At 40.3% G+C, this 144,179-nt stretch overlaps 2 protein-coding genes across 3 annotated transcripts in view; one reads left to right on the plus strand and one right to left on the minus strand.

The window, feature by feature from the left end:
• The first annotated feature begins 14,280 nt into the window (after nucleotides 1-14,280).
• xylt1 (xylosyltransferase I) lies at nucleotides 14,281-110,847 on the plus strand. The gene is made up of 11 exons (XM_058067151.2): nucleotides 14,281-14,616; nucleotides 65,636-66,212; nucleotides 76,536-76,708; nucleotides 78,700-78,902; nucleotides 85,215-85,295; nucleotides 86,647-86,863; nucleotides 87,207-87,383; nucleotides 93,056-93,321; nucleotides 99,290-99,488; nucleotides 104,706-105,039; nucleotides 110,250-110,847. The coding sequence occupies exons 1-11, from the start codon at nucleotides 14,329-14,331 to the stop codon at nucleotides 110,570-110,572; spliced, it is 2,838 nt and encodes a 945-aa protein (XP_057923134.2). The 5' UTR covers nucleotides 14,281-14,328; the 3' UTR covers nucleotides 110,573-110,847.
• Nucleotides 110,848-143,819: 32,972 nt separating this feature from the next.
• Nucleotides 143,820-144,179, minus strand: part of rps15a (ribosomal protein S15a) — a 4,579-nt gene continuing 4,219 nt past the window's right edge. For both annotated transcript variants that reach the window (XM_058070687.2, XM_058070694.2), the window contains exon 5: nucleotides 143,820-143,951. In XM_058070687.2, the coding sequence (XP_057926670.1) occupies nucleotides 143,858-143,951 (94 nt within the window). In that variant the 3' untranslated portion in view covers nucleotides 143,820-143,857. The remainder of the gene's footprint in view (nucleotides 143,952-144,179) is intronic.

The following is a 144,179-nucleotide window of genomic DNA, read 5'->3' on the forward strand; positions in this document are numbered from 1 at the left end:
TAGGTTAATTAGCCACTCCAAATTGTCCATAGGTATGAATGTGAGTGTGAATGGTTGTTTGTCTATATGTGCTCTGTGATTGGCTGGCGACCGGTCCAGAGTGTACCCTGCCTCTCGCCCAAAGACAGCTGGGATAGGCTCCAGCACCCCCGCGACCCTCGTGAGGAAAAAGCGGTAGAAAATGAATGAATGGACAGTTTCACATGTCCAAAAAGGAGTAGGAAGAAGCACAGCTTATTCAATCCGTGGTGTAGTTAGCTCGCAGGCCGCACCGCTAGGAGACCTGGATTCGATTCCCCCCTCGGGCATTTCTGTGTGGAGTTTGCATGTTCTCCCCTTGTGTGGGTTTTCTCCGGGTACTCCGGTTTCCTCCCACATTCCAAAAACATGCTAGGTTAATTAGCCACTCCAAGTTGTCCATAGGTATGAATGTGAGTGTGAATGGTTGTTTGTCTATATGTGCCCTGTGATTGGCTGGCGGCCGGTCCAGTGTGTACCCCGCCTCTCGCTTGAAGACTGCTGGGATAGGCTCCAGCATGCTTGTGACCCTTGTGAGGATAAGCGGTACAGAAAATTGTAATAATTGTGATTTTAAGGATAAAGGATTTTTGTAGCACTTTTGTGTACTTTTATAATTATTTCTCCATGTCTCCGCACAATAACTTAGATATGGTAATATTCTAGAAAAATAGCGAGTTTTTGGTTTAGAACAAATTTTGTTTTATTCATTGCTCTTCATGTTGCATATTTTTAATGTGCGATTACCATCTCTTATGAACCCCAGAAATGTATTTTCATTCACCCTGTCGGTGTGATTATTGAAATGATTTTCGCCTCAGTAGACACAGAAGGAACAAAGAGACGGAGGATGCCTTGCTGTTCATTTATCCCGCTGACAGGTGAGAATATTTTTAGTCACAGGAAGCGATAACCCTGACATTTTTGGCACTGTGAATGTGTGCGCGTCGAGTCAGGGGTTATTGCTGGGGGCAGAAAATCAAAGCCAAGAGAAAACAATACGAGCTATTGTCTCCGTTTGCTCCCTTGATGCCTCTCAGAGATAGCCTTTGCTGCGTCGCCATCTTTTTGTGTAATTTGCTTCTATTTTTTCCCCCCTATCATCCCTATATAGTGTTGTGTTTCATGTGTTTATTTAATAGTGGCATATTCTTACTGTTTTCTTTCTCACTGGGCCCTTTTTATGTCAGTGTTAAACCCTCTTATGCAGACTCCAAGAGCTTGCTGCTTATGTCTGTAAACTAAAACAGTGCCTACTGTGAAAGCAATTAATAGTGACATCCTCCCAACACACACACACACATAGAGGAAGAAATGCAAATCTAGTCCAACACTATGAAAACATCCAGATTTGGGTCATGACCCCTTGTTAGAAGACACTCAGGGATAGACGTTTCCTCTGAAACCACTTCCCTTTGACAAGCTACATCTGTCTGACTTTGGTTGAGTCCTCACCCCACTCAGGTTCTACTGGTTTAACCATTCGTGTCTTCATTCAAATATCCTTTGCAGGATTTCTAGTTTCACACGACATTGCCCTTAAGGCATGTTAACATTTTATTTCATCTAAAAGTATCAAAGTTTGTGTCAATGCCTTGCTTCGAAGTGGGCAGCAGCAAATGCAGATTAACACAACAGGAGCAGTTTGCCTTAAAAATCACACCTGCTTATTTTAGGCTAAGCTCATGCTTGATGTGATCTGTTTGGACCACACATCCTTACAAGTGAATGGATGGATACACTGACTGCTATTAATATAGTAGCCATATTAGGGTGACCCTATTTTCTATGCCGCTTATCCTCACTAGGGTAGCGGGGATGCTGGAGCCTATCCCAGAGGCGGGGTACACCCTGGACTGGTGGCCAGCCAATCACAGGGCACATATAGACAAACAACCATTCACACTCACATTCATACCTATGGACAATTTGGAGTTGTCAATTAACCTAGCATGTTTTTGGAATGTGGGAGGAAACCGGAGTACCTGGAGAACATGCAAACTCCACACAGAGATGGCCAAGGGTGGAATTGAACCCTGGTCTCCTAGCTGTGAGGTCTGCGCGCTAACCACTAGACCGCCGTGCCACCTACCTGTTAAATTAATACAAGTTGATATGGATTTATTCACAGATTATTAGAATTTTGCAATATTTCACTAATTCACTAGAAGTCAACCACCGTCAGGGTTCTGATTATGTGCGACTTTGGAGAGTCCATTGTACTTTATTTACTTTGAAAGTCATCTCCACCCCAGCTTTTGCCGTGCCGCTATGTTTTTATCCACTCAGTTCACATTGCGCTTGCTTCCTTTTCGATTCATTTCCAGTTAAAATACACGTTTACAAGCCTGTACTTGCAACAGTTGCCCAGATCTCCCCACAGCCTGATTAATCAGTTTCTGTGCAATCTTAATGATCTTGACAGTCATGAGGTGAGAGAGGCTGACCAGTGTGGGTGGGAGGCATCCTTAGGCGGATACAACATTGTCAAGGTCCTTCTGTCCTTTGCACATTGCCTCCGGACACAGTTGTCTGTGCAGATTAGTATTTAAACCACAATTTAGACATTAAGATCATACCCGCAATGTGCTTTTTTTCTGTACATGAACAACACATATGAATAGCGCACATAACGCCGAGCAAGGAGAATGAGAGTCGTCTCGCTGCAGGATGCCAGCTGTTGCTGCTAAGCAACGGAGAACATACAGAGAAGGAGACAATTCTTGATTTATGACAGAGTAAACCCAATGTGCAGCTTGACCTGGAATATGCGCGTCCCTGGCTGTAATCTGACAAACAGCAGTCAGTATCTTGTCACTGCTCGGCTTTTTGTGGAGAGCAGCAGATTTGTCTTGGGAACAATTTTGAGGCTTTATAGAATAGATAGACAATTGTTATGTTTGAATAAGGAACAATATCCAGAATAATCAATATGATGTGGTGCCAGTGGCGTACCATTCCCGGCAGTACAATGTCTTGCACAATTCAAAGAAGATCGAGTCCAAAATTCTGTCTTTACAAAGGCACAGCAAAGTTTTGATTGACACTGTCAGAGAGATATTAATATTTATGTATGGGTTCCACAGAAAGAGGTACCACAGAGGGTGCTGTTACTTCAAGGAGCAGTGATATAAAGTATACTGCAAACACAATGAATAAACAGGGGAAACTGTCAAATATTTTATTTTGGGTCTATGGCGTATAAAACATGATCTGATGTAAAGTCGTCATTTTGTGACATGCAAAAGTATGTCACAAAGAAGATGAAATAAATAATACAAAACTGTGCAACTTACATTTCAGCCGCATCCAAAATTACTTTGGCCAAACTTTGACAAAACATGAAATGTAACCAGCATAGTCCGTACGCTTATCCGTTTTCTATGCTGCTTATCATCACCAACTAATGCCGAAAAACTATATATGTCCTATATACCTAAGCCTCTATGGGGCCCTAAGCAAAATTTGATTTTGTGGCCCTCACAGACAGAAAAAATAATTACTTTTTTAAAGTTAATTGGTCTTCGGGGCCCGCTGGTAGTCACGGGGCCCTAAGCAGGAAATCAAAGCAAGAAATCAACGGGGCCCCCACCTTATTAGTGCACATCGAAAAAATTTGGGTTTTTTTGTACTCAACTCCTCTTCATCATGTCTTTCTCAAGTGGGGACCTCGGTGACCAATAAACAAACAAACCTTGCGGCTCGCGCTTATTGACGCAAACAACGTTGAAGGCAGATAGGGCCAAGCGGGGCCCCTCCAGGGGGGTTTGCTATGTCGTTGTTTCATAATTGCATCGTAAATGCCCATTGTTGTTGTTTCTGTACAGTACATATATTAGCACCTGGGGCACCCGGCCTCCTCTCAGGCTTCCTTAGCGGGGGGCCGCCCTAAACACCGGGGCCCCAGGCAAATGCCTACTTTGCCTGTTGGCACGCCTCTGATGACCATAAACATTTTTGAACACGGCTTTCTCCAACAAGTCCTAGTGCTCAAGTTTTCTTCCAGTTTCGGATCAACATTTGCATTAACAGTCCATCCATCCATCTTGGACCGCTTATCCAAGGTTGGGTCTAGTTGGTGGGCAGCAGCCAAAGGGAGGCCTGGACTTCTGACTCTGAGTCTCTTCCGTATGACAGTACCTTTCACTTTATCTCTTAGGAAGAGCTCAGCCACCCTGAGAGAAAACTCATTTCGTAAAGGTAAGGATGGGAACGTAGATCGACGGATCGTAGATCGACGGATCGTAGATCGACGGATTGTAGATCGACGGATCGTAGATCGACGGATCGTAGATCGACGGATCGTAGATCGACGGATCGTAGATCGACGGATCGTAGATCGACGGATCGCAGATCGACGGATCGCAGATCGACGGATCGCAGATCGACGGATCGCAGATCGACGGATCGCAGATCGACGGATCGCAGATCGGCGGATCGTAGATTGACGGATCGTAGATCGACGGATCGTAGATTGACGGATCGTAGATTGACGGATCGTAGATTGACGGATCGTAGATCGACGGATCGTAGATCGACGGATCGTTGACAAGACCCCAAGGTACTTCACTTGTGACAGAGTCCAGGTTGAAGCCCTAATTATGGTCCACACAATGAGTAAAAACATTGATGGGTAGATTTGTGGTTGGGCAAATAACTGATCTGAACCGGAAACCTTGTAAAGAACCAAGAGTGATGGACATAGACAAGGCGATAGTGTAATGGAGGGGTGGGAAGATGCTTGTCTTGTTAGCTTGATCTTGGGCATAAATATCATGCATCAATTATAATCGCTTTCATCCATCTCTGCGCTCACTGAGCAAGACTAAGATGATGTCTACAGTGGCCTCATCAAGACTTATTGCTTTTTGTCAGTGCTGGGGGCCACTTCATTGATTGGAGTTATTACCGATTCCGTCAAGCACACAATGCAAACAAATTTGCTGAAATGATGTTTGTCAGTTGCCACATGGCCTGTATTCTCCCTACGAGGCCTCCGCATCAAAGATTGTTGAACACATGCTGACTTGTATCAGGACAAACAAATCGAAGCCATCCGATCTGCTCCGTTATTGGGTGGAAAAGTTAACTGCTGGCACTGACGGCGAACACACACACCAGCAAAACTCAATGGATTCCAAATGCCTATAGTGACGCACTATTGATACAAAACAAACTATGTGGAAATATCAACATTTTAAGGCTGAAATCCGGCAGAGTAAGCTCTGTAATGTTACGATTCCCTGGCCAAAAATAGTGGCGGGTTGAATTTGACCTTCCTTCCATCCTCCTAGAGCAGTTAAAACTTGGATGTGATATTTACCCAATGTGTCTTTGGGGTATTATTTTTGTAAATATCAAGGTTGATTCCATGACATTTCATGCATATTGTAAGTTTCCATGAGTGCTTAAATTCTTGGTTCGAGGTTACGAATTATTTCTCTCATAACAAATACAGTCGCTATCTAACTGAAATATTGCTACTTAAAAATACATGTTGTTGTTTTTTTTTTTATATGGATATATCCGAGCGGCACAGTGGCTTATGTGTCCTTCATTTGACTGCCAGCCGGTCCAGGTTCCAACTGACTTCCAACCTTAATGAGGACAAGTGGATGGATGGATGAATATATTGATAGAAATATACAATTTACCACAGCGGTTAGTGTTGAATAAGACTGAAAATTAACCCTGAAAGTCTTTGAAAAAAGTGTTTGAACACAATTTGAACGTGGTTCATGGCTGTGCAGTGTGTTTGCTGTGTGGGTTTATTCCATATAATCACCGCAAAAATTAATTAGTGTAGATGGGGCTTTATCACGAATAAATCAGTCAGCGCTGCTTACAATAATAATAAAAATCAACAGCATGTAATATTGAAATTCAACCTTTCTGTTTATACAGTTAGCCGTAATCCTAGCGAGATAAACATGTTTATTTGCATTCTTTCATTAGCAGAGGTCACTGTTAATCAGACCAATCAGCAGAGACGTATAATCTGTCTCACCTACGCAGCTCAAAGTTGGACTGCTCTCTAGGCTTCTGCATCTCGCACTTATTTCCCAGGCTCCCACTCCCTCATTAACTGCCTCCTTAACCTTCTATGTCGCCTTGCTTTTTTTTTTCCTCTCCTTCCTTCAAATAATCACTTACGTTACTATTTTTACCAGTCCTGGTCAAAGAGGAGTGTGGTGAGCAGCAGGGGGAAAAAAAATAGTGTGCAAGGCAAGGACACAGATTGTTAGGATGTAAGAGTGTTTGTACTAGGAATTAAGCAAATGGGGTGTAGTACTCAGCTGCAGCCAGCAGAGGCGCTGCTGATTCATTTTGTTGTCAAAAGACTGGCGTGATGTAATCAGCCCAATGCGCTACAACCCTGCCGACTTCCAATCAAAATCTTTAATTTACCAATTGATTAATCAAGTAAACTCAGTTAACTGACCATATACGGTTGTAACATTGTTATAGCCCTCTAGATATGACACATATAGTCACCTTTACACTCATATAATCAGATATAATATATGTAAGACTCATGCTCGTGTGGGTTGCAATAAATGTGTTCCAGATATGTGGACAGGAAGTGACATCGGGGGCTTATAGTTGAATTTTAGCTGGATTATGGTCACAATTTTAGCTTGTGTTATTGTTAGGATTAATGTTGTGCCTCACTGAACATTGATTCCTCACTCTAGATCAGCGGTCTCAAACTCAATTTACTTGGGGGCCACTGGAGCTCGGGTCTGGGTGAGACTGGGCCGCATCAGGTTTTCCAAAAAAAAAAAAAAACGCATTTATTAAAAACAAAAAAGTTAAAAAAACGTCACTTTGGTTCCAATTGTCTACAATAAAAGCTCTGATAAAACATTCCACTGTTCTCAAATATCTTACTTTTTATTTTTCTACACAAAATAAGATGAAAAATAAATAAAAAATCAAGAATAAAGAAAATCAATCAATTAGTAATAAATAAATAAATATAATAATAATAATAAAACGGCAAATAATAATAGGTGCAGATTCTGCAAAATCTAAAAAGTTTTCTATGTGTGTTATTGTGTGTAGCTGCTCTATAGGAGACCATAACTCCATACAAAATGAGCATAATAGGTCCCCTTTAATAATGTATGATGCTATAGTTTCCATAGAGTTACTGTCATGAGCGAGTGCTTCACGGGGTCGGGATTTATGCAACCTGATATCGCAGTTCCATACACTAGAGGTCAAATGTAGTCCATTTGAAATAATCGACTTACTTCTGTGTCTATATGAATAACTCATGAGAATAGTCGACATTAATGTAGGAAAAGTCTTTTTTTTTTTTTCAATCTGCCAGACATGGAGTACTATTTAAACCTATTCAGAACGGCTTCACTTTTTGTCCAGTCAGCAGTCTGAATTAGGAAGAATAAATTATTCAATACTTTAATGAAGGTGCATGTTAATTTACTCGATCGAATTCTGTGTTCTGAGTAAATTTTGCTGTGGGACAGGAGAAGAACTGAATAGCTGAAAAGATACAAAATATGAATATTTAAGTTACAGTATCTTTAATAGTTACACGGGGGGGGGTTGTCTTTACCCCCACCAACTCACCTACTAGATGTTGACATTGTCCTCCAATTTCAGATCAACAATGAAACTGATTATCAGATTATATTCAGAACCCTCTCTTCTCTCTTCCATTGCCATTGTTCACAAGCGATGGAAGCTACCAAGCTAAATGCTATATGCACAGTCAAGGTTTAAGACCTAAATATGCCTCATACACTTATTAAATGCATTTTAAATTATAATTTATTCACTTGATAGAGTAGCTTGGTCAGAGTCTAGAGCTAGGGGCTAATGCAACCACCGTGCTGTTGCGTGTACGTTTGTCGTGGGGCCTTCTCCACTTCACTCTAAAGTGAAAGTAGTACGAGATTCCTTTGTTTTGCAGGGTGCTGTCATACCTGCACCTACATAATCCACGCCGCTGCTTGCATGTTATAATCCCATTAACGATTGACGATCACGTATTAACTTTTGTTCACCTCGCTGCAAGCTTTGATGGTGTATTTGTACCTCAGAGTATGTAACATTGAAGACAGAAGACATTATCACAATGTAAGAATGGGAATTGAACGATAACACGATTTTGGTCATTCACATAAGATAACATTTTACATGAAAGCAATCAAAACGTGTCATTTTTCATAGTGTACACATTTTGCTATGTTACCAGGCAACAAACAGGAGATGGCTGTGTAACTATTATGTGGTGACCTTCTACTAACCCAGCAGCTGAGAACAGGCCCGGAATTACAGTGCTGACATTTTTATTTAGGTTACACCAGCAAAGCGCTGTTGTTCGATTAAAAACCTGACATAACCTATTTGCTGTGCAGATACCGTGAGTGTCATCGGGTGCATGGCTTCCTTATTTACAAGTTTAGTTGTCATGTGCAGCGCTAACTGTTCTTCTGGATGACTGTATGTTGTATGTCTATACTTGATGTTTCCTGAATATAATAATAATAATTCTAATAATGTCCTCATTTGAATATTTGACATTGAAATGAGTATAATTCACAAGTCAATAGCAACCCAATTTAAGTTGGATGTTATCATGAATGTGCTGACTGCTACTTAGTGACAGCATTTATCCAAAACAGAGGATTTTGGAAGGTTTTTGAAAGCTCTTTCATAAGGCTAATATTGCGGTCAAAACCGCATTACAACAAGCCATAAAGAAATGTGACTTTTCTGTCTTGTGCCTTCACCCCATGACTCCCAAATTTGGACCTCGTGAGAACTTGCCAGAGGGGTGGATGGAGAAATCCCCTCTTTTAAGTTCTTATGATTGTTTTATTAAGTATGCAATCTTGGCTAAACATCCTTAGAAAATAGAAAAAATGTTTTTTGTTTGACCCAGACACCCATGGCAACATGGGTGTCACTGCAAAGCAACCGTGAGTCTTAACATACTCAAACATGGCCAACATAATTCACCGAAAATGCAATATATACTCCAAATTCAACAATATTAAAAATGGAATTTGGATTAGGTTGATAGCCGCCGCGTCCTGCCTGTAGAGGGCGTGCATCTGCCACACCTATTCTGACCTGATAAACAAATACAGATAAATATGAATCTTTCCCTCATTCCTGGAGAATTACCCCCCGTTGCTCATGTGGCCCATACCAAGTCCCCTCATGGGCAACATGCTTGATCACTTCACTCTGGGATGTTGAGAGCCACAAAAGCTCATCTTCCAAAGCTGATATGTCTTATTCAAAACTTAAACGTTACATTAACTTTTGAGCACTAATTTCATAGACAAGCACGGCGCACCTGCCTTGCGCCTCGCCTACGCTGTGCCAACTGGGTGTGGCTAGCACACTTTGCAAATTTCATGAGCAGCGCAGTCGGGCGCAGCATCGCGCACCCACGCCTCCATACCTCCCACCGTCACTAGTGGCAAAGAGGTTGAAGGGAAGGCATGAGAAAATGTGGACTCCTCCGCTGGTGCGCCGACAAGCCCATCTCGGCACAGTCCAGTCTACCAAATTGGCTGCGCACAGTGGTGCACTGGACTAAATTACCACTGGGTGGGCTGCGCCACCTTGCGCTGCGCCTCCTTGCGCTGCGCCACTTTGCGCTGCGCCACCTTGCGCTGCGCCACAAAACTAGAGCCCACTGTGTTTCAACATGTGCAAACTGTGATGTGCAAACTACTGCTGTGTCACAGTTAAAAAAATTCTCTCTATTAGTTCCCACGGATTGCAGCTCGGTGGAAATGTGGTCAGTGCCTCACAACCAGGAAGTTCTGGCTTTGAATCTCGGCTTAGACCAGTGGTTCTCAATTATTTTCTGTCAAGCCGCCACTGGAGACAGAAATGTTTTGGCGTCCACTCCCAGATTTGAAATATTTTTGAGAAACTGATAATATGTATTTATCTGTACTCAATACCGAAACCATCCAAATGCAACAAAATGGAGAGCGGTGATGCATACAAGTGTATTCAAGAGTCAAATTATGTGCTGAGTACAACAAAGTCATACATGTTGGCTGTTCTGCACTGATATTGAAAGTCTTACCTGCTTCTTAGTTCATCACGCCCCACTATTTGAGAAACACTGGCTTTGACCAATCATTGTGGAGTTTTGCATGCTTGGATGTGAACTTCAGCTCCCTCCCACATGTTCAAAATTCTGTAAATATTTGGGTTAATTAGAGACTCTTAATTGTGAACGTGAGTGTGAATTGTTGTCTGCCAATGTGTACCCTGTGACTGACTGCGATAGGTTCCAGCTCGCTCCTGACCTGACCTTGAACGGTACAAGCAGAAGAAAATGAATGCATGAATAAGTTCTCACGGAGTGTCACTATGAAGGACACCTGCTGCACTCCAGTTCTGGCGCTGCCCAATTACGTAAAACCACCGCATGCAGGAGTGTGCCCCAGCAGGACGCCTCACATTTTTAGTCATTTTGTGCCGCATCCACCACAGTTCCACTCAACCCGGACTCTGTGATTTCTACCTCGGTGATCAATCTCTTCTCATCTTCTCACAATATGAGCAGGCTTGTTTGCTTGCAGCAAGTTGCAGCACACCAACCACTCTCCGAGTTACATGGTCATCTAATTAGAATCAGCATGTGCTGCAATACCGTCGTCATGGTGACAGTAGACGCAATCTGTCCGCTCAGCAACAAGAGTTCTGGCTAATGAGCAAAAAAAAAGTCATGTCTTTTTCACCAGAAGTGCATGGGCACAGTCCTTGCTCTATCTTTTTCCTTTTTCTCGTTTATATAATCTCTTTACGTTGAGCTCATGTGCTTCCTTTACTGCTCTCTCACTCCGTATCCTTCGCCTTTACTATTTTAGTAGACAGACGAGTGTACTTTACATGCACTGATTATGAGCCATTCTCTCTGAAATTGCCAGACTTCATAAGCTTACTTACTGCATCTATTTTTGTCCTTTAGCTGTTCTTCATCTCACTTTTTCTTTCATTTTGCTCTCTTTTATGGTTCGCATAGCCTTCCATCCCGTGTTATCGCTCTCATTTCTGTTGTAATTACCAGCTTTGCATTTCTATCCTTCGCAGCCTCTCCGCTCCTCGCTCTCCTTGATGAAGAAAGGCTTGGCATTTTGAAGATTGGCAAATATCTCAGACCTGCAGTCTTATCTCTGGAGTGTTGTCTCTGTTTGCCTGCAGATATAGGACCAATTTCATCATTTTTGCTGCGATTCAAATGCTAAAAACATGTTGAGAAATGAGTGTGAGGGGAATGGTACTACTCACATCAAAGTGACAGAATACTAAAAAACTTAGTCACAAAATCTGAGTGCACTGTTGGCAGTATAGTAGCAGTGGCATTACTGTAAATATTGCTTTTCTGGCATTACCGATGACATTTACAGTACAATCTTGCTAATAATGTAGTCCTTTCTCCAGGCATGTCCACTTTATCTGTTAACTTCTGTTTAACCCCCCACCCCCCCAAAGGCAGACATTTTTTTGGTTCTTCAAACCAATTGTTGCAGCAGATGTTCTCGTCTCAGATGATCTTGGAGGTGAAGATACTGTATGTGGTTGAGTCTGGTCGACTGTACTGCCAAATTATTTCTTCCACCTTTCAATGTCCCTTGTTTGGTGCTCTTCTGTTAATTCAAACAGTCAATGGAGTGGCATTGAAGGAGAAGAGAACTTTATAAAAAATTTTTTTATTTTGAAATCCTTTTCTCTGAGATGCTATCTGATCGTTATCGGACTGCGCCAATAACAACCTTCAATGGGGATGAGAATTTTTTGTTTCCTAATCCTCAGGATTGTTTGAGTTCAAAATGGCCTTGCTTTTGTAGCTCAAAATTCCGACCGCATTCAAAGAGAGAAAGCTCATGACAGTATGAATACCTGACAGGAAATGACATTGAATCCATATTTTTGATTTTGTCATTCGTAGGCGGTGGTCTTAAGTGTATGATCTGATGATGAACTGCCTTTCCCACTTTAATAGATGTTTGCAAAATATTACTTACTCAAATTTTTTTGTCTCTCTCGCAGTTCATCTTTTTGTGTTTTGAAGCTCTACTTAGATCATTAAGTATTGTTGCAATTTTTCAACTGGTCTTAAAATTTTGATCAGGAGTGTATATAATCCTCTATCTTGGAAGTCAAATTCATTCATTCATTCAAGAGAGCATAATAATATCCCTAATGCTTTTGACTTGCTGCTCTACTGCAATCCAAAATATGTAATATAATATACTGCAACCCCCAAACGATAACTTCCAGCTCACGTCAGAGAGGAGCAATCAACATGCATCTGGACCTGCTTGTCCAGACCACTCGTCACTGCAGGTATGGTATCGGCCATCATTATTTTCAATATATGTTCTTTTTTAGACTTTTCGTCTCAAAAAGCCATTTCTTGACTAGATATACTTTGGGAAGCACTGTTCTCGGGTTCTCACAGATACATTAGCAACATTGCAACAAAAAAATGATAAGGCTGGTTTGAAGTAGACCAGAAGCCATATCTTTCTAGGGCATTGACCACTTTAAAAATGTGGAGAGAAAAATTCAAGCTGCAATCCAAAACAGAATGTACAATGGATATTTTCAAAGAGACTGCTTTTCTGCTTTGGCCCTGTTTCGGCCAAGCTGTACAATTCCTTTTGGCATGGGAAATGACTTCGAAAAAACTTTCAAAAAACTGTGTGACGGTTGGGGTATACTCACACTATGTCAGTCATACACTGCTTGGGGACATTTCACATTTTAAGTTTGGCATTTTTCACTAGCGTGAGTGCTGTTATCTGTGATCTTTGTCGAAATTTCCATTTTTTTTGGCATGACTGGAATAGGTGGGCTAGATCAGTGCACGATTCCATGCACATGCACATCGGCGCCATAATAATATGTCATAGAATGACTGCAATGTAGGGCGTAATAGTTCATGTATTTGTTTTGTTTTTGGTTTGGTACAATTAAAATTGTGGGACAGGAAGTGAAGGTTGGTCGTTCGAAGCAGAGTGAACAAAAAGCAAGAGTGAACAAAAAGGTGAGGCATTCAGTGCAGGAGTGTGTGCCGAAACTTTGTACCTCAATAGCATTGTGATTGTTTTTTTTTTTTATAGTCTTTATCTGAGAATTGAATTACCGGCCAACAGATTGCACTTCACAGCAATCCCTTCATTTGTCACAGTTAATTGGTTAAGTGAATAGGATTCCTTATTTATGAATGAAATATTTCCATAGAGCATATCATAACATTATAAGAGCCCTCTAGACATAAAATAACACCCCTATAGTCACCTTTACACTTGTATGCTTCATAGTAGTAATGTAATCATAGAAATAGAAAGCCATTTAAGACATGAATAAGACTCGTGCTCATGCGGGTTCCTACAAATGCGTTGCGGACATTTGGAGGACAGGATGTGACCTCTGAGTTTCAGAGTTGAGTTTTAGCTTGGAATGGATTACAGCCGCAACAGTGGCCGGTATTATTATTATTATGATTATAATTGTTGTGCTTATTATCTATCCGTTTTCTATGCTGCTTATCCTCACTAGAATCCATGCTTATTACATTATTATTATTATTGTGCCTATTGTGAGATCATCACTGACACCGGCGCCCAGTGTTAAATAAGTCTGTGAATGCATCTTCTGAATGCCTTAAATTTGTATTGTAGTTCATTTTATGCATAAAAATGCTTAATTTGGGCAAAAATATGTCAAATTACTTTAAATATGCATTTTTAAAAAGTAATTATTGTCATAATTTATTAATTGGTATATACGTATTTGAAAACCCGTGATAAAGTAAAACTGCTAAATTTGAGCCATGATGTGACGAGGGACAACTGTATGCTATTTTATTTAAGAAATATTATAATACAAGTCAATATATAAGCTTCCTTATGCATTTTGTTCCCTTACTGTACTGAAAATGAAACCTTACAAGGCTGTGTGTCATTTGGGTACACAAGTTAATAACTCAATGTAATTATCATGAGATGCCACCATGTAGTTATGTATTGTATATAATGTAAATATGACCATAATGGTGTCTGAACAATGGTGTAAAATAGATGGACAGCGGTGAGCTCTATGCCGGGTTCCACCACAAGGTGGCCTCGCCTTTCTCCTCGTCGATGCTCCTCTTCCTCCAGCCTCCTCCACCGCTGTGTGGCTCACCCCCCCCCCCCGCTCCCCTCCCCTGTCCCTCCCTCGTACTTCCACAGCTCTCCCCAGCCTCGCTGTACACACACACAGCGACGCCTCTCCAACATCTTGCAGCCCGCTGCGAAGATGGTCGGCGGCGTGTGTGTTCGCAGGTTGGCTCGCCGATCTCGGTCCGCCCTTATCGCAGCCCTCACGGTACTCCTGGTGCAGACGCTGATTGTGTGGAACTTCAGTAGCCTTGACTCGGGCGAAGACACACGGGGAGAGGGAGGCTCCAACGTGCGGGAGAAGAGGGACCGGGTGGCGGACAACAAAGCCGCTGGCAGCGACTATTTCCAGCATGGGGGGCAGCGGCAGAGGCGGCAGCATCTTCCGCCGCCTGGGAGAGGGAGCTCTCGTCACATGCAGCAGCCGGTAAGACACATGTTATATCCCCGCTTTGGACAGTGCGTGTAGTCGCGGATGGAGCTGGGTTGGCAGCCCGGTCCAAACATCTCCAGTCTAAAAGACTGGGCCTTAACAGCATCTTTATTATTTGTTGTCTGCAACCCAGGCAGCCCTGGAGGCAAATAATAGCATGCCTGCAGTCACACACACACACACACACACACACACGAGTGGCCCCTTTTACTCATCTGATGCTGAGGACAGGCGGCACATCACAACACTCCATACTTGGAGATGTTAATGCCAAAGCTCTGCTAAAATCTGAAGCCACTCCATAGCCAAATGGGACTCACTTGATCTTAAATATTTTTGGAAAGGTAGGCAAGGCACTGTGCTGGATATATGCAATTGGTTGTAATGGGTCCACAAATATACACTAAATACTACACTACACTAACTGGACATAACAATAGGGACACCTGTGAAATCAAGTGAGCTACAAGTTTTTTTTTGTCTGCAAAAAATGCACAACATCATACTGAGACATGTTTCTGATATGATGTTCCTCACATTTAACTTAAAATATTAGCTGCAGTGCAACTGGATTAATAAACACTGTTTTTTCTTTGACCTGGCATTGTTACGTGTATAAAGGCAAAAATAATGGCATTACCCATGCAGCCTGTGAGTATATGTGAGCACTTCTGAATGCAAAAAGCAAGGTAAACCCCGGAATGCATTGATTACATTCAAACACAGCTGTTTCTATCCCGGATGCACTACAAATAAATAAATCAAAAATATTTACTAGCAGACCCAGCTGACTGGGTCTCGCGCCCTGAAGGTTGCACAGTTATTTCTGTGTTTGAACAGGACTTCCGCGTAGCATGTGATTCATTTTTTTTTTTTTTTGCAGCCTGCGTGGTTGGCATTAAATTCTCCAAAACTCAACTTCTCTTTCACATGTTCTTCTGAAGCCGTTAAGTTTGCCCTAAAGAAATTGGACACGGTTGTGGCTGGCGTTTTTTTTCCTTTCGTAAAACTGCCAGATGTTTAGTGGAAACCTGCTTTTTCAGACTGCATGCGACCGGCAGACATTTGTGATGGGCTAAGATAAACTCAGTCCCTCTGAGCTATGCACTGTATCATCTGTCTCCTCCACAGACATTACAGTCTGACAGTCATTTCATCTGGTGGGACTATCCATCCCACCTGCCGGCATCTGAACAATACAAAACCATTGCCGAGGATGTTATGCTAATCTCTAATGCAATAACTTCAATTAACCTAACATTTATGTATGTGGACTGTGGGTGGGAACTGTAGTACCGACTGTAGAATAAACCAAAGCAAGCACAGCAAGAGTTGAACCCAGAACCATCTGTCTCTGACGCAGAGAGAATGAATTTGTTACAGTTTATTTGTGAACAAGACTACACAAAAATTGCTTTATTGATTTTTACATCAAATTACCAATGGGTGGGGCCATTGCTGGGCATGATATATATCAAATATGTGACACCAGGCCTATACAGTCATCTCCCTCACTCTATTGTGTTTTTTTTTAACTTAATGAATTAATATATGATTGCTGTTTTGTGGTTTACTATAGCCCATCAACATGGCATGACATTAGGTCAGACATGGCATGTCCGATATGATAGAGAGAAAGTGATACGTTTTTGGTTTGAAACCCTTTCTTAATTTCTTAAGATTAAAATAAAGAAATTGTTGGCACGGGCGGCACGGCGGTCTAGTGGTTAGCGCGCAGACGTCACAGCTAGGAGACCAGGGTTCAATTCCACCCGGGGCCATCTCTGTGTGGAGTTTGCATGTTCTCCCCGTGCATGCGTGGGTTTTCTCCGGGTACTCCGGTTTCCTCCCACATTCCAAAAACATGCTAGGTTAATTAATTGGCGACTCTAAATTGTCCATAGATATGAATGTGAGTGTGAATGGTTGTTTGTCTATATGTGCCCTGTGATTGGCTGGCGACCAGTCCAGGGTGTACCCCGCCTCTCGCCCGAAGACAGCTGGGATAGGCTCCAGCACCCCCGCGACCCTTGTGAGGAAAAAGCGGTAGAAAATGAATGAATGAAATTGGTGGCACATCTTTAAGTAAAGACCTTGCATGAATCGGTCTACGGTTCTTTCTGTCGAGATTGTATGATATCATAGTGATTGAAGCACCAGATTGGATTCACGGTACATTAATGCCGATTTATTTCAATGTATTTTCATTATTAGCACTTGGCTCTCAATCTGCATGCATGCCCTTGGGATGTCTAAAGGTGATGGCAATGACAACTGAAAGCATTCAATCGGTTTCTTTTAAACACATCTCTGCCTTCAAGTGGATAACGATTTCTTTTTTCGTTCTGCCTAGTATCTCTGTGGGAGGTGTGTGAATGCGTGTTGGAGAATGCGGCTTGGCAAAACAGAGACGTCCCGCCTTACGGGTGACGCATAAACGCCAAGTGACACTACATGAGGCACAAAGTCTCATTGAGGGGAGAGCAGTGCTTCTCATCCACAGTAGAAGGAGCCAGAAACCTCAGAGTGACAAAAGCTATATAGATAGATTTCTATGTGGTAACTTGTGCTGGATGGAAATACTGTAATATGATGGCTATGGGATCCCAGCTGGTAGGAGTCAAACTTGTCATTAGTGGTTGATTTGCCTTGTGGGAAGTGATGCAGGAGTGTGGACATGTTTTTGATGTTGGTTCAGTACAGTCCTTTACTGTAAATCTTCTATTTTCAATATATATCAGTGAATCTTTATTATTGGTAAATGTATTACATTATTGTCATTATTGAGATGAGATTATCCAGCCAGACTTTGTGGTAGATGTAAGGAAATTGCCAGAAGTAAAACAATCTGTTTTCGGCATACGGTAGAGGAAGTTTGTTCACATCTGTTCGTCTGCTTGTTCTTCTCGTCTGCTGTGGTAGTCATACACAGGCAGGCTGTTTCCAGTCGGTGTCCACATGTTGTAAAGAGTTTCCCTGTTAGTCATTTTATTGCATGTAACATTACCTTGCTGTACAGCAGGGGTGCCCATTATGTCGATGGGGAAGGTAGTGTGGCTTGATCGCATGGGTCACCCGCGTCTTAAACATCTTTTTGTAGGTTTCATGTGACATCAGTCAGCTGACAATAAGATTTGCTACACATGGAAATGCAACTTTTATCTTTATTATTCCGGATATCTAAACCAAAGTTATGTAGCAAAAAGTAAATTATTTGATCTCTATACTCAATGAATCAATCGAGTGCACAATAAATAAAAGCTAAATCGATAATTTTGAAGGGAGTGAGTGAATCCTCCCGTTCAGTCTCTTTGTCCCAGTGGGGGGAGGCGGGGCGCAAGTGAGCGTTGTGACACGGAACAAGCAAGCAAACGCAAATGGATGATTCAGTGCAGTTACTTCCAGGATCATGACGCACAGAATTGAAAAAATATTTAAAAAAAAACAGTGGAAACAGTGTTGAGTACTTTCTTTGTGCCTGTTGTATATAAAACACGCAACACAATGTGGGCCTCAGTGTATTTCCGGCTAATTTCTCAGGTTATTTTGGTCAATATTCAGACAATAACAAAAGTGACCCTGATTCAACATCAGAAATATGGTGTAGTGCCCCTGATACTTTTTGCTGTCATTAGCCACGTATACATGGAACCAAATATTCCAATTCCATTCGGGTTATTTGTTCAAACGGAAAGAATCTAACCTTTGTATACAGCTCATTCCGAAAGAAAAGTGCTAATCCGAATGAATATATAATTGGATTCACAGGGGTGGAATATTCCTTTCCCCAATCCGATTGATTGCGTTTTTCTTCTTCTGTTGTTTATTGGCGGTTGGCAAGCAGCTTTTGTGTGCATTAGCGCCATCTGTGGAACAGAATCTAAACCAGGGGTGGGCAAACTTTTTGACTCGCGGGCCGCATTGATATGACAAAATTTACGGGGGGGGCAGACTATATATTTTACACGTAACAGTCCACCTGGTATTATTGTATCTGTAAAATTGTCATGCAATCTGCTATTATTATTTATTATTTTATATTTATATTTAAATATTTTAAAAATAATAAAATATTATAATAGTTACAATAAAATTTAAATAATAATTATTATATTATTATTGTGTAAAATATGCAAATATAACAATAATATTATATATAATTAATATAATAATTAGTATTAATATAATAATTATAATAATCATAATAGTTCTAATAATAATTATAATAATCTAATAATAATAATAATAGTTATTATTATTATTATTATGTGCTTGTGTCCCTTTTTTCAGGAGCACTTTGTAAACAACAGACCATGTCAAAAAGCAAAATTGATAAAACCATCAAAAGGTTGGCTCAGGCCATGATGCCAGGTTGTATGTTGAGTTTAAATGAAATACTTTGGAAAGATTGGGCAGGCCGTATTCAAACACTTGGCGGGCCGGATGTGGCCCCCGGGATAGTTTGCCCACCCCTGATCTAAACCCTTCTATACGCCATTCACAAGTGCAGTTTTATTAAAAAAAGAAAATGCATATCTATATAAAACATGTGCTGAGCTTAATTGTAAAATATTAGCAAGATTAAACTTTATCTTTTCCTGTTCCTGGGTGCGTTCTTTCAGCGAATGCTGAGATATAACACGCAGTTCGAGACGTTCTTCGATTTAAAAAAAAAAAATGGAGGCGAGCAATCGGCACTGGACTGCTGCGGAAATTTTGTTTTTGATTCAAAGTAAATTTCAAGACTGGACGAAGGAAAAACTGACAATACGGAGTTATTCCAACAAGTGAAAGAAAAAGTCGAGGAAGACGGTATTACGTGATGTTGGTGTTTGCGCTTTACTGGGCACGCCCCATTGACTATTCTGGTTGATTATAGCGCCGCATGTAGACACGCGATTGGAATATTCCTTTGCATGGATGCCATTGCAGAGAAAAACTCCTCGTGTAAACGTGGCTATCGATAATATAGTGGCTGACCCGACTTACTTCTGTGAATGTGAGTGTGAATGGTTTACTGTCGACCAGTCCAGGGTGGATCCGTCTTTTAAGCTGCTCCTCGCGACACTGAACAGGATAAACAGTAGAAAGTGGATGGATGTACATTTTGTGCAGGAAGACACGTACAAATATCCAGTTGTAGCGGTACGCATGTAACTGAAAGGGGTGTCACGCCAACCAAACACCCACATACATGACCATTTTTAGCGTAATACGTGAGCGTGCGGAAAAGCAGCGTTGTTGGAAACACTTCATCTTAAACTTGTCATGTTGTGCTTAATAGTATGTATTGTTGACTTGACAAAGTAGTAGAAACGTGATTTGGTGTCTCATATTGCATTCTTGGCAAAGTCATTTCTTTCCACCTCATTTCATGTGCCAGTCACTGTCAGTGTTGTTTTTTTTGTGTATCACAGCACAGCCACTTTAAGCATGGTAATTGACTTTTAAATTGTCACTCCCATGTAAGTAAATGGCGGTGCAATGTGAGACATTCTGCTTTAAACAGACCTCAAACCATACGTAATTACAGGCCAAAGACACATCGTGGATGCAGTGAGTGGTTTCAAAAAAAAAACATCCCAATCATTACATCAATAAAGTGCTTCTCTGTGAATCCTTTAATGGGAGGAAAATAACCTACAGCCTGCTGATCAGTCGTCCATCCATCTTTGGTTTTGGAGCCTCTTTATCAAGTGCCGTTAAGTCTCAAATGGAGGTGGAAACATGCTTAGATCTGAGAGGCGAGATGCACCTCAGACTTGAAAGAGACGCATCGAAAACCCACACACACTTTGATGTTCAAGTGTAATTTGTACACATGACGCCATCGCATTTCACACTCTGCACTGGAAACTCTTTTGGTTATTACTATAATGCATTTTTTAAAATGCTGTTTGGGGCTCATTTTTTTTTTTTTTTTCGAGCGCATCACCCTTTAAAGGAATTTTAAAACCTTGGACTATTTATGGTGTGGAGACCAAAAGTTTGCGTCTCCATAGCAGCTCAAACACAGACACCAGCCCGTTAAACACTCCTTGGAGCTCAGGTGCTGAATGTGGTGAATGGTGTCCATGTAAGCTGTCTCTGGGTCCTCTTTTGCTACTTTGCTGACTTTGTGTCAAGGACGAATAACCATGCAATTGCCCAACAGGTGTAAGGATGTTGGAAATACAACACGCACACGGGAATAGAAAACCTGCTGGCCTGACTCATCGCAGCCGTGTCAGCTCTGTTGACTCTCGCTTAGGAGATGACAGTCAGGGCAAAGGTCCATTAGCATCGTGTTTAACCGGCCGCATGGTTACTGCGTCATTAAGTTGAGCAGTGTGAGGCGAGTGTAACATCTGTACATCTCGAATGCTGCGTTCGTGCACTTTATATCGCAGAATGAATGGTGTCACAGACTTATTGCCACTATGTCACTGGATTTACATCTCCTGTGGGTCTACTTTGGTCAAAGCTATAACGAGCGTTCGCATTACAGTTGTCAAATATTTCATGCTGAATCATAGTGAAGCTGTTCTTTTTTCCAGCGAGATGACGTTTTACAAAAATAATTCAATTTTAATTGCGCAATGCATTGTAAAGTGTAAGAGAAGAATGTGCTCAAATAGTTTTCAACGACTGTAGTTAATTCACTAATGAACTAAAAACAATGAGTTTTCTTTCATTTTATCTATATACGAGGTACATGACCCTTATCCTTCTGCAGTAACAGTTCTGATACTTTGGTGTAAAACTCTGATCACCTGCTGGTGAGCTTGGATACATAGTTATAGTTAGGTGGCAGTCAGTCAAATTCATTCATTCATTTAGCAAAGAAATATATTACATTTGAGCTGTCTAATAAACAAAAAACAAAATGAAAACACTGGCTTTTCCTCTATCTGGAAGAACGGCAGTGACAAGCACCTTCCAGCCCAACCCAAGTGCATGTGCCTCCTGTATGAGTATTTTACTCATTCATTCATTTTCTACCGCTACGGGCGAGAGACGGGGTACACCCTGGACCCGGAGAAAAACCCACACGTGCACGGTGAACATGCAAACTCCACACGGAGATGGCCGAGGGTGGAATTGAACTCCGCTCCGGTGTGCTTATTCTACACTGAAAGGCTCTGAAACTGCGTGGGGAAGCAGGACAAAATAAGAATGCAAAAATGTACCACTTCCACACGGGATGTGAGGAGAACTTTTCCTTCACTATGTCAACTTGACTGGCTGCGAGTTATTCATTCATTTATTCATTCATTTGCTGGAGCTGGAGCTTATCCCAGCTGTCTTCGGGCGAGAGGCGGGGTACACCCTGGACTGGTCGCCAGCCAATCACAGGGCACTTATAGACAAACAACCATTCACACTCACATTCATACCTATGGACAATTAACCTAGCATGTTTTTGGAGTGTGGGAGGAAACTGGAGTACCCGGGGAGAACGCCACACAGAGATGGCAGAGGGTGGAATTGAACTAAGGTCTCCTAGCTGTGAGGCCTGCATGCTAACCACTTGCACACCGTGCAGCCGGTATGTATTTTACTGTGGGATTAATTACATTAAAGACATTAAATAAATAAAATCATGCTGTCTAACAAATGTTTCTGCAAAATTATATTATTGGCGACATGATGACAAACAGAAATTGGCAGGTGCCATAATCCAACTCAGTGTGCACTCAGATGATATGCGTTATCATTATTTGTTTTTTTATTTTTCATGCAGTGAGGCTCTGCCTCCCCTGACTGCACGTCACTGGAGGGCTGAATATTCTTGATGTTATGCAATTTGGAATATAATCAACATTTTCTGGAAAAATGTGGTCCTTAAGTCATGCAAACCTTCAAACTGCCGTCAGGCAAGAGCAATTACCTTCTTTCTTTCTTTGTGGCCAAACAAATTAATGGTTTTCGACACTTATTCCAAAAACAGCATACGCTTCAACAATGACTGTTGAGAAAAAAAACAACGCGGCCGAGTGGTTAGTGCGCTGGCCACACAGCTAGGAGACCTGAGTTCAATTCCACCCTCTTTGTGTGGCACTGCCCTATTCCAAAAACACACTCGGTTAATTGGCGACTCCAAATTGTCCATAGGTATGAATGTGAGTGTGAATGGTTGTTTGTCTATATGTGCCCTGTGATTGGCTGGCCACCAGTCCAGGGTGTACCCCGCCTCTCGCCTGAAGACAGCTGGAGGCTCCAGCATACCCCCGCAATCCTAATGAGGATAAGCAGCATACAAAATAGATGGATGGGTGGACTGCCAGGCCGAGAGGAGAGGGAGACGGCAGATTTCGATTTCCTCCTTGACCAACGTGAGATGATGTATCAGCCTTAAGGGCGTAGTCATATTGATGCTAAAGATACATCCCCGGTTACTAAAACGTACAACACGCACGAGTCGCACGCCACACCCACGATGTAAAAGCTATCAATTTTCTTAAGGAGTGTGAGTGGCAAGCACGAATCACTCCATCAGTACGACACACATGCAACCCCCCCTACTTCCTGTATGTGCAACAAATTTCACAAAAATTACAGAGCTAATTGTCATCAAATTATCAGACATTTAGGGAATTATTGATCATACAGATGGCGATATTACGATAAAAAATACAATACAATAAATTCAATAGCTGCACAGCTACGTGCTTGCACTCCTTTTTATCCGTGCGGCGTTGTCTTAAAATGACAAATCCCAACCTCTAGATTAAAACTGCAATCTTGTTATTCTCCTAAGAGATCACGGAGACAAAAGTGATTCCCAAAGAGTGATATGCATCTTTAAGTGACTTAACAAAATATTATTTTTTTCCTTTTAGACTATGCATGCACCATATATGAATCTGCGTGACTATGATGCCCTAAGCTCCATTACCACCTCTCTACCGCTACTACAAAACACCCCCTCTTCCCCGACCTCCAATCTCCCCCCCCCGTCTCCCCCATCATCCTCTGCTGCTGTTACAGATGGTTTCATTCCCAACACATTAATAACGCATCATCCAGATGAATGAAGCTGTATAATACCGAGTGTTGCCAATAATCCTGTAGGTAAGAGGCTTAGCAGACAACCCTGCGAGAGACAAAGAGAGAGATATGAAGACAAGGCGGAGGGTGGGGAGGTGTGTGTGTGTTGGAGGGGGGCGGGGGGGGTCATTTAAACGTTTCTGTCCGGTGGTCAGGTTAATATATAGCACCCACTGTATGTAAGTGTACACACGCAATTTTAAGATATATATGCCATATTTCACAAATAGCCAATTGTGCTATTTTTCTTGTGAAAATGTATGATCAAAAATATCTAAAAGGAATTTAGTAGAAGGTGTCTTGGCTGCTGGTTTACTGGATGCAACTGTTTTTGTGGACATTTTTGATTAGAACAGTTTTCTTATTTTTGTGTAAACATGCAACATGCCAACATGTAACATGCGTGTGTTGTGGAAATAAGATTGAACTTGATAGTGTAGTGGCCTCAATGTACGTATTACCATCTGCATGTGTGTGTTTTCCTCCAAACAGGCAGGAAGAGAGTTGACTTTGTGCATTGGTTTCAGTACCTTGACATGTTTGTTGCATAGAACAACGGCATGATAGGGGTGAGCCTTTTGGTCAGTCACTCTTTGGTTGGTCCACGAGTATAACCAATAGTGCATGTTGTATACTCTTGGATATTGTGTAAATATATGTGTATATTGTCATATATTTTTAAATATTTTCTCAAAAGTCAAGTTAAAATCTCATCTTTTTCTCATAGACCCAATATTGTGTATCATCTTGTCTCATGAGAGTGACTCTAGCTAGGTAGTATGATCAGGCGCCATGCGACTATGTAGGATGTTTCCACAAAATTTTGATTGAATTTGAATTCAGGGACATTTGACTTTAGCTATTTACCAATAACCAATAAACCGTAGGTACGGCAGTACAATAGATCCCTGCGTTCTCCGATTTCTTCTCAACATTTGCAATAACTGTTTTAATTATTAGATTAGATTCAGATCCGTTCTCACACACTTAGTAGTAAATGCATTTTAAAGTATAAAAAAAATATAGCTAGTAAACACTAACAAATGATCATGTAATGCTAAGAGTCCACTGGGGCGGCGCCAGTTGGTGCCACCTAGTGTCGCCAATAAGGTGCCTAGTGGCGTGCAGTGGCTCAAACTGCCTCCCAACTGGCAAAAATTGAGTTTGGTGCTAAGAAAATTTCAAATTTCTTTTGTTGTACTTTTGTTTTTCCTCCTCTGTGAGCACCCTTTGTTTATTATTAAATACTGCATCATCACCTGGTGATGATTTTATCTTCACTCATGATTCAATTACTAGTCGTGAGCTGATTTTTATATAATATGTTTTTGTCCTTAACAAAACACGTGGTGTGCAGTCTCAGGGAGAGATACCGTTAGCATAATTTTAACATTATTTTGTCGCATTGTGTGCTTGTAAACTATTGTTCACGGAGCTGATTTTTCAGCCTTAATCACTTTGCATCTGTTGTCACTCTATCCCTTGAAGCGTTCCCCACGAACAGCCGTCTGTTGGTGTCATTAGACAGTATGGAGTATGTTTGTCTCTCAGCCATAATGGCCACATCACGCTGAAAATCACTTGACAGCCTGTCGTGGAGGAAGTCTTTACGGCAGATTGCCCACTTCTCTGCGGTGCGACTGCGGTGACATGCAACACGCTGGTCCACGTGTAACATGCAAATCTACAAGAATGTTGTCACCCCCACACACGTTCATAAGTACATGGAAATCATTTCAACACATGGGATGGTGTGACACGGGGAAGAGATAGGGAAAATCGTCCCTTTCATTGAAAGTCGTTTTCCCCTCCCAAGCCCATGCAGCACACAGACAGTGATGCTTTTATTCTTTCTGCCATCATTTTTTTTTTAATATCTCCCCATCACTGGAGCAGAATGCTAACAGAATACTTGACTTTATCTGTGATTAAAAGTATAAGTGAGAAAGGAAAGAATGAGAGCGCAAGATGGGTACAGAAAGAGAAAGGCAAGATGGAGAAAAAGAGGAAAGGAATGTTGGGTGGAAGAAAAAGATAAATGTCTCATCCCTGCTACAAATCCGACATTGACTCAAATCCGGGGTAATCCTCATGGAAACCTGGTTTGGTTTGAAGGCTTGTTAGTATAAAGTGTTTGTGGCTAAGATTGTGTAGTCGGAGACAAACCATGATGGAAACAAACCTGTAAGAAATAGGTAAGGCCATCAAATTGATTTTTTAAACATCTAAATTGTATCTTTCTCCTCCATAAATGATGATGCTGGGCACAGAAGCTCCGGATATGTCATGTTTATTCAACACTTACATAGAATATGGAAACTAACAAACTAACTTTTAAAAATATTGACAGTTACTATAGTACCCATTATGTCATTGTATGACCTTGTACTTCGGTGCGAGGGGCATTATTAAAAAAAAAAAAAAAAAAACTGTATTATGGAAAGCAGGAAGTGAACAAATGTAACAGTTACTGATTGTAAAAGTACCAGGCAGAGGGGTAGGATTTAATAAGCTTTGCTTCTTCCTACTCCTTTTGGACATGTGGAACTGTGAACTGATTATGGGATGTCACATTTGACCTTAGCTATGATGGGACGACCGTATAACCATACAGTAGCTCAGATGCTGATGCTGACGGAGGCGCGTCTGAAAGCTTCTCCCAAATGTTTTCCACCCAAACAATGAAATCAGATGCCCGCGCGTTAGCATTATTAGCGCCGGTAACAAAGGTTTTAAGCTTCCACAAAGTGAAACCAAATCTGCTATACAGTATATTAAAATGTGAAAACACTACAATATGTATATTGTAATTAGTTTTTCCATTGTCAAACGCTACAAAAATATAACTGTTTTGTAAAACTTTTTTTTTCCCAAACAAAGCTTTCCTTTTTTAAATAAAAAAAAAGCCACATGCCAAGAAAAAGAACACAAAATCCCATTGTTGTGTTGTGTTGTGTCTCATGCTCATTTTCAGCACCTTGTATTGAGTTGTGGACTCCTGTAGAGCAGCTACACACAATAACACGCACAGAAAGCTTTCTAGAGCTTCCAGATACTGCACCTCTTTCTGCAGTGTTTCCACGGACCCAAACGGTCTATTTAATTTACTGTCGGCCGGTTTTTACTGAGTGCAGAGTACCAAGTAAAGAAGTCCTGATCTCATTGGCGTCAGTAGTTTTGGAGCTATCCATATAGTGATATCCAAGAATTCCAAATTCCGACAAAATGTAAAGTTTAGAAAACTGGAAAAAGGGCATAATAGGGCCCCTTTAAGGATCTGTGTGAAAAAGAGTGAGTGACATCGCAGATGTTACTATGTATTCATAGGTGCAGCTTTCTAGAATATATCATCTATTGATGTTTTATTCAACATTCAACATGCAGAGTTGATTGACAATTCTCTCTGGGGTTGAGGCCGCGGGTGGCGCAGTTTACGTAACACAATTTCAAGCATCGCTAATGGAGCATCATGTTCGTTGAGGCAGCGAAGGCACTCACGCTTGTTTTGTCTGATTGGCCTGTGCTGTTTCAATACGCTTTACTATCATGAACCCACCAGCAACCATGTGGTCATTTACATTCAATCAGAGACACAAGACTTAAGACTCTAACCTGCCACGACCACGGCACAATATGCAGATGAGCTGGGCAGTTGCCATTGTTATACCCTACACATTAAAAGTACCGCTGCTTAAATTATGTTTTTATTCAAGCATTACATTTTAATTTTGATACATAAGGAAGCCGGCTTAAACCTGGTAATGTGTCATTAACCTGCCACAACACATTCAAAAACTGACCTTCCACCCATAGGTCAGACCTCAAAGGTCCGTGGAGCAGTTCGGCCGAGGCTGTGTTTGTTTGCTTCAGGCTGCACATACACACACGTATGCATAGATCCATGCACACACACACAATGCAAGTCAAACACATAAAATGAACCTACAAAAAGCCGAACATAGACATACACTTGTGCGTACACATACATGTATAACCCAGCCTTCTTTCTTCTGCATTGTGTTCCCGGGTCATAAATGAGGAAGGGTTCTTGGTGCTTCCACACGGATGTAATAATAAGCTCCGAAGGAACAGATGTAACAGGGGATCATGCATGCATGGCCATGTCACTCCATCACCTCACTCCAGCATGCACACCGCACAAAAATAGTAAAAAAATCCAAAAAATCAAAATCCCATAAAGGACCAGACACAGAAGGATCTCATCTCACTTCAGTCATAAAACAGAACATCTGTATAACAGATCAGTAAGAGTAAAGAGGTTGATCAGACCTCCAGACCCAAAAGGAAAACGATGGACCCGGTCAATATATGGATCAGTGGGTTGGTGTCAGTCCACACACCACTTCAGAGCCATGAACTCCAACCAATGGGTGGGGTATTTCTGCAAAAGCGATGGGACGAGGTCTATCCTCTCCAGCAGGCAATTGGAAAAGACCATAGAAGCTTGGCTATATGATCAACTGGGGATGAAGATCTGAATGAAAACAAACAACATGCCGCTTATCCTCACTAGGGGGTATCTTGGAGGAGCCTATCCCAGCTGACTTCGGGCGAGAGGCGGGGTACGCCCTGGACTGGTGACCAGCCAATCACAGGACACATATAGACAAACAACCATTCACACTCACATTCATACCTATGGACAATTTGGAGTCGCCAGTTAACCTAGCATGTTTTTGGAATGTGGAGAATGTGGAGTACCAGGAGAAAACCCACACACGCATGGGAAGAACATGCAAACTCCACGCAGAGATGACCAATCTCCTGACTGTGTGGCCTCCATGCCAACCACTCAACCATAAACGGAACTTAACAAATTTAAAAGGATGAAACTTCTTGGGGATCAGTTTAAGGTTATTTGGAACCTTTGGAAGACGACCAAGAGCCTGTCAAGAGCCTCCTCTTTTGTCAGCGCAAAGAGGTCATGAAGGTATCACAGCAGACTGGTAAAGGTCCCCAAAGATGCTCAACATCATACATCATGAACGAAGCTGGACTGTTACAAAGCCCCTGTGGTATTGTGGTATTATGTTGTATTCATGCAAGCTGACAGGTGTTGTCAAGGCTGTGTACTTTTTGTCTTGTTTGCACATGGGGACATTGTAGAAGCCAGAGGTCAGGTACTTCATTATGCTGAAGAAGAAGTACAGCAGAGTACAGCAAGTCTAGTTTTGCACCATGGACCAAGTCAACCAGAGTCTGCAACAACGATGACGGCAACACAAGCGAATGCATGTGGCAACCCCGGATAACGAAAACTAGGTTGAATACCTTCCTCGAGGTTATCCTGGATCTCACTGGATTTCTATTCTTCTACCACTTTAAAACTGAAAAAGTACAGGATCTCTGCAATACTTTATGAACGTCATGGCCATCTAACATCTTCAACACAGCATCCCTTGCTGATCCAATATTCCATCACTCCCGTTGTAAAAGTCAGCCACGGGCATGGAGGAGGAAGTCAGTTTACTAAAGTGTTGCTTTAGGATGTCAAAGATCAAGTCCAGAATCGGAGGGTGGTCAAGTAACGGGTCATGTCACAAGGTAACCTCCCCATTAGCCTAGTAAAAATTTAATGGCACCGTTTCCACCCACTCAGGAACAGTAAGCTCGTTACTAACATCAACACCGGCGGCTCTCTCACATTTGAATGCACCACAAATGTCATATGAGATGCCTTCAGGTCTACCAACACGATCTCCTTCTCCCTTTTGTCAACCTTCTAATGAGCTGCAATAGAATGGCCAACGTGATTCAACAAATCTTTGACAAGGGTACTCAGTTCTACATTACAAGCTGAATGAGCACTCTTCTGGCCACGTGGAGAACCTTGAACAGGAGTGGAACTAAATCAATCCATCCACTTAGGAGACTGGACACCACCCTTAAGGAGCCACCCTCTTCCCAATCCCGTATTATATTAAAACCAACATTTTCATGGGTGAGGAAGCCAAAGAAGGTAACCAAGAGGTGAGAAGCAAATTTGATGGTAACTTTTTAACACAGGGGTCTCAAACACGCGGCCCGCGGGCGGACACTAGTTTGAGGCCCCGGCCTTGATATGAAAGTTTAATGTCAGTGCGGCCGGCGCAAGTTTGATATGGATGCTGTATGGTATCATGTACCCAGAAAAAAATTATTACGTTTGATTAATGTTCATGTTAAAGGTTAAATAACTGTTAATAGTTATCCTCCCTATCTGTGTGGAAGTGGTAAGTTTTTGGCTATTTAAGTTTAAAGGAAATAACTTGAAGGCTACCGTTTAGGTCGCTAGCTCTCTAGTTTGCGAGTTAGCATGTGTCTCAAAAGCCTGCAGTTGCGCAATATGTTGTAAATAAAAAGAGTATAAATGTGACTATAGTCGTGTTTTGTCATGTCTACAGGGCTCTAATAATGCTTTAATTTTGATCTGAAAAAAATAATTTGTCTACCCACCAACTATATGTGGTTTCTTACGTTTTTATTATTTGCCGTTTTATTATTATTATTATATTTATTTATTACTGATTGATTGATTTTCTTTATTCTTGATTTGTTTATTTATTTTTCATCTTATTTTGTGTAGAAAAATAAAAAGCAAGATATTTGAGAACAGTGGAATGTTTTATCAGAGCTTTTCTTGTAGAAAATCGGAACCAAAGCAAAGTTTATTAATTTTTCTGTTTTTAATAAATGCGCTTTTTTTCCCTTTTTTTTTGGAAAACCTGATGTGGCCCAGACCCCTGCTTTAACATAAGAAGTGATACCAGAAAGCTAATACAAGAGGAAGTTTCAAGATAATACATTGGTCATTGTATTCAAACACACACTCACTTTTTATAGGAGTAAAAAAAAAAAATATAAATAAAAAAATAATCTCCCCCACATGAAAAGCATCTCTCTGGTATTTATGCTAATGCACCAAGCGCTCATGTTCATTACTGAACAGGTGTTTGCACCATGAGTGCCGTGTTTTTGTCTCCACTCTACTCCTTCGCTTTCAGGTGCACCGCCATGCATATGCATCCTCCCTGTCTGCTTCCTCTTTCTCCTCATCATCACTGTTTTCACACCTCACATCTCCCTCCCCCATCTCAAGTGGAGGATGTCTCGCTGCGCCACTGAGTCGCTCACTGGTGCTCCAGACGCCACAGGCCTCCCAAATCAGCTTCAATGAGGAGCCCTGCAGAGGTTGTCGCTGCCGGGGAGAAATTGCACTGTAATTGAGCTCTGTAATAATAATACGTTCTTCTGGCTGATTTTCTACCAGCCGTGAATCATCAACACCATCATCGTCGTGCCATCACATCAGCAACACTCGGCGTACGCTTCCACACCCCGCGCTGGAGTTGACCTGCTCCATTGTATTTCTCTCTCTCTCTGTCGCTCTCTCTCGTCAATTGCTTTCGTTCCACTTATTTTATTCCAATTTCCTCTCGCTTTCTCTTTGCTGTGGCTGCTTCCTCACCACGGCTCCTCTCATTCATCTCCAACCACCCTTCACGTTTATGTTCTGTTACAATGTGCACTCTGTCTCGAAGGTACACAGCAATCAGAGGCTACAAAAACTGAGGAGTGGGTCAACAAAGACGGAACTGTGATAATGATTTTTTTTAAGTACATTTTTTTTTTTGTCACTCCGGGCAATACAACTTTCATTGATTCATTGTTTTTAACTTTTATGTACAGGTATTTTTTACATTTCTAATTGTGAAAAGACAAGGTGCACCACATACATTATGGAAGTATCAAAATAAATACATGCAAAAAAGTATTTATACAAATGTATAACCCGCAAGGTATGCAGGGTAATGTCCTGTTGAAGAATTGTGCATGTAGGCTTCTCAGTATGCCTTGCGGGGTATTAATTAGTATGCCATAGTAATGTTTTACTTGTCTAGAAGTGTTTATGCTAGATGATCACCAATCTTTTAAAAGCCTAACCTGCCAATTCCAATTTTGTCCGATACCGTTTTTTCATAACCGATTGTGCACACCTTCCGTCTATTTTGTTACACCGTGGATTGATCACCTGTCAATCACAGGGCTGCAACAAAGACCCAGTCCATTGTAAACCCTAAAACAAATTGCTGTCATACGTATGGACATTATCTCAAGTTTTACTAAAATGAAGTCTGAAGAGCAAAAAAAAAAAAAAAACACAGGAAATTTGATTTTTCCAAAAAGGATCCAAACCACATGTGGGTGTTTGAAAGCAATTCAATTTGGATTTCTACAGATGTGTTTTGAGTTTAGACATTTTGGTCATTCAACATCATGAAAACCTGCAACGATATTGGTACAGAGTGCTCCTGTGTCGATGCAGCACATTCAATATGAAGAACTCAGGGATCTTCACGCAGTATCTCGAACATAATGTGGGTCAATCACTATGACGTTTGTCACTTGCTTGATATACAGGACAGCCTTAATCTGCCATACATAGATGTACACTCCAAAAATACAGCTGACTCTGTTTACACCACATTATGCACCGCTTAGGTGCAGACTACAGGATCTCAAAAATGTACCACTTCCACACAGAATGTGAGGAGAACTTTTCTTTCACTATGTCAACTTGACTGGCTGCAAGTTATTCATTCATTTGCTGGAGCTGGAGCTAGAGCTGGAGCCTATCCCAGCTGTCTTCGGGCGAGAGGCGGGGTACACACTGGACTGGTGGCCAGCCAATCACAGGGCACATATAGACAAACAACCATTCACACTCACATTCATACCTATGGACAATTAACCTAGCATGTTTTTGGAATGTTGGAAGAAACCGTAGTCACTTAATGAAGTGAATGAATGTGAGGTCATTCAAATGATGCAGTGGATAGAAAAAAAAAACAAGAATAATGAATTATTTAAGCGGATTTTAATTGACTTTTAGCAACCCGGACCAAGATGTAAACATGGAGTAACGTTCAAGAAAAGCAAATGCTTGTCAAAGTGGATTTCAAGCCACGCTACTGAGTGTGACCCCAAACAAAGAACACTACTTCTCTTTTATTGGCGGGGAGTCGGGGTTCTGACTGCTGTCTTTGTCCTGAGGTTTCCGCTTAACTGCTGGGAGGGAAATCTGTTTAGCTTTGGCCAACGACAATATTTTGTGTAACTCTTAGTTTACGCCGGGCTGATGAATATGTCTTTGTCGCAGAAGGCCGAAGCGGGTCTTCTAGCAGTCCCCCTGGAACAGAACATCTTTGTTTTATCCCGTGTGTTTGCGTTAATGTGAATGTTTGCTTCTTGAACATATGCATGCGTTATCGTGTGCGGATGTAATGGTGCTAACTGCTGAGAAAGAGATTTGGTCCAGGCAATTATAAATCAGCCTGGACGTGTGCTTGCTTAGCACTGGCTCTATTTCCCTAAAAGACACAAATGAGGGCAGTTTAACAGCAATAGAGAGGCAGTCTAATGAGTTAGTAACTATTTGCCTGATGTGAGTTGCTCCAAGGTGAATGTAATAATCAAAGGAATAGGACGGTATTTAGACTGTTATTATGTCCACTGGCAGCAATGAAGATTAATGAGCATGAGGTTCATTACTGCCTTGAAATTATTCCCTTTCCTTTTCGTTCATAAGCTCTCAATTTGTTCAGCTGAATATATTCTATTTGTTACCTGTCATTTAAATCGGTTTTGATTAACTCATTTTAATTACTTTACTATACTAGTGGTGTCTGATTTTAGAGCAGCAAAATATAATTGTTCTATTTTTAATTTTTTTTTTGTATGATATTTTATAGGCTGCATGGTGGATGAGTGGTTAGCGCGAACGCCTCACAGCCAGGAGAGCGGAGTTCAGTTCAACTCTGTGTGGAGTTTGCATGTGGAGTTTCCTCCCACATTCCAAAAACATGCTAGGTTAATTAGTCCAAATTGTCCATAGGTATGAATGTGAGTGTGAATGGTTGTTTGTCTATATGTGCCCTGTGATTGGCTGGCCACCAGTCCAGTGTGTACCATGCCTCTCGCCCGAAGACAGCTGGGATAGGCTCCAGCACCCCCGCGACCCTTGTGAGGATAAGCGGTAGAAAATTAATGAATGATATTTTATATATTTTATCAAAATTGGAAGTCATTTATGATTTCCAACAGCTTTCAATAAGAAAAATAGCAGTTCTGTTGTTACCATGGCAACACAGATCACCTTCTTGAGTGGTCTATTGCATTAATGGACCAACCTGGACGTAGAGGTGTCCTGATACAACTTTTTCAATTGCGATAAGGTACCACTATATCAGCAGTTATTGATATCAGCACAAATCATACATACTGTTATGGATAATTAATGTAGATCTGCAACAATTCATTCATTCATTTTACGCTTTTTCTTCACGAGGGTTGCAGATCATGCTGGAGCCTATCCCAGCTGTCTTCGGGCAAGAGGCGGGGTACACCCTGGACTGGTGGCCAGCCAATCACAGGGCACATATAGACAAACAACCATTCACACTCACTCAATTTGGAGTGGCTAATTAACCTAGCATGTTTTTGGAATGTGGGAGGAAACCGGAGTACTCGGAGAAAACCCACGCATGCACGGGGTGAACATGCAAACTCCACACAGACATACATGGCCGAGGGTGGAATTGAACCCTGGTCTCCTAGCTGTGAGGTCTGGCAACAATTCATAGATTACCCAATTAATTGACAACTATTTTTGTAATGGATTATTAGTATTTTTAAATAGTTTTCTACTTTTGAAATGTTGCAATCCTACACTTTTTTATGCTGCTTTCAATGACTGTCTGTCAAATTGCGACTTCTTGTCATTCTTAACCATCAGGAGCTACACAGTATTAAATACTACACAAGTATTTGCCTCCGACGGTGACTCTGTCTAACAAAGCAACACATTGAGCGTGAAAATTGATTACTGACCAAAGGCTGCGGCTGTCAATCCCTCCGCACACTCAGCTCAGCTTAGACTCACCGACTTTCTTATTTTCTAGTAGCTGACAAATACTACAAAGACGCCTTCATATGTGACGGTGTTATTTTTGGTGCTTGTTTTGTACCGCTTTGTCAGTAAAGTCATTGTTGGTAACATCTGTAGCAAATGTCTTCACATGAAACGCATGTAGTGCGTTTGTGTCACTCATATGACCTACTTTTTTTTTTAAATATGGAGTTTTGTGATCATGGAGTTAGTTGGATGTTTGTGTGAGGCTTTGGGGGGGTATGTGCATGCTGCACTAAGCATCAAAGGTCAGTGAAGGTGATAGGTGTGTGTGTGTGTGTTCAACATCATGTCCTCCCTGCAGCATGTGTGATGATTCAGAGGACACATCCTGCATGACGTGCACTGTCTTTGACCCTCTACAGCAGCTGCTAATGTAGCGTGCAGCGGTGTGTTTGTGTAGCTTGTGTAGACAGGGTTAACATGGGGACTTACTAGGCTTGTCATACGTTTATGACTACCAGGGGCCGGTTCTAGGCATGCACATATTGGGGGAGCGGTCAGAAATGTAAAGAGGACATTATGCATACAGCATCTTTTTTGGATAACAATGTTTTGGTCACGGCATTGGTTTTTGTGTGTCCAGCCCTCAAACTGGAATAGTGGATTGTACTTTGTCCCATCTGAGGGTCCTTGAGGCACAAACCCGACCACAATAAGGTGACCAACCTTCAAGACGGGAACTCAATAAAAACAAAACATAAAATAAATGAAGCTTTCAAAGTCCATTCTGTCTTGACACCACTGCGTTGCTCTTGGCTCATTTGCATACTAACAGTGATTGAATGATTACTAGCGGGGGGTGTAGAGGTCAGCCAGGCCAGGATGAGAGATGAGCGGAGATGTATTCAGGGCTCTACATTAAAAACAAAAATGATTTGAGGTGAGAACGACTTGCCCGAACTTGCCCTACGTAAAATGAAAAGCCTGCCGTAATGATATCATCTCATTTTTGTGGCATCACATGAGAATCTCAAATAAAGATGAAATGATTATCATTTCTTGTGGTTGTTTTCCTACATAGATCATGACGTTGCATGGAAATCCGGATTTCCATGACACATTTGTGTACTAGTAAAGTGTTTTTAATCCAGAAAAAAAAATGCTCAATGGTTAAACAATAATTTGTGAAGCAAATCTAATCGGTGGTGTTTTCATTGGGACCACTTCAAATTGTCACAGCAATGTGATTCACTCACCTGTGCCATCATTTGATTTGCTAACCGCTAATAAAATACTTGTTTAGGAGGCACTGGTTCATCACTTTTTGCTGTTTTCCTTCAGAAGTTGTTGAAGAATTAGACCATGTTGGCAGGGACGCCATGATAGATGTTTTCCTAGTCAAACCATCGCAGATTGGTTGATCGCGAACAAGAACGGGTGTGGGTAAACCACGGACCGCGGTCTAAATAAACTATTCTGATTGGTCCATTTCAAGATTTGCAAGGATTGGTTTGCAAATTACCACCGGAATTACTCAGTCTGTGTTTTACCAACACCCAACAAGAACTCTTGGCAGTACGGAATGCCAAAGTACACTTGCCCGACGGGAATATCACTGATTGGATTTACTTGCCCGAATTTTGTTTTAACTTGCCCCAGGCCATCGGTACATCGTTATTGTCGAGCCCTGGTATTGTGATTTTACTGGCAAAGTTTTCTCTAAAATTTTCAATTGGGTTAGCAAGCCATTTATTTAAGGAGGCCCCTCGCCCCCCGCGAGTGTACAGCCAGCCATGACTACCATTATGCTCTCATATTGGCCAATAAGTCAATCCATTAGTGGGTCTCCTATCGCTCAGTCTTCAGCTGTTTATTTAGCACCTGCTGGGTTTTACCCTCAGCCTCAATGTTTGTTCCTGTGCCCTGTTTTTTGGCACTCAGGGCTCCCAAAGGGTTTCTCTTTGGCGCACTCTGTCAGATTGATGCTGCTGCGGGGTCGAAGTGCTGCTTTTATGACTGGTAACATCCCCAATGTACTGTAAATACCAAGTGATGGCTGTGATGTGTGCTCCTTCCTATTTCTATGAACATAAACACAGAAATAACGTGGTTCCATTTTGATGGGAATATCTTCTTCCAGACTAAAATCAGAGTGAAAAGACGAATCATCTTCGCTGCAACCTTTTTGCTGAGGCTGGTCATCCTTTTATATTATTCATTCATTCATTAATTTTCTACCGCTTATCCTCATGAGGGTCCCGGGGGTGCTGGAGCCTATCCCAGGTGTAGATTCAAAAAATAATATAGATTCAAACCCCAGAGATCCTTGGCGGAAAAGAAACGCCATGGCTCAGCTACACGTGAAGACCATCACACACACTTGTGAGAAAATGTTTGGACCATGGAGACTCACTGAGTAGATCTATAGTACAAGCAGTACAAGACCACGAACAAAAAACTTGTTTTTGTTCCCAAAGACACTATATGGCAGTGAGATCGACATGTACACCACCTTCCTGTTTTGCCATGAGTTACTTTCATTCATTCATTCATTCATTTTCTACCTCTTATCCTCACTCAGCTGTCTTCGGGCGAGAGGCGGGGTACACCCTGGACTGGTGGCCAGCCAATCACAGGGCACATATAGACAAACAACCATTCACACTCACATTCATACCTATGGACAATTTGGAGTCGCTAATTAACCTAGCATGTTTTTGGAATGTGGGAAAAAACCCACGCATGCACAGGGAGAACATGCAAACTCCACACAGAGATGGCCGAGGGTGGAATTGAACCCTGGTCTGCGCGCTAACCACTCGACCGCCGTGCCGCCCCCTTATTATTACATTCATAATTCGTCCAATAGCACAAACGCCACACCTAAAACGTGTACACAAAGTACTCTTTACCCTCACAATGTGACCTCAGCCGTAGTGAAGGTGCTCCTCGTCATTGCATCACCCACTCCATCTCACAGAGTGGGCTCTGTGTGGCTTACTTCCTTCTCAGACGAAAGGCTACTTCGCTCCAGACTTATTTTGGGTTTGTCAAACAGTGCACCACTTAGCCGGTCAGTACCAAAAAGCGTCAGCTGCACCAATAATCAGCCAGCGTTCGCTACTCGCCAAGGCACGCCACATAATTACCGCACTCATCTGACTGAATCGCTTCTCAATGCAATTCCCAAGCATGATCCTGCAGTTGCAGGGAGCCGCTTATCCGAAACCCTCAAGCACATGAGACTACAAGACTGGAGCTCAGCCGTCCTAGCCCTCGCTGCAGAGTGAGGAAGATTGAGCCGACTTTCTCCTTCTTATCTTTTGCAGAAGGTCATGGATTAGCAATCCTTTAGCCTTGTAGCAATGTACCCTAACTCTCATTCGTTCTTATGCAATAGCACGGAACACAGTCAACAGACCAGTATTGTTAAACTCCTGGAGGAACACCTCAGTTACTAGAACTATCCTTAACAATGTGATCCATGTGGTGGACTGAGGAATCACATGAATGTCAGGTTTTAATGTAGACTCCATTCATGCAGAAGAAGTCGCTGATGTAACCTGACCGCTAGTTTATTCCAAAGGTGTTTCATGGGGACGAGGTGACGGCTGTCAAGTCATTCAAGCGTGCTTTGATGGACATTGCTTCTCGCGACACAAAACACATATAATGACAGTTTGGTAAGGACCTCGGTTTGAAGACCATGGTTTCGTTCAGCTTTAGTACAGTAAGGAAAGTACAGTAAAGTATGAATGTGAGTGTGAATGGTTGTTTGTCTATATATTTGTCTATAACAGGAAACATGGGAAAGTACAAAATTGAAATATTTGTAATGTAGTAGTTGTAATTTTAGGAGAACAGCATAGTAATATGAGGAAAAATAATAATAGTTGTAATATTATTAGAAACACACAAAACAAAGTTGTAAATTTTGGTTGCGAAAGTTAAAAAGTTATAATATTATGAGTCAAAATATTACGAGAAGAACACCATATTTGTGATAAGAAAATTTAGAAGAAGAAAAGTGAAATAGTTGGAGGGCAGAAAGGGAAAAACTAGCTGTAATTTTACAAGAATGAATTCTAAATATTAAGAGAAAAGAAATAAATAGAAAATAAAATAGTAATAAAATAATTTTAATTCTAATCACATTAAAAGTTGCAATTTTGTGAGAGTAAAATTATTGTGTTACGAGGAAATGTAATGTCATTTCAGCAACATATTGTTGAAATATTGAAGAAAAATATTTTTTAAATAAATATTTTTTATTTTTTCTAAAGTTGCAATATTTGAAGAAACAAAATAAAATACTGTAGTATTTTCGGGAAAATTAGGTTGGGGAAAAACAAAGTAAAGCCAAAGCAGTCGCATGAGTGACTTGACTGAATGCGCTACTTTCTTTGTGTTTCACTCGCCTTATTTCCTCCGTGCATCTGTTTGATCTCAGTGCCTCACCTTCTTCTCACCTCAGAAATCTTAATATGTCTCACAAATGCAATGCTGTAGGATATTTTTCAACCTATTTCAAATGTATTCAGTGCTGCTGCCGATTGTGTGAGGGGTTCCTGTTTTTGCTTCTTCCACGTTGGGGGACTGAGGTGGTGCTTATCCTGCTTCAGTTTTAGGCGGATTTGATCAAAGGGTTCTTTAGTATCCACAAAATTACAAAAAAAAAATATCTTTTGCTGAGCACTTTCCACAACATTGTTAGTATTATTATTATTACTGTTATGTATGATTGCAAGCCTCTGTTACATGGGGATTGTAAAATGGACTGCAGCATCATTGACACAGAATGCTAGCAATAATTGCATAATTGTTATTTTTGCCTGTCAACAATCAATCAACTGAATAGTCGATGACCTAAATCCCGAGGGTCCTATTATATGTATTACATACATATATGGAAACATAACTGCAACAGCCCCTAATTGGGTATTTGTTTTCAGTGGAAGGAAACATAAAATAACAACCAATCATACCAGAGCTTGTATACTAACACTATATTAGCATGATTCTATAAGGATATTAGGGACCAAAACTCATATCCTAATATACTATTTAGATAGAATATCAATATTACGATATATATCCGTTAACGCCGTTAACAACAGATGGAGAACATGGTTGATACCATTTTTGTACAGCACCTTTTATACTTTTTTTTGCTGTTCACTCCCGCTATGCAGCCACTCCACCTCCATATTTTTATGCGGGCATATCCTATCATTCGACATAGCGATGGAATGCTAAGGGATGTTTGCGTTTTTCTTTTTAATGGCCCGCAGAACATTCTAAAAACAGAACAACAGAAAATAAAAAAAAACAAAATAACACAAAAAGCGGAATTGGAATTTAACGTGAAAGAGTCTGAATTTTACATGAATAATGTTGTACTATTATGAGGAAAAGTAACATAATTTATTAGCATAAAGTTTAAATATTCAAGAAAAAAAGACTCGAGAAACAAATTAAAAAATGAATAAAGTTGTAATTTATGGAGAATTTGTGGAAAAATGTAAAATATTAAAATCAATATATTATGAAAGTAAAGGCATAATTATAAGAAGAAAATTTACAAAAAGAAAGTTGAAATAGTTGTGGAAAAACAGCAGAAATGAGAAAAAAAACAGGTGCAATATTACGATAATAAAGTCAAAATATTATGTGAAAAACATAATAATGAGATTAAAAGCTGCAATTTTATGACATAAACACAAAATATTATGACCAAAAAATTCCAGTACCATAGAGCTAAACTATTAAAGGAAATAATACAAGAAACAAACAACAAAATAAAGTCGTAATTTTTTGAAAATTAGACTGCAGGAAAAGTTATAATTTTATGGAAATATGACAAAAATATGACAAAAATTAAATTTACAAAGATTATTAAAGAATGACGATGAGATAAGATGAGATGCAGTTTTATTTCTGAAAATACGGTATAACAAAATATCAAAGTGGCCGTTGCATCCTTTCGCTCGTTTTTCACTGAGTGGTCCTGGAAAGAATTTGGACACTCCTGGCTTAATGGCAGATGCACGTGCATAGGTATTCCTGTATGTAAATTATATCATATATATATATATATATATTCCATATATTTATATAGTGGACAACGCAAATGATTTTCTTTATGGATAATAAAGTCAGACTGGAGCGCAACATGAGTGCAACATACGCATGCACGCACACTCACCTCAAACCACACATTTTTCAGCCAGAGACACGCAACCACAATTCCGGCGCCTGCCATCCTGCAACCAGTGAGGTGTGTTTAGGGAGCCTACGCAGGCTGATGATCGTAAAAAGAAATTGTAACCACCAAAGGTGTTACCTCAGTGTGTGTAGGACCCCCTCTGCAAAGCACTTAGGTCTTATTAAACGTCCTGCTGTTCCAGTGGAAAACATGTACAAGATTCAACCTTGTCCGACGCTTTGCAGAAAACTCATTGCCGTCTGTTTCCATTGAGGCTGGAAATAAGCTCTGAACACTAAAGGACAATTTACACGCTAAAGCTGTACAAATGTCATGTAAGTAACAATGTCAACAAAGACTTCAAATTATTATTATAACATTATACACATTATTTACCTTAGCAGTATTTATTTGTATATGCAGTGGAAGGATTTCCGTGCAAAACTGCAGTACATTATTTGCATGATAACCCGCTGAACAAGAATTAAAAAAAAAAGTGTGAGGTAAGAATGTGAGAGGATGGAGGCAAATAACAAATATGATGAATAAAAAAAGTTTTTTTTTTTCAGGATAAATCTGTGTGGGAGGCGATTTAGAGTGCCCTAATTAAAATGCTGGAATCCTGAGAGGAATGAATTAAGGAAATGTCAGTTAGGCTGAGCCAGAGGAGGCGAGATTAAGAGGCACAAGCTCAACTACTGTTTGAATTTCTGTGTCTTCTTTATCACCGCTGCTCGGAACATTCTTTAACGCCAACATTTTCACTATACGAGTATATTAAAGGGATAGTTTGGATTTTTTTTGGACATGAAGTTGTGTGACATTCCCATCAGCATCAACGGTGACTTTTCCTACTCCGACCCATGAGCTGAGTTCTGGTTGTTTTTTGCTATTGAGGAAAGTAGTTCCGGCTAGTTGATGGCATCACTAAGTAAAGCATTTTATTTCTCCACAATATACGTTCAAAATACTAATACATTTACTTTACACAACGGTCTCACAATAGCTTGGTTTTATTTTCTCTCCCTTGGTATTACTATGCGCTGCCTTTTTGTCCTGAGGCCGTTCCACTATACTGTAGCGTTTTTGTATCCTTGTTAAAACAGTTTTTGTCAGGGAGATAATTATAAATATACAAAGACTGCAAACTCGAAAACTAGCCAGACACGGCAGTCGGCAGGGCGAGATTGATTGACAATGGTCTACAGCCAATCAGGACGGATAAGACAACGGGCTGTGCAGATATATCGATATTTTAAAAAATATCCATATTTCTTTTAAGCACATTATCAAAAACAAGCATATCGTTCATATCTATATAGACTGGATTTGATGCGGGGGTCTCATATTTCAAGATAGCGCCGCCTGAGTGCAAGCTAGTTACGACTGCTCCGTGTCTCATGCAACGTTTTTTGTGTTTAATAGTACTTTATTTATTACGTCCTTATTTTTTTTGTGCCATGCCGACCCCTTAAACAAGTGTGCAGCTACGCATGTTCGTATTGTTACATTTGTAGATTGTTGCTTGCGCCATTGTTGACACTCGGGAGAAGCTGTTAGCTTTGAGCATCCCTTCGCTACGTCGAATGATCGGATATGCCCGTGGAGATCTGGAGGTGGAGAGGCTGCATAGCGGGAGTGAATGGCGAAAAAAGTATAAAAGTTGCTATATAAAGATGATATCAACCGTGTTTACCGTCTGTCGTCATGGAGAACGTGGGACGGAAGCGCTAACGGCGCTAACCTGGCTGCGGAGGCTAACGTAAATGCAGCAGAATTGCAGTGAAGATTGAACATTATATTTAACTATTTAAAAGAGAATATACTATTTTATTTCAGTGGCTATTTTTCTTTGAGATTGTTTACATTTTAACTTTGCACGCATATTTGCTTTGACTGTTGTCTAAATTCTGTATATGGAATACATATCATATATTGATATCTACCAAATTATATTGAATTTTGGTCCATATTGCCCAGCCCACTCAACTTCCTCCAATATGATTCTTCTTAAAGGGCCAAGCTCACGCAGTAACAGCATTCATACGCTGTAATAAAACAAAAGAAACACTAAAAAAATGCAAAACGCAAACCGTGATAAAGCAAGGTGACATTGTATTTTCCACATTGTTTACATTTGCAGATGACTGCTGCATTGTGAACGAGTTAAAGGGAGAGAAAATGAAGTATGAGGTATTATTCATCACCGCCTGCCTCCCCTGACCGCATGTGACTGATTGCACCTTTGTTTATACTGATGGATGGAAATAACGTTGTTTGACTTTATTACGAGATAATAAACTAGTTACTGGTTTGCACCCGCCTATATTTAATGCAGCAAGCTCAAATTATTTAGTTGGTGTTGATAATAAAAGCTTTCTTCTAAAGCCTTTTTTTTAATCAAATTCTATTATGCACAAGTGAACTGTGGTTTTCACTGCAAATGAATTGAAAGACCAGACCAAGGTAGTTGCATTCATTGCAAAGCAGCGTACTGCACAGCATCAGCAGGAGGTCATTAGTTTCAATATAACAAGAAACGGCTGTACCTGTGTCCCCCCCCCCCCCCCCCCCCCCCCACACACACACAACACTGAGTCAGCTAGGTGAGCTTTAAAATAACTTCTGTCATCATTCATTATCTCAACCTTGAATGTCTTTTCGGATTTTGATATGAGTGGATATGTGATTTTCCGTGTGCAGCAGTGCAACAGGACAGGATCGTACTGGCTCTGGCTGCTGGTGTTAACCAAAATGGCTGTGGGGCGACACTCGGCTGAAACTGTCATGCTCCATAATGAACAGTAGGCCCCAGTGTGAAGCAGCACATTTGTTGTTGTGTGAGTTTGTTGGAAAGAAAACAGAAGTAGGTCAGAGCAGACGTGGCACCTTAAGGGAGAGGAGCTGACTGACTTCTGTGGCGGAGAGACACAACAAGCTGATGTCAAAGCAATAAGCAGCACCAACAGTGACCAACTTTTTTTTTTTTCCGCACATGAAATGAAGATTGCAGTCGATAGTCGCACAGGATGGATCTAACTTGCATATATCGATCAGTTTATCTGCTGTACTTGTACTCTGTGCATTTCACATCAAAGATAACCAACTGAAAACACAAGCAAAGTAGAGAGTGAGTGGGCAGCTTTAATGTGACACTGTGATCAGTGGGGGGGGGGGGGGGTCGGTGACTTGCCCACAGGCAACGCTACATGGGCCTGGACGTAAGTGAATCAGAATGCCTTGATTGTCACTTGCTGTAAGTAACAATTTATCAGCGTCCTGTGTGTAAGTAATGGTACAAAAGTGGTTGTCTATGTAGCATTATAGTGTGTGCATACAGGGAGTGGGTTGCTAATAGCCATTTCCTACCACAACCAGTGTTTGGTTTTTTTTTAAAACACTGGTACAATGGAAGCACAATAGTAGTCCCGCAAAAAAATGCTAAAATGCTAAAGTTACTTATCATTGAAAGACGTCTTGAAGTAACCTCTTTTGTTGAAACTTCCGGAAACTCTACTTCCGGATCGGATTTGGGATCCAACACATATGGCTGTATGTTAAAAGCGGACATTTAAAAAAAATAATCAACCCCTGCACCGTTTACGACTATAAAGTTGGGTTCAGCAGTTAGCGGCACAACACCGGAAGGTCTTGTAATGCACTTGGGAGTGTGACCAACCACAGCGGACTGGGCGTGCCTGGATGGCGGCCGTGGTTGGAATAAAAAAAAAAAAAAGATACAGATTCTGGAAGATCTACAAAGCTAGTTATTGTGTGTAGCTGCTCTACAGGAATCCACAACTCAATATAAAGGGCCGAAAAATTAGCATAATAGGTCCCCTTTAAACTGAAATGGGCTGCTCATCAGTTGATTAAAAGTGTAAGACCGTAGCTCAAAAAACTTACCCCCCCCCCCAAAAAAAATAGAAATAACCATTTACATATTAATATCAGGCGGCACGGCGGTCTAGTGGTTAGTGCGCAGACCTCACAGCTAGGAGACCAGGGTTCAATTCCACCCTCGGGCATCTCTGTGTGGAGTTTGCATGTTCTCCCCGTGCATGCGTGGTTTTTCTCCGGGTACTCCGGTTTCCTCCCACATTCCAAAAACATGCTAGGTTAATTAGCGACTCCAAATTGTCCATAGGTATGAATGTGAGTGTGAATGGTTGTTTGTCTATATGTGCCCTGTGATTGGCTGGCGATCAGTCCAGGGTGTACCCCGCCTCTCGCCCGAAGACAGCTGGGATAGGCTCCAGCACCCCCCGCGACCCTCGTGAGGAAAAAGCAGTAGAAAATGAATGAATGAATGAATATTAATATCATAATTTATTTTTTTTCAATACGGCACCTCATAGTGTTTGCCAGGGCTGATAAAGTCCCCACTGAAGGCACAGGTACCAAATGCACCACGTGATGAAATGATACGCAAAATTGAGTCTATGAGAAAAAGAGACCATAAGAGACGAGATTTTAACATTACTTTTTTAAAAAGCACAATGAAGAAAATAGAAAGAAGCACTTTTGCTGCATTTTGTGTGTACGTTAGCAGCCCTGCCTCCACCCAATGAGACAAAGAGACAAAAGTGCTCAGTCCATTCATGCAGTTGTTCTATGGAATCAATGCATTTTGTGCATTGTTTCCATTTCCATTTGTGGATAAAAAAAAAAAGTTAAAAGCATCATGCTTAGGTCATGTATGTAAAGTTATAAAAAATACAACAGTTTACCTCCATATTTTAGGTTGTTTTGTTTTGTATTGTTAAAATATTGTCTCCTCTGCATTCTATTTGTTTGCTTATTACTTGCAATAAAATCTTTTCTGGGAATTTTGCCCATTATCCAGAATTTCTATATAAGACAAGAACACACATTTTTCCCTTTTTGGAGCGTTCTTGATAGTTACCTTGTGCCTGATCATTGTGGATGATGGGCAAAATTCCCTTTTTCCCATTTTCCAGCAAAGAGGCTGATCTCACTTCTCTTTCATTCTGCTTCCTGTTTTGGCCTTTAAACATTTTCTCCTCATTTTCAGTGTTCTGCACCGTTTTCTCGTCTTTTGTCTGTCTGGTTCCATGCACGGTCGCTGTGCTGCCTCAGCGCTTTTCACAGTGTGTCTGCTGCAGCCGGTGTTTGCGTGCGTGCACGAGTGTTTCTTTTCCTTGTGACATTTCCGTGCCAGGTGTGACAAATGGCAGGCAGAGAGGAAACATTTATTCCCTGTGGTGAGCTTAATTAGCCTATCAGCTAAGCCTTGGCACTAGGTTGTTTTGAAGACCGCAGACACAAACAGAGAGACACACACACACATACACACTTACACGCGTTGGTCCTAAAGAAAGAACCCACCAACGAGCGCACACACAAGCGTACAAACAACAGACAAATCACATCAAAACATGGAGTATGCAGATAATGGGACAGTGCAATTAAATGACGTGTAAATCTGGAATCTCCATCCAAAGGGGCTTAACTGTAGCCAACATTATTTTCTCCATTAAAAGGTTGAATTGATTACAAATTGGAGCTTTCCTTACACCAGTTTGCCTTTAGTGAGTTTTGTAGAGGCCATTTAAGGCCACAAAGGAAGACTAGAGAGAAAAAATAGCGTGCATTTGTGTGCATTATTTGTCATTTTCTTCCCTAAAAAAAAAAAAAATACACCAGTGCTGTTTTTCACTTTAGTAAATTGTAGGCTTGTTTTTGTGACGGGGGACAACATCTGTCCAAGTCAATGTTATGCCAAACTCTAAATTTGCATGTGGCAATTGGTGGAACAGAGTCCAGCCAAGTTTGTAACGTGCCCCTTCTAATTACCAAACACTTGAATCCAAACGCATAAAACGAGCGACGTCTGAGGGCCTTCCTTTGTTTCATCTCTCATCCACGTCGGGACAAATTACATGATTGGCTGCAAAAAGAGACTTCCTGGATTTTTTTTTTTTTTTTTTTTGCTCCTTCAGGCTGGACCTTGTGTGTCCTTGTTCACTCCTGCTGATGTACAGGAAATGAAAGCTGAAAAAGTTGCTGATGTGTCTCCCAGCTAAGCACTGGTTCCTATGCTTTGATGCCAGCCAGGTAGTTGAGGGGTATTAAGGTGTCTTTTAAGGCTAGAAAGGGCAGGGGAGGTCAACTTTGTAATTTGACCACATTGTGTTGTAACTTGTTGAAGGTGTGGCCTGGTCCGGCAGTCCTGCTGCTAACAAGCGGCTTAAAAGGTTTGCTCCGATTTTGGTGTACTTGCATACTGTTATATGGGATATGGGGGGGGGTTGGTTAGAGTTGGAACGTCAGCAATCAAAAGGGTCTTGCGCTTGAGCTGATTATTGGCAGATGTTGCCAAACTGATTGATTGATTCTAGTCAGGTGAGCAAAACCTGAAAGTTAAATCCACATGAACTCTCCTATGTTTTTTTTTTTTTTTTTTTGTGGGTTGAAAAAAAAATTTGCCTCAAATTGTCCGATCAGTAAAGAGTTGAATAGTACGTTTTAAGGTCGGATCACTGGATGAAAACAATATAATACATAAGGCGCACTTCCATGTGGTTATGTAAACAAACACACAAACAGAGTCACATGACACACTAAACATCACAATCAGTGGGCATGCGGGCCGTGGGTGGAAAAAATGAAAACAGACCGAGCTCTGCCATTAAACGATTGTAAAAAAAAAAAAAAATCATATTGGTATATTTATTATTTAGTTTAATCCAATCCACTTTATTTATATAGCACATTTTATAAACAGAGTTTCCAAAGTGCTGCACAGACTAGTAAAATTAAAAAGTAATAATCCAAAACTAAAATATAATTTAAGAAATAGTAAAATAGATATTAAAATATTAAAAACAAGAAACAAAGCAATAAAAGTATAAAAAATAAAAACAATTACAATAAACCTTCTTCTTTGGCAAAACAGATTACTGTATCTGATGACAACAAAAATATGTTTAAAAATTTGATCAACACTAGTGTTAGTTCTATGTTTCTAAGTGGGGTACATGAAACTGACATTATTGAAATTGTAAGAAAATTAAAAAATAAGAGATCACTCGACATCCATTCCATTGATACAGTAATTATTAAAGATGTTATTGATTATATTGTCAGACCTTTGACCTATGTTTGTAATCTGTCTTTTCAAAAAGGGACCTTTCCTGACAACATGAAGTTAGCAAAAGTGATCCCAATTTATAAAAATGGTGACAAACACTGTATGGAAAATTACAGACCAATATCACTTTTGCCACAATTTTCAAAAATTTTAGAGAAATTGTTTGTGAAACAATTAAATCTCTTCATTCATAAAAATAAATTATTAAGCGAAAATCAATACGGATTCAGAGAAGGTAGAACTACTGCATTTGCAGTAATGCAAATGGTAGAAGAAATATCAAATGCAAATGAAAATGGTGAGTGTTCTATTGGTCTGTATATTGATCTGCAGAAGGCTTTTGATACCATAGATCACAGACAGTTATTGAAGAAATTAGAGATGTATGGAATACGAGGGGTTGCTCATTCTTGGTTGGAAAGTTATTTAGGTAATAGACACCAGTGTGTACAAATCAATAACACTAGTTCAGCACTTAGAAAGATCACATGTGGTGTACCACAAGGATCAGTGATTGGTCCAATATTGTTCATTCTCTATATCAATGACATCTGCAATGTAACTGGTTTTTTTAGATATGTAATATTTGCAGATGATACCAATTTGTTTTGCTCTGGTAAGAATTTAAAGGAACTTTTGCGTTGTGTAGAAATGGAGCTGGAAAATCTCAAGACTTGGTTTGATGTCAATAAATTATCTTTAAATATTAAGAAAACAAAATTTATGGTTTTTGGGAATCTAAATGAAAGCGATTGTAATGTTAAACTGAAAATCTGTAATGTTGACATTGAAAGAGTTTCTGAGACTAAATTCCTTGGGGTTGTCATTGATCAAAAGTTAACATGGAAACAACACATTGAATATATCAAAGGGAAAATGTCAAAATCACTTGCAATCCTTTATAAATCCAGATATGTATTGAATTCCAAGGCTTTGCATTTGATCTACAATTCATTGATTGTTCCCTACACATCTTACTGTGTGGAATTGTGGGGATCCACTTTTAAAAGCACCATAAATTCAATAATAAAACTGCAAAAACGAGCAAAACGTATCATTAATAAGGCTGACTATTATGCTCACACGGAGCCACTTTTTCTAAATTCTCATGTCATGAAATTTTACGATTTGTTTTATTATAGAATAATGCAAATTATGTTCAGAGCAAAATCAAAAACGCTCCCTGACTCAATACAGAAGTTCTTTTCATTTCAGGAGAGTCCCTATAATCTCAGAGGTGTTTGTAAATTTACTGTACAAAAAGCTAAAAAAGGTATGAAAAGGAGATGCGTCTCCATCACTGGAGTTAAATTCTGGAATGATGCCAACATAAATTTAAAAACATGTCATTCTTTTTTGGTTTTTAAGAAAATGGTTTGTAAAGCTATTTTTGAAGTTTATAAGTGTGATTAATTTTCTGTTGTTGTTTCTTTGCTTTTCTGGAGGTTGGTAGCCTAAAAAGCTGAAATTATAGGATAGGCTTTTATAAGCAGTTTGCTTCTGCCTATGCCTTTTCAGTCATTATTATTCAACACATGAATTCTGATTTTGTGATTATGTTATTGATGTCAATATTGTGTACAATATTTGGTGTTGTTATGACTGAATAAACTAAACTAAAAAAAAAAAAACGAAGAACTAAAAGACACAGGACCATACGACTCACTCCGATTGTGTTTACATTATTGAAATAGTTAATAAATATTGCATGTTTCAATGGTACCTACTTAATAATATTTAACCAATACCCATTAGTTAGATGCTAGCATGTTATCTTCCCAACAGTGATTCGGCAAGCAAAAAACACTCTCTGAATGTTCTGAACTCTTGTTTCCATGCCAGTGTTACATTGAGAGTAATGGAGGCCAGAGGAAGTGTGGATGTTGATGGCGTGTTGTTCACTGCTAGTTGCTGCATGGTTTACATTCCAGTTTGATTTCCGATTTCTTTGGGATTGGCGATTCAATAAATCATAAAATATCACCATTTTGAATTATTAAAGCAGTTGTATTAAGCTTTAATGAAAATGTTGATACCTTGAAATCTAAAAAGTATTGTATCCCTCCTCAGCTTGCAGGGTGTGTTTTTCCTTTAGATGTTTTTACTGTCTTTTAATAAGGTGCTATACTTTTCATCTACCAATCACGCGACCTGGTTTCTCGTGATCTTCATCCCAGAGTTATTCCATCAGACAGAAATCTCCCATGAATGAATTTTTCATGTTATCAACCGCATTCCTTTTAAAGATTCTTAACGTGAATTTATGAGTTTTGACAGGTCCGACTGATCTAATCTCAGCCGTTTGAGAAAAGCGATTACTTACTTGGTGTGTGCACTTGCAAACATCATATGATCGGCCAGACAACTGCTAACTAACGATGAAAAAACAAAATTCAGCAAAAGAGATGTTCAAAAGTACGGATTTCTGCTTCAGTAAACATTGAAACTGTATCTGACATTTTCACCTGCAATGCTCCACGCAGATACTATCTGCACAAGCATGCTACACAGCCTGAAACCCTCCTGTCTGACTGACAACAAATGATTAGAAGACTATGACCAGATGCATAATATTTCCACTGGAAATCACTGCAGCCCCCGAGGACCTGTGTCGGGCTGTTATGCATCATGCATAAATGCGCCCCTGACACCTGGAGGAGGATGTCCCATACTAATCCTCGGCTATCATCACCTGCATTTAAATGTGAATCAAACACAGTACAGTTATTGTGGAACCTCTCAGGTCCAATGGAGTCATGCTTACTCCTCAAATACAATGGAAAACTAATGAATATGTTGTCATAAAACAATAGCCTTAAGTTAACCTCCGAACATGAAACCCTTTAATCATATGTTCATCAATTTTCTCTATATGGAGGATAATCCAGTCCAGAGATAAAGAACATTTAACAACCCAATACAATACACTCATATGTGACTTTACTCATCTGTATACACCATCATTATTTGCACTATGACCCATTTATCATTGCACTAAAATTAATATATCTGCAATATGTCTGCTCCTGCATATGCTCCTGTGCAATACTATGTGTATATTTTGGATATCTTGTATATATCTTGTTAAATTGTCTTTTTTACTCTACTTTTGTATACTTTTTTTTTAACTTGACTACTGCACTGAAAGGAGAAGCATCTTGTATAATGACAATAAAGGCCGTTCCATTCCATTCCAGTTCAAAAGAGTTTGAAATATCCTACTCCGTGGAAGGCAGTGAATGCACCTTGACTGAGTTCTGATTGGTGATTGGATGAGTGCGAGAAAAGCAGGGGAAGCCAGAGTTTCAGCTACTAGCGAGGCTTCTTGTTTCCCCCTGCAGTGAGATAATCATGAATGCCACAAAATAAACATCTGAGAAGGAAATAGTCAATTATGCATGGAAAGTGATGTTAGATTCCCTGTATGCTTGATACATTTACATTACATTTATTTACACACAATACATTTTTTGAAGGAAACACTCTGCATTTTCTGAAAGTAGTAATTTACTAGTTGGCATCCTGCAGTTCAGTTGTTCACAAATTTTCAACAATACAAGCAGTTGATGTTTGCTAAATACAAGGATGAAGAGTCTTGAACCAGTCATGATGTGCTATATATATCACTATATTGACACTTACTATGGTACCCATTATGGCATTGGATGCTCATACCTTGTACTTCGGTACGAGGTGCATTATTAAAAAAAAAAAATCAAAAAAACCTTAAACTGTATTATAGAAAGCAGGAAGTGAACAAATGTAACAGTTACTGATTGTAAAAGTACCAGATGGAGGGGTAGGATTTAATAAGCTTTGCTTCTTCCTACTCCTTTTGGACATGTGGAACTGGGAACTGATTATGGGATGCATTCAATTGTAATCTGATGTATGTTCAAATGAAATAAAACCATTACCATTACCAAATACCATAAACTGCACAATTTTAGGCATCACTAATGAGACTCTTTGCTTAATCAGCAACAAAGTGGGGAGAGACGAGGTGGGGGCAAAACCACAGAGACACTGCTGTTGGTGTGGAAGTCTGCAGCCTCTTTAGACGCTTGCATTTTATAGTGCTGTCATCATTTTGTTGTTTTTTTTAGTGCTTTGGTTCCGATTTTCTACAAGAAAAGCTCTGATAAAACATTCCACTGTTCTCAAATATCTTAATTTTTATTTTTCTACACAAAATAAGATGACAAATAAACAAATCAAGAATAAAGAAAGTCAATCAATCAGTAATAAATATATATAATAATAATAATAAAACAGCAAATAATAAAAACTTAGAAAACCACATATAGTTGGTGGGTAGACAAATTATTTTTTTCAGATTAAAATGAACAAAGCATTATTAGAGCCCTGTAGACATGACAAAACACGACTATAGTCACATTTATACTCTTTTTATTTACAACATATTGCGCAACTGCAGCGTCTTGAGACGCGTGCTAACTCGCAAACTAGAGAGCTAGCGACCTAAACGGTAGCCTTCAAGTTATTTCCTTTAAACTTAAATAGCCAAAAACTTACCACTTCCACACGGATAGGGAGGATAACTATTAACAGTTATCTAACCTTTAACATGAACATTAATCGAACGTGATAATTTTTTCTGGGTACATGATACCATACAGCATCCATATCAAACTTGCACATTAAACTTTCATATCAAGGCGGGGGCCTCAAACTAGTGTCCTGCGGGCCACATTTGGCCCGCGGGCCGCGTGTTTGAGACCCCTGATGTAAAGATAATGTTGCAAGAAAAAAAAAAAAAAAAGATAATGTTGCAAGGTGAAGATGACCCACTCTGACATCTGGGTTGGGGTCACATTGGGAACACCGTGTCACACAGTAGCTGAGCATCCCGACAATGTTCCCGGACACACTCACTGCCCTACTTCATACATTCACATGTTGTTCCCACCAGTCCATTCATGCAACACAAAGGGATAGGAGAGAGAGGCTTTCCCATCACACCGCCAACCCCCTCCATCGCTCTTTTCTGCATGTTGCTACTATTTCTCTTCACCCCTTCACCTTCTTCCACTGTTCTGTCTCTTATGTTTTGGGGGGGTTCTCTTTGAAAGTTTGTGTGATGGATGTCTCTTCATCTAAATCTACACACACACACATTTTCTACACCCCGAATGAACTGCAGCCGGAGTGTAGCAGTGCCACTAAAGTGGGTATGCATGATGTCACAGGGAAATCGCCTTCATCTGGTTCCCTCTCACAAACTGTTGGCAAAGAGACACCGCCCCCACTCCCTTTTCTTCTCATTGCCGTGGTGAATGGAATTGCATGGCTGTGCAGTTCAATCACTGTCAAACGCAAAGAAAAGGGCTCTCTTGTGCAAAATTTCATGATTCACAATTGATTAAATAAGGGTGTCATTTCATGGCTGAACAGGGAGGTGTGTGAAGATAAGGTTGGGCACGGATTTTTCATTCCTTTGTGAGATATGGCTTAGGAATTGCTTGATGGGCCCCATTCAAAGATGGAGCTGTAAAGTTCAGGGTTTTTATTCACAGATGGGGGGAGAAATAGGCTGCAATGAGAGACAAAGTGTAAAGGCGCACAGCAGGAAAGCTGTCAGTATCTCACCGTGGTCGCTTTAAAGCAGGGGTCTCAAACACGCGGCCCGCGGGCCAAATGTGGCCCGCAGGACACTAGTTTGCGGCCCACGCCTTGATATGAAAGTTTAATGTCAGTGCGTGCCCGCGCAAGTTTGATATGGATGCTGTAGGGTATCATGTACCCAGAAAAAATTATTACGTTTGATTAATGTTCATGTTAAAGGTTAAATAACTGTTAATAGTTATCCTCCCTATCCGTGTGGAAGTGGTAAGTTTTTGGCTTTTTAAGTGTAAAGGAAATAACTTGGAGGCTACCGTTTAGGTCGCTAGCTCTCTAGTTTGCGAGTTAGCATGTGTCTCAAGACCCTGCAGTTGCGCAATATGTTGTAAATAAAAAGAGTATAAATGTGACTATAGTCGTGTTTTGTCATGTCTACAGGGCTCTAATAATGTTTTGTTCATTTTAATCTGAAAAAAATAATTTGTCTACCCACCAACTATATGTGGTTTCTTAAGTTTTTATTATTTGCCGTTTTATAATTATTATTATATTTATTTATTACTGATTGATTGATTTTCTTTATTCTTGATTTGTTTATTTATTTTTCATCTTATTTTGTGCAGAAAAATAAAAATTAAGATATTTGAGAACAGTGGAATGTTTTATCAGAGCTTTTCTTGTAGAAAATCGGAACCAAAGCACTGAAAAAGTTTGTATATTTTTCTGTTTTTAATAAATGCGTTTTGGTTTTTTTTTTGGAAAACCTGATGCGGCCCAGTCTCACCCAGACCCTAGCTCCAGTGGCCCCCAAGTAAATTGAGTTTGAGACCCCTGCTTTAAAGGCTTCCATGCCTTTGGGAGATAATATATTCTACGTGACTAGTCCAGGGTGTACCCCAGCTGGGATAGGCTCCAGCCTATAATGAAATAAATATTGTACGTGAGCAGTGCAATTTACATTCTGTTGTCATGTGAAATTACCGTGGTTCACCTCATAAGAACAGACGAGGAGCAAAGTGGAGAACAAGTGGTTTAATGAGAGAGGAGAGCTCTGAAGGTTCTAAAAATGAACAGTGGCTTAAGTGGTTGCTATATCTGTCAGTGCATCACTCTGTTTTTGTCCAATTCAGAATTGTGCTTTATGGACTCCATGGTTTTTGGGGTGTGTCTGTGGGAAGAAGACCTGAGAGAGGGCCTGGCAAAGAATCTAGCGGTGCTGGGTTCAATTCCACATACTGTATGGGGTTCAACTTATGGAACATAGTGTACTCTACACTAAAAACCTTTGGTCAAACTCCAAACTGTACAATTTTTGGGGTGTTTCAACTTCAAAATATATAAATATTATTAAACTCCAGTCTTTAAATGACCTGTCATTTGAAATATATATTGGGAATAGAAATATTAGTTTTTATATTAGATGGACAGGCAGGGAACAGTCGAAACGTCTGTGCTATTATTGACAGCCAAGTGATAACAGCCGTTTAGCGGGGTTGATACTACGCCACTATAAATAGACGGCAAACCTGACTGCCATCTTTCACAGCGTATTAGTACACTAGTACACACACACACACACACACACACACACACACATAGTGCTGGATAAACAAGTCCCATAGGTAAGCAGTATGTGCAAACGGGTTTGAAAGAGATGAAAAGTGAAACTGTAAATGCAGGTATGTGTGCGCGGTTTAGTAATCCATCTGTGTCAGATGCTGGGATGCAGAGGAATTATTTTTTTTGTGTGGGGGGGGGGGGAAGCAAACCAAGCCTCGTGAGACTCAGGCAGGCCAGCTTCACTTTCGCCACATGCTTTGGGGGATTTGAGCTCATTGTTGTGTGTGTGTGTGTTGTTGTTGTTGGTACACGCTCCCACTGTAAATCTTTAAGGTCATTAAAGGTTGTCGTTTAACTCCATTTCATCATAATCAAGCTCAGGGTATAAGTTCTGGGAAAACAATCATCTTGACATCAACGCGTTTTTTTTTGATTTTTCGTTTTGCCACGCTCACGCTGAAACATTCAATTTATTCAAGTTCCTTTCCAGCAGAATTGAAATTAAATTAGGCCCATTATATGGCTCATTTACATTTCAAGCATTATCTGCTGCTCTCACTCAGAGCAACTTGTATTAATTGCAATAGATAAATTAGCAAGATATGCTGTGCTTGCAGCAACCGGTATTAAGAAATGTAATGGTCAAGACTCTGCAGGCAGAATGCAAATGTGAGATTGTAAAAGAGATAGAAGAGAATAATTTGCTTGCCAAGATGGGAAAAATTAAGGGATGTTGTATCTCCTCGCAATAAAAAGGTCCATTGTACTCCAGAATAAATGCCATGTCTGACATTGTTACTAGCAAACTGAAAAAAAATAAACAAACGTTTGGATTGTGCTGACGATCTGTAACACAGTAAATTGCCTTTTTCTTAGCAATCCCAAACTCTTACTGTAAACACATTTCCACCAAGATTCCATATAACGAGTGCTAAAAGTGGGTGCATTGCAGGTGATCTACTGTGATTGCTTGCACAATGTTTACCAGGTGCAATGTAATGTAAAGAATTGTAAAGAAATGTAAAGAATTAGAAAATGAAATAATAAATTGTTGAGGACGGTTCGTTTTGGTTAACATCAAAAATTTAGCAGGCCTTGTTGCCTGTCAAAAATGTTGACTCTCAAAAATGTTAACCTCAAACACTTTTGATTATACTTTGACATGTATCGCACAATGAACATTGAAGGTTTACTTTTGCTTTATATGAAGACCAACACCTTCTTCCTCGACACCACCTTCTGGTTTTGCCATGAGTTATTTCTTGAAGTCGGGTTCGTCACCTTCTTTATCAAAATGCCGGCACTTTTGACTTCCTTTGGCTCCATTTTCGATTACTGAGGTGAGAAACACTATTGAATTCAAGAAGTAACTCATGGCGGGGCTGCACGGTGGTGAGTGGTTAGCGCGCAGACCTCACAGCTAGGAGACATGGGTTCAATGTCATCTCCATGATATGAAACTCCATCTCTGTGTGGAGTTTGCATGTTCTCCCCCTCCAACATTCCAAAAACATGCTAGGTTAATTGGCAACTCCAAATTGTCCATAGGTATGAATGTGAGTGTGAATGGTTGTTTGTCTATATGTGCCCTGTGATTGGCTGGCGACCAGTCCAGGGTATACCCCGCCTCTCGCCCGAAGACAGCTGAGTGAGGATAAGAGGTAGAAAAGGAATGAATGAGTAACTCATGGCAAAACAGGAAGGTGGTGTACGTGTCGATCTCACTGCCATATAGTGTCTTTGGGAACAAAAACAAGTTTTTTGTTCGTGGTCTTGTACTGCTTGTACTATAGATCTACTCAGTGAGTCTCCATGGTCCAAACATTTTCTCACAAGTGTGTGTGATGGTCTTCACGTGTAGCTGAGCCATGGTGTTTCTTTTCCGCCCAACATTTCTGTCAAGGATCTCTGGGGTTTGAATCTACGCTTGTCAAAACTATAAAGGCCATCCTCGAGGCAACAGTGGAAATTCAACGGTAGTTTGTGAATTCACCTTTGACCTCGAGTCTGTGTCAATACACACAGCTGGATCTTTGTGTCATTTTTAAGAACACATCCAGAAGCGTGGCATTTTTACAACAGTAAGATGCAAAGCTCCATATGTTATGGACATTGCATCTTTTTTTTCCTTTTAACTTGCAGGCCTTGTTGGAGGCCACACAAGCAGCGTCTGTGCATACCGAACTCATATCAGCTCATTCGGAGCTGCTGCTAATCGTACATTTGCACACACGTACATGTGACTAACATTCCTCCAGATTTAGCCTCTAAATGTCACGGATTGTGCTGACCGAGAGGTGCAAAAGGGGGTGCAAAAAGAAAAATATAAGAGAAAGAAAATATATCTGGCTTGAAGCCAGAAGGCGGCAAGCGCAGATCCAGTGGAACCTGTAAAGTCAACTATGATCTATTCTGTGCCACTGGTCTCCTTCCAACTTGTTTCTCCTTCATTTTACATATGGAGGCAAAATTGTCACCATCATAAAGTCTTAATTAACGACACACATAGTTACGGTTCTTGGTTGGAGTAACTAACCCTCCACTATAAACATAGAGAATATATTTCTAAAGATACACATTATAAATGTATATCAGGGGTGCACACATTTTTTAGCATGCTAAAAGTCGACATGAGCTACTGCTTACCACCCGACTTGACCCCAGTGAGGAAAATGGATAGATGACGTACATCGGATTATTTTTAGCATCTTTAATGCCCAAAATGTATCAAAGTGGCACTCATTCATTTTCTACGGCTTATCCTCACAAGGGTCACAGGACTGCTGGAGCCTATCCCAGCTGTCTTCAGCGAGAGGCGGGGTACACCCTGGACTGGTGGCCAGCCAATCACAGGGCACATATAGACAAACAACCATTCACACTCGCATTCATACCTATAGCTAACTCCAGTGTTTCCTCGGGGGGGGGGGGGGGGGGGGGGCTGAGGGGGTGCCATCTTTGGGTCCCTTCGGGCTAGGGGTTCCTCCCTTTAATGTGGGGGTCCGCTCGTCAGTCGGAGTCGGGGGGGCCCGGGTGCTGGTGTGTGTGTCTAGTATGTAGGGTGGGAGGGAGGGGGTTTCTTAGTAATTGTTTTTCCTTTTAATTGTGGTAATTGTTTTTAATTCTGTAAAGCACTTTGTGTTGCATGTCTTTGCAGGAAAAGCGCTATACAAATAAAGTTGATTTGATTTGATATAGACAATTAACCTAGCATGTTTTTGGAATGTGGGAGGAAACCGGAGTACCCGGAAAAAAAAAAACACGCACGGAGAAAACATGCAGACTCCACATAGAGATGGCCGAGGGTGGAATTGAACCCATGTCTCCGAGCTGTGTGGCCTTCACGCTAACCACTCGTCCACCGTGCAGCCCTGCAGTTTTTCATTTTTCATAAAAAAAAAATCATCCATCACAGAAAAGCTAAGAAGTTTAATGTTTTGTATTTAGTTCCCTTACTTTTACGACAATTAAATGAACAGCGACCTTAAACCTGAGCGTACATCGTGAATGGTACGCTATCGCTAACATCGCAATGTTTCGTTTAAGCTGTACAAATGTGCAGTCGTGCACTGATGTTGAAAATAAACATATAAGAATTTATCCTGTACTATTTTGAGTGACAGCAAACCATAAGAAAGTTAAAAAAAAATAAAAAAGGTGTGGCTATCAGAGTATGTGGGTACAAAAGTGGAATGATATGCTGCAAAGCCAAAGTACCAAATCCAGGGTCCATAAGGCTGATGGCAAATTATCTTGTCTTTTGTTGCATCTTTGTGAGCTGCCCTCCAGTGGCAAAGCAGCTGTGAACTAAGTGTGTTGCTGTATCAAGCCCCAGTGTCATACAAGACTCAGCATCTTGCTCAGAGATTAACTCCAGGTAATTAATCTGAGCTCGTTAGCCATATGGCAGGCAAGTCCGGGCCAGGACGCCGCTGAGGTGATCCAGCTCCTGTGTACTCGCTAATATGCATCGGATGGCCGAATGCATTCCTTAATGAACTCCACAATATGTTTCTAGCCGGTGTGGTTGTCTGCATCGCTGCTTGTGTTGACATAGTGCTGAAACACGTAGTGATTTATCTCATCTCGGCTCCGCAGGAACGCTGTTTCTCAGAGGACTTTGGCTGGGAGGGTATGGTAAAACTGATATGTACCGCTCCCTTGCATCCAGCACGATACGCTGACAAGTAAATGATGACGTTTAAAGGGATGGGAGAAGGTGTACTTTTAGGTGTATTTTTCCTCTTTCTTAGAGCAAAGGATGATTCGTGGACCAAAGGAGGAGGAGGACAGGTGCACAGCGAAAGATATGTTCTTTTTCCACATAGCCACACAGGAGATTGGGTGAATCAAAAAGAGAATAGGAAAAGGAAAGAAAGAAAAAGGAGAGGTGAAATATTTCCCCCCTGTGGCAAAGGAAATGAGAAAAAATCGGATGGACCAGCCAGCTCCGTACTGAGAAACGGACTAAACCATTCCCAGAGGGGATGCCGCTGGAACGCTCCCCTTTTCCCTGAATGTGCCTACCAGTGATGGATGATATTAATGTTTACCCCTTTTGCTATTTCCTCACACCCCGCTATTGTGTGGGCGTTTCTGTGAACACTGGCAAGCACGGTTGGCAATTTTTGCTTCCCCCCCACGCCCCTCCCATACATCCAGCAAGTAAAAACATTCCCTGTAACAATCAATCCCTGGCCCACTCCCACAGCAGTTTCCCTTATGGCAGCCGGCTATTAATTCCTTGCCCCACAGCATCCCGCTTAGAGCACCAGATTAAAGAGCAACACTGCCACCAAAGTCTTGAAGAAGAAAAGGAGGAGGAAAAGTCAAAGTGTAGGAGTGTAGTGTGAAGATTGTTTCACCGAAAGAACCTCGTCCACGATCAAGTGCTACCAAAGCACTTGAGACTGACCTCATCTGACACGTATCCGTGCCAATTAATTTGCAAAGAGTCGTGGTTCCTTTTGATACGTCTTGCTTCAAACACAGCATCAATGTGCAAAACACACACACACACACACACCAAGTATTAATCACTGTAGATTCATCCACTGCATTACTTCATTTTAATTAACTAAAGCTATTATTCATTCACTCATTCATTTTCTACCGCTTTTTCCTCACGAGGGTCGCGGGGGGTGCTGGAGCCTATCCCAGCTGTCTTCGGGCGAGAGGCGGGGTACACCCTGGACTGGTCGCCAGCCAATCACAAGGCACATATAGACAAACAACCATTCACACTCACATTCATACCTATGGACAATTTGGAGTCGTCAATTAATTAACCTGGGCGGCACGGTGGTCTAGTGGTTAGTGCGCAGACCTCACAGCTAGGACACCAGGGTTCAATTCCACCCTCGGGCATCTCTGTGTGGAGTTTGCATGCTCCCCCCCGTGTACCGTCTCCGGGTACTCCGGTTTCCTCCCACATTCCAAAAACATGCTAGGTTAATTAGCGACTCCAAATTGTCCATAGGTATGAATGTGAGTGTGAATGGTTGTTTGTCTATATGTGCCTTGTGATTGGCTGGCGACCAGTCCAGGGTGTACCCCGCCTCTTGCCCGAAGACAGCTGGGATAGGCTCCAGCACCCCCGCGACCCTCGTGAGGAAAAAGAGGTAGAAAATGAATGAATTAATTAATTAATGTTTTTGGAATGTGGGAGGAAACCGGAGTACCCAGAAAAAAACCTATGCACGGGGAGAACATGCAAACTCCACACAGAGATGGCCGAGGGTGGAATTGAACCCTGGTCTCCTAGCTGTGTTTACTAAAAATTGTAATTTGATGCAGAAAGGATCTCCTGGTGTTTCAATTTTTAATTGATTTTTAATTGTATTTATTTATTTTTTTTAATTGCTAGTTTATTGTTTAAAAAAAAAAGTAATATTTTGATGCAGAAATGATCTGATCTCAGGGATGAATGGTTTCTGATAGCTGGGAAACTGGGAAAGGCAGAAGCGTGTACCATTACGACATTAGAGATAATTAATCGACTCATTGTGATTTTTGCGTCAATCAACAATACATTCTTCACGATCAATTCATCTATTTTAATGTTATCATTATTTGTAAAAAAAAAAAAAAAAAAAAAACATGTATGGAATTGACTAATTCATCCTCTTCAAACATCTAGTTTGCAGCCCTACGTAGATCAGCCCCCTCAAAGCATTCCGTTTAAACTCCCGAGTCTGGATTTCTTTTTCTAAGGTGATCAGTAGCCTTAGCAGCTGTTACATGAGGGATTACCACCTTCTGCCATTCAGACAACATGGAAGGGTGAAGAAAGTAAAAGCACGCACGGAGGGGGGGGGGACGGCAACGCCAGAGGTTGTGACAGAAAGACGAGAAGAAGCTGAAATAATACCGCGGAGAGAAAAGGGACTCTGAAAGCTGTTGAAAAAGGGGATGAGAGGTGAGGTTTGGATTCCGATAAATGGGTGGAAAAAAAGGGACGTGTGAGGAAGAAAAGAGAGGAGGGCGATGACAGGTTGGAGCTCAAAGGTGTATTGGATTGTGAAATATCTGCAGGGGGAGAAGCTTAAAGGGCAAAATTAATCTTTTTATTCATTTTTAATGAAAATGTGTCATTTTTCATCACAATTGTGAAAAGTTGGGGATGCAGGATTTATTTTTTTTAGTTAATCTTGCTAGAATCTTAATGACTGATACTGTATGCATGAAAATAAAAATGCCCACTGTATAATGGGGAAATAATTATTTAGTCCCATGCTGATTTATCCCCATGAACATTGTATCTTAGCAAACAGAAATGGAATATCAACAAAAAAAACAATAAATACACTGTAGCTTATAGATTAATTTCTCTCATTTTCTCCCTTTACCAAGCAGCAAGGATTCTAACCCCTGCAGACAGGTTATGTGCCCACAAAGCACACAAATTAGTCCTGTCTTGTCAGTAAGACGCTCGGTGAGATAGACACCACTGTTGGAGCGATAATTAGAAAATGGAAGAAATACAAGATAAAAGTCAGTCGCTCTGGCTGTGGAGCTCCATGGAAGATCTTACCTCATGGGGTAAGGATAATTGCAAGAAAAAGCAAGGGATCAGCCCGGAATTACACGGGAGGAGCTTGTTAATGCTCTAAAGGGACTTGAGACCAGAGTCACCAAGAAAAACCATGATTAAGACCCTTTGCTGTAATGGATTGAGATCCTATAGTCCCCTTCCTCGAGAGGACACGTGTACAGGCCTACCTGAAGTGTGCCAATGAAAGCCTGAATGAGTAAAGGCTTGGGGAATGTGATTTGGTCGTGACCAAAAGTGAGCTCTTTGGTAATAACTCCACTTGCTATGTTTGGAGGCATAGAAATTTGCGCCATGATTGGCTGCAGGTAGCTATGGCCGCGCTGGGACCCCCCTTCGTGGGGCTGGTTTTGTGTTTATGTGCGTTAACAATGTGTTTTTCTTGTATGCCAAATTGTATGCCGAGGGTCTCGCACTGTGCTCCTTCTTAGGAGGTTAGTTTTTATTTTTCACCCCCCTTCTCTTCTAGTGTTGTTCCCCTCCTTACCCTCCTTCATCGTCCAATCATTCTGTCCTGTCGCCCCTTGTCTCACTGCATAAATATTTTTAAAAGAAGATTAAAGAGTCAGGCTTTTAACTAATATTTTCAACTTTTTATTTTTATCTTTTTAGTCCTATTTTTTAGTCTTTAGCTTTTAACTCCAGTGTTTCCTTCACACTGTGGGCTACTGTTCTTGGGTCCCTTCGACCCGGCCGGCTGGGGGTTCCTCCCTTTGATGTGGGGGTCCGCCCGTCTGTCGGAATCGGGGGGCCCGGATGCTGGTTGCCCCGATGGCAGGACTGCGGCTCCACCCAGTGTGGACGGCCCCAAAGGTGGCGTTTCCTTGATCCTCAGTGCCATGCCGTGTCTCCCTACTGTGTGTGATTGTGTGTTTGTGTGTGATTGTGTGTGTGTGTGTGTGTGTCTAGTATGGAGGGTGTGTCTAGTTTGGGGCTTTCTTTGTAATTGTTTTTCTTTTTAATTGTGGTAATTGTTTTTTTAATTCTGTAAAGCACTTTGTGTTGCATGTTCTTGCAGGAAAAGTGCTCTATAAATAAAGTTGATTTGATTTGATATGTTGTATATGTATGGACGGATGATTGCATAATTTTACTTGTACTTCTGATACGTGACAAGAATAAAGGCTCGTTCATTTTGATAATATCATACATATTTTTATTATCTATTTTCTAACGTGGAATGATAAAAAAAAAAGGCTTGATCAAGTGAATACAAGTAGGTAGGTGTGAGAAAAACTGACCCGTTTACTTCTTTATGCGTCCCGAGTATAGTTTTATCAACAACATAGTGGCAGCTTGGCGTAATGTAATGAGGTTTGAAATGCTCAATGAAGCATTTAAACCCGACATTACTCACCACAGACAGGAGCTGGCTCTTTTCTGTTAGCGCTAATGACTTTTTGCCGTTGCGTGCTTCAAATGCGCGATGAGGTTGGTAGTGTTAAACTTGCTCGGTTCTGTGCCCCCCAACGGGAAACTTTTACATGGAAGTTTTTGCACTCAACTGCAATGCAAAAATTGTTATTTTGTTAACACATTAGCACACACACGGTTGTTTGGGCTATATCCGGCCAGGGCTGGCGTGGATTCTGGAATCGACTGTGTATCCAAGTACCACTGTCAGATATTTTAGATCAGGGGTCTCAAACACGCGGCGCGCGGGCCAAATGTGGCCCGCATGACACTATTTTGAGGCCCCCGCCTTGATATGAAAGTTTAATGTTAGTGCGGCCCGTGCAAGTTTGATATGGATGCTGTATGGTATCATGTACCCAGAATGTTCATGTTAAAGGTTAAATAACCGTTAATAGTTATCCTCCCTTTCCATGTGGAAGTGGTAAGTTTTTGGCTATTTAAGTTTAAAGGAAATAACTTGAAGGCTACCGTATAGGTCGCTAGCTCTCTAGTTTGCGAGTTAGCATGTGTCTCAGGACCTTGCAGTTGCGCAATATGTTGTAAATAAAAAAAGTATAAATGTGACTTAAAAAAAAAGTCGTGTTTTGTCATGTCTACAGGGCTCTAATAATGCTTTGTTCATTTTAATCTGAAAAAAATAATTTGTCTACCCACCAACTATATGTGGTTTCTTAAGTTTTTATTATTTACCGTTTTATTATTATTATTATATTTATTTATTACTGATTGATTTTTTTTATTCTTGATTTGTTTATTTATTTTTCATCTTATTTTGTGTAGAAAAATAAAAATTAAGATATTTGAGAACAGTGGAATGTTTTATCAGAGCTTTTATTGTAGAAAATCGGAACCAAAGCACTGAAAAAGTTTGTATATTTTAATAAATGCGGTTTTTTTTTTTTTTTTTGGAAAACCTGATGCGGCCCAGCCTTGCCCAGACCCTAGCTCCAGTGGCCCCCAGGTAAATTGAGTTTGAGACCCCTGTTTTAGATGCAAGGCGATGTTATCTGTTATTCATTTTTTTTTGCCGCTGTCACCCGATAATAGATATCAATGTTAGATCAGAACAGTCCTAGCATGAACACCATACCCACTGTGAAAGCATTCCGATTTGGGACTTGTTCAATCTGGGATGAGAATTCCCGGGCCTCAGCCAGAACACTGAAGATGGGTTGCGTCTCCTGCTTCCGTTCAGTCAAACATAGCTGTGTTCTTCCCCACCTCTTTTGGCGCCTCTTTGCTGCGTCTTGTAAATGCTGAAACACATCAGGGAGCCCTGTTGTTGTTAGCTCTATCTTCCCCCAGCTGCTGTTTCCTGTTCCGCCTCCCTCTGCCTCTCTCCGCTGTGTCTAAGCAAGGTGTGCAACAGCGGCGTGACAGCCAGGCATCTTCCTTCATTTTCCGTTTGATGCATGGTAGCGCATTTCACTGCAACAAGCCAGCGCTTTCTGGGAGGGGAAGTCAACCCTCGTGTCAGCATTCCTTCGCTTCACGATCCACTCTTTCACTCATTACCCTTTTGGCTCTTTTTTGCACTCTCCACTACCCCTCGTCCTCGTTCAGCTTGTTCTGCTTGAAAGAGAAATTGTTTGTTCACAGTCACACACACACTATCTCATATGACACACAGTTTTCTTGTCACATGACACGCTGTACTGTTTCGTCACATTCATGTGGCTCCAAGTGAAAGGAATTGTACACATGCACACACACACACACACACACACACGCTTAAGCATTAACACCCACACAAACTCACAGTGATGCTCTGGCCCTTTATCCCCTTTGGGTAATCTGTTTACGGTGAACTCGGGCCATTTGAGGGAGAGTTTAATTGAAAGTTGGGCTAATCTGATGATGGCACGGAGTGACCGAGTCCTCACGGCCCTGCATCACCTCCAGTAAAGTTGCACCTTGTAGACCCTTGTAGGTCCTCCTACTCTGTACCTCATTAGTTAATTTCATGCCACACAGCTCAGTGAGTTGCTGCCCACTCATACATGCCACATTGATTGTTAAATCGAAATATGATATGCGGCACGCTCACTTGGTTCCAATGTTGATTTTGTTAGCGTGGGTCCCCTTTCACCTCCCTTCGCCAATTAACAAGCATTTGTTTTTGTCTTCTCTGTATCTCTGTAGGATGGTTACTATTCCCACCGGCCGAAGGAGAAAGGTCGAGTGGACAGCAACAACGAGAACTCTGTCCCAAAAGACTTTGAGAACATAGACAATAGTAACTTTGGCGCGCGCTCGCAGCCGCATCGGCAAACCGCCGGGGCCACCAGCAGGAGGCAGCAGCGAGAGCATCTGCAGGAGAAGGTTTATGACCGGCAGCACGTCTGGCGTGACAACTCCCACAACCTGGGCCGCAGCTCCAATGAAGTCCTACCTTTAATCCACCAGCCGCTGATGCTCACCAACAACTCAGGCCCGGGTGCTCAGGGTGCTGCAGCTGGCGGTCTGCGCTACCACGCCTCACAGCAGGCTCAGTCCCAGCATAGGCATCAGCACCCCCACAGGAAGCAGGTGACTGCGGCGCCACTGGAAGTGACATATGATCAACCATCCAAGTGTGAGATCAGTGGCAAGGAAGCCATCTCCGCTCTGTCCAGGACCAAGAGCAAGGAGTGCAGGAAACAGATTGCAGAAGTGTACTGCAGACACAAAGAAGGCCGGTTGATGCCCGACAAGGTCACTCGCTACTGCCCACTAGAGGGTGAGTTCATTTTTACTTTATATTACTTTCATTGATTTTCAGGAGATCTGGAAGAGAGAATCTCTGTTGGGTTTTTAGTGTGTTCTTTCCCCCAAAACTTTGTCGGGCAGAGAGGCGGGGTACACCCTGGACTGGTCGGCACATATAGACAAACAACCATTCACACTCACATTCATACCTATGGACAATTTGGAGTCGCCAATTAACCTAGCATGTTTTTGGAATGTGGGAGGAAACCGGAGTAGCCGGAGAAAACCCACGCATGCACGGGGAGAACATGCAAACTCCACACAGAGATGACAGAGGGTGGAATTGAACCCTGGTCTCCTAGCTGTGAGGTCTGCGCGCTAACTACTCGACCGCCGTGGCGCCCCATTATGGTTAATTTAATTTCCTTAATGAGATGAGAATGCTGAGGTTCTCATTGGGAGTGACCAGGATGGATAGGATCAGGAACAAGTACATCGAATGGAGGCCTTGGAGATAAAGTCAGTTATCGGCCAGACTGAGATGGGTGGGACATGTCCAGAGGAGAGTGAATATATTGGTAGAAGGATGCTGCATTTAGAGTTGCCAGGTAGGAGGCGTAGATGAAGACCAAAGAGGAGGTTTATGGATGTAGTGAAGGAGGACATGAGGGTAGTGTGAGAGAGACAGATGCAAAAGACAGGGTTGGATGGAGGAGATTGATTTGCTGTGGCGACCCCTGAAGGGAAAAGCCCAAAGATTAAGAAGAAGGGTTATCAAGTACTGTCAGGTACTACTGACTAATTAGTAGACAACAGACTTTTTGGAATGCATTAATAACAATAAACAAGGTACCATTGTAGTTTTCTTGTTCTCTTTGTACAATATTAATTTTAGAATGTGACATCAATTGATCGCTTCGATCAGGGTTTGATGCTGCCAAGTCCGGTACCGATCATCCGTGAGTGAGATTGGCCAATACTGACGATCGATCGCATGAATTAACTGCCACACAGCTAGGAGACCCCAATTCGATTCCACCTTCGGCCATATCTGTGTGGAGTTTGCATGTTCTCCCCGTGCATGCTTGGGTTTTCTCCGGGTACTCCGGTTTCCTTCCACATTCCATAAACATGCTAGGTTAATTGGCGACTCCAAATTGTCTATAGGTATGACACTCATGTACTGTATGACACTCACGACTAATGGCCGACTAATACGAAACAGGGTTCTCTACAGTTGATTTTTTTTTTGTGATTCACATTTTTCCACGGAAATTGAGTGACACAGATCGGTGGCCGATCGATCAGAGCATCCGTAATCCAAACACGGAACATCACAACACAAAACGTCGTAACATAATTCCTCTCCAATAAGGTTTCAGTTAATTTGAAAATACTTAGCGTTGTTATAGTTGTGATCCATATAGAAAAAAAAAACAAGAAAAGACGCTTTATGATGTGTAATTGGTGTTGTAGAAAATGAGGGTGTTGTTTGTATTTTCTCCAGATTGGTTTCCAATTGTCCTCTCTTTGTTTTCTCAAACTGGCCAAGGATGCAAGCCCTTCTTATGTTCTGACAAACATGAATAGAAACATTTAGATTCTCTTTTTTTTTTTTTTTAAGTCTGGCTGTGCCAACAACATTGGTTGACTACAACAGACAGGTAGCATAGAGAGCTTAAAAATAACATAAATAGCCTTTGTAATGTTTTCCACCACCACCAGCAGCTGTCATTGAGGTTCACAGGTTTTCACGACAAAGGGCTGTGATGTCTTAAATCCAAAATCTACTCACTCCAACATGCGAGAGCTGCCAGTTGTTGGTGTCGAGCATTCAGGCCTTTACTGTTTCCTCTGGTTGGCACACGTGCACTTGCCCACTTTTCAAGTCATGATGAGTCAACTGACCATTTTTCTACTTTCCTGCTGAGATTGTTTATATCAGTAGAAGAACTCTGTGTTTGTCCATTGCAACCCTCCTTATACAGGTATATGATTTATTATGATTTATTATGGGCATGTGGAAAGGTATATTACAAGGCAAAAAGAGGTGATGCAGCAACTCCACACTAATGGATGTCACTTTTAGAGCAGCTTAAAGCCATAAAAATGGCCACAAGGTGGCGAAGTCGTATTTGATAAGACCTTTGCATGTCAATTTGAATGGAAAAAAACATACATGACAGCAAGGAGAAATGGAAGATCAAGGGAGGAGTGAAGCATGCAGAAGGTTACGCATTGTAACGCCTGCATGCCCGCGTGGACACTCATGCACTCACATAGCTCAGTGAAATTTAAAAAATAATTCATGGTGTTATATTTTTAAATACATTGTTATTTTAATGTTGAACAACCCATTTTTGTGTTGTTTATGTTGTGGTACAAATGTTTAGATACAGTAAAGTCTCGTTATATCGATATTCTCGGGAGTCGGAAAAAATACCGATATAACCGGACTATCCATATATCCGATCCTGCGCCGAACTGCATTAAAAGTGGGCGGATCTTTGATATGGCATGTAATTTTCTCCTTGAGTTCATGGATTGCGTATCTAGCATGCTTTTGTACTACAATAAATTTTGTACTACAGTAAATAAAAATAAACTTACGCTGTAGTGATTACCGGTTACCGGGACATAATTCACCCCGGAACTATCGATAGGGAAGGTGTTGCCACCCGGAGGGGTAGGCGCGAGGGACGGGGGTTTTCCGCTGTGTGTGCTGCACTCTGGTGGTGGAAGTGTGAAAAATAAAGTTGACTGGAAGCAGCCGTTCGCCGTGTTCTTTTTTGGTATTGAAATCCTTAAGCAAAGATTGATTTAAGCTGCTTTTGTATCGATATAAGCAGACCAAATTGGCTGGCGGGAGATGAAAAGGGCATCCTAGTAACCGGATTATCATAATAACCGTGTATCATACTAACGGAGCTAATTATATCATAAAAGACTAGAAATGAAAATAGTATCGTAATAAGTAGTAATTCGTTTTAACCGATATCGATATAACAAGACTTTACTGTATTTGAACTGTCACTAAAGCAAAACATTTGTGTGCGAGTGAAAGTTATGCCTGAAATGTATCTTCACAAAAAGATGATTTTGTTCATTTTTTTTAGTCGGAAAATTGTTCTGAAACTTCCCCGTGTTCTACTGCTGATTACTGAAGAACTGAAAATGGTAGAATCGAACTCAAAAGAGATGAGTCAAATCTTTCTTTTGGTAGGGTCCATGTTTACTATATAACCAGAGAAGAGAATATTCAAGGTGCCTTGAAAGATCATACAAAATCGTCTAAAATGGCTGGGATTGAATGAATTAATATTGATGTAGTTTATTGCTGGATATCAACCAAGTGACCTACAGGCAGTTCGGGTGAGCAGACGGGTTGAAAGCTTAAGTCATGGCCACATACACACTGTACAGTATTTTGGAGTTTAAAGAAAAGGAATCAAATCCAGTTCATTTTGAGTGCAAAAGCAAGCTTTGAAAAACAGAACTGACCTGTAGGGGTCAGAAAAATGCATTAAAAAGTTTACCGGTAAACAAGTTTGCAATAATTCACACTTCACATTGGTGACGTAAACCATTTTTCAAAGCAGAAAAAAAATAATTGAATATTTTTTGTAATCAAATGATTTGAATAATGGGTTTTTTATACATGAACCATTCCTAAATACATTTAAATGATGAATGACACTGAGAAATTAAGATTTAAAGCTACGGGTACTACAGATACTAAGACGTGGTTCCTGCATTATATATTTTTCTTCCAATTTTCTCACAATTAATGTGGAACAAACCGTAAGAAGCGGTGGATTTATCTAACTAAAGTTATTGCTGACACAAACACAAACTGCTGAAGGGCTGTGTAATGTCTCAAATGATACAGTATTATCATTCATATTTGAAGAGAGGTACTGCATTTCCTCAAATAAGTGTCCCCACTCCAAAACACACTGTGTCCCAATTAATCATCAGACACAAATAAGCGCCTCTCCCCAAATAGACGTCTTCTTTTTTTTTCCCCCTGAGGAAAAAAAAAAACATACTTAACTATAATTACCTCAATTCATATACGCTATTATTCACACGCAGACATTAAGGAGCTTACTGCTGCACTCAGCAGAACTTTGTGGCAAACTCTCCTGCAAATCAACACAGCAGCAGAGCTACCCAGGCACATAAACATATTTTAGCTGAATTATACTTTATGTAACTCTTACACCTTCCACCTCTTATAATGTAACATAATGTATATGTAATAACACAGCGTTTTTAGTTATTTGTCAAATATATGATAATAGCTCAGGTTTCCTGCAGAAGCAGACATGCTGGTCTTTGAAGTAGAAATCTTTAAAGTGAAATAGTTAAAAAAAAAAAAAAGGCACAGTAGCGATGCTATTAGGTGTGCAAATGGAACAGGAGTCATCAAACAGGAAGAGGATATCTTGGTACAAACACAAGATCTGCATCTGCAATGTGATCATTTTGGTTCGGGACGGTGGTGCGATGGTGGGTGGGGCGTTCATGACAATGCAAAGAATCAGAGTTTCAGTGTCTGGCGTCATGGCAGCAAGACTTGGTGTGCAACGGACCCTTGACCTTATCTTCTAATTGAGGAGGCTGATAGTCATTTGGAGGAGGATGTCTCAGAGCAGGAAGACAACAAGACAACTCTGATTACAGCCCTTCTGAAGAAGATGACTCGAAAAGGACAGGAGCAGGCAACAAGACATTTATGCTGAAAATCTGTTGGTCATGACTTCCATATCAAGTTGCAGGCAGGTTGGCAGCAAAGACCCAAAGGACTCTGGCAGCTCCCATGCGTCTGGTAGTTTGTCAACGTCGTCTTTCTCCCTTGAGACATTGAAAAACATACAATTGCAATAACAAAAATGGCATCATTATTAGGCGTTCACAATACACTCAGCTCATGAGACGATGACACCATGCTGGGTTTACGAGAATGATACAAAATGTTGTTGTTTTTAACGCAAAAGTCATGAAACAATGCAGGTACATAGATGTTCTTGGCAGACACAGGTAATGATAACAGTAATATATATTATCATTCCTTGCAATTTACCCTGACTAGGATTCAAACTACAGTCCCCTGTGTCGATGTCATGGTAATGGTAATATATCCGATTGTAATATATCTAATCTCGTTTCATATTATCTGCATACTGTATTTGTATATAACTCTGAGTAAAACTGTTGATTTTGTTAATACTTGGGTTGTTTATATTGTTTATTTTTCTATATTGTGTATTTTATTTATCTTATCTTATTATTTATCTTAATGGTTTTATTTCATTTGAACATGCATCAGATTACAATTGAGTGCATCCCATAATCAGTTCACAGTTCCACATGTCCAAAAGGAGTAGGAAGAAGCAAAGCTTATTAAATCCTACCCCTCCGTCTGGTACTTTTACAATCAGTAACTGTTACATTTGTTCACTTCCTGCTTTCCTAATATATTTTTATTTTTATTTTTATTTTTATTTTTATTTTTATTTTTATTTTTATTTTTATTTTTATTTTTATTTTTATTTTTATTTTTATTTTTATTTTTATTTTTATTTTTATTTTTGTCACGTACCAAAGTACAAGGTGATATGACCATACAATGCCATAATGGGTACCATAGTAACTGTCAATATAGTGATATATATAGCACATCATGACTGGTCATTACCCACTATGCATCAGGTAGTACTGTGTACTGTATGTAAGTTTTTTATTGGCTGAATTACAGCACTTACAGTTCCATCTTGTAGTTTAACCATTTCCAGCTCACTGTTTTTGTCTTATCTAGTTGTCTTTGTCTGTTTATGTCAGGGCTATCTTGATATTATTATGATATTTGGATCAAAATTTGCCGTTTTTGTGAGAATGCCATTTGTCTTGTCATTGTGTCGTAGCTCTCATTTCTGGGTTGATCAACTCGATCATGGTCCAAAGACCCGGGCTTGTTGGTATGGAGACCAGACTGCCTACAAAAGTGACATTAGCTCATTATGCCACCTCCATCACTCTTGTACGGAGTACCTTGTACAGGGTTCCGTCATCCCAGATAGGTACACTGCCCTGCCTCTCTCTAATGGCGTTACAGCTGGCTTGGAATGTATTTGTTGTTCCCATATCACAGGCACTATTTTGTTGTAACTTCTCTCCATTCCTCTTCTCAAGAGGAGAGGCGTTATTTGTGTGGCCCGAACTCTCTCGCTTTGCAACTCACCACCGCGTTCATTGTGACAGTGATCAAAAGACACCAAGAAATGGAAAAGAGTTTCCCCCTGGTGGCTGTCATCATAACAATGCAACAGATAAATGAAATCATGTGTCTGCCTTACTGTCCTTGTGCCTGCCTGCCGCCTGCCGCCTGCCAGTGTGTTATCGCTCCCTCTTCCCTCCTCTATTCCCATCCTAATTCAAGTCCTAACCTTGTTAGCACTAAATTGTCCAATTTGATTTGATCAGTGTTGTGTCCTTGAGGCATTGCCTGGATTAGCAATTGTGTTAGATCTGATATTAGCATCATTGAATGTTGGAGGAACATGTTCAATCTCTTTGTCTGTCTTATGCTAACTTGGATGTTGTGTGTTTTTGTTGTCATGCTCCAGGGGCTGGAAAAGCCTTTGTACAGTATTCATTCATTCATTCATTTTCTACCGCTTTTTCCTGTCTTCGGGCGAGAGGCGGGGTACACCCTGGACTGATCGCCAGCCAATCGCAGGACACATATAGACAAACAACCATTCACACTCACATTCATACCTATGGACAATTTGGAGTCGCTAATTAACCTAGCATGTTTTTGGAATGTGGGAGGAAACCGGAGTACCCGGAGAAAAGCCACGCATGCACGGGGAGAACATGCAAACTCCACACAGAGATGGCCGAGGGTGGAATCGAACCTTAGTCTCCTAGCTGTGAGGTCTGCGCGCTAACCACTAGACGAAGTGCAAAATATCAGTGCTTGACAAAAAAAACACTATAAAGACATAAAAAAATTGCCATTGTGGGTTTATTTTTAACAGTGGTACTGTATAGTATGTATGGGGGGGCTGCATGGTGGACGAGTGGTTAGGCAGGACACCCGGATCTGATTCCCCCCTCGACCATCTTTGTGTGGAGTTTGCATGTTCTCCCGGTGTATGTATTGGTTTTCTCCTGTTGCCTAAAGACAGCTGGGGTAGGCTCCAGCACCCTCGTGAGGATAAGGTAATGGTAATGGTTTTATTTAATTTGAACATGCATCAGATTATGCATCCCATAATCAATTCCCCAGTTCCACATGTCCAAAAGGAGTAGGAAGAAGCAAAGCTTATTAAATTCTACCCCTCCATCTGGTACTTTTACAATCAGTAACTGTTACATTTGTTCACTTCCTGCTTTCCATAATACAGTTTAAATTTTTTTTTGTTTTTTTTTTAATAATGCACCTCGTACCGAAGTACTCATAAGCTCATAAGCAGTAGAAAATGAATTAATGAATGTATATGTATGTTTTTTTTTTTACCACAATTCATCCAATTTGCAGGGGAGTGAATGCTGAATTGCAAAAATGCAGGAAATCAAACTAACAATAAATCTTTATGAATACTCTTATAATAAGATAAAATGCAGAGTCAAACACAGACATTTACACACACGTTGCACATGTCGGCATTCAGTGCCACTTTTATTCCTGCTTCACATGGGCTGTTAGATTTGATGTTATGCAAGATGATTGAGGACAAGAGCAGGGTGAGAGCGGATGAAGGAACTGTCGTTTCAAAGATTTATGGCGCGACAGGAAGAATGATGTCGACGCTTTACTTAAAGAGTGATGAACTCAAGAGGAGAGATTGTTTTATTTTATTTTTTTTTTCTTCATTTTACTGCTGACTTTTCGTGTCAGGTCAAAATTACTCAACGCAGCGCAAATGTTGAACAAAAGTGACAGCGCAAATGAAGTTCACACACATGGCAGTGCTCATTAGTTCAGCTATCTAGGATGGCACACATTCAGGATCCTTTGTGAAACAACTGGCCCAATTATCCGAGTGTAAAGCAGACCAGTGAACCTTTTGAGCTGGCCGGCAATTACCATTCAGTCTAATACCAACCCCAGATATTTCCCGTAGGAGATGTCTGTAAAGAGTGAGGCGCAAGAAGTCAGTAATGACAGTTCTAATCAAAAGGCCACGTTGTTAACCATCGATACATTTGGCCAAAATCCTGCTGGACACCTCAAATTTATATAATATATGTTAAGTGGGAGGGCCGCACGGCGGTCTAGTGGTTAGCGCGCAGACCTCACAGCTAGGAGACCAGGGTTCAATCATCTCTGTGTGGAGTTTGCATGTTCTCCGGGTACTCCGGTTTCCTCCCACATTCCAAAAACATCCAAATTGTCCATAGGTATGAATGTGAGTGTGAATGGTTGTTTGTCTATATGTGCCGACCAGTCCAGGGTGTACCCCGCCTCTCGCCCAAAGACAGCTGGGATAGGCTCCAGCACCCCCGTGACCCTCGTGAGGAAAAAGCGGTAGAAAATGAATGAATGTTAAGTGGGAGGGGTTAGGGCAGCAACTGTTTCCCTCCTAGCTTCTAGTATGTTACCTTGCATCGGTCCCACCCACGAAGCTCCACTGTGTGTACGCCAGCGGCCCCGCCTCAATCCACAGAGACACAGCAACTGTATGACTAACAAGAGGTCTCACTCTGAAGCATCTATGTGCTCAGCCAATGCACAGAGTGAACCCTCTTAGTATCTGTTTGGTGCATGCACATGGAAATATAATATATACAGTAATGGCTGTCCAAATGATTGAGTTCATTCGCCACGAGACGTTTTTTTTTTTTACATTTGAATTTTGTGAGCTCTCATGACACCCCGATTAATAACAGTCCTTCACTGTCTATTATAATATGGGGGAACAGTCAGTTCAAGTCTTCCGCAAGTTTGCAAGGGGGGGGTATAAAACCGCACCGTGAAGTAATATGAGGGTCCCGATGTCTCTCCAGGGATGATTGTTCACTTTTGATAGTGTCTTGACACATCGTGGTTGAGTCTGTGTTTGCTTCCATTATTTTGCAATTTGTGCAAAGTGCAGGTTGCCTTCTAGGAGTTGGACCTGAGGGGAATGACAATGTGCAATTTTTTTCAAATTGTGCTGTAGTCTCTGTACAAGACACAGAGGAATGACTAATAATAGCATTTACTGGATGTGAAGTGTGTCGATATCCCAAAAATAGATTCTTTCTGATTTTCTGCACTTTAGAAATCAGACTGTTAATTGTGTTATTTTATAATGCATCATTTGATTTCTATAACTTTACTGTAATGCAATGCTCATCAAATAGTGGGACAGTGAATTGGGGGGTCATTAGAGCCAGGGGGACTATAGTCATAACATGAATGAATGATACTAGTGCCCACAACTCATACAGTGGTTTGTACAAAAATAAAATGAATGTTACAGGTTGTCAACAGTATTTTAAATCAGGAACAGAAGTGAAAATGTTCTGCCTCATGGGGGCATGACAGAAAATAATTGAGAACCACTGGTATAATTACCCAGTGGTAAATGAATCCAATATGGTATTAACCAACAGTGACACAGAAGATGATATCACACTTGGTAAATTTTCCTGTTGTTTTTTAAGGCATGAAAGTAATCCATTCATTTTCTGTACCGCTTATCCTCACAAGGGTCGCGGGTATGCTGGAGCCTATCCCAGGTGTCTTCGGGCGAGAGGCGGGGTACAGTCTGGACTGGTGGCCAGCCAATCACAGGGCACATATAGACAAACAACCATTCACACTCACATTCATACCTATGGACAATTTGGAGTCGGCATTTAACCAATTAAAAACATGTTTTTGGAATGTGGGAGGAAACCGGTGGAATTGAACCTGGGTCTCCGAGCTGTTTGGCCTGTGCAGCCTATGATTTTGTAAGGCATGAAAGTAAACCAACCATTTTCTGTACCGCTTATCCTCACAAGGGTCGTGGGTATGCTGGAGCCTATCCCAGCTGTCTTCGGGCGAGAGGCGGGGTACAGTCTGGACTGGTGGCCAGCCAATCACAGGGCACATATAGACAAACAACCATTCACACTGGCATTTACCAAATTAAAAACATGTTTTTGGAACCGGGGGAATCGAACCTGGGTCTCCGAGCTGTGTGGCCTGTGCAGCCTATGAAAGTAATAATTGATTTATTATGCTGTAATAATCAAGTATATAGCTGAATGACAAGGAGACGTCCCTGGTAGGACATTCATTAAATAAAAGTAAAGTATATTAAAATGTATAAAGTGTTGCATCAATAAAAACAATTTCTTCATGTCTGCACAGGAAAAGCCAATGCCAACATCCAGTGGGATGAAGACTCTGCTGAGACCTTCCCTTCAAATCCAGTGAGAATAGTATTTGTCCTGGTGGTGCACGGACGCGCCTCTCGTCAGTTTCAGCGTCTCCTCAAAACCATCTACCACACTTCCCACTACTACTACATCCACGTGGATCAGGTGAGCTCCAATTCAGAAACAACCAAAGTAACACTTAGCCTTCGGACTTGCTGTTGAATTCCCACAATTGTTTTAGTTAATTATTCTTTTTGGTTTTAGATGGTCCAAATTAGCAGGCAGGGACAGCACTGATTATGTAATTAACCATTGAAATGTGAGCTTTCTGCGGGCTGGTAAATTTGGACTACATTCACTCAAATGTGCGGCATGTTTTTTGTGATTTTGAATGTTATTTCTTCCTCGAAATCCAGTTAAAGCACTTCAAAAATGATGATAATAATGCTCCGTTTTTCATTGACGCCGCCTTAAAGGTAATAATTAAACTAAATATTGTTATGTTTTGGATTTACAGTGCTATAGAACTTGCAAAACTAGCCATGAGACCAGCCATGTTGTTTGGTCTAGAGACAGTGCCACTGAGGAAAAAGTTTGGGAGTGACCAGGATGGATAGGATCAGGAACGAGTACATCAGATGGACATTACATGTTAGAGGCCTTGGAGATAAAAGTCAGAGATGCCAGACTGAGATAGTTCGGACATCGGAGGTTAACGGATGCAGTGAAGGAGGACATGAGGGTAGTTGGTGTGAGAGAGACAGATGCAGAAGACAGGGTTGGATGGAGGGGATTGATTTGCTGTGGCGACCCCTGAAGGGACAAGCCCAAAGAGAAAGAAGAAGAAGTGCTATAGAACCTGCTGCTTACTTACTTGCTTACTTGAAGCCATTTCTAATATAAAGCTCTTCTCATGTAGAAAAAAATTAATGCTTTAATATGGAATAGTCTTCTTGATACAGCAGCTACTGGGCGTCCACATATTGAGATCGGTGAGGTGGAACTAATATTACAACATAATAAAATATATAATAAAAATAAAAATAAAAATAAAAATAAAAATAAAAATAAAAATAAAAATAAAAATAAAAATAAAATAAAAATAAAAATAAAAATAAAAATAAAAATAATAAATTACATATAATAATTATATATAATTATATAATAATAAATTATATAGTAATATAATAATTATAAATAATATTTAAAACATAATAAAAAATATTAAAAAATATTTGTCCCTGTTTGAAATGTATCCTTTTTAACATCTATTGAAGTAAAAATCACAGAATTTGCGCATTTCTTGATCAATTTTTTGAGACCAGAAACCAGAGATGCGTTCGTGGGTTAGATGATGCACGCTTGTTTCTGTTTCTTAGTATGTCTCTGATATAATGTTTGCAGAAAGATTTTCTACAGCCTGTGTAATGTCTTAAATATTTAAGTATGTGACATCATTTTTCTTCCTGATCTGCAAGGAATCAGTACTGTGAAATAGTACTCTGATGGACGCCATCATCACCCTCGGCTTTCATCGCTTCACAGTTTTTCAAAATTATATTCATCAATAAAGCTGTTTTGTGTTTAAATATCTTTGTCAAAACGTGCATATTTAAGTTATTGTAATACAATCGTACAAATACAAATCTAAGGCATTCAAAAGACGCATTCAAAGACATTGACATAGCTTTCTTTTATTGTACCAGTCACGGTGATCCCTGACTACTGTTGCAGTCGTAATCCACGGCAAGCTGAAACTCAATTCTGAACCCAGTCATTCTGCTCCCCTAGGAAACACATATAGAGCATGATTTTATTTTATGATGATTTATATGATTTATTTATATGATTTATTTACACTTATTTTGTTGACTATATTGGGTAATGTGATTGTAAAGGTGACTATGGGGTGTTAGTTTATGTCTAGAGGACTCAAATAATGTTAAACACTACTTAAAATATTTTATTTATAAAGAAGGAATCCTACTTATCATGTGCCATCTGGGAGCCAATTAACTACAATAAACGAGGGATTACTGTAAAGTGAAAGTTGTGGCCTGTGAGTATTGAACATACAGAACATGTTCATGACCCATCAATCATGTAGTGATGTGAAGCCAATAAAGTTGATTGAAGTGTTTCCCCTTCTGTCGCAGCGGTCCAACTACCTCCATCGCCAGGTAAAGTCCTTGGCCGCTCAGTATCCAAACGTGAGGGTGACACCATGGCGCATGGCCACCATCTGGGGGGGCGCCAGTCTCCTGACCATGTATCTTCGAAGCATGGCCGACCTGTTGGCTATGAGGGACTGGAGCTGGGATTTCTTCATCAACCTCAGCGCTGCTGACTACCCCATTAGGTAAAAGCGGAAGAGCAGATCATGGATGTGCATGCGCATCAACTATTGGATTATTATTATAAGGAATGTGCAAACCAGGGAAAGCATAACAATAAGACATCTCTCCTCCATTATGGTGGAAATTCAATATGCAAGGGTCTGGGCTTCTGTGGTTAACTGTGTGCTTTGAATAAAGAGTCTCGCACTCCAAAGCAAACAGATCAATGAAGTAGAACGGCGGCTTCTCAAACACTTTCCCTTCACACCTTCCCTTCCAAAGCCTTTGTTTCCTTGCTTGCACTCCATTCAATGGGTTACATGGTGAACTGATTACAATTTAATTGCCCAGAATCAATACATATTGACTTCCTCGGCCTGCTGTGTACTGGATGGTCCAAAAGCTCTATCTCAATTTTGAAAGAATTCCTTTAAAGATGCCGGAGAAGGTAATTAAAAAGTACAAAGTCTATGTGAACTGGACATGATGTCATAGAAGAGGAGTTTTGCGGGGAAATGTCTAGACTTTCTTTATATGACTTTATTGTCCTTCAGGGAGTTCAGGGTCTGCTGCATTTTTGAAGAAGCTACGCAGCAACTAATTAAAATGCTTCTATTAAGGAGGGGGAGTGTTATCTCTTCTGCACAGCCAGATGTCTACTAGTTGGATTTAGACATGTTGTTATAGCGGACAAAAGACAGCAGGATCTGATGTCTGAAATACTGGAGCCAAGAAATGGAATTTGTTCATAGACAAGTTTTTAATCTTGTTGTTTCCGCCGTATTGATGAATGCTGCCGACGTGCTGTCAGTATGTTTTTTCGCACCATGTCGGAGTTTATGTCTTGCAGCATACAACACGTTTGCATTTTTATCCTGTCAATGTATGATTAAATGCACACCGGAGTGACTGTGCCAGGGCACTGTTATGCTCATATTTTGCATCCTCATTTGCATGAGGGTGATGGAGTTGGGAAAAGGACTGACAGTGGAGATTTTAAGACCCATCTGTTGGGAAATGAAACGATTGATGGAGCAAAGGAGGAAACTGAGACGCAAAAATTACAAGGAGACGCGAGGGTGTGAGAACAAGCTTTGGGGAAATGGATGCTTTAGATCATGCAACTCTAAAACATGGAAATTTCACTTTTTATAGAGCAGCTATATTTGGGACTGCTTTGTTGCAAATGTGGCGCTTTTAAAACTGTTGTTTAAGTACTCAATGTAAGTATGTAAATATATAGAGAGTTTTAACAAGGTAAGTAGTGTCAAAAGTAGGAGTGAATGATTCGAGTACCTCATTTTTTCTGTTTTTTTTTCCGAGGAATCACAAAAAAGAGGCGAGAGAAAATGTTAATGTACCTTATGAACATCATGTTAGCAGTGAAGAGGGATAAAGTTCTTAACTATGACTATTAAATATGTCTTATTTATCATTAAAAAAGACATTTTAAAAGTTACTTAAATAATCAAAGGAATATTTTAGTAGAATACTCCATCCATTTTCTACCGCTTATCCTTACTAGGGTCTGTCTTCAGGGTACACCCTGGACTGGTCGCCAGCCAATCACAGGGCACATATAGACAAACAACCATTCACACTCACATTCATACCAAAAGACAATTTGGATTTTTGGAATTTGGTCAATTAACCTAGCATGTTTTTGGAAACCGGAGTACCTGGAGATAACCCATGCATGGAGTACATGCAAACTCCATAAAGAGATACCTGAGCGGGGAATCGAACCCGGGTTTCTTAGCTGCGTGGCCTGCCACTTGTGCACTGAGTAGAATTCTCGTGCTAAAATTTTCGATATCTTTAACCCTAGTCAAAAGTAACTTTTTCTTATTGGTATGTAGCAACTTTTAAGGTATTATATTCTCCTGTCATTGAGTCTAACCACAAGTTCAACTAAACGCCACCGTCCCTTTTAAATGATCTGTTAAAGCAGAAAAGTGTAGTGAAATATGATTCAGGGCAAACAGGGCCATGCACACAAAGTACTGCATGTCCTTGTGGATCTGCCACAGAATTCTCAAAAAAAAACCAAACACAACACATTTTTGTACACACACACACACACACACACATTATACAAATCCCATTGCACTTGTTTGATTAACTATGTACACATTTACATCATTGCAAACATGCATATTTCACTTGTAGACCGATACAAATCCCAGTGTACACTTAGAGATTATGCTACAGATGTTCATACATAGAAATGCGACGTATCGAGATACACGTTTCTCACTCACAAATTATTTTATAATTATCATATGTGTCAATATGTCACAATTAACCAAATACATGTACGTTGGTTTGGTGTTAAAATATGGCTTTTGAATACATTTCTACACACTGGGATGTGCCTGGGCATCATGTCATGTATTAAAAGTGTTTTTTTTTTCTTAGAATAGGGCTGCAAAATTAATAGAATTTTAATCTTGATCAATAAGATAATGGTCAGCGATAATAATAACATTTGGAAAGCAGGCTCTGCAGTCAAACCAGGGGGCGAACAAAAGACTAGGACTTTGTTAAGAAGCGTAACTCGCAATCGAGCGGCAGCCTCAGATTGTTCAACATGTGAGTCGAGTAGCTAGAGCAGGGGTCACCGACTCCTTGATCACGATTGACCAGTCGATCTTTGGGACTTTGCCAGTTGATCCTGAAAATCTTTGGAAAAAGAAATGCATTATCGCATCAGTGCCTTCCCCTCCTGGAGCGTGAACCATTTACGGTGGCACCAAACACAGTTCCCACTAAACACAAGTACACAAGTACACACACTGATTCAAATATGAATGAGTAATATCAACACGACTTCTGGCCAACTAGCAAAACTCACATAGACAGACAATCAATGAGTAATTTCCTGGTTGGTCTCCTTATTGGTGTAAACATTGCCGCTTTCTGTGGCTGTCTTCTTCTTGTATGAATTCAATGTTGTTGTTCTGATGATGGTTTGGTCATAAATTGACCAAAATGTGACTTACTGTATGTTTGCTTTTTTTTTGACTGATGATCAATGGGACAGGAGGGAGGTGTTATTTCCCCTCTAATTCCCTGATAATGTCTGCCCTGCCGCATGGCTGCCTCTGAAAGGCCAACATGGAGCCACCACACCAGTAGGGTGTGTGTCCAGAGGGGCCAAAGGATGAGTTACACGCATGCTTTGTCAGAGAGTATGACCCTCTTGCCCGGCTTTTATCTACATTGTCTCGCTGCTCGTACCTCGTTTTAAAACAGCTTCCATGGTCCAGCAATGTGTAAGAAGTTTGAGCTTTGGGTGTCACATATTACTAATATTGTTTTTTTTTTGCGGCCTTTAGAGGTGAAGGAATGGCTCTTGCTGCAACACAAAAAAAAGTAGTTGGTAAAAAGTAGTTTTTCGCAGAAAAAAAGACGGTAAAAAGGAATGAAAAATGGAAAGAAACAGGAATAAAATTAAATCTAATATAATAAAATGAATGAAAGATGAACAAGATTTTCATATTATTTTCAAATTATTAAAAAAAATGTATCGGATGAATCATTGTTTTCAAATTAATTAATCATGATTAATCACCATGTCTCACTATGACTGAAATTTTTAAATTTTACAGTATTTTTATTGACGGAAAAACAAATTATAGGGCAGGATTGTGTATATTTGTATGTTTTAACAGCGCCAAAATTGTAATCAAATTAATAGATGGCACACGTCTGAAAATCTATTTACTAACACTGCTTTATTACGCTTTAAACGTGGCACAGAAGATGGATGGATGGTTCCTTTAATAGCAAATTATTTGAATCAGACTTATTATTATTTATTATGAACAGTGAGGAAATTTTAAAAACATATCATTTAAGATGAATTCACATGTTATGAGTGAATTTCATGGCATTTCCCAGCATCATTAAATGCAGTAAAATGCTGTCTCTTAACTTGAAGGTTGCGGGTTTGATCCTCCATCCCGCCGCGATCATGTCAAACAAAGTATGCTCGGGCAAGATACTGAACCCCCAGTTGCTCCCAATGCTGCGTCATCAGTGTCAAAGCGCTATACAAGTGAAAGACCATTTACAAATAATGTGTTAAAATGTAGGTAAATGTACACTTTATACACGGGAGGGCAGACAATGTTATGAATTATCTTTTACAGACAGGTGAGGTATTGTAGAGCTGGATGCCGTGTGGAATGAATGAAGTCCTGCAGCGTTCACTGTTGGAACAGAACTGGAGGAGTCTGTTGGAGAATGAGTGCCTCTGCAGGAAATAACACTTCAAATTTAGAGTCTTGAACAAGAAATCTTAGTGGAAACAACGAAGAACCAATCCTGAAGTCCAACCTGTCATGCGGGACGTGACAGGTAGTAGTTTGTTTTGCGTTTAAGGTGCCACCCCCTGCAATGAGGGGTCATTCTATAACATACAAAAAAAAAAAGAACCAAGTTCAATTTTATTTTGTAGTCTTTTCATCAGACAGAGATGATAAATGTGATCCTTGTCAAATGTGTTTGAGTGTGTAGCCATAACCCATCAAGTGGAACATTGCCCTCTTCCACCCTGGGATCATATATTGAAAGTTCTGCTTATAAAAAAGGGCACATTATAAATTTAACAAGAAGATGGAAGTGAAGCAATGGCATAAAAATGAAGTTTAATTGGCTATGATATTGGAAAAAGTGCACAGTTTGGGGGTGTCTGGTGGGGTGTGAAAGAAACTTGTGTGTGGGTGTGTGTTCACATGCGCGTGTGAATCCCACAGAGAAACACAGCCACAAGGGTGACAGGAAGCAAAGTATACCCAGTGGCTGGGGTGACCAATCAGGTGGCAAAGTTGGAGCATGATACAAATTCCATTTGTTTTGCGTGTGTGTGTGTGTGTGTGTGTGTGTGTGTGCCTTCAAGCACTTGTGTGTGTCTGTGCATGTATATTGTATTGGCAATGTGCAAACTAGCTGTCACACAGCATCCTTGTGTGGGTGGGAGTACAGCACGGAGACACAGAAGACTGCACAGCATATCATCATTCAGACTTTATGGCTCAGGACCTCCTAAGATAAGCCCCCCAGGCTGTGAAATTGCTCCTTCAAGAGAAAATGACATTAATATGCGCTTGTCCCTCCCCCCACTGATCCTTGAGCTTTTTACCACAGCCTCGCTTGCTCCTTTTGGAAAGGCAAAAGCAAAGCATCATGAAAGGCTCCTACATAGATGAAATGACTGGGGCATAGCCTGCAGAGCAAAGCTTTTAGCCTGCCCCGTCTGCATGAGAGGGGTGACGCTGCCCTACAATGTAAAACCAGCATGGAGTCTTTTATCAAAATCATGGAGACACAATCTTTTGTATGATCCTAAAGAGTCTGCTGGGGAACACAGTGGGAGCGGCTGAGGTCAATAAATAATCTATCTGTGGCTTCAAGTGCCACAATGTCCTTTTCGGTTGGGAGTTTGCAGTGTGATGAATATGCAGAGCTACAGTATGTCTTCATTACTTCCATGGTAATCCCTGTTAATACATATTACATACTGTATGTGGAAAAGAACTGCAACCTATCTGTGGCGGTGAGTTGCTGCCCTGACGTCATTGTACATCTAATATCTGACTATGTATGTATGCAATGTGGTGTGTTTGGACGCCATCTACTGTACCGAGTTGCAACGTCAAGCTATGCAGACAGTCCCATTCTAATGGTTGTGTGCAGAATCTAAAAAAATAATAATAATAATAATTCACCAAATCTATCTGTGGTGGTCAAACTTATTAATGATCGGTCATAGCTTTCAGTGTTAAAAATAATAAAAAATACCTTATTTTTACGGACTATAAGTCGCACTTTTTTCATAGGTTGGCTGTTCCTGCAACTTATACTCCAGAGCGACTTTTTATGTTACATAAACACTGGACACCTTTTCTGTTCATGTTTATTTTTTGGGTAGCTGAATAACTATTGTGTTAGCATATCTTACACCTATTTTACGAGTTATACTCTAGTGCGACTTATATATGTTTTTTTTCTCCCTAATTATGCATTTTTGGCATTGTGCAACTTACTCCGGAGCGACTTATAGTCCAGAAAATACGGTAATTGTCATTTTTATTTGATGTATTCATTGATTATGTTTTCGATTTCCTGATTTCTACCTTGCATTTTTCCAGTTCAACTAGCAAAATACATATTTAAAACAGAACTTATGCACAATGAAAAAGTCACTAAGGAATAAAAATGAAAGATTCCATAGCACCACTAAACATTTATAAGTTCAGACAGACTATATGTGCTGCCGAAAAACATCATGCATTTCTACATAAAAAGTATATTTCTTTCTTCTGTTTCAGGACTAATAACCAGTTGGTGGCCTTCTTGTCCAAATACAGAGACAAGAACTTCATCAAGTCCCATGGCAGGGACAACGCCAGGTGAGAACTTTGTAATCACCATGCGGCCCAACCCAAATACAACCAGCGAGTCACAATTGTGACTTCATGAATGATGAATTAGTATTGTTATTGTCGTGATGCAGGGAGCACCTACTTTTGCTGCGGCCATTCAAAACACACGGATGCATACTCAGTGGTGTGGTGTGGCATTTGAAGCCACAACGAAATATCTGATTCTTTGTTCAGGATGGCTATGCTCTTCAACAGAGGCAATGATCTTGATAATATGTGAAAAAGTATACTTTCCATCACTCAGACATGTAGCATCTCCTATGTTTATACAAGCTCAGCTGGTTGACCGGAACTTGACTCCCTGCCTCCAACACTTGATACGGTCACGGTAGTAACACAATCTATTATGTACGCAGGGTGTCACTTTCTGCTTTTGATAAAAGTCCATAGTGACAAGTTAACACGTGACACGTTTCGCTAAGGAATACACTACACTAAGGAATACAGGGCTTCCCTTACAGTTTTAAAGTCTGAATTTTGACTCAATAATGGTAAGCAATTTTGCATACCATATAGTCAATCTTCAAACAGCTAAAATAATGCATAAGGCTAAAAACAACCAATTACCTAAAAATGTCATCCAATACTTAAATGAAATATGATCTCAGGGAAGAAGTACATTTGAAACACTTATATGCTAGGACTACGTTAAAAAGCCATAGCATTTCAGTATGTGGAATCAAACTATGGAATGGATTGAGTAAGGAAATCAAACAATGCACAACGATGAGCCAATTCAAAAAACAATACAAGCAGTTGATGTTTGCTAAATACAAGGATGAAGAGTCTTGAACCAGTCATGATGTGCTATATATATCACTATATTGACACTTACTATGGTACACATTATGGCATTGGATGCTGATATCATCTTGTACTTCGGTACGAGGTGCATTACTAAAAAAAAACAAAAAAAAAAAACCTTAAACTGTATTATAGAAAGCAGGAAGTGAACAAATGTCATGATGTGCTATACATATCACTATATTGACAGTTACTATGGTACCAATTATGTCATTTTATGGTCATATTACCAAAAATAAAATAAAACTTCAACTATATTAGGAAAGCAGGAAGTGAACAAATGTAACTGATTGTAAAAGTACCAGATGGAGGGGTAGGATTTAATAAGCTTTGCTTCTTCCTGCTCCTTTTGGACATGTGGAACTGGGAACTGATTATAGGATGCACTCAATTGTAATCTGATGCATGTTCAAATGAAATAAAACCATTACCATTACCATTACATTACCATTACCAGTGATATGTAATAATGCTACATGAGTCTTCGATGAAGTCTTCCTTATACTTTCATCAGGTTTATCCGTAAACAAGGCCTGGATCGTCTCTTCTATGAGTGTGACACCCATATGTGGAGGTTGGGTGATCGCAAAATCCCCGAGGGAATCTCCGTGGACGGAGGATCCGACTGGTTCCTTCTGAATCGCATGTTTGTGGAATATGTCATCAACTCCAAGGACGATCTGGTCAGCAGCATGAAACGCTTCTACGCCTACACTCTGCTGCCTGCCGAGGTAAGGCACACACATATATATAACACGTTTCTATTTTTCATAACATCTGAGTAAGCACTGCTTAGGTTTCTTGTCACTGCTGTTGGCAGGCAAGAAACTTAAATCTTAAAGTGCAAGCAAGATTTGAATTCCATGCTGTATTCAAGTATTGGTGAGAACTGAAAGATCCCACTGGGGAAATTGCATTTTCATCACAAGCTGCTGTGATTTTACATTTTTGCTGCTACTTGTTTCCCCCTTATGACTTGGAAGGGGTAAAAATGCAATGCATGCTATTTTTTTTAGGATTCTCACTCTCTGCTTCCTCCCTCCCTTGACCATTTCTTGTTTCTTGTATCCCCAGTCATTTTTTCACACAGTGCTGGAGAACAGTGCCTTCTGTGAAAGCATGGTAGATAACAACCTGCGCATCACCAACTGGAATCGCAAACTGGGTTGTAAATGCCAGTACAAGCACATCGTTGACTGGTGCGGGTGTTCGCCTAATGACTTCAAGCCTGTTGACTTCCACCGCTTCCAGGTAATAATGACACTCTCCATCAATCCATCTTTTTCAACCCATTGGAAATTGCAGGAGGTCAGTACTGAATAGAACAGTCTGACTCACGCTGTCTTCTTACAAAGAACACTAAACTCATCACACAGGAACTTAGTACTCAAAGGTTATACGTAATAAATATACAAACATGTACCTTTACAAGTTTAAAATGAAAGAAAAAATAAAGTTTTCCCACAATGCATTCCCTTTGAGGACAAACACCATCAGAGGGAGCCAGAGGAGCCTAGAGGGAGGCTGACGTCATCTCAAAAAAAATTTTTTTGATTTATTTTAAACTCATATTGGTATATGGTTGTCTATTTATCAGGTATACCTTCTGAGTGTTAAGTCGCTGTGTCATGACTTTAGTGTCCTTTGTAAATTGACTGTTGTGTTGTTATACTGTTATATCGAATGACCTCCTGCCAAAGAAACAAACAATTAGTAGTTGTCCCGAAATAAAGATGTCACAAAATTAGCCATGAATTCGCCACAACACTGTATAAGCCGCAAGGTTCAAAGTTTAAAAAAATTACGCTATTGAAAAAAATATCCTTGCTGTGAGAAACTGTGAGAAGTATAATATTGGTGAAGACTTAATACATTTACCCTTTAGCAGATTGATTAAAAAAGAGCCATCATCATTGGTTTTTAGAAAGTGTCATCAACAAAATGCCCACAGGTGACAAGCGCACACCTTTTTAGTTGCTTTTCTGCCCTCCAGGTTTGTCCTCCACATTAGAGAATTCCCACAGCCTTTAGAATCAATACAGAGAAAATAATATCTCAGTTTGAGTGACCCAAAAAGTGAACATTTTCAAAGTAATTAGACCCGATTTGCCTTGGGTATCAAGAGAAGAAATAGGATAGTTAGTTTTTTAAAAAATGGATGTGATTGAGTGGCGCTGACCCCCAGAGCCTGTCAAAAAAATCAGTACACCAGCGAGACTTTTAATAAGCTTCGAAAAAGTAACAGCTGCGGTACAAAGTGAAAATGTTCTGCCACAGTTAAATACCTCTTGAAGTCATATACTTTTTGAACCGTGACTCCCGTCCTTCACATAGCAGTCAAACCCGCGGTACCTACTTCTTTGCCAGATTGGTCTGCCGCCTGTCTTTGCATCACTCGCTGGCGTTTTACTGCCAACACATTACCACAGCTCCCTGGCAGTGCTGCTGGATTTGGTTGGCACCCCGGTATCAGTGAAGTCCATCCCTGGGCATAAAGTCGGGAACAAAAGCAGGCTTTGCAGGAGCATGCCAGGCCTCACTATTAATAGGACTTGATATCCCACTGAACACAAAATCTAAATTTCCCTGTGAATCTTAACATCACGGGCGGTGGAGACCAGAACATTAGAACATTACCATAGACTGTTATGTATAAACGATAAGAATATGGCCTCTGGGTCTGAAAAGGCACGCAAAGACTGCAATGCCTTTAAATGGTATTGGGGGAACTGTTCTGGCTATAGTGACTGGGCGGTTAGAAAGTAAAATATATTAATATAGTCATAGATGTAGACAGATCCAACAAGTTTTTCAGTAAAGTAAAGATGATTTCTTATAAATTACCATTGTTGTGCTGCTGTATACGTATTCTGGTTACGTAAAGGATGGTAGGCTTGCAGTTACTGATAGTAATACAGTAAACCTCGGATATATCGGATTCAATTGTTCCCACTGGTTTTGTCCGATATAAGCGAAATCCGTTATATGCGTATACCGGAAAATGTCCGTTTTACGCATATATCAGATTTATACTGCGGTATATGCGTAAATCGGATTTTATCCGTTATAAAAAGGCACTTCCTTGACTATGTTTCCAATGTACCTGGACTGGGCAATGAAAAGAGACGTAAGGTAATGAGAATTTAACTTTATTGACTCTGAGCATAACAAATTGTTAATTAAGCTAGGCCCTGTTACGCCCGTCAGGCCTACGTTATTTCCAATAGTGAGGTTAAGATCTCATTCACTGCTGTGCTAGTATTATTGACGTCACTTTTATATTTGTCCTAAATCTGGAGCCAGGAGAAAGACGATGAAGACGATGCGGCCATCCGATATATGTGAGGGAAATTGGAACGGGACTGGAGATTTTGTCCGAAATAGGCGAAATCCGTTATAAAAAATCCGATATATGCAATGAATTTTTATTGGAAATGCATTACAGAAAAATTGGTTCTTTTTTATCTGTCCGTTGTGAGCGAATTTCCGATATATCCGAGTCCGATATATCAAAGGTTTACTGTATGTATCTGTATTAGCCATAATGAAAAATACTAAATATTCTATAAAGTGGGAAATCATTTATGAAGTTAAAGCAAAAGATCAGATTCACGGACAATAATTTTGTATTACCATCATCCTAAAATAACTTAATCTGGATAGAGAATGCGATGGTGCGCCTTTTAAATGGGTCATCCTCGTGTAGTAATGTGTTTCACACTGCATTTGGGATGCACATGTGATAGACTGGCTATGACAGCACCAACGGGCATGTCAGAACCCACAAGTTGCGGGAACGTGGAAGCACTAATATCTCCCACCTACATGTTTCATTTAATTGCTGCAACCGCACATATGCATCATCTGGTACCATGTGAAGGAGAACTGGCTGCCTGCAATGACAGCTGCAACATGAAAAAGGCTAAATTCAACAACAGAATGTGCCAAAAGTTCATTTGATGTTTTTTTTTTGGTGGCTTGCACCAAGGTGCGTGGTGTTGGCTAACTACTGAATAATAGTTTCGTGTCTGTGGCTAAAAAGAAAAGTCTTTTTGTACGCGCCAAGCTGCAGAGGCGGCAGATTTCATGACGTATGTCCTGCCAAACAAGCAACGGTAGCACGGACAGAGATGGTGAAATATAATAACTACTTTGTCATTTGCAAAGTTCTAGGAATTTTAAAAGTCTCAAAAGGATTCAGGTCAGGACTTTGACTAGGCCATTCCAAAGTCTTCATTTTGTTTTTCTTTAGCCATTCAGAGGTGGACTTTCCGGTGTGTCTGGTGTGTCCTGCTGCAGAACCCAAGTTGGTTCCAGCTTCATGAACAGATGGACTGACATTCTACTTCAGGATTTTTTGCCTGACAGCAGAATTCGTACACACAACCAGCCTACCGGGTCCTGAAGCAGCCAAATGGCTCCATACCATCATACTACCACCACCATATTTTACTATTGGTGTGAGGTTATTTTTCTAAAAATTGAAAAATTACTAAAATTACTTTTTCACACAAGGCCATGTCGGTTTGGATTTTTTCCCGCCCTTAATAATCCGTCCATTTTTTTATGCCACTTATCCTCACTAGGGTGGGGTGCTGGAGCCTATCCCAGCTGTCTTCGGGCGAGAGGCGAGTTACACCCTGAAGTGGTCTCCAGCCAATCACAGGGCACATATAGACAAACAACCGACCATTGGAGTGGGCAATTAACCTAGCATGTTTTTGGAATGTGGGAGGAAACTGGAGTACCTGGAAAAAACCCACGCATGCACAGGGAGAACATGCAAACTCCACACAGAGATGCCTAGTGTTACGCTGGGTGGCACTTGTGCCAGGTGTTGAGGAGCCCAGCGCAGTGACCAAGGCAAATGTAGAAAAATGTATTTCATAATAAACAAAGGAGGAAAAACAAAGTACAACAAAAGATGCCAGTGACAAAAGGTCACCGGGAAGCTAAAAGTACAAATAAAAGAGTACAAAGTGGCTCAACTACTTACAGTAAGTAGACAGCAAAAACACAAGTTACAGGGCAGAGAGACAAAAGGTCAGGAGCAAAAATGAAGCGTGCAATGTGTAGGCAGGACGAGGCATGACAAGGGAATCGATCTGACAGGAGAACAATGGAAGTGGAGTTGGTATATGAAGGCCTAATGGCTGATGGGCAACACGTGTGCAGACCAGGAGAACAAGGCAGGAGTCCACAGCAGGACAGAACAGAGACAACAGGGGGCAGCAGATCATGACACCTATCTGAGAATCAAACTCTGTTAATACTAAATAGTTTCATTAAAAAATTAGCATTTTGTGTGCAATTGGAATTATACTCTTATACTATTTAATTTATGTTTAACTTGTATCTATCGGCTTGATGCAATGGTGTCAATTTGTGGTGTTAAAGTCACAAAAAAGTAACTCGTAACTTAATTCTGGCAGCAGAACAAACCATTTATCCCCTGAATAAAAAGATGGTGACTGGTTCTGATAAAAGTGCTGCTTTGGCAGAATCCACTCTAATGTCTTGTCGAGGGCTGCCGCTGTTTACAAGCTTGCAATTTCGTTTTTATGACATCATAACAGCAGCTACAGCTGCCGCATCTATCTGCTCGTAGGACGCTAATCGGTGCCTTCATTTTTGGAAGGGACGCAATTGCATCAGTGGGAAACTTGACTAAATGGATCTGTGGGATGTCATACAGCAGGGGTCTCAAACTCAATTTACCTGGGGGCCACTGGAGCTACGGTCTGGGAAAGGCTGGGCCGCATCAGGTTTTTTAAAAAAAATAAATAAATGCATTTATTAAAAACAGAAAAATATACAAACTTTTTCAGTGCTTTGGTTCCGATTTTCTACAAATTTTCTACAGATTTTCTACTGTTCTCAAATATCTTAATTTTTATTTTTCTGCACAAAATAAGATGAAAATAAATAAACAAATCAAGAATAAAGAAAATCAATCAATCAGTAATAAGTAAATATAATAATAAAATGGCAAATAATAAAAACTTAAGAAACCACATATAGTTGGTGGGTAGACAAATTATTTTTTTCAGATTAAAATGAACAAAGCATTATTAGAGCCCTGTAGACATGACAAAACACGACTATAGTCACATTTATACTTTTTATTTACAACATATTGTGCAACTGCAGGGTCTTGAGACACATGCTAACTCGCAAACTAGAGAGCTAGCGACCTAAACGCTAGCCTTCAAGTTATTTCCTTTAAACTTAAATAGCCAAAAACTTACCACTTCCACACGGATAGGGAGGATAACTATTAACAGTTATTTAACCTTTAACATGAACATTAATCAAACGTAATAATTTTTTCTGGGTACATGATACCATACAGCATCCATATCAAACTTGCGCGGGCCGCACTAACATTAAACTTTCATATCAAGGCGGGGGCCTCAAATAGTGTCCTGCGGGCCACATTTGGCCCGCGGGTCGCGTGTTTGAGACCCCTGTCATACAGGATCTATTTTGCTGTGGGTGCCTTTATATAAAAACTAAGACAGGAGTGATCAATGGGAATTTATCAGTCCTGTCAATGCTCAAAAGATGTAATTTGAAGTAATATTATATAACATGAAGATGCACTGCATTTTTCCGTTTTGTATTTCTCACTCACTCAGCAAAAATAACTGCACATCTTAATTACAAACAGAGAGGACGGTGCCTTGCACATCCAGCACGCTGCTTTAATGTTTTTGAATGAAAAGATGGGAGAGTCTAGTCATTCTTTAATAAATATAATGGTTACTTCCTGCTTCCCTCTGCTTTCTCTGTTCCTCCTCTGCTGTGCCCACTTCCCTCGCACACATCACATCCGTTCCCTCGTCGCCCCGGCACACAATCATTTCTTATTCGCCTTCTTTTTTTGTCACTTTATCTCATCTCCCGCACTCTTCCCTCCGCAGCAAACAGTGCGCCCCACGTTCTTTGCCAGGAAGTTTGAGGCCAGTGTGAACCAGGAGATTGTGAACCATCTGGACGCCTACCTGTTTGGACCTTTCCCACCGGGAACGCCGGGTCTAAACTCTTACTGGGAGAATGTGTACGACGAGCCAGATGGTGTGGCCAGTCTGTCGGACACACAGCTCACGTACTACCATTCCTTCTCAAGATTGGGTTTGGCCCGCGCTGCTGCTTCACTGCAAGGAAACCCGATGGATCACAGCTGCAGGTTAGACTTGGCAAACACATGCACACCATTGCACCGGTGACGTGCACTCAGGGAAGGCGTCATGACAAAAATAATGACAAAAATTAAATAAACATAAGTAATTAAAAAATAATTAATAATTATTAAAAATTTTATAAAATTGTAATAATAAAAAATAATCATAAATAATAATAATAAAATTAAAATTAAATAATAATAATTAAAAAAAACTTCAATTATATTAGAAAGGCAGGAAGTGAACAAATGTAACATTTACTGATAGTAAAAGGACCAGATGGAGGGGTAGGATTTAATAAGCTTTGCTTCTTCCTACTCCTTTTGGACATGTGGAACTGGGAACTGATTATGCGATGCATTCAATTGTAATCTGATACATGTTCAAATGAAATTAAACCATTACCAAATACAACAACACTTCACGGCTTATTCAGTGGTGCACCATGCACACTTATTGATTTAAATCTGTTTGATATCGTGGTCGTCGTTTGCGGTGGTGTAGAACCGCACTGTATCAGGCTGAGGGTGTTTCAAAGGGTGTACTCACACTCGGCCAGAGGGGGGTCCGACTTTTTCTATCGAGATAATTGAAGGATGTTGCAATTGAAGCAACAAAGATGCTAAAACCAATCATATGTAGGTCAATATTGTTGTAAACGCTTACACTGCTGTAACCATACACTCACTGTTGAAAAAGCTTTATTTTAGATACAGCTCTTCTATGGGATTTCATTGTGTCCACTTAGTATACAGTCACATGTGCATCTCAGGCTGTATTCAAACTCTCCAACCACATCCTCATCAGTGAGGGGAAACCTCTGCCGAGCCCATAAAATGGGTCCACTCAGCCAATACATTATTGAAGGAAACATTTGAATTCTCAAATTGCTTTTTTTGTTGTCTTCTTCTTATTTCTATTTGGGCTTTTGCCTTCAGGGGTCACGACAGCAAATAATCTCCTCTGTCCAACCCTGCATCTATCTCTCTTATACCAACTACCCTCATGTCCTCCTTCACTACATTTATACCTGGCAGCTCTAAACGCAGCATCCTTCTATCGATATATTCACTATCTCTCCTCTGGACAAGTCCCAACCATCTCAGTCTGGCCTCTCTGACTTTATCTCCAAGGCCTCTAACATTTAATGTTCCTGTGATGTACTCCTTCCTGATCCTATCCATCCTGGTCACTCCCAATGAGAACCTCAGCATCCTCATCTCTGCTACCTCCACTTCTGCTTCCTGTCTTTTCATTAGTGGCACTGTCTCTAGACCAACAATTTCTGAACTTTTGACCCCAAGTACTTAAAATTCTCCACCTTCTGTATCTCTTCTCTCTGTAACCTCACTCTTCCACTTGGGTCCCTCTCATTCACACACATATACTCCGTCTTGCTGCGGCTAATCTTCATTCCTCTCCTTTTCCAGGGCAAACCTCACTTTTCTCCACCGGTTCCATACAAATAATAATAATAATAATGTAACAAGGGATAAACGCACTTTTGTTGAATAAACAATTGATATGTTTGGGCATCATGCACTTCATTAAGCATTTCAGCAGCATATGCAGTGAGTAACATCTGGCGTAGAGCATTTTCAGATTAGCTTCCCTTTAGTTTATTTATGCAGTGATGAAACCCACATGCAAAGTGATTAAACAGTAACAAATTAAAAACAGAATGCGGAGGTGTGAAACGGCAATTTTTTCTGTGCCTGACAGAGAAAAGCACCCGACGTCAAAACCGAAGATAAAGACAAAGCAACACATTTGGAACATTGCAACATCTTGCACATGGTAGCGACTTCTCTCTTCAGTGTGACAGGTTGAAAGACACTTACCGGGGACAAAAAACTGTTTAATATTAAAAAAAAAAAAAAGTCGATATTCATCCAAAGTGCCAGCGCATATATGACTCAGCAACTTTGAATTTTTTTTTTTTTTTTTTTAGCTCTTATCTTCTTTAAATGAAGCGTCACTTGCTGTTGGAAAGTCAAAAGCCTGTCAGTTGGAATGCTTTGCTCCCTGAGAGCACAACTCGCTATGACAGCATGTCCAGTGTCATTGCTCTCTCTCCCCTGTTGCATTGCGGGCATTTTGTAAGATCCTGTGGGTATAGCCTACAAACAGAAAGGAAGCATCTCTCCATCTGTCAAACATCTGAAACATCCATCATCGGCTTCGGATCATGTACTGCCTCCTGTAAAATGGTGGACCATCAAGGATGCCAGCCACACAACTGCACCGGTGATGTGCACTCATGGAAGGCGTCATGACAACAATAATGACAAAAATTAAATAAAAAATACAAAATAACAATTTTAAAAAATATTTTAAAAATTATAAAAATTTATTAATAATTATTAAAATTTTTATAACAATTAATTAATAAAAATAAAAAATAAAAAAATAAACTGCAATTATATTAGAAAGGCAGGAAGTGAACAAATGTAACAGTTACTGATTGTAAAAGTACCAGATGGAGGGGTAGGATTTAATAAGCTTTGCTTCTTCCTACTCCTTTTGGACATGTGGAACTGGGAACTGATTATGTGATGCATTCAATTGTAATCTGATGCATGTTCAAATGAAATTAAACCATTACCATTACCAAATACAACAACACTTCACGGCTAAGTGTTCGAATCTTGCCTACCGTCTGAATGCACACTGAGTTGGCTCATGGCACCTGCCAGGTTGTGTTTGTCAACATGTCACCAACAATATTATGTTGCAGAAACATGTATTATGCACCCTGGCTTTCTACAGTTTGTAAAATATCTTTAATGTAAGAGTGACACTACTATTCTTGCTAATCGGTCAATAAACATCATCTTATTGACACAATGTGTCATTCAATGGACGCTGTACATGAGAGGAATACCGTTGAGGGAGATAAAACGTCATTTAAAAACACGGAAAGTGCAAAAAATATGTTTAGAACTACTTTTAATGTTACAAACAGAGCCTCAGATGAGTTCTTTGAAATGGGAGAGGGACCCACGTCGGAACCCGCTGCTCGTTGAGAAGAGCAATACATGCTTTCACGTCAGAGTCTCTGTAAGAAAGACCACAATTTGTACATATTTACAGTATGTCTTTGCTTCGTTGATAATGTTTTTAATGAAGCGTTTAAGATGCGACACTTTGTTCAGTGACCCTTGAATGCACCACAGTTATACGGTAAAGGAGACGCAAAAGTAAAAGCTATATAGTAATCCCTTGTTTATCGCAGTTAATTGGTTCCAGATCATTAATATAGTTGTTTTTTATTCTGAACTCATGCTAGTACATTTTGTACCTACCTTTGAGTGTTACCTTGCTGTGTGATGAATTTAGCATGCTTTCTCAAATGACTGTTATATTGAGGTATGAGCCCCTGTGATTTCCGATGGGTTTACAACCTCGTTGTGCGTTCCCTTACGGCTCGTGATTGGCGCCTACGAAAGAAAAAGCTACCGTTTCTGCGATGACACACGAGCAGCACAGTATTCAAACCATTGTATAAGATGCAGTGTTCAAAGTTTAAGAAAAAAGCCAGTGGCATTTTGTTAAGGGTGGTAGGTCTGTATCTTTAGACATACATGCATGAATGATGATGCTGCTGGTGGTGGTTTATACAGATAAATAAATATTATCAGAGCATGACAGAAAATAGTGGACAACCAGTGGATTAATATAAGGTTTGCAAGCCATTTCCTGTAACGGCACCTTAAAATCATAATTGAATATAGCATGACTTATGAATGTTAGTGTAGAAGTATTTGGACAGTCATTGTTGTAATAATTTGTGACAGCAAAGGAATTAGGCAGCAAGACCCACAAAAAAAGAGCAAGTGAAGTTGGCCGCAGTGAAGTACTGGCTCGGAAAATTTGCTGATGTCGATGGGTGATCAAGCTGATCAAGTCAAATAGATTGTACATCATAGAGACGTACGATCATGTGAGACGTCTCAGTCTCAGTCTCAGTGAAAAAGTGGTTGCAGGCCAACGAGTGGGATTTGGGTCTTTTAGCAGCCCACTGTGACTGTGGGGAAAAAAGCCTGAATGGAGCGTCTGTGCAGACTAAACTCTGGCGTGTTCCCGCTGCCTTTGACTGGCAGACTTGTATCTTTTGGGAAGGACTGTGCAACGGGGGAATGGGAGCTGAGAGATGAGAGTGAGAATGATGGAAGGAGAACAGAGAAGAGCAATAAGAATGAAAAGAACAGTGTTGTGCTGGTGAGTGCAAATATTTGCTGTTCTGCTTGTCATGGTTGCATTTCCTGGGCCGGGTTGACTCCTGCCCCTTCTGCGTCAGTTTGATGAGGCCTCAGGCACGCAGGAGCGGTATAGAGGCCATTACGGGTCTGTCACTGTGACCCTGTCTGCGAGTAAAGATCGTTTGGAAGCAGAAGACATGAAGGATGAGAACTCGGAGTCAGGACGTGCGATGAGAGCAGCTGCAGATTGTTCCCCAGCAGTGCCCATCCTGGCCCTTTTTTTGTTTTTCCAGAAGTTACTCAGGCTGACTGCCCTCAGGGCCGGCCACTTATACGAGAAGGCGCACTAACAAAGAAGAGACCAATCAGGAGGGCAGGACCTCCTTCCAGCCTCATCTGACTGAGTGACCCAGTTCAAATGTGTGCGTCTGTGTGTGCCCACTATGACTAATGTCAATGACTATTCTGTAATGTTCTGTTGCTCACAGACCTCGGCGGTCTCAGCTGTCACATGTCATCCGAGCCACACCGCATGTTGAAGTAACTGATGATTCACATGGAATTTATTTGCCGACTTTGAAGATCACAGAGGAACTTCTTCGTACTTCAAAGTGATTGTTCCCGTTGGAGAGAATGGAATGAGGAAGCATCTGCTCTGGGGTCACTGAAATAGACTGAAATGGGGGTCCATGTGGGTGAGGTGGAGGCCAGAATGGGGATTTTGTTTAGTGGTCACAGTAGTGATGTCACAAATAAAATGTTAAAAATACGCTTATTCAGCAAATTGAATGATCGTTACACACTTTGTCACAAATAATCAGTTGTGATGTGCTATACATATTGACGGTTATGTCATTGTATGGTCATATCACCTCGTACTTCGGTACGTGACAAAAATAAAATAAAAATTATAAAAAAAAAATTTAAACTTTTAGGAAAGCAGGAGGTGAACAAATGTAACAGTTACTGATTGTAAAAGTACCAGATGGAAGGGTAGGATTTAATAAGCTTTGCTTCTTCCTACTCCTTTCGGACATGTGGAACTGGGAACTGATTATGGGATGCATTCAATTGTAATCTGATGCATGTTCAAATAAAATTAAACCATTACCAAATTTACAACAAAAAAATGAACAGTTCTTACAATAAAAGTAACTAAATAGCGCAGCAGAATAAACAGGTCCAAAAGGAGAATAAATAACTGAAAGGCACATTCCATGATGATATTGGGTAGCGTATCTGATGCATGTTCAAATAAAATAAAACCATTACCATTACTGTAATACTACTCCATCACTGCCACTCCATCTACTCTATTTATATATCTTAATCCAACTGGTCAAGACAGACGGACGCACAACGGAGCATGGACTGATTATGAAACAGTGCCGTTTTTGTTATTGTCTGAATTTTAACCCCCAAATTTTAGAAATATCACGCAAATACTCAGAAGTTCACGTTGTGCATCAAGGCAAATGTCAGCTCATTTGCATATAGTATTCCATATAGTAGTTTTGTATGTAGCAAAATGCCTTTGGTGCACAATGAGGTGTTATGTTTGGGAAGTCACAGTAGCTGAAATGTAAGTTGCACCGTTTTCTATTATTAATTCATCGTCTTTGTGACATAATTGCAATGCAAAATCTGGTTTTCAGTATATAGTTTTTTGGTTATAGCTGCAAATCCTTCTAGTCTGTGCGTCATGCTCCTTGAAGTGATGTCGCATTTTATGGCCAATCACCGCTAATCACTTCTCTCAACACCCTGGCAGGTATTTCCCCATGGGCCACCCTGTGTCTGTGCATCTCTACTTCCAGTCAGACCAGTTCCAGGGCTACCTTGTCAGGCACCATGCTACCAATCTAGCTACAAGCAAGCTGGAGACTATGGAAACCTGGGTGGCACCCAAGAAGAACTTCAAGTCGACCACTCCACCCAAAAGCACATTCAGCAGGTTGCAGTTTGCAGAGGTGAGGCCGGCATATCGTCTTGTGTGTCTTTTTTTTTTTTGCTTCATCATTTTTGAGCGTGGACTGAGTCAGTTTGTGACTCAGTCTTTGCCAATATCGGTGCTCCATCAAAATGCAAAGCACAGTATTTAAAATTGGAACACCGATGCCTTATATCCATTGCTTTTGTGACTTTGCCATCCTTGGAAGTCGGTTACCTTGAGATAAAAATGATGCGTGTAATGACCATGTAAGGTGTAAATTGACTGATTCATTCAAGTTCATAGAGCTACTTCCATATGCTGTTGATCTGTTGATGCCATATTGAATGTCCCCTCACCTTCACAGTAGAACACGACTGTTTCACTCAGTGAAGGACTGAGCAGCCATGGCTCAACGGTGACAATCGCAGAGTGTCATTATAGCCAACACAAAATTAGCTGAGTGAATGTAAACTGACATTTTGCTTTGGTTCGTCACTTAGCTCGCAGCGGGGGGGTCGCATCTGAAATGTCATGAAAATGTATGAATGGATCAGTTTGGTCTGTTTGCGCCTGCGGGCCTCGCTTGTGTCTACCTGGACACTCGCCTGACTCAGTTTGACCTTTCGCAGACATCTCAAAAGGGAGCGCAAAGGGAGTTCAGACACCAAGTCGCCATGCAGTTCCTGCTCTCTAAGCCCACGCTTGTGTGGTGAGCGTATGAAACCGTGAGTGACAGCGAAGTGATGTGAGCGGTGGCGTTTATCTGAATGTTCAGCCTCATGGAAGCGAGCAGTGACTGTCAGTCAGTCTGTCAAACAAAACCAGAGCAGAAAGACCTTAAGTAGTAGAAGAGATATGACCCTTACACAAAAGCTATATGCTGGACTTGCTAGATAAACCTATATGCTTGGTTTTAACAATGCGGTTCCTACCGCCGTCTCATTTTGTTATACAGTAACGTAAGGTTTTTTTTTTACTGACTTTAATTATTCTTTTTACGGCTCGGTGAATAAAATGTGTGTATCTCCTTAAATTCTACATGACATTGAGAATTATCACCCTTTAGATACCAGGGGTCGGCAACCTTTCCCATCAAAACAACCATTTTATCTCCTCTTCCAGTGAGAAAAAAATATTTTGATCTACCCGTTACAACAACAGAATTCATAATTCTAATATTAACACTGAACTGTGTTGAAATATATGTGTAAAATTAAGAGTTCATATAGTATCTGTATATCAGCGCTCCCTGCTTAATATCCTTGCGATTATTTTTTGACTCATCACAGGCAATTCAATATGCTTGCCCTGAATTAATGTCATGAATATGCTTACTGGTCACTTCAATGTTCAAAAAAATGGAGCGGGAAGGGCAATCGCAAAGAGGTTGAAGTGTCATATTAGGCTCCAGAGCCGCAGTTTGGTGTAGCTGCTCTATAGGAGACCACAACTCAATACAAAGGGACGACAAATAAGCATAATAGGTCCCTTTTAATACATTGGCTGTACGTCATAAATTGCCCATAATGGAAGTGGACAAATCTAAAGTATTAAACTGCAGAATTAAGGATATGTTGTACTCATACTCTGTAGATATGCAAACAACAGTGGCTATACAATACCCACAATGTAATAAAAACTATGAAAAGAGTGCATTATCTGGCATTTGGATCAAGCGGTGACTAATGTAATAGCCAGGAAGTATTTTTGGCATCCTTGTATCTTGAGGCCAAGCCCGAGGAAAAGCCCATACTTTTGACCTTTACTTGGTGTGTCTTTTATTGCACTCAATACTCTATCGCCCCCCCCTCCACAATGTATCATCGGTAACCAGGATCCATCCATCCTGTCCTCAGTGCTTCAGTAGAGCCTCGGGGGAGTCCTCTGACGCCACAGAGAACTCCTGTGTTTGATTACATCCACAAAGCTGTGCAACTAATAAGGCCGTGAATGGGGCCCTGGGCGGCACTGGTGCCCTGAGGTTTTTAAGCGGGGCCAGATGCCGACTGGTCCCGTCCATGCAGCTTCCTGATCAATTGGACTTGCCTTAATTAATAGAGACGTCAAACAGTGGGTGGCAGAAAGGCAGCGACAAAGAGGAAAGCGTCAAGGAAAAGAAATGGAATAGACTTCCGCCCCCGCCTTGATATGAAAGTTTAATGTTAGTGCGGCCCGCGCAAGTTTGATATGGATGCTGTATGGTATCATGTACCCAGAAAAAATTATTACGTTTGATTCATGTTCATGTTAAAGGTTAAATAACGGTTAATAGTTATCCTCCCTATCCGTGTGGAAGTGGTAAGTTTTTGGCTATTTAAGTTTAAAGGAAATAACTTGAAGGCTACCGTTTAGGTCGCTAGCTCTCTAGTTTGCGAGTTAGCATGTGTCTCAAGACCCTGCAGTTGCGCAATATGTTGTAAATAAAAAGAGTATAAATGTGACTATAGTCGTGTTTTGTCATGTCTACAGGGCTCTAATAATGCTTTGTTCATTTTAATCTGAAAAAAATAATTTGTCTACCCACCAACTATATGTGGTTTCTTAGGTTTTTATTATTTGCCGTTTTATTATTATTATTATATTTATTTATTTAATCCTGATTGATTGATTTTGTTTATTCTTGATTTGTTTATTTATTTTTCATCTTATTTTGTGTAGAAAAATAAAAAGTAAGATATTTGAGAACAGTGGAATGTTTTATCAGAGCTTTTTTTGTAGAAAATTGGAACCAAGGCGAAGTTTTTTAAATTTTTTTGTTTTTAATAAATGCATTTTTTTGTTTGTTTTTTTTGAAAACCTGATGCGGCCCAGTCTCCGAGCTCCAGTGGCCCCCAAGTAAATTGAGTTTGAGACCCCTGGCTTAAGATGAAGTCACCAGATCAGAATTAGTTGAGCAAAAGTGTCTTCTAAGTATAGCCATAAGCGCCACAAGGTCATAAGCTTCTGACCTGGTGAGCAAATGTGTGTATGTCCTAAGCCCAAGCTTAGTGGGTTACAGGCACCAAGGGACAGGTTGTGTGTGGAGGTCATCTTAAGCTATAGGCCCAAGCTGAAATGGGCCACAAGTTAATCCCTGTTTGACCCACTTTCATTCTGAAGAAAGAGTGTATTGGTTCTACCTGCACGTGTAGTCTGGGACACCGGTAGTTCGTTATGAGGGACCGTGACAACATTCAGTCCTAAAGTTACATCACTTGGGTGAAAAATAGATTGTTCTGCGGTCCTGACCTACAAGAAAGTGAACTGAAATAGCGTATCATGTGAAGGTTTTGTTGAAGTGTAGACAAACAACCATTCACACTCACATTCATACCTATTTAGAGTGGCCAATTAACCTAGCATGTTTTTGGAATGTGGGAGGAAACCGGAGTACCCGGAGAAAACCCACCTCGTTACTACACAGAGATGGCCGAGGGTGGAATTGAACCCTGGTCTCCTAGTTGTGAGGTCTGCGCGCTAACCACTAGACCGCCGTGCCGCCCACTTACAATACAATACACTTACGATATCTATTTATATATATATATACATATACATACACACACACATAACACCTTGTTATTACACATGTCTGAAAAGGAGCAGGAAGAAGCAAAGCTTATTAAATCCTACCCCTTCTCCACGCAATAGCAGTTACCAATTTCAATAACTGATTTTTCCACACATATAATCACAGAATCTTAGAGTGGGAACATCGGACACCCCAGCAAAACCCCAGGACATTGCCGAAGCACACCACCAACCCAACACCAACTAACCCTGGCCCCTGAGTCCACCCACTCGGTGCCCGGCACCCCAGCAGCCCCCGCACACCCCGCTGCCCTCCAATAAGAAGCCATTTTGGCTGGACCCACCAGTATGTGTTATTATCCCTGGGCGGGCCTACATTTGGATGGATTGTTTGGTCACTTGGCATTGACCCTGGTGTTTTTATCGTTGGCTCAAAGGCTACTAAGGCGATAAAAAAACTAAAAAATTGCAAAACTTTGCTATCTATTATGTGAGGAAACTTGTTATCAATATTAAGTTGGTTTGTCATCACAAAAAAACTGATCGGATTTCTTGTTTATACGGAAACACGAACCAGCATTTTTGACGTTTGACATATGTCCAGCTACCCAGCATGCTTTGCGGCACTGCTTTGTTAATAGTTGTTAGATTGTGATCCATGTAGCATTCACATATCAGCACAAATGAACCACCCCTAAAATCATCTGACTGGTCCCCAAGTACATCACAGCGATAGTCCTCATTTCCCTCATGGTCTTTGGTTGAGTGCCAGTGAGAGAATCTTGGATGCACTAATGAGCTGCAGAGGTGGCGGACAAGAGCTGATTAGCAATTTAAAGACACGAGAATCAAGGTCCAAGGGCCGAGGAATGGCAGAGATCAGTCTCATAATTGAGATGAAAGTGAGCAGTCTTGTACGGAAGACACGTGATTGAGTCTATATTTATAACGTACATGGTATTCTTAACTCTCCAAGGATGTTATACACAGTCGGTTCCAGTCAGACATTGATCATCCGGGCGGGGGTGAGGCTGTGTTAATCAGCTACTATTGTAAGGATGAGCGCTCCTCAGAAGACCATGTCCTTCTCACGTTTCTACCAACACCCTTTTTGCTGTGTGTGTGTGATTTTACTCTCGATCAGCTTTTCAACCCCTCCCCCATCAATAGCGATCTCATTAGCATCTTCTTTTGCATACAGAAAAATGTTTCCGATGACATGATTTGCTATATTTTCCATATACGTAAGTCACCAGTGGAATATCAATGCTAAATACGCTGCCTTACCTTTTTCTCTCCAAAGGCTGTCATCCGTGCGTCAGAATATAATCACTCCTGCATTTGCACATTGTCCAATGTCGCCACATTCTGTTTTTGGTGTTTGTGTCATTCTTCATTGCTTTCAACAGCTACTGTATGTGTTCAACGACTTTGTGTGGAGAGTTAATTAATGTGCATTCCTACCAGCAACTGTGGACAAACAAACTCCCAACACAAGAAAAGAAAGGGCTTGTCAGCGTCGGTATACAACATTGTGTATACGAGCTGTGTGCAGGCTTGGGTTGTTTGATGAAAAATGCATGCTGAAGATTATTTCCCATGATAATTCAGCCTGGGTATTGCTTATCTTAATAGTACGCTGAAATGGCGATGCGGTCTGTTGCAGCCTTCTGTTCACTAGCGGGAATTCATGCATCCTCATCTCTTACAGTTGTCTCTCCTCTTTCCAATTCTTTTATATCAGATCGGCACAGAGTGGGATGCCAAAGAACGGATGTTCCGGAATTTTGGCGGCCTCATGGGCCCCATGGATGAGACGGTGGGCATGCAGAAGTGGACAAAAGGGCCTAACGTTACAGTCACGGTCGTGTGGATCGACCCCACCAACGTCATCGCGGCCACTTATGACATTCTCATCGACGCCACCGCTGAATTCACACACTACAGACCACCACTCAACCAGCCTCTCCGTCCTGGGATTTGGAGTGTCCGAATCCTGCACCACTGGAGCCCCGTGGCTGAGATGCGCTTCCTTATTGCCCCTTTGGCTTATAATAAGCACCAGCCTATAAGACAAGGTGAGAGAGCACATTTTCTAAGTAGTACAGTCCAGTTTAGCTTGTTATCGTTATTTGTGATTTAAATGATACAATGACACTGTTGTCATGGTGACGTGAACCAAACTACAGCAGATCCTTGCTATTTGTGGGGGTAACATTACGACGCCACACACCAATAGCAGAATAATACAAGTGGTTGAGACGCCAGGTAGATACTATCTTCAAGCGTCATATGATTACTGTGAGTCTCAAAGAGCCTCTTTTGAAAATGATACGTTTGGCTGTAATGGTGTGAAAGCTGCTTTTGTACCTTTTAATGCAGGGGTGTCCAAAATTGGATCCAAGGCCAATTTGGTATTTTGATACAGTGAAGAAAATAAGTATTTGAACACCCTGCTATTTTGCTATTTCTCCCACTTAGAAATCATGGAGGGGTCTGAAATTTTCATCGTAGGTGCATGTCCACTGTGAGAGAGATAAACTAAAAAGAAAAATCCAGAAATCACAATGCATGATTTTTTAACAATTTATTTGTGTGATACAGCTGCAAATAAGTATTTGAACACCTGTGTATCATCTAGAATTCTGACCCTGAAAGACCTGTTAGTCTGCCCATTAGAAGTCCACCTGCACTCCATGTATCATCCTGAATCAGATGCACCTGTTTGAGGTCGTTAGCTGCATAAAGACACCTGTCCACCCCATACAATCAGTAAGACTTTAACTTGTAACATGGCGAAGACCAAAGAGCTGTCCAAAGACACCAGAGACAAAATTGTACACCTCCACAAGGCTGGAAAGGGCTACGGAGCAATTACCAAGCAGCTTGGTGAAAAAAGGTCCACTGTTGGAGCTATCATTAGAAAATGGAAGAAGCTAAACATGACGGTCAATCTCAATCGGAGTGGAGCCCCATGCAAGATATCACCTCGTGGGGTCTCAATGATTCTAAGAAAGGTGAGGAATCAGCCCAGAACTACACGACAGGACTTGGTCAATGACCTGAAAAGAGCTGGGACCACCGTTTCCAAGGTTACTGTAGGTAATACACTAAGACGTCATGATGTGAAATCATGCATGGCACGAAAGGTTCCCCTGCTTAAACCAGCACATGTCAAGGCCCGTCTTAAGTTTGCATATGACCATTTGGATGATACAGAGGAGTCATGGGAGAAAGTTTTATGGTCAGATGAGACCAAAATAGAACTTTTTGGTCATAATTCCAATAAGCGTGTTTGGAGGAAGAAGAATGAAGAGTACAATCCGAAGAACACCATCCCTACTGTGAAGCATGGGGGTGGTAGCATCATGCTTTGGGGGTGTTTTTCTGCACATGGGACAGGACGAGTGCACTGCATTAAAGAGAGGATGACTGGGGCCGTGTATTGTGAGATTTTGGGGAACAACCTCCTTCCCTCTGTCAGAGCATTGAAGATGGGTCGTGGCTGGGTCTTCCAACACGACAACGACCCGAAGCACACAGCCAGGAAAACCAAGGAGTGGCTCCGTAAGAAGCATATCAAGGTTCTAGCATGGCCCAGCCAGTCTCCAGACCTGAACCCAATCGAAAATCTTTGGAGGGAGCTCAAACTCCGTGTTTCTCAGCGACAGCCCAGAAACCTGACTGATCTAGAGAAGATCTGTGTGGAGGAGTGGGCCAAGATCCCTCCTGCAGTGTGTGCAAACCTGGTGAAAAACTACAGGAAACGTTTGACCTCTGTAATAGCAAACAAAGGCTACTGTACCAAATATTAACATTCATTTTCTCAGGTGTTCAAATACTTATTAGCAGCTGTATCACACAAATAAATTGTTAAAAAATCATGCATTGTGATTTCTGGATTTTTCTTTTTAGTTTATCTCTCTCACAGTGGACATGCACCTACGATGAAAATTTCAGACCCCTCCATGATTTCTAAGTGGGAGAAATAGCAAAATAGCAGGGTGTTCAAATACTTATTTTCTTCACTGTATATGCATATTGATATAAGAACAAGAAGCAGTGCAAGTGAAAAGGTATACAATTAGTACAAACATCAGTCTTTGCTGGGGTCTTTTCTCATTTTTGTGTTTTAATAATCCAAACATTTCAACTTTCTTTTTAAAGAATCTTTGTACATTTTATTATGACTTTATTCCCATAATATTATAAATTTTGTGCCGCCCAAATTTTCCCAAAATTACTTTGTGTTTATTTTATAATATTACAACATTTATAATATTAACGTTTAAAACGTAACATATTGTTAATTTAATATATTCACTTTATGCTACTAAAATTACATAATTTTTCTTCAAAATATTGCGACTTTTTTTGTCTTAATATTTTGACTTTATTCTCTTAAATGTACATTTTTTCTGTTTTCTGTTCAGTTTTTTTGTTGTTGTTTTGTTTTTGCAATTGTGTCTTTATTCCCATAATATTTTCACTTTATTCTTGTAACATAACTTTTTCGCAACTAGATTTTTCAAAAATTACTACTTTATTCTTTTGTTTGTTTCTCATAATATTGTGAATTAAAAAAAAATACATATTTTTTTCTTTAATATTTCAACTGTTTTCCCCCCATGATATTATGTTGTTATTCTCCTAAAATTCTGACCTCATTTGATTACAACTATTCTCCCAATAGTTTCACTTCATTCTGGTAAAATGAACTGCTGAGTTTGCCGTTTTTGCTGTTTTTGTTTTTTTTACTTGTTGAGAATGTACCGCAAGATGTCACGGACCACCCACAAATGGCTTTTGGGCCGCTCTTTGAACACCCCTGCTTTAAATCTAATTGAATGTTTTCCCTTTCTAAAGAGCGTTACATCATCCACCCACGATGATTACAGTATTACACAACATTATGACCACTTGCATAATTGAATGACATCGCTGCAGCTAATTTGACATCCAACAATTAATAATAATTAATAACCAACTATTCTACTTTGTTACTTATACTGTATATGTATTATATTAGTGGAAAACACATTGGTTAAGACTGTACCATTTTGTCATTAATCGCCTGTGTTGCACCACATCAAAAAGATAGATAAGATGTTATGATGATACCCTTTCTTGACTTGAGGAGACATTATGTTTTCATGAAGTCAGCCATGATCCTCATCAGCCAATGAGCATCTCATCCAGCACACAGTAAACTTGACTGTTTAGCACCAGCATTTGGGCGTTCATAAACAATGACACAATGAAGTCAGTTTGCCACTATGGATAAAAGGCGACGCTGCGCTGTTGTGGTATTTAAGCAGCCGCTCGGAGAATCACAAGAGAGAGATGGGATGCGGGCTTCTTATCATCCTGCGTTAAATAATCGCACTAAGCTAAGGATCACGAGGCACAACAAACCCAGCCTCTGTTTATGTCGCTGCGGTGCTAAATATTAAAAACAACACCTTGAAATAATAAGCATGTATTACATTACATTGGCTTGTTGTAAGTGTAAGGCTATGGCTGTCATCACGTTGAGGTCTGCTTCATATCGTGTTGATGCTACACAGTGTTTGAATTACTGTTTCCCACAGGACTCTAATCTATCTGTGGTGCTCGGTAGCCAGACGCCCTAACATCATCATTTGGGCTGTCAATTCATTGGGTGATTAATCTCATGTTACTTGTAGTTTACTCAAAATTAATCACAATTAATCACAGCTAGAAAATAGGTATATCTATATATATCTATAATAAGTCTACCATTATAAGATCATTGTAAAGTTTCCTATCAATGTGAGATTTTATGCATTTTTTTTGTTTCCACCCATCCATCCATTTTCTGTAATGCTTGGCCTCACAAGGATTGCAGGTATGCTGGAGCCTAGGGAGCTAGGGTCTGGGAAGGCTGGGCCGCATCAGGTTTTCCAAAAAAAAAAAAAAAAAAACGCATTTATTAAAAACGGAAAAATATACAAATTTTTTCAGTGCTTGGGTTCCGATTTTCTACAATAAAAGCTCTGATAAAACATTCCACTGTTCTCAAATATCTTAATTTTTATTTTTCTGCACAAAATAAGATGAAAAATAAATAAACAAATCAAGAATAAAGAAAATCAATCAGTAATAAATAAATATAATAATAATAATAAAACGGCAAATAATAAAAACTTAAGAAACCACATATAGTTGGTGGGTAGACAAATTATTTTTTTCAGATTAAAATGAACAAAGCATTATTAGAGCCCTGTAGACATGACAAAACACGACTATAGTCACATTTATACTCTTTTTATTTACAACATATTGCGCAACTGCAGGGTCTTGAGACACATGCTAACTCGCAAACTAGAGAGCTAGCGACCTAAACGGTAGCCTTCAAGTTATTTCCTTTGAACTTAAATAGCCAAAAACTTACCACTTCCACACGGATAGGGAGGATAACTATTAACAGTTATTTAACCTTTAACATGAACATTAATCAAACGTAATAATTTTTTCTGGGTACATGATACCATACAGCATCCATATCAAACTTTACATTAAACTTTCATATCAAGGCAGGGGCCTCAAACTAGTGTCCTGCAGGCCGCGTGTTTGAGACCCCTGGTGTAAATGTTTAATACTCTGAGAACAAATGACTCATTTCAATGTGGGACCAGGATGTATGTAGGTCTGTTTTTTGTTTTGTGATTTTTCTGTCGGTTTCACGATGCGCTTTAAAGAAGCTTTATTACATCCGCATGCTGGTAATTTACCGCCATGTCTGGCATCCTCTTGCACACGGTGCCAGTAAAAGTTAACAACATGACCCTCTACCTGCTCTGGCAGCAGAAAGCACACACGCAAACACACACGGTCACACGACTACATAAACTCCTTCATGCACCGTGGCGTGGACATCTCGTCAGGTGGAGCACCTCCATGTCTGACTGCATTTTTTTTTTGCCCGCTAGCACATGAAAAGCGCTGATGTCTGCTCGCATGCGGCTGTGAGAGTGTTTGTGTTCCACTGGCATGCTTAAAAGGGATGGCCAGCGCCCCAGTTAGAGGACCAGTGAGGAATTTACAGCTTGACTGGAGCTCAGGGTGGGGAAGGTGATTTAAGGAGAAATTGTGTCTGACTACTGAAGAAAAGAAGGAGGGCCTATCTGGACGTTTTTTCTTAATAATGGTGCCAGGCAAAAAAAAAAAAGAGTTAATTAGGGAACGGTTTCATGTCATAAGGAGCAAATGCATTGTGGGAACAGACACCTGAACTGATCACCTGCCTCCATCCCTTTTGTACCAGATGACACACTGAAGCTCCACAACGGTCCGGCGAAGAACAGCTACATGGAGCAGAGTTTCCACGGCCTCAATCCCGTGCTAAACATCCCCATCAGCTTGGGCTACGTGGAACAGGCTAAGAGGAACGCGGCTCTGAGCGGCCCGGAGCTGGAGCGCTGGCTCGATAGCCTCGTGGGCGAACTGTGGGAGGCGGCGGACATCTGCGCCGTCGGCCCGACCGCCTGCCCCGTCATGCAAGCCTGCCCGAAAAACCCTTGGAGCTCCCTGAGCCCCGACCCCAAATCCCAAGTGGGATCACCGCGTGCTGACGGGCGCATCAGGTAGCAGCGAGGCCTCCAGCTGGACGGGAGGCCGCAGCACATAAAATTCACTGTTGAGTTTTTTTTAATTTATTTATACGCTTTGTTGCAGTTCTTCTGTCTCAGGAGACGTAGGGAACATAAAAAGCTGATCAATGTTGGCAAGATCCAGGATCCTTTTCGGGGACTAAATGTATTTATTTTTCTTCTCATAAGAGTTTTACTGTGATCAAATCCGGCAATTTTGGCGCATTTATGTTGCTGCTCAATGAATTCTTAAGTGGCTAATGATGACATCCCGCTCCCCAAAAAAAAAAAAAAAAAAAAGACGCCTGGTATCCAATTTACTGATGTGCCTCCCGAGGATTGTGTCGGCATCAACAGCACCATCTGACAGAAAGGTTTATTTTGATATGAATCCAAGAAGAGACAAAATTCCTTGCCTTTCAGAATTTTCAGAAAGAAACATATTATCTCTGGAGGAAGCCAATTATTTAAAAACACCGAGAAAATACGTCACAGCGGCACTTGTTTGAGTTGTGTGCCTGATGAGAGAAACGCTGTGGCTGCATTCACTTACAGAGACCAAGAAAAAAAGCCTTGTAGATTCAATCCAAATTATCAGAATTTAACAGAAACAATTGAGGGTACTTCATTTGTGAGAAATTGTATAGTAGCATTTTAGGATCGAAGAGGTCGTTTTCTTTAAAGTCGGCTTGCTTTTCTTTACCAGCCTGCCTCAAACTTGAATCATAATTATTCCAAGCTGACCTTAAAAAGTTGAAAACTTTCTTCCGCTCATGTCAGTGACACTTTACGTTGTACAGTATTTTACAAAAAAAGTCTCCAAATTGTGTGACTGAGGGTCCATGAGTCGCTATTTATTTAAGTTTATATGAATACTAATATTTTTAGTCAATGACTAAATAACTGCAACGCTGCCTTGGCAGCATGATAAGTATTTTTTTTTTTAAAGAAAGCTGCCTTTATTTACAAAGGCCAACACCCCTGAACGTATACTGTACCTTTTCACAGTCTGCGCCTGCGTGTCAGTCAGTGTTGTTATGTGAATAGCGTAATACCCTATTTTCTGGACTATAAGTTGTTTCGGAGTATAAGTCGCATCAGTCAAAAAAATACATCATGATACATACATCACATTTATTTAATTCACAATTAATCTGGAAAAACAAGTTATTTTAACATAAAAAGCCAGTTAAGAGTCCAAGTTACTGATAAGCAACTTCACCGAGCTCCGGATCTCATGCCACATCACAAAATCATATACAGTAGTTGTCACAAGTCTAGAGCACCCTCTTGTGGCCGTCGATGGTAATTCTTAGAATCGGTTTTTGGTTCATGTCAGTCAGAATGATTTAACATTTAAAAAAATACTAAACTATATAGTATGTATATATATTAGGGCTGGCAATCGATTAAAATATTTGATTGTGATTAATCGCATTCTTGTCCATAGTTAACTTGAGGGTCAAACAGGAGGAAGGCACATTAATCGCGTGTCAAAAAGGAAACTTCTATTAATGTGTTAACTTTGACAGCCCTAATATATATATAATATATATAAATCTTACACTCATTTGTGTAACATTTATTTTCATAGTTTCTTTCAAGCCAAACAAAGCCATTATGCTTGTTTTACCAGAACATTAGGACAATACTGGTATTGCACAATGTATTTATTTATTTCACAATGTATTTATTTCTAGTTTTCTCACATTATTAACTGAAAATTCGAATGAAAAGCAGGTTTGCCCGCCTCTGCTGGGCCCCTCCAGGAGCATCCGTTGCGTTCTGAACCGCAGATGCCGACAACCCCCTCGGCATCCGTGAGTAGAGACAAAAAAGGCCGGCACTCGTCCTTCAGCTTGGCACCACTGCTGATATCAGTGCGCATAACGTGCCTTTAATAACGAGCATGGAAAGGGAAAAGCGCATCGCACGTCAACTGTAGTCTGACACAGCCCCGCACACAACAAAAGTTCCTCCTGCACTAAAAGTGCTCCATGACATGGTCCTCATGCCGCTGGTTGGGACCGGGGCTTTATCCACTGACCGATGGATGATCATATTGTGAGCCTTATGCGACTTATAGTCCGGAAAATATGTTACTTGTGTTGCTTTGCTAACAAAAAGCAACTCTAAGGTCGTGAGGTCGTAGCTGCCTAAGTTACCTCAGCAAAACAGACCTTCAACATTAGAATGACAACAAGCTGTTGGGTGTTTCCTGCTTCCTGTGAAGCAGAGCGGTCGTGGTCTTCATGCTGTGACAATGATGTACAAATTCCCATGGTTATTACTGTATACTGTGTCCTCAGATGCATATTTAGATCGGGTCTTATCGGGAAATATATCTACGTTTTAAAACTACTTTAATCGCTGACGAGCTCATCAACGTGTGAACACTTTCTGGTCCTGTTTTTGTTTGAAAACAATAACAATCAACTGAAGCAAATAAATATTTCATGAGATGTTACTGTTAATTCATGTCATGATGACCTTCTCTCCCAATCATCTATCAGCAACACACACACCCGCACACCAACAGTGGAGGAGACAACTTGTTGTTCTTTGCTTAAACTTACAGTGTTTCCCATTTGGAGCTCTACAATTAGATTTGCAGTGAGTTGTCCACACTCCCTCATTAACACATTATAACAGGACTGCCTGCGAATGTTGTCGTTATACAGTGAAGAAAATAAGTATTTGAACACCCTGCTATTTTGCTATTTCTCCCACTTAGAAATCATGGAGGGGTCTGAAATTTTCATCGTAGGTGCATGTCCACTGTGAGAGAGATAAACTAAAAAGAAAAATCCAGAAATCACAATGCATGATTTTTTAACAATTTATTTGTGTGATACAGCTGCAAATAAGTATTTGAACACCTGTGTATCATCTAGAATTCTGACCCTGAAAGACCTGTTAGTCTGCCCATTAGAAGTCCACCTGCACTCCATGTATCATCCTGAATCAGATGCACCTGTTTGAGGTCGTTAGCTGCATAAAGACACCTGTCCACCCCATACAATCAGTAAGACTTTAACTTGTAACATGGCGAAGACCAAAGAGCTGTCCAAAGACACCAGAGACAAAATTGTACACCTCCACAAGGCTGGAAAGGGCTACGGAGCAATTACCAAGCAGCTTGGTGAAAAAAGGTCCACTGTTGGAGCTATCATTAGAAAATGGAAGAAGCTAAACATGACGGTCAATCTCAATCGGAGTGGAGCCCCATGCAAGATATCACCTCGTGGGGTCTCAATGATTCTAAGAAAGGTGAGGAATCAGCCCAGAACTACACGACAGGACTTGGTCAATGACCTGAAAAGAGCTGGGACCACCGTTTCCAAGGTTACTGTAGGTAATACACTAAGACGTCATGATGTGAAATCATGCATGGCACGAAAGGTTCCCCTGCTTAAACCAGCACATGTCAAGGCCCGTCTTAAGTTTGCATATGACCATTTGGATGATACAGAGGAGTCATGGGAGAAAGTTTTATGGTCAGATGAGACCAAAATAGAACTTTTTGGTCATAATTCCAATAAGCGTGTTTGGAGGAAGAAGAATGAAGAGTACAATCCGAAGAACACCATCCCTACTGTGAAGCATGGGGGTGGTAGCATCATGCTTTGGGGGTGTTTTTCTGCACATGGGACAGGACGAGTGCACTGCATTAAAGAGAGGATGACTGGGGCCGTGTATTGTGAGATTTTGGGGAACAACCTCCTTCCCTCTGTCAGAGCATTGAAGATGGGTCGTGGCTGGGTCTTCCAACACGACAACGACCCGAAGCACACAGCCAGGAAAACCAAGGAGTGGCTCCGTAAGAAGCATATCAAGGTTCTAGCATGGCCCAGCCAGTCTCCAGACCTGAACCCAATCGAAAATCTTTGGAGGGAGCTCAAACTCCGTGTTTCTCAGCGACAGCCCAGAAACCTGACTGATCTAGAGAAGATCTGTGTGGAGGAGTGGGCCAAGATCCCTCCTGCAGTGTGTGCAAACCTGGTGAAAAACTACAGGAAACGTTTGACCTCTGTAATAGCAAACAAAGGCTACTGTACCAAATATTAACATTCATTTTCTCAGGTGTTCAAATACTTATTAGCAGCTGTATCACACAAATAAATTGTTAAAAAATCATGCATTGTGATTTCTGGATTTTTCTTTTTAGTTTATCTCTCTCACAGTGGACATGCACCTACGATGAAAATTTCAGACCCCTCCATGATTTCTAAGTGGGAGAAATAGCAAAATAGCAGGGTGTTCAAATACTTATTTTCTTCACTGTAACTCCAATAGACAATAGATCGTAACTCTTGTTCTGGTCTTATTTTCTGGTCTTATTGGACACTTTGTCTGCATTCACACTGCAGGGTATGATGCCCAATCTGATTTTTTTGTGAAAATCTGATTTTTTTATGTGGTTATTTGTTACCAAAAAAAACAAAAAGTGACTTCACAAGCGTTTCCGTGTGTTTACATAAGTAAAAGTTACTGCAGTGTGTACTCTCCTTAACTCATTTGTGGTCATTTTAAGATTTTTGTGCAACGGGAGTCACGATTTTTTTTAACCAAATGATTTCACATAAGAGATTGAGAACAAAGAGGGCAAGAATTTTGGCTTAAGCAGTTTTTTGAGGATTTGCTACAACGTCTGTTCCATGTGGATGAGCTGCTTAACTATTTACTACAGTAAAGTCTCGTTATATCGATATCGGTTATAATGAATTACTACTTATTACGATACTATTTTCATTTCCCGGCAAATTTCTAGTCTTTTATGATATAATTAGCTCCGTTAGTACGATACACGGTTATTATGATAAGGATGCCCTTTTCATCTCCCGCCAGCCAATTTGGTCTGCTTATATCGATACAAAAGCAGCTTAAATCAATCTTTGCTTAAGGATTTCAATACCAAAAAAGAACACGGCGAACGGCTGCTTCCAGTCAACTTTATTTTTCACACTTCCACCACCAGAGTGCAGCACACACAGCGGAAAACACCCGTCCCTCGCGCCTACCCCTCCGGGTGGCAACACCTTCCCTATCGATAGTTCCGGGGTGAATTATGTCCCGGTAACCGGTAATCACTACAGCGTAAGTTTATTTTTATTTACTGTAGTACAAAATTTATTGTAGTACAAAAGCATGCTAGATACGCAATCCATGAACTCAAGGAGAAAATTACATGCCATATCAAAGATCCGCCCACTTTTAATGCAGTTCGGCGCAGGATCGGATATATGGATAGTCCGGTTATATCGGTATTTTTTCTGACTCCCGAGAATATTGATATAACGAGACTTTACTGTATTTAAAAGTAATTTTCAAATGACAAGTATAACTTTTGCCTGCATTGGTGAGAACCTTTTTAACAAATATATGCTGAACTCGACCGTTCAGACTGCAGACTTAGATAAGATACAGATCAGATCACATATAAACCAGGCATGAGTCGCTTTTGAAAAAAAAATTGAATTGTACAGTTCACACCTTGCATATTTGACAATGATATCGTTTAGCCTCCTCCACCACATGTAGATCGCAGTCCTGTGGGAAACACTGACAGCTAACAGCAAACTGTTTCCAGCCATTATTCCATGCAACGCATAACACACGATGCCGTATGTAAATTCAGTGGCAGTGATGGTGAAAAGAGAACTCAAGTAGGTGTAACTCAATGTAAGTCCTATTTTGTTACAAAGATGATCAACAATGAAGCAAATGTAAATAGGTATTTTGTATTGAATTATTGTGTAAAAGATACTGTACGTGTAAATACAAAAGTGGTGAAATGCTATCGATCTATTAGGAGTGTTGGATGTGTGGGCACAGAGTGCTTTGTTGGTGTTTATTGATCAAAGTACATAACCTGCTCCAGTGTTTGGGGCTTGTTTGCCTCTCAGAGAAAATCTTATGCCAGATTGTTGTTGTTCTTGCTTGAATGTATCGTCGAGCAACTGTTGCACAAATTTCTCTGAACTCCCCCCCTTTATTTTGTGTCTTCTTTTGCTTTGTTTATTTCTTTCCGGGGAGGCTCTGTGTGCCTTAGCTGACTTTTAGAACCTTCTCTGCCCATTATAACACAATCTTGTCTTATTTTTTTTGACCTGATGTGAAGAATAACATAAGATCGCAACACCAAAAAGATGTCTGCTGTTGTTGTACATATCATCAGGCCTTTTGTTCTTATCTGCTTTTATTTGTCTTCCCTCTGGGAGATTTGTTTTGTTGACCGTGACTGGCTTGTCTTACTTTTCTCTGACTGCTTTTTGAAATAAAATTATGTGGGGAAACTGCTCAAATTGGCTCCATGGTAAGGCACTGATCAAAATAAAAAAAACATTCTTAGAGTTAGGATGAGATATATCGTCAGAACTACAGTATGATAGTGGATTTATTTCAGTTTTTTCCATAACAATATAGATGTAGTTAATATTAAGGGGTCAGTACAAAAATCGAGAATTTGACCCCTGTGAAAATGTGAATGTACAGTATATTGTGCAATGTCTAAAACCCAACAAGGTTTTTTTTTATGCTGCCAATTTCAATACTGAGCATCCACCGGTGAACTCATGCATACCGATCTTAGATCTGTAGATTAACTTTACATTTTCCAGTTTATTTGTAATGAGTCCTGCCCAATTGTCATTCCATCTACAATACTTTATCGTCATATCTAACACAGCTGCTACAGTCATATTGTTTTGTCTTGACAACAATAACAATAATAAATAATAATAATAAACAATAATATGTTTTCATGGTAAAACCTGTAAAGCCAAGGCGGAACTACGGGGTGGCCATGGCCACCCTAGCGGCCAGCCCCACAGCTAGGGGAGAATTTTGACAAAACGTGGCTCTGTGTTGAAAAACATTAGTTCAACCTAATCGCCTTTTCAGCTTGGACGGATTTCACTGTAGCACACAACTTTCCGTGGGAGAACAGAAACGAGCTGCCTGTTTTGCTGAGGAGCTGTCAGAAAACCACATCTTCCAGGAACTACAAGCCGCAGGTAAGTTTTCCATGATACCATTACTTGGTTTCGGTCAAGTTTTCTGAAATTCTGAAGCGTGATTCTGATACGCTGGGTGGCACTTGTGCCAGGTGTTGAGGACCCCAGAGCAGAGACTAAGCTAAATGTATAAAAAAATAATAAACAAAGGGCGTTCATAGAGAAGGAAAAACAAAGTACAAGAAAAGACACCATTGACAGAAGGTCACCGGGAGGCTAAAAGTACAAACAAAAGAGTACAAAGTAGCCAATAAGGATTTACAAAGTGGCTCAACTAATTACCGTCAGTAGGCAGCAAAAATACAAAAGAGTACAAGGCAAAGAGACAAAAGGTCAGGAGCAAAAAAGAAGCGTACAATGTGCAGGCAGAACGAGGCATGACAAGGCAAACGATCGGACAGGAGAACAATGGAAGCGGAGTGGTATATGAAGGCCTAATGGCTCATGGGCAACAGGTGTGCAGACCAGGAGAACAAGGCAGGAGTCCGCTGCAGGACAGAGACAGAAACAACAGGGGGCAGCAGACCAAAACAAGCGCAGATCATGACAGATTCAGCACATAAATCTGCTAGTGGGCCAACCAAAGAGTTAAAACAGGAGTGCTGATCGGCATCCTCGTCCAAAACACGACTATAGTCACATTTATACTCTTTTTATTTACAACATATTGCGCAACTGCAGGGTCTTGAGACACATGCTAACTCGCAAACTAGAGAGCTAGCGACCTAAACGGTAGCCTTCAAGTTATTTCCTTTCAACTTAAATAGCCAAAAACTTACCACTTCCACACGGATAGGGAGGATAACTATAAACAGTTATTTAACCTTTAACATGAACATTAATCAAACGTAATAATTTTTTCTGGGTACATGATACCATACAGCATCCATATCAAACTTAACATTAAACTTTCATATCAAGGCGGGGGGCCTCAAACTAGTGTCCTGCGGGCCACATTTGGCCCGCGGGCCGCGTGTTTAAGACCCCTGGTGTAGAGTCAAATTGATTCACAGTCCGTGATTGGATGTCACAAATGTGGCATTTGCAGTTGTGTTACATTGTGTTATTTAGTAAAATAACATGACTCAATGTTTAGCGGCACCGTGCTTCTCCGCCAACACCCACATGCTAACAGCTCAGTAATGTTCCTCGGCAATAAAACAGCAGAGGCAGCACATACACGAGATGACTTTCAATAAACAGTATAAGAGGTACTCGCAGTGTGAAAGGTACTGCATGCAAAAAAAAAAGAGAGCGACAAATACTTTGTGTGTGTTCCCCAGAGGGTCTCGCACACTAGTCAGTGTTTGACACATCGTGATCAAAGCACCACAACAGTGTCAACACATCTCATCTGGTGTCCCATAAGGTGTGTGATAATTAGTCCTACGGGCCGTGAGCATGTCGCCTGAGTAAGCAAGAACGGGAGCGAAAAGATGGCGTGCAGGTTGATGCATGCGAACCACCGACGGCACACTCAAAGCCTCCGTCGCGCCGCTCAATTTCAGCGTTTGTTTGCTCGACTGTGATATGAGCCACGGAAAGCTGTCCTGCTGACTCTGGCGGCAAGTGACTCGGATTAATGGCCGACAAACACACTGATGATCATTTTCAGCTTTTAACTCCGGCTCAGTGACACACACACGCTGCGTGATTAATTTAAGGCCCTGAAAGCGAGGGGGCACGTCTCTCAAGACTGTTACATGGCCGTCTGCACACAGGATGTTGGAGAATCACCAGTGAGTGCATTTAAGGCAAGATTATTTCAAGACGAGGAAGGCCGTTTTTATTACAGTGGAACACGCGGAAGTCGGTCCCGCTTGCATAAGGGAACATTTCCAGAAAAGAAGGGAGGCTTTCCCGACCCGACATCCCACTGGACTGGACTGCCCCATCGTCACCGCTGGTCATGAATACCATCATCCTGGTCACCTACAGTACCGGCTTTGTAGGTAAATGTTTATACTGTATACTGTATATAGTCATCTCTCCCCACATCATGCTTTTTCAAAATACGTTTATGGTGGACAAAGTACAAATAAAAAAACAGCCCAAATGGTAAAAATAGAGAAAAATAAAAATAAAAATTATTATTATTATTATTATTATTGTTATTGTTGTTGTTGTTGTTATTCTTTTCTCTAATAATTATTATTATTATTATTATTATTATTATTATTATTATTGTTGTTGTTGTTGTTATTATTTTCTCTAATAATGATAATAATAATAATAATAATAATTATTATTATTATTATTATTAATAATTATCATTATTATTATTATTATTAATTATATTAATATAATATATTAGTAGTAGTAGTAGTAGTAGTAGTAGTAGTAGTAGTAGTAGTAATAATAATAATAATTGTTATTAGTATTATCATTGTTGTTATTATAATTATTATATCATTATAATTATATAATAATAATATTATTAATAATATTATAATAATAATATTCTAATATTATATAATTATATAATAATTATTATTATTATTAATAATAATAATAATACTAATAATAATTGTTATTATTATTATCATTGTTGTTATTATTATTAAAGAAAATAATAACAATAATATAATAATGATAATAATTATGATGATGATGATGATTATTATTATTATTATTATTATTATTATTATTATTATTATTATTTTAGGATTATTATTATTATTTTAGGATTATTTAGGATATATTTAGGATTATGGGATGCACTCAATTGTAATCTGATGCATGTTCAAATGAAATAAAACCATTACCATTACCATTACATGCTAGATTTGATTCTTTTGTGACCTCTTGGATGAGTCGTCGCTGGCTGGCAAGGTTCACTGCTGTTTTCGGCATTTGTGGATAATCGCTCTCACTGTGGCTGGCTGGAGTCCTAAAGCTTTAGAAAGTGCTTTATAACCTTTTCCCCACTGATAGATCTAAATTCATCTCAGTTAAGTTGTGTTTTATTGGAAGGCAATCACTTTTTCACACAGGGCCATGTAGCTTTGGATGTTTTTTTGTCCCTTATTAATAAAAAGTGTCAATTAAAAGGTAAAAAAAAATAGAGCAAAAAGTACAATGACTGTAGATGTCACAAGATTAGAACACGGTCATATGTTTGTACACCGGAAATTACAATGGTTTACATTTTGAAAAAAAAAAGTCTTATTTCCTCTGCATCCACTCCATCACATCCAAAATGTACAATGTGGTGTCTGTCTTTCAGCCCCAGTCAGCCGGGACGCTGAACAGGAAAAATATTAGAAAAGGTGGCACCATTCCTTTCCTTTGCTGTGTACTGCTGATGTGGATTCCTGCCAGTGAAGGTTGTTCAGCAGGGAATGGACGCCTCGCATGGCTGACCAGCCGGCCTCAACCTATGATCTGTCAGCAAGACACGTTGTTGTGTTAGACTTCTGCTGGGAGCTGTCTCCTTGTCTTTGTCTCTTTCTCGGTTGCTTCACACACACACACATGCATACACACGTACACACATACGCACACCCTCCGCTCACTTATTTCCGTCGTATATCTTAACTCAAACATACTGCTGATCGGCATTTTTGAAATCAACCTCAGGGTCTTTTGCTGCGAGATAATCGATGACCTTGTTGGACTTGAACTGAATAATCCAAATATGTTAATAATATTGTATATGTTAGCATAGAAGAGTGGGGTGAAGTACATGGATGACAAATATTCTTTGTTTTCAGATGGCAGCTACTAAAAAAATGTGTATGACATACTAATTGGCTATAATCACATTATAAGTCAAAGCAACAATAACTGACTTATGTCATTGTATGTGTCTTGACATATACAAAAAATTTGATGCAGATTTTTCCAGCTGCCTCTTGCCCGAAGGCAGCTGGGATAGGCTCCAGCATGCCACCAGACCCATGTGATGCTAAGCGGCATAGAAAACGAATGGATGGACGCAGAACTGAATTAGTGTTTTTGCAGCTAAAGTTAAATTGCAAATGAAGCGGCTCTTTGAAGTGAACAATGTGGGAGGCAGCTTTTTGAAGTCAACAAGTTAACCTGTTAAATCCGCACGTGATTGGTCAAAACGTGTGGCGCTCTTTGTAGGGGAGGGGATGTATTCCTTTCGAGGACATTCATTCATTCATTCATTCATTCATTTTCTACCGCTTTTCCTCACGAGGGTCGCGGGGGGTGCTGGAGCCTATCCCAGCTGTTTTCAGACGAGAGGCGGGGTACACCCTGGACTGGTCGCCAGCCAATCACAGGGCACATATAGACAAACAACCATTCACACTCACATTCATACCTATGGACAATTTGGAGTCGCTAATTAACCTAGCATGTTTTTGGAATGTGGGAGGAAACCGGAGTACCCGGAGAAAACCCACGCATGCACGGGGGAGAACATGTAAACTCCACACAGAGATGGCCGAGGGTGGAATTGAACCCTGGTCTCTTAGCTGTGAGGTCTGCGCGCTCTTTCGAGGACAAATACTTAAAAAAAGCTAGTAACAGATGTTAGCATTTTACTTTCCTAATAGGACTTTCTTGCAGTTTTTTTGTTTTGGTTTCACTTTACATTGATACACACAAATACAGTAGTTACCGAAGAACTAATGAGGAACTAATGAGTGGTGGTTAGCGTTAGGTAGGTTCATTCCTCATTAACTACTGTATTATATTGTGTACCTTTTTGTACAGTGTTAATTTTATTTATTTTTTTTTTACCCAAAATGATGATCCACCATGCCCCCAAGAGGGTTGCGAACAGTCTTGAGTGAAGCATGAATATAAAACTATAATCACTGAGCTGGTGTAATGAAAGAACAGCCATTATTCCAAGCTGTGCTGCGAGTTGAAAAAGGTCCAAATATGTGAAAATTGCAGGGATGGACCCATACTGCTGTTTGTTTTTGCAATAGCAATAACAAAAGCAGCAGGATAATAAGCATCAGTGGCTTGTATTTCTTCAAAGAAGATTAATAAAGCCCCCCCTGCCCCCCTCAGAACTCATATCTGCATGATGCCCAGCACATCTCAGTGGGCACTTTTCTTCTTCCTCCATACATACATTTATGAATCCTGCATATGAACTCCCTTTGCTCTCGTGTTTGTCCTCTCCGCTGGTTCGACTCCCCTGCCTCTGTGCCTCTCTCACACTTTACTAGCAAAGCGTCTAAGTAGACACTCAACAGTTCACCAGCCTCTCTGGTCATTGACATGCTTCTCGCCCTTAACATTCCGACTGCTCTTATTGGACTCGTTACTGATGTTCCCGGACGTTTCCTGGTGTAACAGCAACCTGTCACCTTCCTCTGCAGCTCCCGCGGCGTCTCTTCCCTCCATCGCATTATTAAAATATTTACAGCCACTCCGGCTCTCAAGAGCGTCTTGTCTTTCTTCTGTCTGGTTGGAAATAAATAAACTCACTGGACACTGCATTAGGTACGCCCAAACGGTACCAATTGTTGGCGAGGCTCCGGATAAAGGTGCGAATATTTGCCACTTGAGTAACTACAGTAAAGTCTCGTTATATCGATATTCTCGGGAGTCGGAAAAAATACCGATATAACCGGACTATCCATATATCCGATCCTGCGCTGAACTGCAACAGAAGAACCAACTGCGTTCGTGGTTTCTCTCGTGTGTATAGATTCTATACAGGCATGTGTTTGGCCAGCTATGTGGGGCGGGTTGAGCATGACCTGTGAACCAGGAAGTGCGGGAATCGGTGTGTGTGCTGCGCTCTGGTGGTGGAAGTGTGAAAAATAAAGTTGACTGGAAGCAGCCGTTCGCCGTGTTCTTTTTTGGTATTGAAATCCTTAAGCAAAGATTGATTTAAGCTGCTTTTGTATCGATATAAGCAGACCAAATTGGCTGGCGGGAGATGAAAAGGTCATCGTAGTAACCGGATTATCATAATAACCGGGTATCGTACTAACGGAACTAATTATATCATAAAAGACTAGAAATTTGCCGGGAAATGAAAATAGTATCGTAATAAGTAGTAATTCGTTATAACCGATATCGATATAACCAGACTTTACTATATATTATATTACTCATTAAAAATCGTGGATATGTCCAAGTGTTATGTTTGAGAACAGCATGGTGTGCGTTAACATGACTTTTATTCATGTCTTAAATACTTTCTCTGATTACAACTACTATAAAGGGTAATAAAGGTGACTATGGGGGTGTTATATCATGTCTAGAGGGCTCTAATAATGTTACAGGGTGGTTTCTATAGATCTGATGAAGAAAATATTCAATTCACTATCCCAATTAACTTTGGTAAAAGAAGGATGACTGTATTGATCTGCACTGCATTGGTTTTCGCATATTTATATATGTAAATATGTATATATATTTACATATTTATATATGTACAAAATGCATCAAAGTGGCTCCTGCATCCTTAGAATTTTCTGCATGCACCCCTCAGAAGAAAAAGCTAGAGTTGTATTTTTTGATGCATGAAAAAAAGACGGCATTAAATGCTTTTTGGGGGGGGGGTGCAATTGTAATAGGGCGGCTTGAGTCTTCATTGCAGTTTTGTACGTTTTGGCTTTATCCTATAGGAGCACATATTATCACATTAGTCCAGATGTGGGATGTGTACTGAAAGCGTGCGGATGTTCAGGAACTATTCCACCATATTGCAGGCAGTGAATGCAATAGATGATACGAATGCATTTCAAACAGGAAAACACAAGTTGTCCACTTTAATCTGCTAAAGCAACGCAGTCGCCTTGTATTTATTATTGTAGTTTTCACTCTGTTTAGAGAGGCGACCTTTTTATGCAGCTTTAGAGGGAGAATGTCAGCTTTTAGGATTGCTTCAGTGCTCGTGTCAGAAATCAGAGACCCTGTGTCCATATTGAATGACTTTCCAAACAAGGACAAAGGGCCCATCTGTGACCAGATGGACACACCGTGCTTTTATGTTCTTTTTCCTCAATGGGCACTTGATATAGCAGACAGTTGTATTGTGACATGGTGTGAAACTTGACTGATAATGTCTTCGCAACTCTGTAGAGACGGGATATCCTGCAGAGTGAGACATCTGTGTTGCTTTCAAACAATTGGATGACTGAAAACTAATTTATAACTTTTGTATGAGACGGTTCGATTTTGCCATGGTCTATTCTTGATGTACAGATATGATTAATAAAACAGCAGTACAACCTCCAAGGTCAAACATATTTCTGAGGTTCTGTGATGTTGGCTAAGTTCCAGATTGTTGGAGGGGTCATGGATTCTATGCGCTGCTACAAGGAGAAGGATATTCTAGCTTGGGACAATATTTTAAGAAGGTAGACTATGGAGAGAAATGTGTGTCTTTTTATTGGCATTCAAAAGACCCATACAAAGACTAAATATGTAGTGTTCTACACTGGTCACTAGGTGTCAGTAATGTTACATTGATGAGACAATAGCCACCAGGAAGTACAAAGTCCACAAAAACTCAACAAGGAACTCTCCCAATGTGAGTCTTATTTTCTATGATTATGTTCTACTATATTGGATAATACCAGTTTAAAGGTGACTATAGGGGTGTTATTTGGTTTTATTTCATTTGAACATATATCAGATTACAATTGAATGCATCACATAATCAGTTCACAGTTCCACATGTCCAAAAGGAGTAGGAAGAAGCAAAGCTTATTAAATCCTACCCCTCCATCTGGTACTTTTACAATCAGTAACTGTTACATTTGTTCACTTCCTGCTTTCCATAATATAGTTTAAGTTTTTTTTTTTTTTTTAATAATGCACCTCGTACCGAAGTACAAGGTGATATGAGCATCCAATGACATAATGGGTACCATAGTAAGTGTCAATATAGTGATATATATAGCACATCATGACTGGTTCAAGACTCTTCATCCTTGTATTTAGCAAATTTATTTTATTTATTAATTTCTTAATTTATTTTGGTATTAATTTTTTTTAGTTTTGAATTTTTTTTACATTTACATCCTTGTATTTAGCAAATTTCTTTAATTTATTATTATTTAAATTAAAATTATTTTTTTAATACATTTTTTTTAGTTTTTCTAAAATGACTCTTCATCCTTATATTTCTCTTCTCTTTGAAGTATTGGATGACATTTTTAGGTAATTGGTTGTTTTTAGCCTTATGCATTATTTTAGCTGTTTGAAAATTAACTATATCAGCAAGTTTTTTCATTGTGAATTATTTCACGTCTAGAAGGCTGTAATGATGTTAAAAAGTGTATTTAGAAGGTCTTCAACCCGTTTTCTGTGCTCTAAGTACAAAAATCTTTACAACTAAAGGAATCCTTTTCTGCGGAAATTGCCCCCGAATGATTATTTCAAACGAAAAGAAAGACAAGCTACAAGAAGAGGAAAGGAGTTCATCAAAGATGTTGCAGGAGAGCCGTGAAAAGGACAGTTAAGCAGACCTTGTCAGTGATTCATTGAAGAATCAATACGATCCCCATGCAGACATCAGAGAGGTTAAAGAAAGTCTTTGGAGAAGAAGGTGAATGATGGAAGCTTTCAGTTTTAATTTGGGATTAAGAATGACACTTTTTAAGATCTCCTTTCCTTTCTCATCATTGGTTTCTTTTGGGATATTAGAATTGGATGCGCAGGTTTTTAAAGCTTAAGTGTCGGTCGGCGATCCAAGCCGAGATGCTTCAGAATAGATCGAACCTGTATAGATTGCCTTATAATGATTTCTTATCTTCAACCGAGGATATATTGTTGTGTTTCAACGGAAAGGATGGAATCCCCTGAGTCAGTCGGTGGGTCACGTGTGCCTCATCAGCGTGCGTTTGTGTGCTTTGTCCAGAGGGATGGAACGATAGATGTCACGAAGACTGATGGTGGCTGCGTTAAAGTGTGGCGACATTACCGCCTCATCGCTCGCTCTTCTTCTGTCAGCCTCTTCTTGCCTTCCATACTGACATTTTGCCGTGCGTACGAGGCGCTCGCTGGTCAAAATGTCATTCCAAGATTTAGAGCCTTGAACACTGACTGGTGGGGCTGAGACGTTAGTGCCGTTTACACGTACTTTATCCGATGCAATCCAATAAACAATGCGGGGCTAAGTGCCAGTGTGCAAAGAAACATTTTAAAAAGGCACCCATAATTTTTGTGATTATTCGTGAATGCAACGTGAACGCACCGCAACCTTTGAGCAAACAAACACATGACAAAAAAAATATAAACATGTCATGACAATTTTTGTTTTTGCTCCCACTTTTTATGAGCTGAACTCAAGGATCTAAAACATTTTGTATGTACACAAAACACCTTTCTTGTTTAAATATCATTCACAAATCTGTGTTATTGAACATTTATGATTCATAATCTAGCCAAGTGTGGCATGTCAACACGCTAATGAGACAGCATGATTGCATGATTTAATAAAAGAAATGTAAAAAAAGTAAAAAAATGTCAAAAAAAAAATAAAAAATGTAAAAAAAAGTAAACTAAAAAAAATTATAAATTCATAAATAAAAGAAATTTGCTAAATACAAGGATGTAAATGTAAAAAAAAAATTAAAAAATATTTTTTTTTTAATTAAAAAATTAATAAATAAAATAAATTTGCTAAATACAAGGATGAAAAGTCTTGAACCAGTCATGATGTGCTATATATATCACTATATTGACACTTACTATGGTACCCATTATGGCATTAGATGCTCATATCGCCTCATACTTTGGTACGTGACAAAAAAAAAATTAAATTATATTAGGAAAGCAGGAAGTGAACAAATGTAACAGTTACTGATTGTAAAAGTACCAGATGGAGAGGTAGGATTTAATAAGTTTTGCTTCTTCCTACTCCGTTTGGACATGTGGAACTGGGAACTGATTATGGGATGCACTCAATTGTAATCTGATGCATGTTCAAATAAAATTAAACCATTACCAAATTTACAACAAAAGAAATGAACAGTTCTTATAATAAAATATGGCGGTGCAGAAACTAAATAGAGCACCAGAATAAACAGGTCCAAAATAACCGAAAGGCACATTTCATGATTATTTTGTGTAGCGTTACCCCATAATGCGATGAAACGTTCTTTTACTAATGCAGGATCGGCTCACACAGACGGCACACGAAAATATCAAACGGCGCTAAGAAGGCACAGCTAGGGTTAACGTAAACTCACCATTTACGAGATGGGAACAGGAATGTGCATCGGTAGGGGAATAAAACCTGTGTACAAGAAAACCACTAACAGAGATGCAGTGGAATGATTCCAAAAACTCAAAGTATGGAGTCCCAGGAAAACTAAAGCAAAAAAAGCCACTGAGATGCAAAGAGGGCGCTTTGAGTATGAGCAAAAACACAACGAGCCATTAGCTGAAGCCCCAGCTGAGCTGAATAACACTCTAATTCCAATTCAGAACCAGGTGCCCTCGCAGCTCCAGTCAACAGGAGTAGACATGCTGCATATGGCGCCAGGCAGGAAGTAGAAATAACAAAACAAAAGCACCAAATAGGAAATTATGGGGGGACGGAGAAAACCCCAAATAGAAATACCCCTCGATATTAATATCAAAATATTTCTGTATCAATTATGCACATTAAACACATGACTGATATTCTAAGGTTCAAAGCGTTCTTATATTATTTTTATTATCATAACAGGCAACTGTACCAGCTACCCAGTTTGTAATATTTTGTCCTTTTCATGTTGATAAATGCAGTAACCAATATGGCTCAGAGGAGAATTTTTTATTAGTTTTTTTTTAATCATGCAAGTGTACCTAATCAAGTGTCCAATGCATATACAGTATAAGGAACACACCCTCAGCCCCGCTAGGCTCCTCAAAAATACCTTTATAAATGAAAAAAAAAATTAATATATTTTTAAGGCTTGGTTGCACGGCAGTCGAGTGGTTAGCGCGCAGACCTCACAGCTAGGAGACTATGGTTCAATTCCATGCAAGGTTAATCACCGACTCTAAATTATCCATAGGTATGAATGTGAGTGTGAATGGTTGTTTGTTTATATGTGCCCTGTGATTGGCTGGCCACCAGTCCAGGGTGTACCCCGCCTCTCACCTCGAAGACAGCTGGGATAGGCTCCAGCACCCCTGTGAAAAGCGGAAAAGTGGAAAAGCGGTAGAAAATGAATGAATGAATATATAGTATTGGCTGCACGGCGACTGAGTGGTTAGCACGCAGGCCTCACAGCTAGGAGAACCGAGTTCAATTCCACTCTCGGCCATCTCTGTGTGGAGTTTGCATGTTCTCCCCGTGGGTTTTCTCCGGGTACTCCGGTTTTTCCTCCCACATTCCAAAAACATGCTAGGTTAAGGACTTCAAATTGTCCATAGGTATGAATGTGAGTGTGAATGGTTGTTTGTCTATATGTGCCCTGTGATTGGCTGGCCACCAGTCCAAGGTGTACCTTGCCTTTCGCCAGAAGACTGCTGGGATAGGCTCCAGCACATCCTCGACCCTAGTGAGGATAAGCAGTAGAAAATGAATGAATGAAAAATTTTTTAATTTAGTCAAATACTTTTGTGTCATATTTTTCCCTACAAAAAACATATGAGTATCGTTCTCGCTGAGATTGATTGAAAACTATACTTCATGCTTTTGGGAAGAATGACACTGAGCAATAAAAGTTGCTTTCGGAAAGCTGTGACACATAAGAGAAATATGGTGGAAATATCACCCGCTTACTGTCACCTGACATGAATCGCCGTAATTCTTTTATGATGGAATTTATTTTCTATGGCAACAAGCAGCGATAGCAAAGTGACATCCTTGACTCCCCCCTTCAATCACCAGTTCACCAAGGTTGTGTATTCACTGCCACTGGTGCCACGAGGCTGTTTTTCTTCAACTTCCCCCTCCTGTCAAAATGTGTTTTTCTTCTTTGCTCCTACGGGCGATTGTCGCAGTGTCAATATGTTGAATCTGTGCAGAGTTTGACACCACTCGGATATTTTTTTTTTTTAATCGGTAATGAAAGTGTAAATTTCCCCTGTGGACAACGAGAATCCCATTTTAAGAGTATGATGGTGGAAATGTGACATCATACACGCTTACTTTGAAAGCTGACAAACAGCCGGGAAGTCTGCAGAGCACAAACATGGGAGACATTTGTGACGAGTGGGAATGGAAAATGGAGTCATGTTTATTTGGCAAAGAGTCTACGGTTTTTATTTTGTTTGTTTTGTTTTTCAGGACTAATAAATTAGGTAAGTCGAGTTTTTTTGCAGTGGAATCTCTGAGGTCAAACACGGTCGTTAGTTGAAGGGCATTTGTTAAGTTCTTCAAAAGGGTGCTTTTTGGGTGCTGGACTACATGATCCTCCAGAAATGATAGTGTACAGCAATGGTAGGGAAACTACGGCTCGAGAGCCAGATGTGGCTCTTTTTATGACTGCATCTGATTCTCAGACCTTTCTTAACATGATAAAATTGACGGATTGATTTGAATTTTTTCATTAATATTACAGAACTCACGGTACTAAATACAACATTCAAAGTAGAAAACGTTCAATCCATCCATGGGGGAATTGTTCCATCTTTGGGTCTCGCCGGGACCCCCTCCAATGAATGTGTGGTAGGTCCCCCCTCCTGCTGGACCAGAAAAGTGTAGTAGTTTCAGCATCTATTTTGTGGAAAATAGAGAAAAATAGTAATACAAAAAATATGCTTGTTTTAAATAAATAAATATTAAATAAATAAATAAATGTAAAAATATTGTTTTAAATAATGGCCAATAGTTCTGAAATTATATCCTTTTACATAAAAGTTGATGATGTAATTATCATTGTAGTTGCACATGGAATTGTTTATCACTAAGAGATTTCCGCTACTTATTATAGCTTAAAAAATTATTTCTATCTGCGAATAAATGTGATTAACTCTGAGTTAACTATGGTTAAAACATGATTAATTGCAATCAAATATTGTAATCGATTTTTTGATTTTTTTTTATTTAAATTAAATTAAATTAAATTAAATTAAATTAAATTAAATTAAATTAAATTAAATTAAATTAAATTAAATTAAATTAAATTAAATTAAATTAAATTAAATTAAATTTTAATTATGCTAACCACTCGTCCACCATGTGACGCATATCAGTATGTGGAATTAAATTATAGAAGGGTCTGAGCAAAACATGATTCTCTTAAAGGAACGGTACAAGTATTTCGTGTTCACGAAGAACCACAATATCTGAGATGATTACCCTGACCCTTATTGCTCCTTATGAAATCGCTCCTGTAACATTCCTGCTGTGCTAAATGAGTTTCAAAGAGCAGTGGGGGGGGGGGGATATTAACAATTTGTAGGTTGCAAAAACAAATACGGTGTCATGGGTGCCGGAGTACGTGATGACTTCCCGTCACATCTCAAGGGCGTTGCATGAAGAACGACCTTTCTCCTGGTAAACCCTGCCGGGTGACCCACATAAAACACTCAGAAGGAACAACACTCTCCACCAATGTGCTTACTGTTTGTACACTTGTCATATATCATATCACGCTGAGTGTCATCATCACATGGCGGTGACAACTTCCTCTATAGGCGCTGCACCGCTGTTTAATGTCCGGGGTGCATCATTCCTCAGACACTGCACCACCTTGCGCCGTGCACCACCCAATGTGAAGAAGCGAGCTGTCACACGAGGCGAGGTAGCACCTTGAGCTGCATAAACATGCACTGTAAATTGTTTCCTTAATGCAGTGAACTACACCTCACAGACGCATTCATCACATATTTCAATGTGTGTTTTTACACTGCAGGAGCTCAAGTTAACTTTAAGAAGTTTTACAGGAATCACCTCCTGGAGAAATCAGCTCAGTCGTAGGAAGGCAGACGTTTGTAATCATCGTCTAGATTATGATTTAGTGTGAACTCCTAGAAACACTTCCCGGAAGCTGCTTTCCTTCCACGCATCATTCCTGCTTGAATGCACAAATGAAACTTTGCTGACTGTAATTGATTATCAATAAACACACAAGCTGTTAACTATTGCTTTCTATTATGTACATACACCTGCGTGCAGGAACACCCAATGTCAATTTTACGCCCGATATGGGGAGAAATGATCACGCAGGAACTTGTGGGTGTACCCGGCCTCTCACCTGAAGACAGCTGGGATAAGCTCCAGCATGTCTGCGACCCTCGTGAGGATAAGTGGTACAGAAAATGGATGGACGGAAGTTTCTTGGCACTGTTTTTTTGGTTATCATCATAATGAGCAATTAACCAATTAACACCCAGAAACAAGACATTACTGTATTTCATCCTTATTCCCACCTACACCTTTCAATGTGTGTATTTGATTCCTTTTTTCATATAAAATTGCCATTATCCCTATAAAATCCCTATGAAATCCAATTGACAGCTGGGATAGGCTCCAGCACAAAAAGTGGTAGAAAATGAATGAATGAATGAATGAGTGCACAATTGAATGTCTGTGCAGGTTACATGTGTGTGCTAGCCTCATTACAAGTGAGGTGGTTGGACCTTTTTATGGTTGACAGTGGAAATAAAGTTACAATTCCTACAAATTTCACGTTCACTTCTTTTTGGTGAGGTACTTAAAAACAAAAAAAAAAGAAATGTCACACATTAAAATACGCTCCTCGGGAAAATATTCCTGACAGTGAACACAGAGGGAGGCAGGTGAAAGTGAAAAAGACGTTTCATGCGCGTCGGAGGTGACTCAAAGCAATAGAGAGATGCTGAGAAGTGTATATGTGTGTATGTGTGTGCGTGGGTGTGAGTGTGCATCAAGTGACAAAGAAGAATGGGGACATGGGCAGGTCCTGGTAATGAAGGACTGATAAGTCCCTATTTCCCGGGCTTGGGTTAATTGCGCCTACAGATAAAGGGTAATAAATTGTCACGGGGTAATGGCAGGAGCCTGGACCGGGCCCTGTTCCACATTCATCATGACTGGCGATGCCTGAGAGCAGCCGCCACTGAGAGGCGGGTAGGGCTTGGCACACAGAGGAGGGCGACTCGCGAGGATAGGAAGTAGGAAGAGGATATGACGCTCCATTAAGTGTTGGAAAAGAGAAAAGGAGACATGGACGTGATCGTGCATTTCAGTCTTGGTTTTTATCTTTCAACTTTTGACAATATGTCAACGTTTTTATTGGATTTTATAGTTATAATGGCAATTTTATATGAAAAAAAGGAATCAAATACAGGTACACCCTGGACTGGTGGCCAGCCAATCACAGGGCACATATAGACAAACAACCATTCACACTCACATTCATACCTATGGACAATTTGGAGTCGCTAATTAACCTAGCATGTTTTTGGAATGTGGGAGGAAACCGGAGTACCCGGAGAAAACCCACGCATGCACAGGGGAGAACATGCAAACTCCACACAGAGATGGCTGAGGGTGGAATCGAACCCTGGTCTCCTAGCTGTGAGGGCTGCGCGCTAACCACTCGACTGCCATGCCGCCCTATAACACATATATCTGTGAAATTAACAGGAAAAAAACTGATATATAATACAATATAAACTTATTTAAACTGTACTCATCCCTAAGGTGTTTGAAAGGTTTGAGATCAGGACTCTCATGTGGAATCGAACCCTCATCTCTTCGCTGTGAGGTCTGCGCGCTTTGTGCACTCATGTTAGATTTAATTCTTCATCATTAGACGGTGATAACAGATGAGAAAATATTATATGTTTGAACTGTGTATTAACAAATGAATGTTGTATTTTACTTTTTTACTTGCTTTTATTCAAGTCCATTCTTATATATACTCAAAGTGTCTTTGAGTATTTTGCAAAGCGCTATACAAATAAAATGTATTATTATTTATTATTATTATTATTATTACAGTTGCATCACCAAAAAATCAACTGACACCACAATAAACTGTGAGTCTTTGTGTATGAAAGCCGGGATGAATGCATTATTATTATTATTATTATTATTATTATTATTATTATTATTATTATTATTATTATTATTATTATTATTATTATTATTATATCAGGGGAACATCCTCCTCGTGTGCACACAATGGCTGACTATTTGCACCACAGACCAGGTTGTTTGTCGGGCTTATTCAGAGCTAATCGTTGCCCCCCCCTTCCAGCGACCTCCACTGGCACCCACCAAAATGGACCCAGTGCATAAAAGCCACAGTCGATCGGGTTTGAGCTACACCGACTCCGATGCTGCCAGGACCTGGTCCACAGTCTTCAGTCTCAGCAGTCACATTAGCTACGACTTGTAAATATTATATAAGAGTATGACGTGAACTAATGAACATGGGGCCTGTCTAGTATGCCAGGAGCAGGAGGGGCGGGGGGGTGGGGGGGGGGTGACGGCCAGCCTCACCATTGCAGACATTTATTAAAGCTGTTATGTATTTTGGTATATGTGGGCGTATGTTTGGAAGGTGTTCTTCATTTGCAGCACAACAAAATTCCTGTTACGTAAACCAGAGATGGTGGTCTCTGATTTTTCACCATCTAAAAAGTCTTCTTCTTATAGAAGACATTGTCTCCGCCGTGAGTGTTTTGTGCCTGTGTATGTCAAAATAGATTAGAGTCACATACAGTATCTAATCTGTTTTGACAATGACTTCCCTGTTAAGCTGGTGGGGAGCTGATTGAAAAGCTGGGGTTCATGTGTGAGCCGCCTGATGCGGCGAGAAAGAATCTTAACAGCCAAGACTTCCTGGAGCTAACTGATAGGGACGTAAACAAAAAGTCCCGGTCGCCTTCAGCTCTGCGTGGTATATTTTGACTGCGTGACTGCATTTTTAAGATCACCAATTAGAAGCCACATTCAGTGTAACAACCTTGGTTTGCGTCATTAATTCATTACAGAACGTGTGTACGTAAGTATGAATGTGAGTGTGAATGGTTGTTTGTCTATATGTGCCCTGTGATTGGCTGGCGATGGCGATAAGTTTTTTTTTTTAATGCAAACTTATCAGTTTATTTAAGCTTATACTTTTCAACATATACTTATACTGCTTTTTCTGGACTATAAGTCGCTCTGGAGTATAAGTCGCACAAGGCCAAAAATGCATAGTTAAGTAGAAAAAACATATATAAGTCGCACTGGAGTATAAAGTCATTATAAGTCATAAGTTATTTTACAAACTACTTGACCAAAACAGGCATTACATCATCTTGGAAGGCAAGGTCTAACAATAAAATAATAGAGAACAGGCTGAATAAGTGTAAGATATGCTAACACGATAGTTATTCAGCTACACAAAAATTAAACATGAACAGAAAATGTGTCCAGTGTTTATGTAACATAAACACTTTTTTCATTTATAAGCCGCATTTATAAGTCGCTCTGGAGTATAAGTCGCAGGAACGTCCAACCTATGAAAAAAAGTGTGAAATACGGTAAATATAAATAGCGGCATCGGCAGAAGACTCCTGGGCCAAAATGCTCTGCTAATACAGTAAAGTCTCGTTATATCGATATTCTCGGGAATCGGAAAAAATACCAATATAACCGGACTATCCATATATCCGATCCTGCGCCGAACTGCATTAAAAGTGGGCAATAATGCACATTTCCCGGCAAATTTCTAGTCTTTTATGATATAATTAGCTCCGTTAGTGCGATACACGGTTATTATGATAATCCGGTTACTAGGATGCCCTTTTCATCTCCCGCCAGCCAATTTGGTCTGCTTATATCGATACAAAAGCAGCTTAAATCAATCTTTGCTTAAGGATTTCAATACCAAAAAAGAACACGGCGAACGGCTGCTTCCAGTCAACTTTATTTTTCACACTTCCACCACCAGAGCGCAGCACACACACCGATTCCCGCACTTCCTGGTTCACAGGTCATGCTCAACTCGCCCCACATAGCTGGCCAAACACATGCCTGCAACAGAAGAACCGTGTTCTTTTTTGGTATTGAAATCCTTAAGCAAAGATTGATTTAAGCTGCTTTTGTATCGATATAAGCAGACCAAATTGGCTGGCGGGAGATGAAAAGGGCATCGTAGTAACCAGATTATCATAATAACCGGGTATCGTACTAACGGAACTAATTATATCATAAAAGACTAGAAATTTGCCGGGAAATGAAAATAGTATCGTAATAAGTAGTAATTCGTTATAACCGATATCAATATAACAAGACTTTACTGTATATAGATATGACCTAACAATACAATGGCCTGGATGAACAAGAATATTCACAGTAATAACAGATAGATAGATACTTTATATCTATTTAGCAGTGGTAATAGCGGTACAAGCAACAGAGGTGTTCAAGATCCCGTAAAAAGAAGTAAATGACGATTATGATGGCTGGGTTTGCTTGACGTCCCTCGAGAGGAGGAGAGTATCACAAGTGGATTGGACATTTTATGAATTTACATTACAATCTTTGGGTTGTAGTGATTATTGTTCTCATTTACAGTATGCCTTTATCGCTAACCATTTCCAAACCACAATCATTTGAAATATTAATGTCAAAACTGTCTCATATGGAGAAAAAAAAAGTGTATATATTATCTGGGAGCAGGTTTTTGTTGGCTTTGTGCATGATTGTAGTTGTTTTGAAGATGCACTAGATCAGTGCATTGATAGTGGCGCCAAACTGAACTGTACTATAGTACAGTACTTGCAGGCTTAGTGAAAACATGTCTAAATTGTCCTCACAATAAAACACTGTTCCCGTCTACTTTGCTTGAAAAAAAAAAACATCAATAAAAGCGGTGTCTTGACAAAGACAAACAGAGGCTCTTAAAGCTCATAACTCCTGCTGCCAGAGGCACACCTCTAAAACGGCACCAGCCCGTGTGTTAGTCAGTTGTTGCGCTACAGAAGAAAACGCAGCAAGAAATCCAGGCTTGCTGGAGGCAACGTGCCCAAACAAAACGTCCGCTGGAAGCCGATGTTTTTCTTTACGATGTACAAACCGCGTCTTTAAGCAAAGATTAGTTTAAGGATTACAGAGCTGGTTGCTTTTTAGCTGCTGGTGAATGCTGAGAGTTATCCTCCCTTCTTTTTTTTCTTTCATCTTTTATACTCATTAAACAGCGTGGAGATGTGTGATAGAGCAGGAAGGGGAGAAGAAGGGAGAGATTAGATTCTCTGACACCCCGCTAATTGAGCGATCTCCTTTGCACCCAACCCCAGCTGCCAAGTTTTAATTAGCAACTAATCAAATCAATATGGAGCTTGCCAAGCAAAGAGGGAGGTACCTTGATCGTGGGATAGCTGTCTGGATCACAGCTGGCTTTGACCTTTGCACTCGCGAGCAGATGGTGTGGATGGGCAACCGATTCAACAGAGCGACGCTTTCAATGAAATTATAATTATAGAGCAACTTTCATTCATCGTTTATTTTCTATTTTCTGAGTAGACTCCGGTTTGGTTAATTCAATCACAAAGCACAAGTTCACCTACAAGCATTCACACCCGTGGATAAGTTTCAGTCTCTAATGGTGAGAAAAGCCACATTTGAACCCACAACCATGGATGGAGGTTGTTCAATGACGGAACAGGATCTTCTTCTTTCTTTTTGGGCTTTTCCCTTCGGGGGGTCGCCACAGCAAATCAATCTCCTTCACCTGCATGTCTCTCTCACACCAACTACCCTCATGTCCTCCTTCACTACATCCATAAAACTCCTCTTTGGTCTTCATCTACGTCTCCTACCTGGCAGCATCCTTCTACCAATATATTCACTATCTCTCCTCTGGACATGTCCCACCCATCTCAGTGTGGTCTCTCTTACTTATCTCCAACATGTAATGTCCCTCTGATGTACTCGTTCCTGATCCTGTCCATCCTGGTCACTCCCAATGAGAACCTCAGCATCCTCAACTCTGTTACCTTCAGTTCCGCTTCCTGTCTTTTCCTTATTGGCACTGTCTGGAGAGTCCAGGCCAGGGGTGGGCAAACTTTTTGACTCGCGGGCCGCATTGATATGACAAAATTTACAGGGGGGGGGGCAGACTATATATTTTACACGTAACAGTCCACCTGGTATTATTGTATCTGTAAAATTGTCATGCAATCTGCTATTATTATTTATTATTTTATATTTATATTTAAATATTTGAAAAATAATAAAATATTATAATAATTACAATAAAATTAAAATAATAATTATTATATTATTATTATGTAAAATATGCAAATATAACAATAATATTGTATATAATTAATATAATAATTATCATTAATATAATTAGAATAATCATAATGTTCTAATAATAATTATAATAATCATAATGTTCTCATAATAATTATAATAATCTAATAATAATAATATTAATTATTATTATGTGCTTGTGTCCCTTTTTTCAGGAGCACTTTGTAAACAACAGACCATGTCAAAAAACTTTTCAAATAGTCATCCCATTATCGTGGTTAAATGGTTCCAGACCGGACTGCGATAAGTGAATTATATTTTTGTAGTCTAAATTCAATCTTTACCATTATTAGAAGCCCGTATAAATGAAATAACACCCCAATTATTACAAGGGCTGGCACGTGTGTTGTGGACCCCAGAGCAGAAATGTTGAAAAAGACGGTCACCGAGAAGCTAAAAGTACAAACGAAAGCACAAAGAAGGAAATATAGGTGGTTCAACCACTTCTAGGAAAAGCAGGAAGCAAAGAATATGAATACACAAAGTATATTGGCAAAAAATGGTAGGTGCAAATGAAGCGTAGGCAAGGCAACAATCTGGCAAGGAACAATCAGAGTGACATGGCTTAAGAAGCACTAAATGCTAATTAGCTGCGAGTGCGCAGTTCAGGACAGCAGAGAGCAAGAGATAAACACAGCGAGCAGATCATAACACATATCAAGTTAGAGTCGATTAAAATTAAACAATAGTACTGTAGTATTAGTAGTAGTATTAAACAATGGATGCACTGAATTTCGCACAGGTTGCCAGCCGAAGCTAGTCGTGCACTTTATTACCGATTATGCCAACAACATCCCTGGAATTTATAGTCTTCTAAAAATACAAATCCCCATAGGAACCACAGCTCCCCAGTGGAGCACTCATGCAACCCTACATCATCATGCAGTACATACAGTACATAAGTCATTGGATTAACTTGCGTTGTCACTTATTTACACAATATGTGGAATGTGTTGAGTTATTTCTAAAACCGTTCGACTATTACGGAATCTCCAAAACTGAATACACCCCTGATAGTTCAGCAACCATTTTATTACATATCTTTAATAGTATATAAATTAAATGTGGCTATAAAGTCACTGTCAAAAATGAGGACACCCAATGGGGGTATAGATGGGACACCAGGTATACTTTAATAAAATATTATAAAAACACATCTGCTCCGTTTGAATACATTTTCAAATGTTAAAATGTGTTTTATTAAGAATGGACAGCGTATCATTCCTGCCATCAAGCACATCTGTCCTGCATATGAATTGTTGTGTTGTGTTGTGTTGTGAAGCAAAGCAGCTTTTAAGCTCATGTCTGCCTAAGGAGAATGTCAACACAATGCCAATCTGACCTCCCCTGGGGGGGTCCAGCTGGGTCGGACGTCTTCTCAAGCCCCAGGGCCACCCCAGTTCATACAGCTGTGATCTCTCTCTGTCGCAAAAATACACGTTCAGAGACACGTTTGAATGAAGCATTCAACATTTACATACAACTTGGAACACTTGGAACAGGCTTGGCCGATATCAGTGATGTGCGATGAGGTTTATGACTGGTGATGATAACCAAGAAGACCATATGATCCTCCTATCTCGTGTGGAAGTGGTACATTTTTATGCTTCTTATTTTGTCTTTCTTACTCACTCTGTTACCTTTTCCACTCTTTCTTACCACTTTCTTAAATTTAAAATAAATAAATTGGAGGCCAACTAGTTAGCTCGCTAGTTAAAGAAAATATAAGAAATATCTCACAGTATGTTACAGTAAAGTTTTACTCCAAACTGCATCCACAATAATGAGTATATTGTGTGATGAGATTTATGACTGGTGAAGATAACCAAGACGGCCATATGCTCCTCCTATGTCGTGTGGAAGTGGTACATTTTTATGCTTCTTATTTTGTCTTTCTTACTCACTCTGTTACCTTTTCCACTCTTTCTTACCACTTCCTTAAGTTTAAAATAAATAAATAGGAGGCCAACTAGTTAGCTCGCTAGCATGCTATGCAGCCGAGGCCATCCCTTGTATCCCTGCAGTGATCCTGTAGCCCGCATATTAGCAATGTGGTGTAAACAAGATTAATAAGAGCATGTAAAGGTGACTATAGGGGTGTTATTTCATGTCTGCAGGGCTCATATTTAAAAGTCATAAATAGGTTTTCTGTGCTCAAACTACAAAAATATTAAATTAATTCATATTGAATCGTACTTATCTGATCTGGAACCAATTAACTGCAATAAATGAGGAACGAATTTATATCTTTGCAACTATATGGGTGTTGATTCATGTCTCTGATGATGTTAAAAAACATATTTAGAAGATTGGAAACAGTTTTTTTAATCCCATAACTATGAAAAAAATTAATTTACAAAGAAGGAATCCTACTTTGCAGAAAATCAATTACCCCATTTGGGTTTGGAACCAAGCAATGAACAAAGGATTACTGTAATAAGTTATAGAAAATATAAGAAACATCTCACAGTATGTTACAGTAAAGTTTTACTCCAAACTGCATCCACAATAATGAGTATATTGATATCTGTCAATATATTATATTGACAGATATCAGTGATGTGCGATGAGGTTTATGACTGGTGATGATAACCAAGACGACCATATGCTCCTCCTATCTCGTGTGGAAGTGGTACATTTTTGGCTTCTTATTTTGTCTTTCTTACTCACTCTGTTACCTTTTCCACTCTTTCTTACCACTTTCTTAAGTTTAAAATAAATAAATTGGAGGCCAACTAGTTAGCTCGCTAGCATGCTATGCAGCCGAGGCCATCCCTTGTATCCCTGCAGTGATCCTGTAGCCCGCATATTAGCAATGTGGTGTACAACAAGATTAACAAGATTAATAAGAGCGCGTAAAGGTGACTATAGGGGTGTTATTTAATGTCTGCAGGGCTCATATTTAAATGTCATAAACAGGTTTTCTGTGCTCAAACTACAAAAATATTAAAATATTAAAAATGCAATTTTTTAGTTTAGTCCCGGTTCCCATTGATGCTCGAGACTGGATGCCAACCGTAGTGATTTGATGGCCAAGGTGATCTCCAGCAAACAAATGCATGGCCTTAGTAATAAAATCAGCCACTCGCTGTTATTACATGTACATTATCAGCTTGTGTTCGTTGCCTGCTAATTAACCGATGCTTAACATGCATGGAGGACCTTTGCGGCGTCGCCTCCACAGCCCCAGCACGCCAGCAGTGGGATCTCCAAGTTAATCACATAAGATTGGACTCTGTAGGAGTATGATGCCCTTGAGGGATGGGGTCCGGGATGGATGCTTCCTAACTATGTCATTCATCATATTGCCCACAACGTGTGTGTGTACGCCCACCCCTCGTATCGTACCACCTTAGATCAAGCTAGTCAATTAAGGCAGACAGACAGAACAAAGTGAAAACCATGAGATCATTTGATGAGTATAGTAGCCATACTGTAATACTGCATCACCCTCTAGTTCACCTTCTCTGACTTGTTTGTGACAAGAACACTTTGTTCCAAATGACTCGTTCAGCCAATTCTTGGAGAAGGTCAATTTCTGTTCCAGTATGACTGCGTCCGAAAAGCAAGGTCCATAAAGGAACTGTTGGATGAGTTTGGTGTGGAAGAACATGAGAGTCCTGATCTCAAACCTTTCAAACACCTTAGGGATGAGTACAGTTTAAATAAGTTTATATTGTATTATATATAAACTTGGGCGGCACGGTGGTCTAGTGGTTAGCGTGCAGACCTCACAGCTAGGAGACCAGGGTTCAATTCCACCCTCGGGCATCTCTGTGTGGAGTTTGCATGTTCTCCCCGTGCATGCGTGGGTTTTCTCCGGGTACTCCGGTTTCCTCCCACATTCCAAAAAACATGCTAGGTTAATTGGCGACTCCAAATTGTCCATAGGTATGAATGTGAGTGTGAATGGTTGTTTGTCTATATGTGCCCTGTGATTGGCTGGTGACCAGTCCAGTGTGTACCCTGCCTCGTTCCCAAAGAAAGCTGGGATAGGCTCCAGCACCCTGCGACTCTTGTGAGGAAAAGCGGTAGAAAATGAATGAATGTGTTATATTGCGTATGTGGGTGTACCTCGCCTCTCGCCCAAAGTCAGCTGGGATAGGCTCCAGCACCCCCGCGACCTTCGTGAGGAAAAGCGGTAGAAAACGAATGAAAGAATATGTGTTATATTGCGTATGTGGGTGTACCTCGCCTCTCGCCCAAAGTCAGCTGGGATAGGCTCCAGCACCCCCACGACCCTCGTGAGGAAAAGCGGTAGAAAATGAATGAATATGTGTTATATTGCGTATGTGGGTGTACCTCGCCTCTCACCCAAAGTCAGCTGGGATAGGCTCCAGCACCCCCGCGACCTTCGTGAGGAAAAGCGGTAGAAAACGAATGAAAGAATATGTGTTATATTGCATATGTGGGTGTACCTCGCCTCTCGCCCAAAGTCAGCTGGGATAGGCTCCAGCATCCCCCGCGACCTTTGTGAGGAAAAGCGGTAGAAAAAGATATGAATGAATATGTGTTATATTACGTATGTGGGTGTACCTCGCCTCTTGCCCGAAGACAGCTGGGATAGGCTCCAGCACCCCCGCGACCCTCGTGAGGAAAAGCGGTAGAAAATGAATGAATGAATATGTGTTATATTGTGTATGTGGGTGTACCTCGCCTCTTACCCAAAGTCAGCTGGGATAGGCTCCAGCATACCCTAGCGACCCTTTTCAAGACAATACTGGTCCTGTATTTACTTGGTTTTGGATCTATACTATACCATACTGTAGTATAATAATGTCTTCTCAGTAATATTATCTTCAACGTCTTTTTGTTCACAGCTGAAGTTGAACAAGTATTAAATGGCGTCCACTTAGAAAATAATGTGTCATTGCAGGAACCAACTCTTAAAGAGCGCCTGCCACAGTAAAATACATTCTTACCCGGCCTGTTATTAAGTAATCATGAATATTTCAAGCCCAAAACCGACTTGCTGCCCGCCTTGACTTTTGCAGATCCGCTTTTCTTCACTCTTTGGGGTTCCTCTCTCATTAGTGATTTATGGCATTGAAAGAGGTGTGGACTGGATCCACGTTTCAGACCTTTGCTGCCATTCCAATAAGAACTGTGTTATCTGAGAATCAATCATAATTAGTCTTCCTGCTTGCCAAACTGCTTGGCCTGAATTGAATGCGGCCAAGACACGTAGCGCTGCTGCCACCCTGTGGTAGGCTTAGGAAACTACATTCAGAAGTCACCTTAAACCAGGGGGTGTTCAAATGATCTCCACCGAGGGCCACATACTGAAAAATAAAAGGATGATGCAAGGGGCACTTTGATATGAAATGTTATTTTCCTCATATTACATTAGTCTAAAAAAAAAATAAAACTCAGGATAAGCGGCATAGAAAACAGATTGAGATTTTTTTTTTTAAAGCTTACTTCAATCTATGTGCCACCTTGGACAAAGTGTTGTCTAGTGGAAAAAATAGAAAAAGGAAAAATGGGAAAAATAATAGAAGTTAAAATAACTGCCGGAAATGAATCGAATAAACACAGTAGCCCAAGTATAGGATAAATAACCCCTTAACTAACATGTTTTAAATATATCACATTTATTGCTGAAAAAAAGATGCGTATCACAAGTTAGGACAAAAACGTCAGAAAACTCCGCATGCAGAAATGATCACTTCTATCATATTTCCATCTACTGAATTAGGTCTATGCGCAGTGTAAATGTCTCCGCAGCAAAGATCATTTTTAGTGATGGGCGTACTCCAACATCCAGTCCTTAAAAAAAGGCAGCAGGATTAGAGGTGCTATGAAGCCATGCGGCAGGCAGGTGGTCTGTGTGCTCCCACTAGGAGCATTTGGACAGATGTTCCATTAGCAGCCTGTTAGCTGCTTTTCTATAGGTCACCAGAGCTCTCACAGGATGTTTGCAGACATGACTAGATACACGGACATGGAGTCCAAGACGACATGGGTAGAAATCCTCAGCACTTTACACTATCAGCAAAGCATGTAGCAAGAATGCCACGGTTCTTAAAAGCATTCAAGACATTCTGGTTGTGTTCAATCAATGTACCAAGTGTTGAATAAAATAAGTCAGAAGGACCAAGAGCTTTTCCCTGGTTGGTTTTATTTTCAGTTCTTTACATTTTTAGAAAAAGAATCCAAGGATTTTGCCTCCTGTATGTTTCCGTCTGGCCTCTTCATGGTCCATGATGCCAGCTGAGGTGGTCAGTACAATGTATCTGCAGAGAACGCAAGAATTCAGGATTTGTTTTAGTTGAATATATCATAACTCCAGGATAAATGTGTTTAAACCATTAGAGCAAGCAGTTATTGCTTGTAGAACTGCTTAAGCTGAATTTACATCAAGCTTGACTAAAGAATGACTTATGCTTAAAAGGGAAAGTGCACTTTTTGGGGGAATGCAAACACATTTGCCCCCTTTTCTGTGCATTATACCATGAAAAGAC

This window comes from Doryrhamphus excisus, linkage group LG9 (genome assembly GCF_037039965.1).
Source record: "Doryrhamphus excisus strain RoL-2023G ecotype Guam linkage group LG9, RoL_Dexc_Guam_v1.1, whole genome shotgun sequence".
NCBI lineage: Eukaryota > Metazoa > Chordata > Actinopteri > Syngnathiformes > Syngnathidae > Doryrhamphus > Doryrhamphus excisus.

Excerpts from the sequence above, each read along its gene's own strand:
- xylt1 (XM_058067151.2), top strand. The coding sequence starts at position 14,329 with ATGGTCGGCGGCGTGTGTGTTCGCAGGTTGGCTCGCCGATCTCGGTCC. Across the intron at positions 66,213-76,535 it reads TCGCTACTGCCCACTAGAGG|GAAAAGCCAATGCCAACATC; the intron begins GTGAGTTCATTT and ends ATGTCTGCACAG. Across the intron at positions 85,296-86,646 it reads CATGGCAGGGACAACGCCAG|GTTTATCCGTAAACAAGGCC; the intron begins GTGAGAACTTTG and ends TACTTTCATCAG.